We start from the raw sequence: 144,179 nt of genomic DNA on the forward strand, positions 1-144,179 counted from the left end.
AATTAAGTTTTTAAACACAGGTGACCAGACTTGCACTCACCATTCCAAAGTCTCACCAGTGCCTTGTACAGTGGTAGCAAGACTTCCCTCTCTCTGCTGCAAATATCTCTCCCAATGCACCTTAGATTACATTTGCATTTCCAGTGGCATGCCCAGTCCAGCAGTACTCACTGCTCCTTCTCCTCCTCCTCCCCCTCCCATTTCTAGCAGATGAGCACCTCAGAAACTCAGTAAAGCAAAGGGTTGGCAAGACAGATGACCACTCCTGCTGCATCTCTTTTTTTAAGGCTGCTCAGAGGAAGAAAGAGGCCTAACTGAATCTGTAGCAGCTGTGACAGCCAGCCAAATCCTGTGAATATGTCCCACTTCCATTTGCTGAGCAGTCCCCAAGATCCAAACCAAGCCACAAACAAGAGCATCTCTTCAACTTTGGGATATTTCTCAGTTGGGAAGGAAGTGAGAAAACAGCAGCAAAGTCACACGCACGCAGACACGTTAGATACGACACAGACATTATTTTGAGTGTTATAGGTCTAAACGAACTAAGCTGATTTCCAAAGGACATGGGTATTTTTTAAATCAGGCAAAATGTGTATGAGGAAATGAGAAGATAAACATAAAATTTCGCTTCGCAAAAATATATTTTTGTTGAAATAGTATCATCACTGTAAACACTTAGGAGGTTCTGCTGTAAAATAAGCAGAATTTTCTGTGCTCCAAAGAGAAAGCCCAGTACCCACCTTCGTTCTTTCAAACTCATTACTTTCTGTAAGAAAACCATGCCATCTTTCTATTTTAGATTGACTGTAAATTGGGCTTCACACCTGACACCTCAAAGCCGGGCTGAAACGTATGGAAATCTATTAACTTCATACCATGTATTTTAGAATTTTCTTTCCCTGCTCCGTAAGCAGCTTCCAGCGACTGGGCAGAAGACTGACAGTCTATAAAGTAACAGAGCAACTGCCTTGTTTGCACACTCGCTGTGCTCGATAAGGCCTTGAAACTCCCGATTCCCCAGAGGTCATCCTTGTTCTTTTCTCAGCAGAAAATGTCTCCTTATATTTCAATTCAGCTGTGACATATCTTTATAAATAAAGGATACCTGGTATTTAGGTAGCAATTTCTGTGCAGAAGAATGTAGCAATGCTTTCTTCTGGGCTCACGTAAGTCATCTCACAAGCTGCCAAGAGGCAACACAGAGGTGGGGCTCCTCCCAACGCCTCCAGTTGTGGCCCCAGAGTCCGACCCCTCAGAAAGTACCACTTTGGCAGCATCAAGCCAACATTAAGTGACAGTAAAAAACCCAAGCCAGAATTACTGAAACTCATGATTTCCTTAAGATCTACCAGACAGATGTTCAAATGCATTCAAACATATCACAAATAATACAGGTTTCTGTTGCTCAGGAAATGAGGTAACATCTATCAGGTCACACTGCCTATCTTTATGTCAATAGCACTGTCTCAAGCCTGGTTTGTAAATGTCCTATTGTCTCTTTTCATTTATACCATTACCGTGGATCGTGCCACAGCACATTTGTTATAAAATTCTTCAAGAACAATGATAACAAAACCAAGGCAACTACTCTCCTAAGCACTTTTTAAAAAGAGATTTCATTGAGAGATAAAGATTGAGTTCTTCCACCCCTTTCTTTATCTGAATATGAAGATGTTATACAGATGCTTGCCTTGATACGATATTGAAAGACAATTTGAGTCCACATAATTACTGTAGAACAGTGTGTATGTATACACACACATATAATTTTTAAATATTTGTACTTACTGATTCTACCTTTCAGATGCATTTTAGCATTCTAGGGTAATCAGCTAAGTCCTAGCCATGGATGCAAAAGTAACTACTAGACAATTCCTCACTTCATGTGTTTATTATGCATGCAGTATCATAGGCTAATTCTCCCAAAACAAACAAAAAAATGTATTTCTGCAACAACGTTTTAGAGCACGTCCATGTGACTCAAAGTGACCCCCAGAAGAACTCCTTTGCGCTTGATGGCAGGTTTATGGACATGTTGTATATGTCAGCCTACACCATTTTTAATAATAAAAAAAAGACACTATAATACTGTTTCCTTGTAACTGAGACAGAAAATCATTTGCTAAGAGTAAGAACACTTATTGGTTTTGACATAAAAATTCCATGCTGTGAGGTGGAAACGCTGTACTCCAAATACCGGAAGAAACGTAGAATCTCGAGGGCTATGTTCAGTAACTCTTGGTTTAAAACCAGACGCGACAGGTGCATTATTTAAGAGCTTGTCAGAGATGATCTTGTACAGCACACTACTCCAGGACTCATCTCCTCTTATCCCTGGGAAGGGGACTCTCATATAAATACATAGCTGCATGTCAAGCCCACAATGCCCAAACTATCTCACCACCACTGTGTGTGGTCACTGCAAAACACTAATAATAGAAAAAGTCTTCATTACTGAATGCAACCAGTTCTCCCACAGAACCCATGTAACAGCAGGTCTTTGGCTGAGCCTCTTCTGCACACATTTGCTCTGAAAAATTCAAAAATCCTTCCTAGAAGCCATGTTTGATGTTCTTAAACATTACACCAAAACACTGCTGTACTCAGCATCATTTTGATGCCAAAAAGACATAGCAAATGCAATATAAATGTGAAACGGTTGCAGAGCAAGCTACTGCTCTGAATTTCCTGATTTCTGCACATGCAAAAATCTTTTACTCAATAGTAATTTGCTCTTCATTCTTTCAGAGCATAAATCCTCGAGTGGAAGTTAGCCATGTCAGGATTGCAGTGGGGGTGATCACAAATATGCTAGAACAGAAGAGACTCAAACGTCCTAATTGTTAAAAACAAAACAAAACAAAACAAAACACTACAAACCACTAGTAACAAAAAATCAAAAGAACATACCAACAAAATAGTCTGATCAGGTTCTGTAACAATGAGCCAGAATTTCATCTACATAAATTATGGGAGTACTGCTACACTTAGCACCCATTCATTTGCAAAAAGGATCTGACCTAGGTTTCAGAAGAGGATACTTCAGATACACATAGAACTGCAAAGCTGCATTCCTGCTTCCACTAACCTTTCAGGAATAAGAAACGTGAATGTCTGTAACTTGAACTTGAATACGGAGAAGGCAGCCACATGTTTGTAGTACAAAAGCCATCCGTGACAAAACATTCCCGCACAAAATCACAGCCTGCAGCAGCAAGAGGAACTTAAGAATGAAAAAGGAAAGTGATCTAATGTGTGCTTAACTGAAAAACAGAAAGTACCACCTTGCACTTACACTGAACCCTAAAAGGGAGAAAAATCAGGATGATTACTTGTTTAACTGTGGTAATCCTGGATTAAAGCACTTAATTCCTACGCTGTTTACAAGCTGTTAATAAAAATATTAATAAGCAGATATATGGCAGGCTGCTTTAAAACTATATTAGTTCACTTTCAAAACTAACTCTGGTACAAATTCAAGATATGCGGTGTTTTATTCTTTTTAAATGCAAGTTTTATTTTAAGAGTTTAAGGTAATTTCTTATGCTTGAAGAACACAACATTTTCTACAAATATTAGGTAGGTGTTTTTCCTTTTGCTAGTAAATGGAGTATAACCCTAGCCTTTAAAATATGTGAATGGTAAAATAAAAGTTGTCTCCCACATAACAACAGGTAAATTCCATCTCTTCAGACAAGAGTAATGACTAACAGAAAGCATCTGTACAGAATTCATCTTCACAAAGCATTAGCATACTAAGTAGCAGAGAATCTCCATTTGGGTGAAAACTTACAACATTTTGGGGGATATCTGGAAAACTCCTCTTCCCTGTTTACTGTAAGGAATCTGAGAGCTCTGAGGGACAAGTAACAGCATTTCCCTCCACTCTTCTCCACTGACACGGATCCCAGTCACTCACAGTGCAGATAAATGACCTGATCAGCTTAAGCTTTGTTTCAGAATTTCAGAGAAACGAAAACTGGATTTTATGAAACAGCAGATAGCATGGACTGGACCTCACAGCACGACAGGATTACACCTCCAGGAGTTTGTAACATGCACATCAGTTTTAAATACAAGCTATGGGAGAAATATTTAATTCCAATATCCACTTTCCATTTCCTTTTCTCCCACTGCGACTAGCACAACTTCCTCCCTACCGAATTGCGTACAACGTTTCTTCTACTTCACTTTATTTTTCTTACCCTAATATTTCCCATTGTTCACGTTAACCTGCAGCCAACTCTGTTGTGTTCTTAACCAAAAACCTATTGTGCTCAAGAGACGTCTTTGCATGGGTAGGAGGAGGTTTCATCCCTTAATGACAAAATCCAGGTATCGTATTCCAGTACATCATCCCTCACCCATATTCTGCTGAACTCCGCAAACTTCAGCAGGCCCGGGAGCTGGAGTTGTTCTGAATTTCTTTCTCATGGAGGTATGGAATAACATAAAGCTTTGTATCAGATGAGAAACTAAGCAAATGGGAAGTGGCAAATTCCTAGGTGACATGGCTGAAGTCTTGGGGCCTTCAAGAGTTGATACCTCCCAATGCTGAGAGCCACTGTAGTCAGTAAACTGAGAAATTACATATTTACTAATTTTGTTGACTGGGAAAACGTGGTGAAACAAGACACTGTCTATGAGTGACAGCATGTATCTGCACTGGCACGCCCTCTGAACATCAGTTCACCTTACAGGTAGCATTCTGCATACTTAAGTGAGATTACTGTACACAAAAGAACAAGGGAAGGAAGAAAGACTTAGAAAAATACATATTAGAAGTTACATATGTTTAATGCTTAAAAGTCTGAATGCACAAACAATAATCTACCATTATAGAAGTACTGGTGGTCAATACAATGCATTAGAACTATGTACAATGACACAGTTTAGTATCAAAATCTTTCTACAATGTAGAATATTACGAAACTGTTAATGACATCAAACACTAAGCACTTAAGACACCATTTTTTGCTACCACATTTGGAACTTCAATGAACAGTCCATTTTAACTTGCAGCATCAATCCATTTCTAGTACGAAATTAAGTAATTTTCTACTTATACAATAAGATTTATCTACACGGGTCTTTTGATTTTGATCCATAGCAGCAAAGGCACTGTACATCAGCAGATCCACAGACTTAAAAGATTTCTTTTAAAGCATTCAAAAAAAAGAAAAAAAAAAAAAAAAAAAAAAAAAAAAGTCACAGATCATAGTTTAACAGCAACAACAACAACAAAAAAAGATAACATGTCTCTGGCACAATGGCTCAGTCTACGTCCATTTTAGGGACATCCAATTGAGACTTGGATTGAACTGCTGGCAAACAAAACAAGTCCTTTTCCCAAGTGAGAATCCATTCCTTTTTATATGTCGGAATGAGTGCTCTTGTAAATCCTACCTTAGAGGTCATTGCTTTTGTAGTTTGTATATTGGTAGGCATCCATTTTTATTTCAGTGCAGTTTCCAAAGAACATATCAAATATTTTTCATAATCTCTTGTAATTGAAAAATTGCCCAAAGACACATATCCCCATTTTCAAGGAAACGTTGCAAAAGTTTCCAGAAGTTACAAAGGTGATTCTTTGAGGCAACTTATTGTACTCTCTACAATATAACAAAGAGAGGTGTTTATATTAAAAAACCTAGCTTGACACCAAAATGCTTTATGTTCATCAACAAAAAAGCATTGAGAACAAATCTGTACACAGGATGCTATATTAACATTGCAAATATATAAATTAGCACATTCTTACTTAAAGTGAATTTATTTTAGATGTGAACTGAATTTGCCATTCATCACAGGCATGTAGATTACTGGCTACAGTTTGCAATTTCCTAAGTTTCCAAGACTGTCTAAAATAGTTAGGTTACAGCATCTTCCCACCAAATAATTATACTGTAATAACACTTAGAGGTCTTATCCAAGAACAGGACTAAAAAATATAACAAAGTTTTTTTTGTTGTTTTTTTTTTCTTTCTTTTTTTTTTTTTTTTTTTTTTTTTTAAATAGAAACTACAAGCCTATTTAGTGTAGCTTTCACTATCTCCTGAACATCCTTCTCCAAAATCCCCAATTTATCCACTAGCAAAAAAGCAAAGTATTCAATGCACCTTTTAAACTAAAGCCGGGCCAGACAGCTTTATTTAGTCAGTTCATTGTTAGAAAGCCTTCTTTACACAAAATAAATACATTACAGCTATAATACATAATTAAAGAGTCAGGTTCACTGTTAAGTATGCTTATTCAATCTTCTCCCAAATAGCTATCTGACAGTTTGGTATCACAAGTTCTTAATGAGCATTCACAAATCAATAGCAATTTAAGAATGTCAAAATAAATTCCACAACTGCGATGAGCATTTAAGTTCTTAGTTTAGAAAAGAAAAAAAAGAGAAAAAAAAAAAAAAAGAAATACAGCAAAGTGCTAGGAGAAGGAGTTCTGCCTGCGTTTAGATTTGTCTCTAATAAATAACTTCATAGACTGTAGCTTTCTTGTCCCCAGAGCCAGTGACAATGTACTTGTCATCCACAGAGATATCACAGCTAAGCACGGATGAGGATTCTTTGGACTACAAGAAAAAGAGAAAAAGAAAAAAGAAGAATTACATCTTTTCAATCCTTCAAACCAAAAGAGCCTGAAAATTAATCAGAAGAGTTTATAGTCAGGGAATACACAGAAAGCTCACTTAAATACCAGCACTACAGGTTTGAATCTGAAGTGAAAAGGTGACAGCTTTTGCTACAAGACTTTCTACAAATTTGTTTCATCTAAAGCTCTATGGCAACACAAAAGGGCAGCAAAAAAGGAAGGGAATGTTTTATTTGATAGACCTAGAGATAACATATCAATCCATCAAAAACAAGCAGTCCCTTGTATATGCTCTACAAGTTATGAGCATTTATTAATAGTTTATACATTAGTCTTTGGATAAAAATAAATTGAAAGAAATCTTATTCTTCCCTCCTTTTCTCATTTTAATTTTTATGGAGAAACACTACAAAACAATCCAACAGAAGTAATTATATCTCATCTCAGTATTTGCCCAACAGTGAAAAAAAAAACACCAAAACAACTCCTTCACAAATAAACTTACATTATTAGCAAAGATGCAAATATAGAAAAGACACAGTAGTGTAAAAGAAGTAAATGGAAGAAAGGATACAACAGGGTGCAATAGCTTGGTCCCTTTCCCTGCTATTCTGCCTTTTTTCAGATGATGTCTATGTACTGCCATATTTTACGTGCTGTGTCAGTGCATTTAGTGTTTCCTGTATATATATGCCAACATTTTCTTTTCTGCCTCTCGCTGCAAGAGCTATATATTACCCAAATACACTATATTTTTGCAAAGAAACATTACTGCACTACAGAAGTTTCTTTCTCTACCCCTCATTAAGAAAGCTGCAATGGGATAACAGTTTCAAGCAAGTTCCTTGAAAAGATTTTTCTGTGGGAAGTCATTCTACCACTGAATACTCTCCACTACTAAAACTCAGAGCTTAGACTTCCCAAGTCTAATGCCGAGACAAAATGTTCTGCTGTTCTGGAAGACAGAATCTTTACAGGTATCAGTACAGGTGAGATCTGATCATTTAAGTAGGAACACCAGCTAGCTTAATTTAAAAAGTCCAAGCATAGAAATACCAGTAAGTGAAAGTACATGACAAAAATCCTGCTTTCTCTTAATGGCACTGAAGTGCTATTAAAACCAGGCACAGAAGGATTAAAAACTGCTGAAAAGCTACAGTTTTTAATTCCATCCAACAGGATCCCTCCATAAGGATGTAGTCTTCAGTTCACCAGTGTGCCTGTCCAATCCACTGAACTTATGCACCTCATCTAAGAAAAACACATGCTGAGTATGACTTTCACTAGTTCAGCTACAAACAGGACCTTCAGTGAATGCTGATCTAACATGACTTGGGTTATGCACAAGAAGGCTAAAAAGAAAGACAGTAAAAACAACTTCAGAATAAATGGTTACTTTATTGTAAGAGATAAATTACTAAAATGTTAGAAAGGACAGAAGAATGTCTCTTTAATTACCGAATATAGCAATTAGCCAGGAACTTCCATTTAAAAACTCCTTAAGCTAATGACAGACTGTGAGATGTGCAGCTCTACTGCACTATAATGTAATGTGGAAAATAGCTTTTAGTAGATTATTACCTGGAATATACTGGCTCCATAAGGTGTTCTCCAGGCATTAAGAAGATTATCTTTTCCAGTGCTTACAAACCATTTGCCTGCAACAGATTGTTTAAATGTTATTGTTGCTTTTTCCTTTAAAAAAATGCACCCCAAGCAACAGATCAGTCATAAGAACAACACATTCACATGTTAATGAAAAACATATCAAAAGAATAGTCACATTTTAAACCAGTAACACTAAGAGGTTTGGTGACAACACAGGGAGTTTCTACAGAAAAAAGGAATGAATTTTTGAGTAGTTTTAATGCTTAACTTCAAAATCCAACTCTTAAATTTTCTCTAAATCTCTAATTTCATCTACAGGAAAGAATTTTACAGGAAGGAAGGAAAGAAAATACTGGCATGGAAGTATTTCCTTACCACAGTGAGCAAATTTGAGCGACAACACACAGCTCTCATGAAGATGCAGCTGATACTTGTCCGGTTTAGTAACATGCAGCACTTCGACATTACTGTTCTCCATTCCTACTGCCAACCATTCACCAGTTGGACAATAGCCCAGCGAGAAGATCTGGAATTAGCACAGCACATGCTTCAGTCAGTCAGGAAGGAGCTCCAGATATTCTAAACTGACTTCTTGCTACACTGTTAACACTACGCAAAAACAGATCATAGTCTGCTACAGTGTTAAAAAACACGAAAATCCAATTACTATAGTAATCAAGATAAATTAGTTCATGTAAACAAAGCTCAATTAAAACTGTAATAGCAAAGCACTGAATCAAGCTATAAAAGTTAATGTCCTAGCTTATCTGACAGCATTTAAAAATATTTTTGTAAAATATTTTTGAACAAGGACCTACAGGAATGGGAACAGATTGCACTCAGGAACACTTTAATCTGGCAATTATTTTATAAAAAGGATTCTCCACTGCTTTCATAGGAGAAGTACTAATCTGTCAAACAGAAATAATCCAGAAAGTTGCTTAGCCAGCACATAGAAAAAAAAAAAAAAAAAAAGAGCATGACGCTAAATTATTTGGAGTGTTTTTGAGTCTGTTTTTTTCATTATTATTGTTATTATTATTATTATTTTATAGAAGCGTTTCTTTTAGAAAACAATGACACATTTTTCTGAATGTGCTGAAGCTCCAAAGATTGCACCTGTGATGTGAAATCATGTTGCTGTAGCTGTCTCCCTTCTCTAAGGTCCCAGGATCTGACCGTGTTGTCCAAGCCTCCTGTCCAAAGCTTGGTTCCATCATTAGAAATGTCAATGCAGCTGGCTCCATCTGTGTGACCCTGAAATTGTCTGAAAATACAAAAAGATTCACACATTCTCATACCAGAAATAATCAGCTCTGATTATTTACTCAGAATAATTCCTTTTTCTTTTGGTCTCTGAAACTCTATTGTTAAAGGAAGGAAAAAGGTAAATTGCCATGGAAATCTGAAGGAAAAAGTTAAATTGCCATGGAAATCTAAGATTAATCTCAATTCTGGGATGGCCATATGAGCTTTGTGATGAATTGACAACGCAATTAATCACACCATACAGCCAAGTGTTAATTTGATTTTCAGAAGCATTCTTCATGAATTAGGTATTCTGAGGGCCTTTGCTGCTATTTAATACCTATGTTTTGACTGGAAATACCACATGCTTCTGAAAGAATGTTGCATGACTGTCAAAATTTGTTTGCATTAAGGAGAATCTGAAGGACAATGACAATTTTTCTTCTTTTAAAGGTAGTCCAAATGGAAGCATCAGAGGGTAAAAGCCTGTCTTTGTGTGCAATATTTAAACAGTATACCTTATAGCAACATGTACGCAGTGCAAAGTACAAAGGTCTGTACGAGTGGCTCCTAACTATCTTACTGGTCATTATCACTGAACATCAACCCCAACTCCTAAGAAGCCCAGGTGTGCAATGAAGTGATTTACACACATTTGTATCTGAGACATATTTGCAGACAAATCTGCTGGAACACTGATTAAAGAGACTGGAGTGTGAGCACAGTGTATTGCACGGAAACAAAGAAATCCATCTTTTCAAAAAACCTACAGCAATTTCAACACCAAGTGATCTTTAGCAATTACCAGTTAGGAAGCAGTTTGGCAGGCTTGAAATTATGAAACTCTCAAAACCCACAAACAATTAAATAGATTTCTGTCAAAGTACTAGTCATTGCCTAGCACAAAGTACATAGTTATTGCCTAGCAATGAAATAGCAGGAGCAACTATGCTGACACCACAAAGAAATGAGTGCATTTATGCAGAAGAGCATGTAAGGCTATGTTTAATTAATTCTTCACAACCCGGTGATCTGGTTCTGTCGACCTACCTCACCAAAGTCTGGTTATGCAGATCCCACACTGCAATATTCCCATCACTACAGCAAGAGAAGCAGACCTTGGAATCAGGACTGATTGCTAGGGCATAGCAAGCTGGAGCAGAAGATGTCAGCTCTGCTTTAATGCGTGGAGTCGGAGCTGCCAGGTCCCAAATGGATAACGTGCTGGCTTCTCCACCAACAATCAGGGTGCGGCCATCAGGGAGCAATCTGCAGGAACGGATGTAGTTATCTCTGTTCTGTGGAGACAGAAACCATCGAGAGATTACTCATGAGGAAAGGAAAACAGCATTAACATGAGAGCAGAAATCCATAAAAGTATTGTATTCCCTCCTGGTTTTAATGAGCCATTTATACTTATGACAATGATAAAGTATATTAATGCCAGAAAATTACATGACATTAGGGAAGTACTTAAACTTGATCTACAAAATTCAGTAGCGAGAGATATTTAATCTTAATTAGCATCAAAATGCAAAGACCTGAACCCAACTCCAAACAATTCAAGACAGCTGTATTCAACAGCTTGTGCAGAAAGTTACATTTTCATATGCAGTTTATTTCAGCACATTAACCCCTCGGCATGGAAGAGTACCAAATTCCCTGCACATCCCCCTGCTCTGCTCCAGTGAGACTTGCTGCCACCATCTAAGAGATGTCAGAGAAAAATATTTGGGCAATTTTCTTCATTTGTGTAGTGATTTGTGTAGCAATTCATTATATGTCTACACGTGCTGCACTGTTCTCATTTTATTTCCTTTGTAACAAGAAGCAACATCTTACCAAAAACTGGTAAAAGACACGAGAAATACTGTTAACAATGGTTTGTCTTGTTAGCACATTCAAATAATTTGTGAATAACACTCTGGGATATTTTTAATTGTCACATTAAGACAAGGCAATGCATTCACACACATGCACAAACATAAAATACGTGACTATCTTCAAATATTCTCTGAGAATACAATTGCAAGACAGCAATTTTTAGCATGATGGGATATCAAGCTTTAACACTGCCAACAAATGTCAAAGTTTAGAAACAATATCTGCTGTACTGTCTTTGATCTTTCCCTCTTCCAATACAATTTTAGGATATTAAAGATGTTTTGATTCACTGGGGGGAAAACAACACGAGTATTACAAGGAACATACTTCAAACTGCATTCTAAAAGAAATAAGATTACAAATAAAGTATCAAGCTTTGATACCAATGACAGAACACAAATAGCCACTGTTTTTTGTACCTTAACAGTATCATTTCAATCTTAACACAACCTGCTGTCGTCTTCTACCATCGTAAGCTACCATTTACTTACCAGGCAGTCGAGCTGAGAGACAGGGCTCTTGTTGCCAGGGTGGCTGATATCCCAGACTTTGACACACCCCTTGCCACCCGTGTACACATGTCTCGTGGGGTTGCTGATGGTAACTGCACACACAACTTCCCCATGGTTCAGAGTGTTGATTTGACGGGCATGGCGAGGGATTCCTGGACCGATGAGGGCATCGGGAGGGAAAGGAACAGGCTGCATCTGGCCATCTGCACTTACATGAAATGAGTATGCCCTACAAAGGAAAAAACATAGGGATAAGAGGACAAACAATACAAAGTTTTTCTTCAAGCCTATTTCGGAAAACAGAATTTTGTATGTGTTTCCACTACGGGCATTCTGATTGCCACTTAGCTCCTTTCAAAGCTTTTTTTCTATAATGTAAGAAAGAAATTTTTTAGACATCTGTAACCAGGATTTCAAGTGAGATACGTAACACAGCAATGCATGGGGAGACCACTGCCTGCAGAGAAGGGAAGGACAGGTCAGGGTCCACTGAAAGACAGAAATAAATAGCCAGTTGCAGTAGACCTCTGGGGGCAGCTGAGTGTCAGATAACACTTGGTTGCTTTAACATGTGGACTTCAGCTGGATCACTACCTAGTTGCTTCAGACACACTGCAGGTCCCACACAGTGTTACAGAAGCAGTGAAACCACCACTACGAAGGGGTTAAGCCCCCAGGTAGGCTTGCTGACATCTGACACGACAGACCAGCAAAAACGTATTGGAATTTCCTTCCTTCTTTTGAGTTTTCTTTCTTTTTCCTTTTTTTTTTTTTTTTTTTTTGTATGTGTGTGTGTGTGTGAAGCTGACACAACAACTACAAATTCCAATTTCTCTTGCCAGAACTAGGACTCTCACTGAGAAAGAATGCGTTGTGTGACTGCCAGTTATGCCACCTGTGAATAACCTATCAACAGCTTCATCTCAAAATATTTTCCAAGGAGAACAGTTACGTTGTGAAACTGTCTTGTTCTTCAATGCTTCTTGACACATCATATCTATTACAAGACTATAAACATTACAAGAGGGTTCACCTACATGCACTAAAGGTAACCTTAACAGAAAGCTTTAATTTCTTTAGACTTAAAACATCACAGAAGTATTGATAAAAACAAACAAAAAACAAAATGTAACAATGGTGAGGTTGAGAGCAGCTCACAAAAAAAACAAAAAAAAAATCACTTTATGATACTACCTAGAAAGCTCATTTCTTTAATTGTTGCTTGACAGTCACTGAAGAAGGCAGGCTTCAGAATTCAACTACTGAGTTTGTTATTTAAGATTCATAGTATATTAACATCAGAACAGTAATTTTCATCAGGATAAAATGCAACTGCATTTTCGCCTTCCTGCCCTATTCCCAAAGCTTTACTAACTCTTCTCATCCTGCTCTCCATTTCTTGTTCTGGCAGGCCTGAGTGACACGTCATATCATCATTCCCCATTTTTTGACATTAAACACATTCAGGAAAGGTAGGACAGATTTCTGTGGCTGTGAGAAGCAGCAAACTGCCAATATGAGTAGAATCTTGGTTTCAATTATCACTACAGAAATCTGAAATAACTTTCTCATTATTTCCTTAATTCCTGTTCACTGCAGTAGAGTACTGAAAAAAAAGAAGCTAAATTTCTAACAAAACTAGTGGAACTTCATTATCATCTTCTCTGATTTTTGTATAAAGTTTCAGTCATTCTGCACAGAGCCATGCTTGAGACTTTCTATATGTTTTCATTATTCAGAGAGATTCTACTGGGCTTATTAAGCATACAGAGAACAAATTTGAACAATTACAGAAATAAAGCTTAATTCTGGAGAAATTAATAATTACATTATTCTCATCCCATCCATTATTCCCATCAGCATGTGTGGTTAAACTGTTGCTTTTTAATTGCTCTTAAACACTGAGAAATTCACACAATGTGTTACTTAAGTAACTTAAAAATATCTGACACTACAAATAACAATAAACACTCAGTAATTATTTCTTCTTTTCAAATTACCCATTTTTTCTATCTTCTCTGTGAAATATGTCTGAACTGGAAAGACAATTATTTGTAGGCAGATCCCTGACACACCGCACTTAAGGGATCTGTTTCAACTAACTGCTGCATATCAGCTAACATTCAACAGCACAGATTTTCAGAGCTTTTGTCTTAAAGGAAAAAAAAGTGTAAATTACAAAACAACAGTCCTGATAGCTGTGAAAAATACTCTACTTAAAAATTAAGATAATCATGCTAAAGGAATCACAGATTTCAAATTCAGATTCCAAGGCTGACAAATATTTAAATGCAATTGTGAATTAAAGGAGTCATCAGTACATCAGTGACCACTCAAAAACCTTCCAGATGCAACAAAAGTTGAACTCACTTGACTTCAGATTCCCTCATCACCACATGTTAAATGTGAGCAGAAGGTCTGCACAATTAAAGTTTCTCAGACCAGACAAGCATAGCTTAACATAGCTGGTTACCCTTCCTGGAGCCAGCTTCATGATGGATGAACTTGAAGAGTGCCAACACCTGAACATTACGTCTAGAAATTTCTAAATTTCCACTGCATGTGTAAAGAAGAAAATCTCCATCCTGCAGAAATTCTTAATGTAAACAGTTGATCTGGAATCTGTTGCACATCAATTTTCAAACTCAAGTTTCAAACTTCAAATTTTCAAAAAATCTATCAGGGCAGAATAACTGGCAGAATCAACTGAGGTGAACTAGTGTGTGCAGTCTAAGAGAGTTTGACAAGGTGTATGAATTTAGTGGTAAGTTCGTACAAAAGGGGTGTCACACAGGAAGTGGAACTGGGGACCCTCACATAAAACTCAGATCAATATTGTTTGCATCAATGCTTTATTTTTCTCCTCTCTAACTCAAGAGGGATGTGAGCACAGAGCTCTTCATATCTATGTAATTCTTTTTCTGAGACTCACAACAAGTGATGCGTGGTAGAGCAGGTCACCTTTTGCGGTCAGTTCCATCAAGGATGAATTTGAACATTATGATACAATAATTCTTTCCAGTATTTTCAATCAAAGGAAACATTTCAGTGTTCCTTTCTCTGCACACTGCTGCCTGTAACAGCTGGTAAGTTTGCAAGTAATTGCAAGGCTTTTGTGAACAAAGAAATCATTTTTTAAACTGAAAAGCAGAGTACAGTGGAGAAGGAAAGCCAAGATTGCACTCCAATTTGTATTTCTATGTAAGACCAACTAGTCAGATTCAGCATATAACACCCTGAAGCTCAGATCCTTTCTCTGTCCCCTTTTCTCTACTCTACCCAATACTTGCCAGTTGCTATTAATCTTCAAAACAAATTTGCAAATACCACTTCAAGATTCAATAGAGTTTCTCCTTCCTTTGCCAAACATCTATATTTATTCTAATTCACAATAATTTTCAATAGCTAAGGGCAATTCCAATTAACAATGGAACACAACTTTAACAGATGAATAATTTGTAAAGTTGAATATTTGATACTCACGGTTTTCCTCCAGGGATGCCTGTGAGATTGGGAGGGATGCCTGGGACTCGCATGTGATGATGTGGATCAAAACCAACCTACAGTTTTCCCCAGGCAAAACAAAAAGGTATATTAAAGACGGAGACAGGCAAAAGAAGACAGTTTAATTCTCTTTCTCCATAGCAAACTTCCTGAATTACAAAGGCTAGATTTACCCCACAATTCTTACATTCAAAATGAATTACTTAACAGCAGCTAACACTTACCACTGGAGATCTCCCATAAGCTGCAGCTGCTGCTGCCGCTGCAGCCGCTGCACTCATCTGAGGGGAAATGTTGTGTAGACCAGCATAGGCAGCTCCAGGACTGGTCAGTTCTCCATTCATACCAGCATGTGGCACAATACCAAATGGAGTTGGATAGGGACATGGCACTGCCATAGGTGTCCTTAAACCTGAAGCTATTGAAGCAAAAAAGAGAGAAGTCACTCAGCCATGCCAGACCCATCAGAAGAAATATGAGTTTCTCAAACAGTACAGTACATATACTGATATAACACAGCATATTTGTATGTATATAAATATGCATCTACATATCTATATCTCTCTATACATACATATATATATATATATTTGCTGTTTAAAGTGCTGAAGACCCAACTCTGCATCCAGTTTAAGTAGCAGTAAATTCTGATGCCAATGTACACTGGAAGGAAGCAGGTTTTGGGATGAATGGAAGCATCTTCACAACGCTGAGGCAGATCAACGCTCACCTAGTGGGTCCACACCTGGAGGTTTGCCTGGCACGGGCCTCAGTCCGGGAGTGGAGTTGCTGCCTGGAGTTGGTGCATCAGTCCGTGGAGTTGGGGTATTTGATTTAGATACAGGAGTAGTAGATTTCTCATTCTAATCATCAGAAAGAAGAAGGGAAAACAGTGCATTAGTTGTTTTACTTTTCTGACTAGTTGCTGTAAAGCAAGTGGAAGACACAAGTGCACATCTAATCAGTGAAATCTAGCTTTTGGGTTTGGGTTTCAAAAGTCACTGGCAATGAAAACTAAAGAGACACTGAAGAAGACAGAATGGTTTAGGAATTAACTACAGCTTTCACAGCTTTCACTGCCCAAGGCATCTATGTGATACTGAATGAGGTCAGTGACTGAAGATCACTGTGGCTTGGCAATTATATTGGCAGCACATGTTAAATCCGTCCAGTGGTCACAGAACTGCTCATACTACAAGCTTATTTGAGGAACCACTGCCTTATAGATAAGAAGAGCAGAAAAAAAGCACAACTGACCAACAGCTCACACACAAACATGGTACTGGTAACATAAGGTAGAGACAGTGATGGGCATTAAGTCAGGGACTGTGCACTGCTGCTCTTGTGACAAGCTTGTTTATCAGACAGATTGCTGACTCTTGGGCCTGAACCTGTCATTCCATCACCTTTCCTGAGCACTACATTCACTTTAAACTTTCTTTTATTTATTTTATTTCCTTAAGTAATCACGTACCCTGACCTGTGAAGAACACAGAAGGGAGTTACTATGCAGCTCAGAAATGTGATTAATTTTGGCCACAAACAGGAAAGGAAAGCATACCCCCGACTTGCTGGCAACTCTTTTTTTGCCTTGTGATTTACGATACAAGTCAAGGAAGGCTCTTGTAAATGACAGATTACTTTTTAGATAGAAAATAAAAATTATTGTTGTTGTATATGGCCTGGTAATTCAAACAAAGCTAACAACCAAATCACATCCAAGCAAAACTGAATTTGCTATAAACCACAGGCACAGGCAAACAGATCAAGGAACCCCTGTGTACTCTTATTTATTCTAAGAATGACAGTTTTTCATATTGGGGAGGAGAAAAACATCTCTCAACACAGCGCATCTATCATCTACCCACACCACCAATGAAAACAACCTTTTCCTATCCCTCCAAAAGGCTGCAGACTTCTTCCCTTCTGTTTTATAAAAATTACTTAAAAAAACAAAAACAAATTTTAAACTAATGCTTCATAATGCTTTACTGATAGTTGTACAAATTCAAATGGTATCCAGCTAGAAGTCTGGTAAGCAACAATTTCTGTGTATTAACTCAGGTTAGGTGAATTCAGAAGCACTTACAAGGCTAAGTTCTTTGGATTTAGAGGAAGGAGTACTGCTGGAGGACGCAATAGACGCTGGACTAATTGGCGCATCTTTCTTCAGCAGTCGAGTCTTGTCCAAGCCATTCTCCCTTGGAGAGTGTGCTGGGCTCCCCCGTGGAGAGGAAGGATCCTAAACACCAGCAATGAGGATTACTATAAGAAGTTCATACTAGCTAACAGTACTTGTCCTGAGCAACTCGCACTTTGGAGTGAAGCTCTTCCATAAAATGTGACATGTTCGTTTAGCCCTTCAGCAATTTAGTTGATAAAATTTTAAAATCAATATGTATAACAGATTTTTAATTTTTTTTTTTAAGGAAGTCTTAAAAATTGACATTATTGAACATCAAAAATGATGTTTGAAGTCTGTGGATACTGAAATAGGAAATTAAGTCTCATTCTTTAAGTATTGAGCTAGAAAGGTTTGAGGCATGTGGCAGACCTGATAAATTCACAAAAGAAGTAAAGATCAGAGTGAAAGAAAACACCATTTATGAGCTGAACTGGGCTGGATTCAGAGCACACTTTTGGGACGTACAAGTAACAAAAAATGTCTTTTGTACAAATAAGTGCTACAGATCTGTTTTTTATCCTAAAGAAAGACATGATTGGACTCCCTCAAGCTGGCTCTCTTATGAAGGCAAAGACTGTAATCTTATTCATACCCAAAATACATAGATAGTATTGAAGACACCACCATCTAACCCCCACTACTGTAAGGTAAACAACAACAACAACAACAAAAAAACCCCCGCCTAAACAATCAAACAAATGAAAAAAAAAACACCAAAAAACAAAAAAACAAGCAAAAACATTCTGTGTACCTCATTGGAAACATCAACTACCAAGTTGTCATCACTCTTTTCACCATCACTGTCCTGCAATAAGACACAGTGTGTAAAAAATACATATTTAATACCCTGAGTTTCCTAAGTAAAAAGAAAAAATAAGTGAAAGAAATGGAAAGCTGCTCACAACTACGTAATATAGCCTGTTTTTAAACCAAGATTTATCCAGGAATAAAACTGCATTATTTAGGTCACCTACAGTGCTTCTCCTTAAAAGATTTCACTAGCTGCAGTATTATTCCCAGATAAGTTTTCAGATCAGTGGATAAAACAGAGAATGAAAATCCTCATCCAAAGTTGCACTGCACCAAAAAGTGGAGACATGCTAGACCGCAAATTTATCAAGTCCCAGCCTAATTAATGCTCTATCCTCATACACTGCCTTCCACATGTTCTTTATTTATGTCATCAAAAATGCTATCAATCCTACACATACAAGCCTTCCAACCACTGTAAATGGTAGGTACAGACAGTAAGAACAAAATCCTGAATCCTAAAATCAATTTTAAAATTAGTTATGCAGTAGGAAATGGGTGAAATTATAAAGGAACATTTAAGTTTAACAGTACAGAATGTAATTTTTTACTCACATAACGAGCTGCTATTTCCTTCTCTTCTGTTTTCTGTTTTTTACTCTCTGAAGAATAATCTGTCGAATTTCTGTGCTTTTCTGCTGTTCTGAAACTGGCTGAGGGAGATACAGAAGAGCTCTGCTTTTTAAAAAGAGATGAAGAAAACACATCAGATGCTCCTTCCAACCAGGACTTTTTCTGTCAAATTACCTCAACACAACTTAACCCAGCAAGATGATTTAGAGCTGTTCTTAAGGACAGCACTTTGGGTTTTAATCAGCAATAGCAACTCAGCAAGTTTCTTGTGTTAAAAGTGCCCAGTGCACTGCAAGAGACACAAATAAAAGAGATCAGTTTACATGGAGGAGTTGATATCTGCAGTATTAGTAAGATGAATGTAGAGCTACTTTGGACCATTTTGTGAAGACTTTCTGGCTTGTTTCCTGTATAAATATGCATGGTTAAATCAATACTGACCTCCCAGAAGAAGTGTGTATGTATATGCCTGCAGAAATCACAACAAGAAGAACAAAGACGGTTCAAGCTAAGACAGAATCACAGAATCATAGAATGGCCAGGGTTGAAAGTTACCTCAAGGATCATGAATCTTCAACTCCTCTGCCACACGCAATGCCACCAACCTCCCCAGCTAGATCAGGCTGCCCATGGCCCCATCCAATCTGGCTTTTAACACCTTCAGGGACGGGGCATCCACAACCTCTCTGGGCAGCCTGTTCCAGCACTTCACCATTCTCTCTCTAAAGAACTTCCCTGTACTCATTTTAGTCCAACAGCTTTTACAGTTTCCAGTTGTGCCTGCAGGACAGGAATACAGTGCAGTGGCTCAGGGAAGTCTTTTGCTATTCTGTGGACATCACTTATTAATGACGGTTACAGAGCACATTTATGGGATGGGAAAGAATGGAAGGTAATTTGCACTTTGGGCGCTGTCATTCAGCAACTCTGCTCTACTTCTTTAAACAATCAAGATGACATTTATCAATACCTCACATATTTCCAGAGCTTGGTGGAGCCTGTATGTTCATACACAAACAAGGAAGTAATGAAAGATGCAAAATTTCTTCTGGGATTGATTTTAGCAGCAGCAGCAGCTTTTGGCCTTAACTCAAGAAAGCATTTAACCAGACACTAAGCTTTATCTCACAATGAAGTCAATGGTTGAATGTACATAACTAAGGATGTGTTCTGGTATTTTGCAGAATTGGAACTGACAGGTATGAAGATGAAAATAATCCTCAGTTTAAACCCTGCTGGCTGTCTGCATCTCTCTATTCTCCTTACGTAAGATGTTGAGGGGAACAACTGAAGAAGTCCTTACTGCTGGATTTTAGACCCTCTTGCACATGCAGAAAACATTGGCATTGAGATTTGCTTCCATGTCTTATTTGTTGTTCTTCAATACAGCTGTATAGCACAGCACTCTGGTTTGAGGGTTAAATGCATGCCTCCGTAAGTATATTTTATCACAATCACCAGGAACACAAACCCCAGAAGTCAGCATTTATGCTCTGCAACTCCTGTTCCATTGCTGTTACTGAATGTCTTATTTCCTCAACATGCTATACCACAAACTTCTGGCAATAATTAAGAACACTTAACCACAAGTTAAGATGCAGTCATTGCTCAAGTCACATAACAGAACGTTTCTCCTTGCCTGGACACCCAGCTGCCACTTCTTTAAAATTTCCAGTTCTTGTCAACAGTAGCTCAGATTAATGAGTGGTAGAATTTGAAAAAAAATCTTCAGCTTTCTTAACTAGTGACTGTTATTTATCCTTCTGAGTAAAAGCATAAGCTGATTCCTTACCTGAGTAGAAACAACAAATTTTAGTGAAAAGCCAGTGCTGAGCACTGCCTGTGTCTTTCTCATTTCCCTCCCTCTTTCTCCTTTTGGCAGCATACATGGATTTCCTACCCTGAGAAAAGAATATCTTAAAACATGTTCAATGGTTTAGCTTTAAAGTAGATCATTAATCAACTGTTACACTGCAAATGACAAATTAAAAATGCTATTGCTTGCTCTGAAGAGAAAATGCATGTTAAGGCATTTGGAGACAGTAGTGACAATAAGCACAGAATCCTTAAAAATAGAGGCTAAGTATAAACACAGTATTAAATGAACTGATAGCTTGAAAAATGTATTTGTTTACTGCAATGATATAGCACAGTCTTTTGCAAAAGATTTTAATAGCAGACTCCTATTACATTTATATTAATTTATAATTTGGGAGGCGGTAGCTTGTAATGTGAATTCAATTCATTATTTCTCAACTTCACCCTACAGAAAGCAAATTACTTTAAAACGAAGAAAAATAATCACCAGTAAACTACAAATTAGACTGATGTCTGAAGAATTAAAGTAAATTACTGCACTTATTTAAATAGAAATACTTATTTTCATGAATTTGAAACTATATAGTTTCATTTTTCACAATCTAGTTAGCTATGTGCTACAGATACCATTTTAATCTTTGATTTCACTGCTTAATAAAGTAATAAATTAAAGCTTCCTACTAGAATGATAAAGTAGTTAATTATCTCTAGCACATAAAGGATGAGTACCACATTGGGCACTGGAGCAATGCACACTGCTTAATGGTTTTACTGCTTCAAAGATGGATCAGAATTGATTCTGATATGAAAATATGGTATCCCACCTGGCATTTGTAGAAAAAATGTTGACAACTAACCTAATGATAGCTGATGGGGAGAATGAGCAAATCAGTGGAGTGAAAGGAAGCATTAGAATCTCAATTGCCAAACTGAAATTTGGCCAGTGAATTTGGACTAACATTATTTTATCTAAAAAGCCAATTACTACTCAACAAATTAAACATTCTTGCTTTTCAGGTTACTAGTAGATCTGTAAGGATCTATCTATATATGGGGTGTAACAATGTCTTCATGGCTTCCACTGACATCAAATTCTTACATATTAACCCTGTACCCACACACATTCTGGTTTCCATGTCTGCAAATCGATGTATTCCAATTCTTCATATTTGCAAGCTGTGAGGCAACAACCACTGAAGTGAACCACTTAGCTCACCAGATTCTGCAGTGTTTCTCGATTAAAACATCAGTGCTGTCCTAATATTGCCTTTAAGAAATGGGAGGAGAATGGCTACTGAGACCAATTAAAAGATTCAGCATTATGCTTTGGCAGGCAGCAACTTAATGGGCCAGAGTCCTCATTCTAGTGACTATGGAAATTTATGGAGAAATAAGTCTTTCACACTGCTGTTCTCTTCAACAAAAAACATTAATCTACTAGAAAGAGTAGCATTTTCCTACTAACCAACACAGATAATTAGATCAGACATAGGAAACAATATTATTTGGGGAAAGTGGGTTACATTCAGTTTCCTTTTTAGCAGAATGTACCAGTTTTTTATTTTCTGCTTAGGTAGGACATTTTTATTCATGTTAAATACATCACAAAACGCTGACAAAAAACATTTGAACAGATACATTTATAAAAAGGCTGAGCATACTGCCTTCTTCACATAATTGGCTTAAGAAGTGAAATAGTTTGTTTATAGTGCTGGATCCACAGTATTTGTTGCACTAGACCGTAAAACATGGCACGGTATACCTTACTGTGTATTCCGGGCAGTACTGAGCACAGTGCTAAACAAAAAGATTGCCTACCACGAAGGCCATTTGGAGTTTCACAACTCCAAATGGAGAAAAGCAGTGCATCTTCTCTATAACGCTCACAGGGTACTTCCCCTGGTGGAATATCAATGCCACACAAGAACAAATTAAATGATCATAAAGAGGGCAATATAAGCCTCTTACTGAGCCATAAAATTATCACTGGTAACAAGGCAAACATCAGCATCCTCACTTTCTACTTGGTATAATTAATACTTGAGACTGCCTGGAAAAAGAGAAAGCTGAGGTACTGAAGTCACCATTTTAACTCCAGCTTCCACTGAAGTTACTTACATTAATAAAGATGACTCATGCTGTAATGGCAGGGAAAAAAAGAAAAAAAATAAATCAATATGGTCAGATTGTGCAGTCTTCCAACTGCTCTCAAATCCTGTAAACCCCAGCTATTCATATGCTCGCTTCTGCAGATGAAGACCTGGCCTGAGCAGACTAAATTATAACTGAATAGAATCAGTGTTAAAAGTAATGACTAGAGATGACAAGATGAAAAGCCCTCCCCCACAATAAAAGCTGGTAACTCTTTAAAATATTCATGAATATGACCATTCCCCAGTGTACCCTTACTGCTAAAATGATCTATTTGGAGTGTAATAATTAAAACAATCGTTGCCAACAAAGTGGGATGATATAATGATTATGATATAATTGACCATCCTGAAGTATTAAGCAAACTTCAGTAAAAGCCAAGGATGCTCAACCCTAAGGTCAATTACAGTATAATTACCTGAATGACATTATTGATGTTATAAAGTCTGTTGGAAGTATAAAAGAAACTATAAAAATGGGTACAATATGTATTACAGTCCAGTGATGACCGGACAGCAATGCTGCTTGGTTGGACAGTTGGTGCCAACATTACACATGGACATACAACTGCCAGAGATCTGACAAAGGCACTGTCTTGTCCTGGGTGGGCACTGGTTTTTGCCCTTTCCCTCCAGCTCTCCCAGCACCCCGGGCTGCTGAATGGAGACCACCCTGCTTGTTGCTCTCAGAATTAACTGGCAAACTCCTTGGCCTTTGGGTTTGTCTCATCTGCCCATCTGAAGCTGCCTCTGCTGCCTCTTAAGACAGAAAGCTTCAGAACATGTTCTCTGAAGAGAACTTTCTTTTTTTTGTTTTAAATTCAGTCTTCCATGCACTTCATCAAGTTTCCCCTAAATCTAGTGCTGATGGAGCGAGTGAATTCAGCCCTGCTTTAGGCATGCCTTGCCATTTTGTAAGCTTCAAATACATCCTCTCTCACCCTTCTCCTTCTCAGGCTGAAGGTCCTGCCTTCTTGGCCTTCCTCCTTTGAGCCACTCCATTCAGTTAGTTGTTCAGCTGCCATTTCAGTGCCGCCTCCACTAGGTCACTACTGAGACATGGAAGCAGGACCACACGCAGTGCCCCAGCACAGAGCCAGACTTGCAGCAGTCACACACTATCCCTTTGGCTACAGCCTGCACCAGATCAAGCCACAGCAAGAATGGCAACCATGCAGACGTCGTGGAAGAAAACCTCACTGGCCACTGAGTTTCCTGTAAAGTTCTGCCCCTCCTAGTTCTGAAGATGAGCGCAAGTAGAAGCCTTCAGGGAACCCTCCTCGCCTCTTATGTGAAATGGTAAAGCAGGCTGCCCAGCAGTCTGCCAAGGCCACCACCACACAGCCAGGAAAAAGAAAACAACCAAAAATGCAACTAAACAGCTCCCACATAGTAGGCTTTCTGCATGGCTTCAACTATAAGGGAATACCCATCTGTTTAAAAAATGCATTTGTTTACATACTTCCGTATGCACATATTTTTTATTAAACTAAAGGAGATGGTGTGAAAATGCTGTAAGCTGCTCTGTAGGTACCATATGATGTGTTTCTACAGGGCTGCATTCCTGAGGTCACCCATACCTCCACATTTACTACACATTTCTGTTCTTATTATTACCACTACTGCATTCCAGTATCCATGCCAGCCCAAATGAATTTCCACTATTTGCTTTAATTTACTGATGTTCTTCCTTTGCTGCCCTTATTCAGTCAGCTGAACACTGATACAGCCCAGAATGAGCTCATCAAATGAGGATACTGGTAGCCAATTATTGTTCCCACAGATATTATCAGTGGCAGCGAACCTTTAAAATGTTTTTACTGCTCATTTCCAACTTGTTTCTCTATACAGCCAACATGAAACCCAACACCCAGTCTGCCGCATCAAGATCAAACTGACTTTCTTGTCTCATTCCCTGCCTTCTCTCTGCATTTGCATTTACAGATATTGGATAAAGTCTCAGTCCTTGTTGGTGAAGAATGCTACTAACTAGCTCAGAAAAGCAGAACAAAGCTACTTTTAATATCACATGACTCTGAGCTAAGTGAACTGAACTTAGTAATCATGGGTGCAATAATTATTTTTAATACAAACTATGATTAAAATGCAAACTTTGAAGTTTCATATTGCATTTTTATCCACTAATTAATGTCATTAATTGCAAAATTAAAGAAGTTAATTAGTGAATAAGAGTGTCAAAAAAACACCTTCAAAGTCTAGATGTGCAACGCTGCTTCATGAGCAATGAATTGGCCACAAAGAAGCCCAGAGTAAAAAGACGTATAGGCTGAGCAGTTTGTCTCCAAAAGGCAAGTGTTCTCAAAAGTTTCACATGAATCAAAATACACCTATGTGTATACATTATGTATATGCGCTTGTAATTTCTTTTAAAATATCCACATACCTGTTTACATGGGTGATGTGGTTGCCCTGGTGGCACCAATGTGATATTTCATCTATCAAAATCACTGAAGTCCAGATAAAACGAGTGTTACAAAGAACGATAAACCACTACCATTTGCATGTTAATTCCAGTCATGTATTTTAACATGATACATTTATCAACTTACTATAAGCTGCACAGTCCACACAGCAGAAGCTGGAGATACCTGGCAATTTTGACATATAATCCTACCAGTGTATGCTGATGTTTCTTTGGTCCCTCCTGGTGTCCAGGTGCACAGTGGTGGCAAGAAAAGGAGGTGTTTAAAGCAACAGAAAGGCTAGCCTTTCACAGATTTTTGCAATAAATCCTTTAAAATACAGCTTCTTCAGTAATCACTGGCTGAGGGCGTAACATGAGTAAGGCCTAATCACTGCTGACACTATGAGGGTCAACGCATAGCAAGAAGAACCAATGTGGCTTAAGTACAAGCAGTGAAACAGCAGAAGGGCATAGCTATGAGGCAGAAAAGGAAACACAGATTTAGCTTGAAGTGTAGCATGTGAAGGTAGTGAAATCAAGGAGTGCGGCAAGAATAACAAGCATCCTTTGGTAAGCAGGACAGTTTGAACTAACGTCCTGGTTTAAGCAGGGAACAAAAGTAAAAGTAACAGATGGGTAGCAAAAGGAGTTAAACACTTCTGCTATGTTTACAAAAGCTTCAAAGTTCACAGATTACATTTACCATCAAGCCAGCTCTTGTCCTCATCTGCCAACTCGTAAATATTGAATTTAATTGATGATATAAACAACACAGGCATTGTCAAACATCCTCCCCCTTAATCTGCAAAGCAATTCACCACTTCCCACTCACTGTCGCTCACTACAGCCTCCTTCCCTTTGAACAGATCCCAAAGACCACAATCTTCAGCACACAGAAAAGCAGGTGAGTAGGCCAGAGTGAAAAGATACACAAGACGTTAAAACAGAGTTACAGCTGGAAGAGGGTGGGAGCCCCAGGGCACATACAGGCTGCAAAGGAGTTCTGTACCTAATCACGTCAGAACAGGTAAATGCTCCTGAACAACCAATGCACACAAGTGCAAAAATGATACCAGACAGGGTAAATTCTGCTGCTAGCATTTTGGAAAACAAATGCCAAAATCTGAGACAAGCCTTCTTATCAGTCATCACATAATACAAAATCTTAAATATTATTTCAACCAAAATGAGACACTGAAACAGAGGGGTCAAAGGCCAGTAAGTTAGAGATTGAGAAGGATTGTGGGTAAATACAGTCAGCTTTGGAAATCATAAGAGAGCTGTGCCAAGGAAACACAGAACTACAGCTCCGCTCTCCTCAAATATTTATTAGGGGTTCCAATTACTGATCTCTCATGCTATTTCCTTCAATGGAGACCTGAAACAGTTTGAGGAGCTGTAGCAAAACAGAAGCAGAAAAAGAGAGGAGAGTACTGGGAGTTAACTAGTGAGAATGAGCAGGGGAGAGCATGCAATCTCAGGATAAGAGAAAAAGCTCAACCAGCCAGAGCATTCAATGCAGCAATTTAATTGTGGGCTCACCACCATGAAAGAGAGACAGATAACCACCAGCCTGCATTACAGGCTTTGATTCAGTGGCATGCCACAACACGAGGAAAAGCAGTGGCACTCCCCGAGCTTTCTTCAAAAGCTAGTGATGGATGCACAAAGAAAATTCCCGACATCCAATATATCTCTAGAATATTAACACTAATTATATTTCCACAGCAGCTGAATTTGAACTGAGCACACAAGGTAATTTGGTTAGTTTCAGAACAGTAAGAAAACGCTAAAGAGGGAATGTTTTATGATACCCATTAAAGGCCTGTGTCAGTATGTTTTATAATTCGTTAAAAAATATAGGTAAGAATCAAGAAATTCCCCTGAAGAACAGTCAGCTATTGCTTTGAGCCCTTTCTCAGACTGAGCACCACAGTAAAACTGTTATCCTTTCACTTTGCACAGTGATTAAAATGGACTGTGCGGCACCGAGCCAAGCTGAACATGAACACTTCCCTGCAGTGGCTGAAGCCACAGGGGCTATAAAAAATATCATCAGTACTAGCAACGAGGTTAGGAGGTAAAAATACACACACCTACACCCCCCCCTTAATTTTCCATGGTAAAGTAATAACGATAAGGTTTTAAGCTTTACCTTCTCTGGGGATAGCTAAGTGGATTCACTTTCCATGTGACGGGTCCTGACTACTTTCTCCTGGGATTTACATTCTCTATCTAACTCTTCACTTTGACCAGAAGGATATAATCTGGCACTAATTAGCCTTTTTTGTTAGTGAAAAACCACAGAGATCATGTCTGAAGTCAGCCTCATGGCACATTCCATTTAGTTGCTTTTAGCTGCTGTCCAGATCAGATACTTTGCCCCAGTTACTCACATTCTTAGTTTTGGTTCCATTTAATACAGGTTATATCCCTGGCAAAGGCATCTGTTTGAGTTTTCACATTTCTGGTTTTTTTCCACTGTATCTGTATGTGTGAATTTATTCTTTTCATTCTGCCTGTTTGTCTCAGAAGTATTTTAAAGATGCTTTGCTGCATATGTGACCTAGGAGACAATATGGAAAAGCAAATGGTGGTTTTTATGCAATGCTTCAGTGATACCACTAGTGATCTTTCTCCACACTTTCTTATTTCCTTCATTTCTTCCCCTGATTTTCAGTCCTCCCAAAAAGCTCCCTAAATGGCAACAGAAATATTACTTCTACTCCAACACTGCTTTGATCAGCAGAAAAACGTTCATGTTTATCTCAGGTACTAACTCAGAGGCTGCCAATTTGCTCATTTCTTCTTGTGCTGGATCTTGTGCTGTGTCTGAAAATATGCTTCAGCCTTTTCTAGTACTCTGTATGATTAAGGAAGCCAGACCTACTGCTAAGTACCCAATGAAAACAATATTCATGATTCAACCAGTCTTTTAATTGTGCAGGTGGATAAAACATTGTGGGTGCTATTAAATATTTGAAAATTCCAGTTCATGCTGATTCTGAAGCAAAACATTTTCTCAACGATCTATAAAAATATTTTCCAGAATGACATCTTTGAACACTACTGTTCGCCTCTCTGCCCAAATAACATCCAAGCCCATTATTTTTGCCTCACTTCATCCACACTTACTTACTTGTGTTCCCAAGACTCTTGTTCAGGAAATTATCCCATTTCCTATTCAGGAAAGCACTCGCGCAGATGCCAGATTTGAGGCACACACTTTGATCTCAGAAAAGTCACAAGGCAGATAAAGAAATCAGAAGAACGTATTTATGTGCTGAACTCTGGATGCCTACTGCATGCTACCTTGAGTCAGGACCTCAGCTGGTTGCAAAAATAACTGCCCCCAAACTCATTTTTCAAATCAAGGATTTTGGTAAATGGAATGGATAGAGCAAGGCACGCTTCCTGCAGTCAGCCTCAAAGCAGTTACATCAGTATATAATAACACATTATATGTACAGCACCTACTTAGAAGACAGAAAATAAAACACACTGTTCTTCTGCCAGATTTTTAGATGCATTACAATTTCAGAACATCGTAGAGTTCTGCCAAGAGAAGCAGTAGCTTATATTTTTCTGGGCATTTCATTATTTATATTAGACAGGTCACGCTGTTAATTTTTTAAACGTTAAAAGCACAATCAAATACAAACGCCAGGCTAGGTGGAAATGGTTTGATGTCAGCAACGAGCAGCCAATACATTTTTAATTCAGGCTAGAGGATAAAAAAAGAAAAAATCTCTCTCCAGTACACCCCCATACACTCTGCCAAGAAGTTAAGTGTGATAACTGGCATGCACACACATGATCTTCTGTTCAATTCAAGTGAGTTATCTTAGAAAATTTGTGAAGACTGTTCTCTCTCATTTAAATACCTCAGAGTACAATCCACCTTCCCCTTTGCTTTGGTTAAGGGAAGACTACAGTAATCCCCCTCAAATAGCATTCTGGCAAACACTCCTAAATTATGTAATTCACTAGGTTCAACTCTACTGTTACAATCATTTTCAAGGAAGATGAGTATAATATATTATCATTATAGCTATACAACCTTGAGCTGAATTTTTCTTGGCTGAATTCCTAACATTTTAATGCCGAAACTGATCTGTTTTTAAAACATCACATGAAAGATTTTTTAAAATACCATACATGCTCAAGCTCTTTATTTTAAAAGGTTTAGAAACGAGCTAGCAGAAACAAGGAAAAAAAAAGTTTTGTGTTTTCTAATCTAGTATTAAATACATTTTAAAGAACAACAGACATGTTTCGAAACAAACTATTGCAGTGTACAAATTACCCAGAAGGGATGGAGACAACAATACCTACAGTGTGGGTTCTGATCTGCGAAGAAGTTGGCGTTTCATCAAGGTTGTCTAGGAAACCATTTTTTAAATTTACTTAGAATACAAAACGAAAGATGTTTATTTCCGTTTGGGATGCCTCTGGAGAAGCTGGCAAATAACAAGTTTATTAAAATGACAAGTTCAAGGTACTTTCCTTGTTGACTGTAAATAACCACCCTGTGAGCCAATTAAGAACAGAGATCAAAGGCCAAAGGAGTGCTATAAAGCCAGAAATGACAGAGTTAAAAGAAAGCCTCCTCAAGTTACTGCAGCATGGGAAATTCCTGTACCCAACATCCACTCCTGTAATGCCTTTTTATTCTGGCTTTGGACCAGGCTAAAAACTAACACCCACGCGTTACTGGACACCTACACAAGTGGCTTGCTTCTATTCACAGCCAGGAATTGTTTTAGTTGTAAAAAGTGATCCTGACAGGACCTGAAGCAGCTAGACAGTGAGGAGGCAAGAAGTGTTGGAGAGGTATATAAGAATGCCTGGCTCCAACTTATAAAATAGGTTTCTCAGTTGGGAAATTTTATTAGGTCCCACACTGCAGTAGCTTGTCAGTGAATCCGTCCTCCTTAGTAGGTGCCAAGATTGTGACTTTACAAGTCAGAAGACATCGTACTACTAACCTGACCCCTACTGCATAACTTGACTATTACTATGATTTCTGCACATAACAGCTTCAACTTTGGTATCAAAACAGTGATTTTGAGTGAGTAGGGTCCTTTCACCAGGTACACAGAGTGCTGCCATCAATTCTCTTGCTAGTATTTAAGAAGCTGAACTGCAAGTCATACCACTGTTCACCAATCAATACCTGGGCTGCTTGAGCAAGAGTACACTCTGCTCCTCTGCAATACCACCTTCCTCAACCTCAGTTAAGTCCTTCTCAAAGAAAATCTCAAATCTTTAAACAGAGCTTCAGTACTACTTCTTGAAATTAGAGGATAAATATGAATATATCAAGTCCATTTTCCTTGATTCCACTATCTGTCCTTGTCCCGTACATCAGCAGGTGGAGGGGAGGGAGGTGCTTTTAGCATTTGTTGTGACTGGTAAGATCATCAGACTGAATACTGTGTGTAGACTTCAGTTTTGACAGTAAATGTAAATTTCCATTTAAAGACACCTAGAGCACCAGATGGAGCTCTTACAGTGAGAAAATGTAACAAGCTCTTTCACAGCAGGCACAATTGTATTCCGAGCTCCAGCCTGCAGATGGAAATACTTCTTCTCTGACTACATGAATTCCCACAGGGAGCTTTCACTACCAACGAAAATCACATTCACCTGTGGGGCTGCTCCCTCTGCAACTGCACCAGATGAAATGAGGGAGAATCCTGAAGCTGTGCAGCATCCTATGTTGGCAGCAGCACGCCATGCCAACCCTGATGCACAGCTGGGGAATCTTGCCCTGCACACATGAAGCAGCACAGCCCAGCGAACACAGCACGAGGCTGGAAGAACAGGGAAGAACAGCAGGCACAGGGGTGAGCTGATTGAGTCATGCTGGCAGCGATGCACTACCAAGTCGGGTCAGTGCAAGCCATGGGTCTCAGTGCTAGTGCACCTCACACCACACTCTATACAGGCTGCGCCTCAGTAATGTGACCGCAGTGTTGCAACTCTCCCAACACTGAACTAGGTTTCTGCCCATCCTGCTACATCTACAGCCCCAAGCAGTCCTGAAGGATCTGTACAATGCAAAAAACCTCAAGGAAGGATGAGAGTTAAGCCAAAGCTTCTGAAAAAACTTTTCTGAAAAAAATGGACAGAGCCTAGACCGTCAACAGAAACTGGAACAAGCTCCAAAGGACTGAGCTGGCAAACTAAGCCACAAGAGCTATGACCAGAAGGAAGCATGCATATTTTTGCCCACAATGGCACTCAATGCAAAGATGATTTTAAACAGAAAAATTATATAAAAATGGATCACACGGTAATGCTGATGCCTGAGCAAGAAACTAAAACTGGGGAAGATAGAAAGCTGTGCTTTACATTTGAGAAATCTAGGCTCTTTTATCTGATTGGCTGAAGTCAATTACGCTTTTTCATGCCTCAGTTCATTATCTGTAAGGTAGAGATTATTTGTGAAATCTACAGAGCCTGTCCTTCCCTTATAGAGATTGTTGAGAGCAATGGTGTGTTGAAGATTTGGAGGTTCTCCAGTATTAACAGGGATGGGTTCATTAATATCTCACACTGAAATGGACAAATGAGGGAGGGGACAAAAAAAAAAATCACTTTTCTTTGTATCGATACCAACATTACTACAGCAATCTAAATACTTTAACAGCTTGTCTATATCAAACTCCAGCAACTAGCTGGTCTACAATAATTTTAGCCCATCTCAGTTTGTATAAATCTGTATCGTGAAGACACATGAAACTGAAAAGAGGAAACATTTCTGTATTGTACATAAAGCTAACCATCTAAACTACAAACAAAAATCTGATATGTAAATAAATAAATAACCTCACAATTTCAGGAAGAATATACTGCTGTTTACTGTTGGTTTGTTTTATTTTTTTGTGTGTACATGTTTTTAAATTACCCATGGTTAATAAAATTAACCAGTAAATCTGCTATCTGCAGACTTGTCTTTGAAATTATTTTCCTGAAATTAAACTTATGCATTTGAAAGGTGAATAAAGTCAAACCCGCAGCTGCTTACAAAACTCAGGTCTATACTTTAGAACACATAAGGCCACCCACCTCTAAGACAGCTAGATGTCAGATAAACCTCTAATTTCACAGAGCCATTCTCATCATCATTCCTTCCTATACCCTACCAAATACAGTCTTTCATTGCTTTGTGCTATGCTGTGTCTGCACTTACAGCGCTCCATAAGTATGAAAAACAAACAGTGCGCATTTATCTGATTAAAATCTAATGTAAATGATATGCAAAATAGGTGCAGTCCAGTGGCTCATGGCAAACTGCCAGTAAAGACCTTCTGTGCTGAAGGTTGTGCATAGCCAATATAGGGCACTGTATCTCTGTCAATCTTCTACAACCATCTCTCTGTTTTACAGTTTTGTCCTGTTTTCATCTAGGACAAGTCGATTTTTAGTTCATAGTGTCTGGTATGATGCTATATCTTTGCTTTAGGAGAAAATCCAGTTGGTAACACATCAGTGTTTCAGTTGTTGCTGAGCAGTGCTGTACGGAGCCAAAGACATTTCAACTTTATGTACGGTCCTGCCAGCAAGGGTGTTTGGGGAGCCCCCTGGTTCAGAACTAGGTCAGCTGACACAAACCGGTCAAAGAGATATTCCACACCGTATGCAGACATATGTGAAGAAAACTTCAAACTGTGGGAAGTTGGCCGCGGCTGGGGGCAGCCTGGGGACAGGCTAGCTATTGGTCTGTGTATGGTGAGCCATTGGCTGAGCTGGCTGCTGAGTTAAACCACAACATTATTTAATGGTCTTTTCCATCTCCGCTTATTTCTATCTGGACACCTTAGCACTTCACTTTCTTACCATTTGATGCCAGTTGATATAAAACAAATCTTGCAGCATAATACACAATCACTTTGTGAACTGGATAAGTTCTAATTCAATCTCAGTTTAGGCAATACGCCACTTCTCTCCCTTCTTGCTCCTCTAATCACCATTAATAACTATTGTTACTCCAACTCAAATTCCTTCCAGAAGCACTTTCCTGCTCCCGGGTCTCAGCTTCCAAAAACTTTTGCCGCCTTCTGTTAAAGAACAGCTTGGGGCCATTCTTAGGGGGCCGTTCTTACAAGTCCATAAGCAAAGAAGATTAGCCTGAACAGCTAACTTTCTTTGATAAAGTAGAGAGAAAAATGCATTCCACATGAAATCAGAAAACTATCCAAAGTTTCTTCAAAAACCATCCAGGCAATGCCACTGAACACTCATGAGTTATTTTACTGAGTTTCTGCATAATTTAGATGATTCAAAACTGGATTTTCCAAATGCTGTGCAGAGATGATTATGGGACATACTTGTTTTGACTGGGCTTTAAATTTCTACTTCTCAGAGATTTCTCATTTTTCCTTTTTTCAGGGTTGAAATTTGCTATGAGAATTTCTTCAGCCCCCTGCAGAATTCTTAAAGAGTATTCCCTAAAGAGAGAGACAAAAAGAATTGGGGATTCATCATGCACAAGCTGATATTTACAGTAACACCACTCCCAGTACATGTCTGCTTGAAATAGCTTGATATTTCTTCACTTTCTTTTAATATTTGTAGGATTAATAACAAATTCAGGCCCTGATCCGATAATATTTAACATCTGGGCAAAATGTTCCTTGCTGACGTCCACAGGGCCCTAGTTTGGCACAACAAACACACTGCATGTTACAGAAAACTCAGCAATGGCAGCACTAAAAGGCAATTTCTTCTTATCCCTTTTTGCGCTTCTCTTCTTTTGTTAATGTGAAGAGACTAGGAACAATATGGCAACCAGAACAAAGGAGAATCAAGAAAACACTCATGGATGATTGCTCAAAGTCTGTCCATAAACACCCCGATTACCTTGCTACTATAGCATTTGGTTTGAGGACAACTTGAAGCTCCATGAAAACAGGGAACAAAAGATATTTGCATATGACAACTTCAGTGCTCCGAGCCCTCTGGGTGCTTCAGACACCACCAGGCACACAGGCCGCAGCAGAGGCAAGGAATGCTTCAGAAAACTGCATTGTCTCCTTTCACCGTAGTGGCATCTTCACCCCTGTGAACTCTTTTTCCACTTTCTAGTTGACCTGCACAACGCCCGAAGGTTGATTGGTAGAAGAAAGCTGTAGCTGCAGTAACAAATATGAAGCATCTCTCTTGCTAAGTGCTAACGCCTTCCAGACCATACACCAACTTACTTCATGACCAGACAGACACAGTATTTCACAACATATTAAATGCATTAAGGGTCCCACACAAACAATGCTGAGGCACTAAACTCAGAGCCAAGATGGCTAGAACAAGCTTGAACATCTTCCAGGACCAGAGCTGCCTTTTTAGCAAAGATATCCTAAAGTAATTCTATTCTTCTCTCTCTATTCTTTGCCATCTCTCATGACAGCCTTGAAAAGAAAGACAGCTGGCAAAAAAGCAGCAGTGACAAAACTGTGAGTCAGACAGAGGTAGAAAGGTTAGACTCTGGGAGCCAGAAAGAACAAGGATAGGCCTCTCAGACACCTATTTTTAAATGCTTCCTTTCTCTCTCCTTCCTCTCTTCTTGAAAGACTAAATGCAAAATGAAATCATCTTACAGAAGGACAGCCGCTTCCCCCCTGTGCTCAGTCATTCCAGTCACACTGTGTTGTCCAGTAACCTGCATTGATAATTCCTCATGAATAAAATGCCAACATTATCATCCTCAGCTATGTTGTTGACATGCTTTTGCTATTTCACTAAAAATACCATTAATTTTCTGGCTTCACAACAGCTGAGCTACTCCCCATTTGAATATACAAAAGAGTATTTTGTTTAAACCAAATTAAAAGCGTTCCAGTAAATGACTTCAATTTTGCTGGCTATACTACTTCAGTGTATACCGTTCTATTTAATCCTCTCTTTTCCCAACTCTACCCCCTTCTACCTCCCCCTCCTTTTCTTTCTTTTTTTTTTTTCTTCCTTCCTTTTTCATACTTAATCCTTTCATGCTAGAAGCTGGATTTGCCCAGCAAGACATCCACATTCAGAAAGAGCTTCAAAAATGTGGTTCCAAAGAGTTAAGGCAATGGTGAAATTGCCTCTGCTCTGTTTTTATTCACCTGTGTTTGCCAAAACATATTTAGCAGTTAGGAAAGGAAGAAAAAGGGGAGGGGGAGCACACAAACCGAGAACATACCTTCAATTTCCCATCCTGTTAAGTGTCGACATTCCCCATCTAAGTAAAAAACAACAACAACAACAACAAAAAAACAAAACAAAAAAAAACCCACTACCATTGCCAACCCCTCCTGGCATCTCAACACTTTATTTGTTCCCATTTGTATCTAATGCTTTTGTCAACAGTTCAACAAAAGTCAAAGCAAACAAACCCACTACAAACACTGGGGGTAACAGCAACAAGCATGAATCCTTCACAATTATCCACCCCAGCTGCTCCGTGCCCGTCCAGGCTGCTTTCATTTACAACAGTGTCAACAAAAGGCTGAAACCCAATAACTAGGCGGGTCAATACTACCACTGTAAACCCTCCAGAGAAGGAAATGCTGTTCTCTTGCTTTACTGCTTCAGCAAACATGCAGTATAATTCAGTTAGATAGACAAGTGCTTGCCTAATCACTTGTTGTTTGAATTATTCAAGGCTTTCCCCGTTAACTACTAAATGATGGCTCTTCAAATATTTCCCAGAAACTACCAGATGTCCAACAGGAGAAAAGGAAACATTAGGCAAATTCGGACATAACAGAAAAAAATGGAAACCTATCGAAAAGTGTAATGTTCAGAGGGTTAATGCCTTCCTACTCATTTTTTCGGTTGTTACTATACAGAAAGCAAAGAAGTTTAGAAAATAAAAGTATGAGGCACACATTCATCTATTAGTTGCTTGATTTTTATACAGCATAATCAGGGCTGCTGCCTAGAGAACATGTAAGCTGCAGATACAAATAAGCACAGCAGTCAGCAAGGTGGACGCAGGCGTCATGCGTTTATTCCCACATCTCTCTTTTTACACTACTCATTTCATCTCTTAACTAATCACCCACTTTAGTATTTTCTTCTCTTCAGCTCAAAGATGAATGCTCATGTGCTTTACTTCAGAGGTTTCACGGGGTTCATGTTTACACTTCCAGAGAGCAGCATAAACACAATGCATTGTAATACTAGTTTAAGTGTTAAGTACAACATTCCATTTACTTCTCTTCGGGGTAGGAAACAGCCACATTTAGAATTTCCATTTCCTTGGTTTGTAGGATTTAGTCATAACCACACAATTGCTAACATACTATTTATAAGCTTTAAGAAAACAGATAAATTATTTAACAAGTGGTACCTGTGTAAATTTTAGAAATTATTCACGAAAAAGCCTGGATATGGACAACTGCTTCATCTAAGACCAGTTTACATATACATCACAGTGTAGAGTTGGACAGATATACATTCTGAACCAGAACATAGTATCAAATACACTTATAAATATTTTATTTTTGACATCTACCATTGCAGTTGTGCATGCTGTATAGCATTCCAAAGAGAATCCCTGGCAGTTTTAAGATTTAGCAAAACAGTAAAAGAAATTCTGTCCGGATGTCAAATTAAAGCACATAGTCTTGTTTTTGTAATTAAGATCTGTAACATATTTTGTTTGTAAAACAGTTTTAGAGTGACTGCACTGTAACAATCTCTGGAGTTCTGTGTTGCCAACACAGAAACCTCTTTCCAAACAAAAGAATTTTCTTCCCATTCCTGTCCAAAATAATTATGAAACACTTGTCTACTAAGCAGATGTGGCTATGTCACTTTGTGATAAGCGGTGATGTTTGAAGGCATTTCAGCCCCACAGTGCTTGGTGGGCAGCTTCAGTTACATTTACTAATATAAATCCAGCCATTGCTTTACTATAAATCAAGCTAGCGCTATTTGCAACACTGACATTGCTTATCACTATTTCTAAGAGCAGTACCTTCATTGCTTCAGTCGATTAATTATGCCTAAGAAATGGTTTAGGGTTCATGGGCACCAAAGGCACAACAGGGAGGTACCGACATATAGAAAACACTTGGCATCAAAAGGATTACATCTTGCACAGATGAACCGGAGAAAAAACTACAGTCTGGCGCTAGATACTCTAAGATCAGGGGTGAGAGACAGTATCACACAGTAACTTCTCCCTTTCCTTATCCAGAGAAGGAAGAGCCCCAAAATGGCATATTCAACCTCTGCCATCGCTGGAGACAATGCAGTTAACAGAAAACTTTCATGTGGCACACAAGAGTCCTACAGAAGGCCTGCTAAATACTTAATTGCTTTCAAATACCCGGCGGTGCGACATAAAGCTTCCCAGCTACCTAGGTGGCGACCATACAGTGCTTTTTACAAAGGCACCAAATGGACCCTGGACAGGCTGTCTTTATACTGAAAGCAAGCTGCCTTTCCTGCTCTGACGCCAATTACTGACAGAGCATACTGACAGAGCACTGGAAAGACACTTTACTTCAAGGGAATAGCAGAAAATGGGTTTCTCTCACCCCACAAGGCTTACTGCTAACTGATTTTAAAGGGCTTATTTCTAAATTATTCATTCAACATTATTCAGAATTCCTCTCATATTTTGCAGTATGGAACAACAAAGCTCACTACAAAATAATATCTGCAGGTCGTTGAAATAAACTCCTCGAAGCAGGGAAGAAAAAACATTTGATTCCTATGGAGTCAAAATAAATCGTAGGTCGGTATTTTTAAAAGAAGTCCGGAAATAGAGGTGTGACAGCCGTAGCGCATAATATAAATTCAGCAAACAAAAAGGAGACATTTGAAAACACAATTGTAACTACTTCAAGCCAATTAGAAGGATTTCCTAGTATGCCCACGACTGCAAAATCACGTGGTAAAGGTTCATGTTAACTAGCTCTCAGCACTGGCTTTTTAACACAATGCAAGCAATGACTTATATACATGGTCTGTCCACTTGTTATTGAAATACAGTGAGCAAAGGACTCAGAAAAAAGTTGCAACGGCTGCCAAGCCAGCTGTGTGGCCACAGCCAAGCTCACAGCACACATCCCGCACACAGCCCAGCCTCTGGGGCTGCCTGGCTGGAAGGTACCTCCTGGCTGCATACAGCTGTGCCACACCACTAGCTGGACAACCTCAGCAAAATCATGACTGCTCATTACTTTGGCCTAACAAGGATCACACAGCACAGAAAATGCTTTGTGCCCTCACAAAAACTAGCTTGAAATATGCCAGTTTTGCTGCACAGAGAAGCTGCAGCAGACCACTTATCCTGAGAGCAAAAGAAGGAACAAACCGTGTTGATATCCTTCCCTTCTCCCGCCCCTCCAACCCACTCACTCATAAGCACGCATTAGGGAAACTCCCACAGCTGCATTTGCTGCCTCTCGAGAGGCAGAAAAACAGTGGTACAGCTGTGCCTGCTCATATTCGTATGCAAACAAGCAGCGTCCGGCCGGCTGCAGTGCCTCACTTAAAAGCACCTCGGTACTCTTTGATAAGCTTGCAGCTTAGAAAGGAGTGATTCAGAGCAATCTGCCGTCCCCGTAATGCAATTAGCAGATTAGAGCGGCATTTCACTCTCAGTGCTTCATTAAAATCCCGGCTGCATCCAGCATTAGCTGCCGATACGACATACGCAGTGTTCCCCCTACAGTCCTCCCGGAGACTCAATGTTGGACATGTGGGGCGAGAAGCTGCCAGCCCAGCCTGCAGCCTACCGAGCCGGGACGAGGGACACCCACTACTTTGCACAGCTGGGAACGAGCTCTGCGCCCCGGAATGGTGCTGCAGGAAAAAGCTGCACAGAGGCGAGCAGGCTGCCCGTTGGAGGGTGTACCTCCATGCCGCAGAGCAGCCAGGCCTGTGTCTCTTTCCTTGCTGTCATCCCATGAGAGACATAAGGGTGAACTCCAGTAAATTGCAGTATGGACAGAAGCAATCACTTCAGTCTTTCACATGGCAGACCAATGAACCCATGGCCACCCAGACTGGCTTGATGTTTTTCCGCTCATTTCCCTAAGTGCCACGAGCAGAGATGGCAGCAGGGTGGCCCTAGCAACCTGGGCACAGGTACTGGCCAGCACAGCCCCACCAACACCCACAGAAAGGCAAACTGAAAAAAAAAGAAAAAAAAAAAGAAAAAAAAAAGAAAAAACCAAAAACCACAACAAAAAAACCCGATTAATTCACAGATGTTCATGCATTTCACACACAGGGTGCCCTGTGGTCCGTTGCCAGGGCAACGTGAGACCACCGGTGCGAGCTTTATTGGCTTTATGAAGTACGTCTCGGGGGCTATCGTCCGAGAAACACAGCATGGTAATTGCCAGGCTTTTCAGAAGCCTCGTTTTGTGTTTATCCACATTTAACCCTCTGAGTGTGATTAAGAGCATTGCTATGCATGCCTTGTGCACAGAGGAATGGGAAAGGAGGGATTGATCTCTGTTTCCAGCCTGAAAACCCCAGAAAGCGTGTCCCTGTGCTCACTCCTGACTACACTGCCTTGGGGGCTTCACCTGCAGGCTGCAGAGAGGCTGCCCCGTACCAGTGCTATTCACATGGCAGGGTGTGGGCAGAGCCTGGCATGGGGAGGTGCCAGCATGAGCATGGCACCAATTGGCACCAATATGATAGGTTACCAGCTTTGGGCACAATGTGTTTTACCATCAACTTTGAAAGGGGTAAAAAAAAAAAAAAAAAAAAAAAAACAGCACTGACTTCCTACACACGTTATAAGGCATCCGGAAACCTCATTTTGGACTCTGCCTCTTATGACCTCACCAAGATGAAGCAGCCACTGCAGCCAATCTGAAGGAAGGCAGTACATCCTACGCCTCAATGACATGTGGAACTGCAGTGCTGGAGTGAGCTGGAGCTTGCCCACGAAGGATGGGGTCACCATCACAAATGTCACAACTCTTGTGGCACCAGCATCATTGTTGTCAGCAGCAGCACACATCAAGCATTAATCTGGCCGGAATGGAGAGCAAAAAGGCGAGGGCAGCAGAGGGAATCAATAGAAGAAACGGTTTACATTCAGATTCGCAGGAGAAAGAGCACCCAGAGACAATCATTTCCTGGGAAAAGCTAAAGCCTAATGAGAATTTACTCTGCCGCCTTTATTCACACAACCAGCCCTTTTGTGGCAAGGGCTTCCTGAGTGACAGGAACCCAGGGCCCCTTAATAGGATTTCCATATTATTTCCAACACCTGCCTAGAAGTTATTTGTTTACATTGAAGGAGGCAAGATTCTCAAATCAGACATCTGCTTCTAGTTCAGGCATATCTTAGGAAACCATCTAGAAAGAAGCTTTGTTGCTATGGAAACATTTTTATTTTCTTCCCTTAGTTGGCTGAAAAACATTAGCATTTCCAATTTTTTGTTCTTCAAAGGCCAAATGTCGTTCACGCAAAAACACAGAACTTTTCAAATTGTTACGCGGAATGGGTTAATCGAGCTTCAGATACTTAATTAATTATTCAACTCAATTAGAGAGAGGCGAGAGGCATGGTGCAACTTTCCTACAAATTCTCCTCAATGGCTGGTTCTCACTGGCCAGCATAATTGATTCTTCCCTCAAAAACTTATCTGAACCTAGGAAATGTGTGATGCACTCAACAATTGTTAACAACTTAGGAATCAGTCAGAACCACTCATTTCCTCCAACTTCTAACAAAATCAGCCTAAGAAACTGGAAACATTCTGACTGGGAATGTACTTATTTCCCAGTGCAAGGGAAGAGACAGTAAGAACAACGAAATGTAAACATTAACCAACTACTAGCAGTCAATGACTTTAGCCAAAGGACAGAAAGTTTCAGTGCCTTTCACTCATGTCGCTGATTCTACGAAGTAATCAGTTCTCCTCTCCCTCTAATACATTTGGAGTGCCCGATGGATTCACTGATTTGCATTAAAATAAGAGATGTTTCAAACTACTTCAGCTATAAAGGTCTTAACAACTCAAAATACGAATTGCTAGATACAGAGAAAAAGAACTGATCACACTGCCAACACAGATCTATAAAACAGAAAAGCAGCCATCTAGTTTGTTTCCACTTAGGTAGTGTTCATCAACTTTTATCAATTTTCTCCCACCACTTTGAGTAATACCTGTTTAACCTGATCTACAGATGCATGCTTTACCCAGGCACATTCTCCCTTTATAAACTGGTGTAAGCCATAAATACCAGCATACAGGGTATGATTTTAATTGCACACTTAAATTATAATGAGAACATTAAAATATATATATATAATAAATAAATACACTCCTTCCCTTTAGTTCCTTCCTTCTAACTATTACATTGTAAAAGACTTTATGCTGGAGAAGACCTTTCCACCCGCCTCTCCGCTCCAGCAAACTTCCTCTTCACACTCTACAATATGAAGTCATAATCCTGTATTATCAACATCATAGTCTGTTGCCATGGAAATAATTAGACATGACTGCTCAGGTTAGAAATTACAGCCCATGTAAGAGTTTGCCCCCTAGGTGAAGAAAGCATCTGGAGAGAGAACATTTGAGTTACCCTAAATCACCAACTGGCGAAATAAAGTTTAATAGTGAGAAGCACTGTAGGAGTTCATCCAAATGTTGGCACACTGCTGAATAACAGTCACCCTGCTGTAACAGGCACAAGGATGCAGTGAAAGCGGCCAGAGTACATTTATATACAGAAGACATTAAAAAGCCATTGGGTAGAGGAGGAGAAACCATCAGACAAGGCAGAAGCAACTAACTCTTTGATAACAGAGTACATGCTGTTACTTTCATAGGAAGTAAATTAAAATTCCCAAATGACCCCATTAAAAAGGCAAATGATGTGACACTGAATGACAGAAATGTAACTTTTAAAAAAGAGAGATACACCTGACGTTCAGTTTTGTGTTTTAGAAATCCATTAAAAACCACAGACTTGAATGAAGTCTAGCCATGAAAAGGTTATTACAATTAAAAAAAAAAGTAATGCCAAAAACATCAGCTCCGTAAGATAGACCAAGACAACAAACAGGACTCTGCTAATTAATATTTGTTCTGCTTCAGCAGACGGTTACTGGACGAGACTGCAACAAACAAGATGTCTCACCCAATCACATCATTAATCCATTCACGTTCACCACCTGAGGACCAGCTATGCCCCACAGATATTTATTCATCTGTTCTACAAACAAACAATTACAACACATTTTCTGGAATTAGGGCACCTGTTACATTCAGCACAGCTTACATGCCTAGAGGCAGATATCAATTAATACTGAACAAATCAAGTCAACAGAAGTTATTCATTACATTTTGATAATGCTATCCTCAAAACACCCATGAAGATCAAAAAGCACAACTATCGTGGAACAAAGTTTAGTTAAAATGTGTTCAGTTCCAAATTACCACTTCATCCTTATAGAAAGCAAAATATATGCAACGCCTTTTTTCTGTACAGAGAAAGGCACACACAGAAGCTGTGACATGAATACAAAATATGTTTTGATTTTTACAAGCCTATGAAGTGCTTTTCAGCTGAGTGGTATTAAAGAGGCAAAATAAAATGATCGGGAAATAAATTCTGTAAGTTTCTTTAGACGTGCAACAGATAAGTATGTTTCTTTGGCTCGTTGAATACAAACTGAATGTAACGGCATTTGGCAAGAGACTCACATCACTGGAGGAAATCTCACTTAAATTTGACAATTAAGCTGAAGTCTACTACAGTACCACACATCAGTTTGTGGTGTTCCTCTACCAGGGAAAGAATAAAGTCTGAGCAACTCAGTTACACTTGGAAATATCCAGGCTGCTGATTTTATTTATTTATTTATTTAAACTACTTTCATCTTTATAGAAGCATTACATTCATACAGCTTTTTTTTTTTTTTTTTTCCTTAAATATCACATAACAGCTGCGAGTGCAAGCAGCTTACTCTGACTTACATACTACATGAACAGAGGTCTAAACACTTAATAGTGGCTAACAGCTCAAGAAGCTAAATTGAGACAGGCTCAGGTTTTAGCAAACACTGGAGCACCTGCCACAAGAAATGTAAATGGAATGTGAGACTCACACCAGTCCCCTTTCTCTGAATTTGCTGCATGTGTAATTATTAGCTTTCCCAAAGATTAAGGCAAAAGTAATCTTACTGCTAAAACCACTTGAATATGCCCTGACAGCCTACTTCTTATTCACTAACATGTTGGACAGAAATTCATCTCAAATCTGCATTTGATTTCTTAATTCAGAAACTAAAATAATCCTTTCATGTAAACCTTTATTTCCAGAGGGATCTCAAACAGGCTGTTTTATTCCTGCCACAAGACTTCAGCTTTTAATTATGGACTCTTATTGCTGCTGAAACAGTAAAATCTGACACAGAAATGAAAAGTTTTCACAATATTTGCATGTTTTACTACAGGTATGGTTTCAGTCCCAAATAACTTACAATTCAAATGAAAAAAACAACAACACAAAAAAACCCCTAAATCCACAAATAGATAATGTATTCATGTGTATAAAGATGGATTAATAACAGATATGGAAAAAGCTGCAAGAGCTAAATCCTGTACACAAGATTCAGAAGGCTTTAAGGTTCTTGAATAACTTGGTAAGAGATACTGGGGACAGTGATGGATCCCCATCAGCCAGCATCTAGGGCTGCTTTACTCCAGGTGCCTCATACGGAGCCACAGGAGGAGTCTGCCAGTACTTGGTAACTGTTTGCCAGGTGACACCTTCACACACAAACTGCTTCCTAAGGTACTTTAGAGAGTCACTTCTACAGAAGAGACTTTTTGAAGAACGAGAGAACCTTTTGTCAAATTTGCCCCAGAGAAGGTAGGTGAGGAGTGAGGCCAGGAGGAATGACCTGCCTCATGCATCAGCAGTCCTTACAGGAGGCAGAAAAGCCCCTTATGGGAGCAATTAGAAAGTAAGAGCACACAATATCTCTCACTTATTTATTAGTTTAAAAAGACAAAAAAGCCAAATACATTTAGTACCTTACAAATGTGACATATCAATACTTCTCAGAAAAGGCATACAGCTAACTGCTGAGCAGTTTGTCCTTGTACCTGAACGCATTATATTCCCTCAGAGCCATTAGGCCAGCTCTGCACTCTCAGCACAGCCTCTGTGCTTGCTGCCCTTCCCTCACCTGTCTGCATGGAGAGCAGACCCATGACCTACTTTACTGCATCTATCGTTCTTCCACACTTCAAACTTCGTGAGGGATTCAAGGGAACTAAAACCAACATGAAATCAAATAGCTCCCAAAGCCACCCTCCTCCACAAAGCTTGCTGTGTAGATGATGATCTATTATTTAGGAATAGCTTCTGGACAATCTCATATTATCCAGAAGGTCCCTATGTGGTTTCAGCAGAAAACTGCTCACTCCAGGGAGATGATAGAAATGATGTAAGCCTGGGCTGTATTATCAGGCAGAAAACATCGTGTTTAGAAGACTGATACAAAGTGGAATGGAATTGTGCCTGAAAAGAAACAGCCTTCTGATGCCAGCATGCCTTACTCCCCAGTTCCAGCCACAATGTCTTGGCCTCAGTGCTTACCAGTGATAGGAACAACTCACTTGCCACAGTTCCAAAGATCTGTAAGACCTTGTACACAAGAGGCATCACCAGCCCAGTCCTTTCCTTCCTGCTCTGCTCATTGAAAGGGATAGATCTCACACTCTAAGTACCTCTGTGCAAAGGAAGTCTGAATTTCCCAGCACAACCTACACCATGCTCCTCCGTACCAACGGGTAGGGTACCGTCATTATGTGGAGTGTACACTAAAGTGTAAATTTACACTTTATGAGCTATTCTAAAATCTGCCCTGCTTAATAATCTGTACCAGCAAGAAAACACTTTAAAGTGTCTCTCACAATTAAACCCAGGCACAACCTTGTATAAATCAAAATTTTGCTACCATATCAAAACGTTACACTGGGGCTGTATAATGTTGCCCATATCCTCATTACATGCTACACTAATTACTACCAGCAGATTCAGAATTTTCTGCACATTAGAGGCTTTTAGAGGAGCTATAAAAAATTTCAGGCACCATTAATTTAAATTTGTATTGAAATTTCCTTTTGACAGATGGCCAAAAATTACTTATTATTTAGAGTACCAGAGCTGCCTGTTTGCACATTAGAAGAGGAAAGGGAAAAATTAAAAGCAAGAAAGAAATTTATGTCACGTTCATTACCTGTTAAATGTTAAGGAGTATTATCCTGTATGAATAAATTATTTCATACAAGCACACAGACTCCAGCTGCTGGCAACTGGCTGACAAAAAACATCTCAAGTCACATAGCAGATGATCATAAAAAGCCTCTCTTAACCAGGAGCCACTTAAGGGAGGACAGATCGATAGAACAAGCAACTAACTGCTACTCTGGGCATCACTAAAAACATTTAAGGAAATTAGCAAACTATTTCACCTTGCAGAGCTGGAAGCAAGCCCTGTAATGCTGACACACAAGGCAACTCACAACCTGAACACAGTATGAGACAAACATTTACTTGTCGTTTCGAAATAAATTAGTACATAGTGGTGACACCCTCTTCTCAGTCTCAGAAGCTGTATGGATAACAGTGTGTTTGAATCATTCTAAGTAACTTCAGAACAACCAAAATTGGCCTTTTCACATAAACACCACCACATATTTTCATATATTCATACTTTCATATCTATTCATACCAGCATAAAAACTCAACATCCTACAGATATTAAAGGAACAGGACTAATACATTTAATATAATCATATATTTAAATAATATACTTAGTTATATTTGATACACTAGTAGTTCTATTCATTCACCCTCCTGAGTGAAAGGTCTGTGATTTCAAGTATCCAGGTAAGCAAATCTACTTTAAGAAATAAAGTGTTTTTTATATTCACAGGTTTAGATATCTGCCTTACCTGTACTTTTTTGTCTACGTGCAGGGACAAAAGGAAAAAGAAAATCTACTAAAATTATTTGCTCAGAGAGAACAAGGGATGTTCTGCCAAAATCGTCATTAATCTGTGCCTGCTTTCACTGCACAAAGCAATAATTCCAGTTTCTAGCTCTCATGACAAAGAAGACGAAGTGAAATCCGACATGTTGTTTTCCTATGTTTGCAGATAGACAGCTTCAATGCCTTCACTGCTCACAGTAAAAACTGACAGTTCCTGTCAGCTCCCAGTTCTTATGCAGAACCATGTGGCTAACAGTAAAATTGACAACAATCGGCTCCATTTCATTCTGTGGGGACGCAGCAAAGTTGCCAGTGGCAGAATGAGATATGTGGGGATGTGCACAGGGCATGTGCCCACCCACAGGTGCTATAAAAACAAGGGCATGTCTCCATGCACAGCAACCCCCAGGGGACAGGACTCTGGCAGGCAAATCCTAGCACTGTGCTTCTCCTGATTCTGTATTAATCATGAGCTGAGGACAGAATCACACAATATCCTCAGTTGGAAAGGTCCTACAAGGATCACTAAGTCCTACTTCTGGCACTCCACAGGACCTCCCAAAAATCAAACCATAGTTCTGGGAGCACTGTGCAAACACTCCTTGAAACTCTGGCAGCTTGAGGCCATGCCCACTGCACTGAGCAGGCTGTTCCATGCACACTGCCCTCTGGTGCAGAACCCAACCCTAACCCCCAGCTGCCCTCCCCTCACACAGCTCCATGCCGCAGTCACACAGAGCAGAGCTCAGCGCTGCCCCTCCGCTCCCTGCGAGGAGCTGCAGCCGCCATCAGGCCTGCCTTCAGCCTGCCCTGCTATGGGCTGCACGCACCCAGGGACCTCGGCTGATCCTCACACACCTTTTCTCCAGACCCTGCATTATCTTTGTAGCACTCCTTTAATGCTCTGTAATGGTTTTATGTTCCTCTTACATCGTGAAGCCCGGTGCTGCACCCAGTGCTGTAGGTGAGGCTGCACAGCACAGAGCAGAGCAGACAGCCCCTCCCCTCGCCCGCTGGCAGTGCAGGGCCTGCTGCACCCCAGGTACGGTTGCCCTTTGGGCTGCCAGGGCACACTGCCGGCTCATGTTCCTCTTGCTGTCAACCACAGTCCCCAAGCCCCTTTCTGCAGGGATGCTTTCCAGTCTGTCATCCCGCACTCTCTACAAACATCCAAGGCCGCACCATTCCAAGTGCAAAATTCAGCACCTGCTCTTGTCAAACTTCATGGGATTAGCAACTGCCCAGTCCCCTAATTTGTCAGCATCCCCCCAAGGAGCCCTTTCTACTCTCAAGGGAGTCAACAGCTACTCCTGTTTTAACATCGGCTACAAATTGGCTCAGTATGCATCCAAATCACTTACAAAACATTGAAGAGAACTGTCTCTGTAACGGAGCCCTAAGGGACATCCTGCTGACCATTCCTGGTAGTCTCATCAAAATACATCTAAGACCTGTGCTGTGAACACTTCTTCTGCTGTTTGGAAGAATAAATCACATATTTCTAAAAAAAAAAAAAAAAATGCTGAAAACTTGATGAATCAGTTGCAAGTGCTCACTAAGGTGGGTGCACATCTTGCCCTTTGTAATTCAAGCATCTCGTCCATTTCATACTCACAACCATCTTAGAGCTTGAGCAGCTTTCACAATCTTAAGGAGCATAAGATTAAGCTCTAAGCTGTAACTGCATCCAGCTTCCCAGGTCTGTGCAGGTAAGTGTGCAACTGGCAACAACTGCTTCTGCTGTAGGCTAGTAAATGGCCAGGAGCAGACAGGAGACTAGATGGATCCAGGAGAGGGCAGAGCCCTGATATACCTCCCCACTCATGGCATTAAAACTCCAGGAGCCTCTCTGAGACTCTGATGACAATGAAGCATGGACAGGAATCCAGGCACATATGTTGAATCACTGCAATACATACTGCTGAATGCTCAAAATTACATGAGCTGCGAGATATGTGTTACATCTGCTTATAAACACTACCATTCATAGGATAGTACATGTATGTGTGCTACAGAGTCATTCACAACCTGAAAACTGACTTTTGGAAGGGGAAAATAGGAATCTTATGTGCCTGCAGAACAGGAAATGGTAGGTTCTTTCTCTCCAGTCAGCAAACTGCTGCTGAAACAACAGCAATATGAGACCCCCACATTTTCTTTGCAAGTGACTCAGCCTTTCTATCCATAACTGTCTTGAGATGGCATCACGTAGATCTATCAGAATTTTGGTTTTACAGCTGCCAGGGACTTCTGACTGTTTCCATTTCATAAGCTTATACAGAGACTCATGGTTGCCCTCTTTACCATATCCAGAAACAGCCTTAATGCTGAGGAGCCAAAGAAGCAGGAGTGCTGTTGCCAGCCTCACTGCATACATGACTTGCAATTCTAGCTCTACCATCTAATGGGTGATAGACAGCCTATCTAGGACTCCGTTAATGAACATGGGAGTCATGGCCCAGTTTCGCCTGGTGACCACCACTATAGGCCATGTGTGCACTGGGCAGCTCTTTTGAACCACTCCTCCCACCTACAAAATGGAGTCCTACCTTGATGGAGTCTCTGTCTGCATGTGGAGAAGCCATCATGTGCATGGAGGACAGAAGACAGCAGCAGGAGATGAGGAGGAGAAGAGGAAAAAGAAAAATACCAGTTAGTTTACATAAAATTATACATTTATCATACTCGGAAAAACAGAATTCTAATATCTGTTAAATAATAAATTGCACATATGCTAGCTTTTTGCAGTTAATTATTAATATTTCACAGCCAAATTTATGAAACTGGAACTCCACCATTTAACACACCTTCTAGCTACCAGTAGGCAATAAATACTAAGCAATTAGCAAGTAATTCTTGCAAATGTTTTTAATTGTTTTTTTTTCCTAGAATAGAAGCAGGAGAATTAGAAGAAAAAGAAGAAAACAGAAATGAATGAAGCCATCCACTCATCTGGCAGCACTCACCTCTTTGGTGATCATTGTCATGGTGCTTTTTTTCATCCTTGATTGGGAGGTGTGACTGCCCTCCCAGCGCACTAGACAGTGCCAGAAGGCCAGCACTGCTGCCAATGGGCGGGATGGCTGGAGGCTGCAAGCCCGAAGGGTGCGGAGTCAGAGGTACAGGGAGACCATGTCCATGTGACAAATGCTGGGCCTGGAGTTGTTGCTGCTGTGAAAAATGAAACACAGATATTGAATTTGTTCAGGGAGCATAGGGCTGTTTGCCTGATCCCGTACATCAAACACCAGTCAGATCAGCCAATACAACTGACTGACTCAGGTATCAACACTCAACAACATCCTGGCATTTTATAAACGTCTGTATGTTTGGATGCAACACAGTCTGTAAACTTCGGGCTGAAATAACAAAAATGAAAAAAAAAAAAAAAGGAATTTTCCAGTTTTAGTAAAAATGGTGTTTTATTCCTCTGACAGAGCTATTATATTTTATTCTTGCTAGCAGAAACACACCATGTACACGTCTAATCAAAGCATATGTAACTATAACAGCAGTTATATAATGCAAAAAAAAAAAAAAAAGCTGAAAATTGAGAAAATTAGCGTTAAACAGTTCTCCCAGCGCTACTGCACAGCATGCAGTGAGAGTTAATTTGAAAGAGAAAACCTGAATTAACAATCCAGAAAAGGAAACTGGTTGCAGCCACCGTTTTAAGCCCTTTAAGTGTCCTCAGCGGTACTTGAGCAAATTACTAAAGAAAATCTAATGTAGCAAGGCTTGGGTCCTCCTGTAGGCTTGTTCAATAATGCTGAAATAATTGGGCACTCTGTGCACGTTTAGTGATGCTCGAATGGAAAGCTAGAGGCCTGCCCTTGTACTGTTCTCTAGCTGCTGACTCTGTGTTGTGACAGGTTTATTTGAGTGGGACTGTGATGCATGCACCAGTAACTGCGCTGACAAGAGTTTAAAGTCATTTTTACCAGTACACTGGCAACACATAGAGAAAGCCCTTGAGAGGGGCGAATTGGGAGTGCTTGACCTCAACCAGGACTGCAGCAAGCTCTGTGCTATACTAACCACTGTGGGTAGATAGTTTGTTGCTACTGAATGGGAAGGCCAGAAAAAAAGTTAGCTTAAATGCCTCTCAAGAAAGATATCTAGGTTCAAGGTTTACCCACCGATTGTCCAACTCATTCCAGCTCATTCAGTAACTAGATTAGCTCTGAAATTTTCTTTTAGCTTTCCAGCAGTCACTTCTTATAGCTCACAGTAAATCAAATCAGAAACCCTCTAAGATCGTTCTCTTCCCTGCATGTCTTCAAAAAGGACTTCGGAAGAGGAAGAAATAAAAACTTGTTTTGTATAAAAACCATTCCATCTGCAATTTCTTACTACATGGCTAAGCTCATACTTCTGTTTTTCATCTGAATATGAATTCATTTCCCACCTCACACTAGCTCTCTAATCAATCAAGAGATAATGTGCAGCCCACCTGATTGTTCCCTCCCCTCTTTAGCATGAATCTTTACATATGGGTGAGCTGAAAGTGAAAGAAAGCGAGTCACACGCAACATGTCACCTAACTCATGCAGTACACTGCACAGGTACATCCCTCAACACCTTCTTGTGAAGGTACGGATCCTTGTCTTACTTTTATAAATACAGCCCAGACTCTGGAATCTGAAAGGCGATGGCAAATACATGACACCTGATTTAGAGCAGTGCCAGGAACAGAAGATGAATGACCCAAAAAGAAGTGTGGAAAAAAAAACACAGAGAAACACAAAAAGTAAGGAAAAAAAAAAAAAAGAAAAAAAAAGAAAAAAAAAAAAAAGAAAAAAGAAAAAAAGAACAAGAAAGCCAGAAAGATTCTTCCAGGAGAAAAAAAGGATCAGACCTCTCACTGCCTGCAATCCTACGTCATTCAAGTAAGTATCCATTCTCATAGATGTATCAAACACATTGTTTCTCCGGTGCTCTGATGCAAGGATGCTTCATTGCTCAGAATTTAAAATCAACTATAACAAAATGAAACAAGAGCAAACTGTGTGTTGTTTAGCTTCAGGGTTTGACTGGGGCTTCCTTACAGCAAGGGAACAAGCTGGCAAATTGGATTTGTGGTGGACTGGAGGGATGTCAGAGAAAGAAAAAAAAGAAGATAAGCAGAGAAACAAAAGGAGTGGACAAAATAACCTGTGATAAAGAGTATCAGCTTTCATTTTAAATGCAGAATTCCCCAGTCCTTTTAAAAACATACTATAAACCAGTGCAAGAAGATGTCTGCCTGAATCTGCCAGGGGCTTGAAGCAATGAAAAGAGCCTAAGAATATCAGCAGTGATAGAGCTTCTGGCCTTGTTAACCATTTCAAAGTTGATCAAAAAATGCAAGGAAAATTGCACTCACTACACATTTCTGTACAATCTACAGAGAACCAACTCAATTTGCATTATATGACCTCCTCCACGGATATGGGATGATTTCCAAAGAGCTTGAAGTAAACTGCAATGCAAATGTAATCTTTTGCTGTTCTTTGTTGGGAGTTTCTCTACATAACTCAGCAACAAAGTAGAAGAGATTCTGCATCTTCAATGTGCCAAACATTCTTAACATCTCCCAGACATTATAAGTGCACTGAGAGTAGTATGTGTAACTACACATCAGTGCAGTGGCTTGACACTGCCCAGAACTGCATAGTTGACCAGGAACTGATGATTTCTCCACAGCTTGACTTGCAGAGATCTTTGAAACTAACTGAAGAGAGTGGGGAGGAAAGAAGAAAGCAAGCAAATAAAAACAACTAAAAAACAATGTTGCACTGACAAAGGAAGACTCAAGTTTAAAAAAAAAAAAAAAAAAAAAAAAGTGAAAATGCTAGGTGTATTTTGCTCTCAGAATACAATGCGAGGACAAAGTTGGCAGTAAACATGTCAAATAAAAAAAAGGAAAAAAAACAACAACCATAAATGATCATCTAATTAAGCCCCGTTTTCCAATAAGCATACTCAGGAAGGCAAAGACAGAAAATGGCAAAACCTTCTCAGCTGCCATTTCCAGACCTTTGACATCTATTACTATGTTCAAAAGCCCACAGCATTCACAGTTTAGTTTTGCTTTTTCACTCCCCATCAGTGTCACCAGTGAACATTAACTTCCAGGATGGCCTGTCTATAGCTGCTTGGTTACAGAGAAAGCTAGAGAAACACAGGCAATTCCTTATCCATTGGGCATCACATTAGCACCACAACACGATAAGAAAAAGACATGGGCTGCTCTCTCTCCCTCAAAAAGCCAAAGATACAGAGGAGTAAAACAAGTGACAGATATGCTCCCCACACAGAAACATTCCAACAGAGATAGTTGTTTACATTCATTTCTCCAATACAATGAATTTAGATCATTGCAACACAGAATAATAGAATAACAGAATGGCCTGTGTTGAAAAGGGCCTCAAAGATCATGTACTTTCAACCCCCCTGATATGTGCAGGGTAGCCAACCAGCAGACCAGGCTGCCCAGAGCCACATCCAGCCTGGCCTTGAATGCCTCCAGGGATGGGGCATCCACAACCTCTTTGAGCAACCTGTTCCAATGCATCACCACCTCTGTGTGAAAAACTTCCTTCTAATATCTAACCTAAACCTCCCCTGTCTCAATTTAAGACCATTCCCCCTTTTTCTATCACTATCCACCATCGTAAACAGCCACTCCCCCTCCTGTTTACATGTTCCTTTCAAGTACTGGAAGGCCGCAATGAGGTCTCCCTGCAGCCTTCTCTTCTCCAAGCTAAACAAGCCCAGTTCCCTCAACCTTTCCTCACAGGGGAGTTTCATAAAAATTTAAAATTTAAAAACCTGCAAGGAAAGCCTGAAAATGAGCCAATTGAGCAATCACTTAATTTTTTGATGTTGCTGTAATGCTTTCACTTCCCACTTCTCCATCTCCTCTTTAATTTGCTATTCTTAGTCATGTCATTTGTGAACCCTTACAATGCTGTTAGCTTTCCACAGTCCTAGCATATCTGAATGCACTATGCATGAAATCAAGTATGCATTTTCATAATGGGTGAAAATTTGCAAAGGCGGTACACCAGACTATATTTTGCTGTAAGTTTTCAAGAACTATTTAAAGAAAACAGCTACTACAAACACTCCAAATTCCTTCAGTTACCAAGAAATACACAATGCTGTTAGGTTTCAAAGTTTTTAAGAACTATTAGAAGAATAAAAATATAAGAGCAAGGGTAAAACCAGTAGTGAGAAAGAAGTCAAAAAAGAAAACTATTTTTGGTAATAAACTTAAGAAGATAGTTTGTTATTAAAATCTGTATTAAAATTTTGAGACTTATTAATATATATCAAATAGAGTATAGTTGCGACTTATCTGTTCTTGTTTTTTAAACTCTGAATATTCTCCTACATAGTCTACAGTAAAAAGGAAAAAAAATAATTCCCAAAGCCATGTCTAAGAAGTGAATAAAAAGGCTTTGCAAAAGATACTTACCTGAGCATCACTGATTTTTACAACTGGAATTATAAATATTGATGCTTTATTTAATTCTTATCCCCATACATCTTAAGAGATCAAATTTAAAGCAAAATATGAAAATAAATGCAATAAGAAATTAGCTTCTAATGCTCTCTTGTTATAGCCAGCACATCAAAAGCTTATTCTCCTGGAAAAGGTTCAAGTTTTTACTGGATACTTTCCAAGAGTCAAGTAATCTACCATCTTCCCCTCACAGACCCTGAAAGCACACAGCCACTATCCAAACAATCTGAACATACACCTCTAACCTGAAGGCATTTCTAAAGTTAACAAATGAATGCCTCAAAAAGATGTATCTATACACATGCACACACTACCCATACCTGCTGGGGAGGATCAGCAAAATATGAGAATAAGACAGCTCTATGAAATTCATCAGGTAAAGTGATTTCTTGTTTAAACAAGAGATTTGTTATTATGACAGCATAAATACAAAATGATAATTGAGATAAAGATTATTGAGATAAAAACAGTGGCTCAAGAATATAAAATATCAGTGTTTCAAAGACCAGTAAGAAATGGAAGCATTTTGGCATGGATAGCTATAGGTTTTATCTTGTTTTTATCTTTTATGCTTGTTCGCACCTCCTGATATTATCTGCACTGTATTTCTTCTCTTTTCTGGCATACCATTCCAATACAGTTTTTTTTGTTTTGTTTTTTGTTTGTTTTTCTTTTTATGTTAAGATACGATGTGGCAGAACAGCATAGAGGGAGAGTCATGCAATAGCATGGAATGACCCGGGACATACATGCACACCATAAAGAGGCTGTGGTACAGAAATAGGACCTTGAGACCAGTCTTGTAATAGAAGAGAGATCATTTTGCAAATAAGTGCTTCCAGTGAGAAAGGACAGTATCGGAGATTGGTAGGAAGTCTATATGCCAAATACAACTTCCCTGCAGCAAAATTAAGTGCTTCACAAGGACAATGAAAATATGGGATATAGAAAATCCAAGAAAAAGAATTCAAAAACTACAGAATTGAGGGGAAAAAAAGATAAATTAAAAGAACAACAATAAAACAAACAAACTCTAGGCAAATGCCAAAGTTCTTACTCCCTGAGATCCAGTAATTCTAATTAAGGAAAGGAAACTCCACTCAGAAAACTATGAGTAGAAGGGAAAAGTCAATAGTCATTAATAATTAGGGAAGCATTTATAGCTCCTACATAAGTAACTAAGAAACTATCAGAATCATATATTTGCAAATTGTCTCAAGTATCTTTAAAGTGAAATAAGAAGTCAATTCCAGAACTATACTGTTGGGATGAAAGGTAATACAGGCATAGAACATTTCCACTTCTAATGATATATACAGGAACATCTGCTCCTGTTACACATTTCACCAGGTGTCCTTCTTCAGATTTTTTTTTTTCTTCTTTTCACTCAGTGAAACAGCGTAGAGGGCAAAAGTAACAACAACAGGAGATCCACTAAGAAGTCAAACACCTGTGATTAAAGAGGCTAGCATTTCAGTAAAGAAAACAACTAACTCACTGCAAAGGGACAGGTGCATTTTTCCCCAGAATCTTAGAGTTCAGTAGTTCACTCTTCTGCCTGCAGGACTCCTCTCTCATTTTCAACAGAGAGAAGGCTCTTCAAAATCACTTTCTATTATCATCTCATATAGGGCAAAAATTCTTGTATAAATCATGCCACTTCAGCAATCTTCTTCCTTTTTGTTTCCCCACCCTCTTGCTAGCTTAGGAAAAGAAAATTTACATTAAGAGAAGGCAGAAAGCACCAAGTACAGCTGTGCTCAAGGTCTTATCAGAAGAAATGCTAGTGGCTTCCCATGTGCCACACATAAGACAAGTAAGTCAAATTTCAGGACAGTGAGTAGTGATTAATAGACTCCTTAGTTCTTCCAATGCTACTCTATGTTTTGTCATGGTCACAACACAGGAGTCCACACTGTGTTGAATTCTAGCAAGCTGCCTGTGTTTGGGATAAACACCTGGGTTGCTGGAATTGATCCATTCCTTCCAACCCATTCTATACTCAGAAGATTGCCATTTCTGCTGCAGCCACACTCCTGTGCAGACCACTGCAATGCCTACTCTTCCCAGTGGTGAGCAGTCTCTTCTCACAGAACAATGTTAGCTGTTAAGACACAAGGATACCATTCTCTCTCTCTCTCTAAGACTTGAATGAGTGTACTAAAGTTGTCTCTTTCTAACCTAGTGCCCAGCAGTCAACTAACCAAGACTTAGTGATTTCTTTTGCTCTAGTATAGCTTACCTGTTACAACAGCTTTGATAAAAGGTCTTGACAAGGATCAAACAATCTACATTTAAGTCACAACTCTGAAACTGTAAAAGGACCACTTGATCTATTTGCCTCAGCTTCTCCCAGGTATAAAACAGCTGAAGCAGTACTGCCTCATATCAGAAACATTACTAGAGGGGATTGATTCAATGCCTGTGATGCATTCACATATTGAAGAAGTTGTGAAAAGTCCAAACATGATGTGGAGAATTGTTTCACTAACAGAAGTAGAACATTTTGAAATATCAGAAACTTAAAAACCTCTTAAATTCCATCTTTCAAGACTAATTTTACATCTGGATATGAAGTATTTTAGTCTGCATCCTGATAACTAAAGTTCTTGCTCTAAATAGTATGATTGAAGACATATAAGAAACTACTCACATCTAGAGGAAAGCAAACGTTTAACTGATCCACTGTCTGGACACCTAATCCTCATTCATTGTGTAGGTAGTATCTGAAAACTTTAGAAGAAGTTTAAATGATAAACACATAGGCCTGCTTGTAGATGACTGCAGAACACTGTGGTTTGAAAACATGACACGGTAACATCAGCCTTCAGGCTACGTAGTACAGGAGGGATGTATGGGCTGCATTTCCACTGAGTATGTAAGCATTGTTAATTTCTCATTTGAGCATTTTTTTTGGAAATCCTTGCCTTCACATTATGCACTATGTTCTCACTTTATATACTATTTATCTTCCAAAGCAGAATTATTATGCCACCACTGAAGTATTACATAGCAAACAATGGACCAAAAGTCTGACAGAGTGTGCCAAATTCGTATTAGGTTGGAGATGGAGGCAGCTTCCATGCACTGCTGTACAGACCAGTATGGCAACACTGTTTCCTCCTCTTTATTTCCTATTCATGAAGGAAGTAATAAAAAAAAAAAAAATACTGCACATATTCGTGCTGTAAAGTATGAAGAAAATTCTTCATAGGACTCCTCATAGCCATACTGATTAATCTTAATTAAAAAAAAAAAAAAGATACAGTGGTCAATTAGCATTGGTGCCAGTGTTTGGAAAAACACGAGGCAGAAGTCAGCTGCCCTGCCAGATCAGATACAGTATGTGAGCTGTAGTACTTTTGTCATATGCACTTACTTTAGCATAACAAGAAGGGCCTCTGGCATCAGCATATTGGCAGTGGGACGTAATAAATGGTCTGCACTTCGCCCTGCAACGTTACTGACTGCTCCTACAGTGATAGACCAATATAAATTCAGTAGCTACAACAGCTTGTGTAAAGAAGAAAACAGTGGCAGCCCATTCCAAATGTAGCAACAGCATTTAAAATCCACCCTTGGAGAGGTTTTTCAATAAATATGAAAGCTGGAACTATGTGCATTCTAATTATTTCTCTCAAAATTCCCTAAAAAGACCTTTTGTACTTCATTTTCACCCTTTTAAAATTAGGATAATGCTGCGGTATCTATCTCTATGGTAGAGATTAATTGGAATCAGTCCTCACCTGCAATACTCTCTCTGAAGATAGCACTTGGTAATGGGTGGAGAAAAAGTAAAAAAATACCACAAAAAACCCACCTCTTCCCTCCTGATCCTCAAAAAAGCAGCACCTTTGACCTAGATGTATTTCAAACAAATCATTCAAAACAAAAAATATTCACCTAAAAGCATTCTACATCTACAATTTCTTCTTGTACAGTTCTATTTCAGAGATTAGGCAGTGTCAAAAAAATTAACACACCACACTTGACACGTTCTTAGTTTACAAAAAGCAAACAAGAGTCATTAAATAGAGAGGAATGAATTTCAGTATTCCTTTAGATAGGCAAATGAAGCACATATCCATTAAGTCAATCTTGTCTGCCACCTTCCCACTATAACAATCTGTGTACAATATGCAGCAGGTGGCCACTTTGTTTTACAGTATGTAAGCTTCAACCACTGCTTAATGCCAGCACAGCCCTTGAACAAACAATACAGAAAGGACCTGAAGAACCTAAGAGGGGTGACTTGTGCCAGTGCTACAACACATACATTTCCCCGCCCTTTGCCAAGCAGGAACAATTCTACCGTACAAACTGGACCATTAAACATTTTTAGTTTACAGGAGAAAAGCTTCTCTGTACCACCCTGTGGTAAAAAGTCTGCCTGCAACTGGACACTGTGTAGGAGAGCATCCCTGCTCCTGTTAAACTTCAAGGCAAGGCGTTGGCCCTCCTCCATCATCTCACAGTTAGCAATGTCAGCCTAGGCTAGCTCCCCTCAATCAAAAGAACCCCAGAAGTCCCTCTGCTCTCTACTTCACTGCACAAGCACATGCGAAAGGCAGAAATAACCTACCATGCAGGAGTTGAAAATACTTCTGCAATGCTACAAGCACCTTGATACCTAACAGCAGACCTCTGCACCACTGGAGCCCTGGGAGCAACAGCACGCAATCACACTAGGTTTGTATTACAACTTGTATGCAATTATCTGCACCACAACACTTTCAAAACTTTGCATGCCTGGAGAATAGCATACGGTGTATTTAAACAGACATTGTTCTCCACATCTGTAGAAACACAATTTGCTCAAAAAAACCCAAAAAAACAACAAACAACCAAGCAAATTACACACCTTCTGAGATGGGGCAAACTAGCACTTCAACTTCAAACACAAGACAGAGCTTTTGATTGGTGGGGTATTAAAAAAGGAGCTTGATAGCTTCACAGTTACATGCCACAATATAGAAGCATCCTTTCTTCCAAGAACTGCCATTTGCTTACATTTAAAATAAATAGTAAAAGTGACATAATAAAACAAAATGCTTAAGAATTAAACCAAAGCCTTTTTCTTCCCCTTTTTCTCAGATGTATAGAATGGTAAAGACAAAATCATTTAAATCATTTCCTTAGTAATACAAGTAATATTTAAATAGATTTAATAGTGCTGCTCCAAACCAATGAATTATGAGTTTAAAACCTATTAAAATGTAATGTTTTTTTCCTGAGCTGAGGGGAGAGAGATTTAAATCCACTGAATTTTAATATTTCAGCTTGAGCTGCAGGAGGTAGAGAAAGTCCAAATGAACTATTCCATCAGCACCATTCAAGCATGAACATTTTAATCAGTTTTACTTCCTTGGAGTTCTCTAACACAGTTTACGCTGTCATTCTGAAAGCACTTAACACAGAGAGTGTGAAAAACCACCAAGGCTTGTTATTGCCTTTACAATTGATGGCAAATAATTTTGCAGACTTCCTATCATTAAAATGTCACTACTAAAAATTGAGGTTCAGCATTTCTTGTGCTAAACTGCATTTTCTTTGAACACCATCACATGCCTGTTCTTAAGTTTTTGGTGCATTTATCTCTCCTGTGATAAACATACACATAAGCAGCCTCCATTTCTTTCTTAGTACCCAAACACAGTTGAAAACCAACTATTTTAAAACCAACTATTTTAAAACAGAAAAACATACTCTGGTAAAATTCTTATACAAGTAAATTCCATGGTTCCCTTCAACCGCATTCACACAGCAAGTTCCTATTATACAGTATAGTGGATTAAAAAAAAAAAAAACAAAAACATTTTAAGACAGTTAGATGACTCAGAATAATAATACAGTAAATGAAAACATCATTCCTAATTAGATCTTACTGCTGATTTAAGGCTACAATTTGTGCACTGTTCAAAGAGTGTGATCTTGCAGTTTCCAATTTAAAAGCACGGCAGCTATGACACTTGAAAAGACCAACTGGGTGCACCGTGTTGCTCACACCTTTGCACCCAACCTGGAAAGGAACAGCTGAGTGTGCGCTACAACTCCTCCAACCAAAAATTCTATTCCACGCTGCCCATGGCAAATATCAGATGCAGATTTACAATCCTCTTGCAGCATGCTTATGACACATAGTTTTGGGTTAGTTTTTCTCATTGTATCTCTCAAAAAGAAGATGGATTATATTTAACTTGTTTCAGTCCGTCAACAGCTTTAAACTGAACATGACCTGTGAAAGAAGTCATTATAACTGTGTTTCATTCCATTAAACACAACGAGTTTATTGTCAGGAGAACAAGCAATCTCTCCGGGTTCCAGGCTCACTTCAGTATTTTGCATTTAAACTGCACGGATCAGTGATTTGGTTCATTTACCAATGAAGATAGAATAATATTGCAAAGTTAAAAAGGTGCTTCATCAGATTCCATTAAATCAGAGAACATTCATATAAAAATATGTATGTGAAATACAAAGAGAGACATGATTTGTGTACATTCAATTCTGTTCTTGTGCCAAACTCTATTCCAGCAAAATCCATTTTAAACTCCAGCTGTTGCTCCTCCACTCAAACCAGAGTAGTTCTGAGTCAAGGGAACACAGAGGCCCCAAACACAAAGGATTTTTTACAACATTTATATTTCAAAAACTCATGATATTGCTTATGTTTTCTTCCACTATACATCTCAATGGGAAATTAAAAGAAGTTTATTTAGAGAGGTTTTAAAGAGCAAGCAAACATTAGAAGCTTTTAAAATATCACAGTGTTAAAAGAACATGAACTCTGTCAGACTTATCCAAGAACAAAAGAATATAATTCAACATAATTAGAGCCATGATTTCTAATTATGTTTTTTTTTTTCTTTTATCAGTACTCACAAAATATGACAAGACTCTTTTAGTCCCACTCTACATTTTCAGACTCTAAATCTATCTAAGTTCAGATATAAAATTATTACAGGTGTTCACAGAACTAGAACTTAAGATCTTCTGATAACCTGCTATTCTGTTTATTCAGCTTTATTTTTTTTTAATGAATTTCCTTAAAACTGAATTCGATTACTTCCTCTTGACTGTGCAGAACATGGCATTTTAGACAGCACTGCTCCCATTTCTCTAAAAATGAAGAGAGATGCTACGCAGCATTTCCTAAATCAACATAAAACAAGAGTGGAAAAAGGAAGTACTGAAAGCTAAAATCACCCTTCTGAGGGAGATGAAAGCTATTCTATTTTAATGCACAGAAACAAACTTCAGACATTATAAAAATTTCCAGCGATGGAATCTCAATTGTCTTGAAAAGATAAATTCAGACAGCAAAATACAAAATTTTCTTCTGTCTGGTGGGAGCAAACCAAGAGAAGTAACTGCGAGGCTCCCAGACAAGCATCCAATCTTTTTATATCTATTCTGAGTAGTTTAGCGATTCATGAAAACAGGATAAACTTAAATAACAAATGCAATAGGCTCTACATCAATAAACTTTTCTCATCCCTAGGATGCAAATTACTTTTCACAGTCTCCCTAATGCAAAACTGAATGACAAAAATGTACACAAATAGATTGCGAAGTATTCATATGCATGCGTATGTGTACACACACGCACACTGACAAAATGGTATGCGCACACACAGCAACACTATACACACGCACAGCAGACACACAAAAACTTCTACAACAAAGAAACCAACCTTTAGCTGCTTACTTTATGCAAAGAATGTTAATAGAAGGCAATATTTTAGGTTAGGTAATGAAAACTAATTGGCAAATTATTCATCTCCCACTTTCCCCACTGGAGCGTAAAAGACGTACAACAAATGTTATTCATGATTCTACACGACTCGCTCTGATTCACCTCCTTCTTTCTAACGGGCACTTCAGAGGAAATAAAGGTTACTCTTTTCCATTTATATCTTCTAATTGACTACCAGTGTTTTCTCGTGGTCAGATGGATACAAAACAGAGTTAGAAACAGACTATTAAAAACAAGCTACAATCAGACCACTGCTCTACACTACTGTCAGCAATGATCAGAGAGTCCCGATTTCCTTGTTAAAAGACAGAGGCATAATTGAAGCAATATCTTCACTTCAGATTGATTATTCTGCGACCCTTATCCACATCTTCACTCAGCAATTTGAATTTTAATGAAAGTAAATGGAATAATTAGCATTTCAAAGTGTGTTTGATACACTGAAAAAAAAAAAAAAGAAAAAAAAAGAAAAAGACTTTTATGTATAATCTATACACAAAAGAAAAAGCATTTGGGAGGGGGCAGAATATGTGAAGTACAGTTGTAGCGTCTTCATTAGAATAACTTAAACAACTGCTTGCACCAGCTGCATAATTATACACATGAATAATGTGCTATTAAGCTATGACTCCTCACCTTTATTTTATGTAGTGGCAACAGCCATAGCTTTTGTTACTATGCCTTTCCTACCAGTCATAAAATGTAAACACTGTGGCTGCCCACACCCATAAAGCTTGCAGGGGTTCCACACTGAGCCCATACCACCAGTAGTAAAGCTTTTACAAGAGAGGCTGCACACACACGTATGTTCGGACCAGGGAAGGGATATTTTGCTGTATGTTGTTTCCAAGATTTTTTTGTTATAAAAGTAACCAAATTATTTTGCAAAGTAAATATGAATGTGTGGTGAATATTCTCATGTGCTTTTCTGCACGGTAGTCTGAGAAGCAGCAAAGGGAACAATTCCTCATTGAGGCTTAGTGTGCCGTACAAAAGCTGTTAGCATGGTGCAGAAGCAGACTAGCAGGCAGTATACAAAGGAAGCAACGTGACTTAAAAGAAAACAATCCGTCTTAAAAGAAAATAATCTGATTTAAAAGAAAAATATCCGTCCAACTTTAGGGAATGGATACAACACAGGCATTAACCTATTTGTTTACTCTACACATCACAAACAACATTTTCAGGCAGTAGCCAGCTTTTATCAAGATCAAGCTACTGACCTTCTCCACTGCCCCCAACTTTAACTAATTGATGGGAATGGAAGGAAAAGGAAGGGAAGGGGAGAGGAAGGGAGAGAAGGGAAGGAAAGGGAAAAGAAGCTTTTTATAAATGCTATTAGAGCTGAAATGGAAAGACCACATACCCCAATGATTGCGTTCAGTTCTGCCATGGTCACTTGCTTGGCACGCTCCACAGCCTGCACCACTTGTTGCTGGTGCTACAAATGAAGATCAGAAACAGAATAAAATTATTTGTTTTCTAAATTATTATGCGTTTTTTTGTTGTTGTTGTTGTTTTTTCCTTTTTTACTTTTCAATCACACATTTGAAATGATAGTTCTCTAACAGTCAAACTCTGTGTATAAAATGCCATTACTTTCCTGGAATACCCTTGCACCGAAAAGACCAATTTTACAACCCATTTGAGGACCCTGCCTTCCTTCTGTTCATCAATGCACTCCCAAACTTACACGTCACCTTTAAAAGCAAATCACTTTCCTTACAGTCAGAGAAACTTCTTGATTAAAAAAAAAAAAAAAAAAAAAAGCATACTGAAAATGAAAGGTATGTATTTTCAACAACCACACAGCGCCCACATCACTGAAGGATATACAGATTCTCCTCCTTAGTATATTTCAAAGCAACTCAACCATAAGAATGAAATTTAAAATGCCATTCACAATTCTGTCAAACATGTGAAAGAGAACTAATTATTTCAATCCCCAACACGTAAATTTTAATAGGTTTAAAAAGTCCATCAAAAACACATGGTCTAATTAACAACACAAGTTTACAAGCTTCAGTGGTTATATTATCTCAGTTTGAGTGATACTGTATTCCTGAAGTAAATTCAAAATTGCTGTACACTGAAAAGTGATTGGTATTTATTTGAAAACACTGGCTACAAATAAAGTCAAATCCTAATCCTGCAGCCAGACCTGTGCCAGTTTGAAGCTCTACCATTGGCAAATTCATTTGCACATGCAGCCCTGTAGGGTTGAAATTACAATAAGAAACTGGTGCAAGGGGTGGGGAGGGTCCAGGTAGAGATGCAAGCAATTGCATGCTCAGTACTGGGAATGAATCACCCTTGATTTACAGCCACAGATTGAGTATAGCAACCTCCACTCAGAGGAGGAAGGGTGCTGTTGCGCCTAGGTTTGACATCCTCAGACGTGCCAGCTCCTGGTGCTCCCCACCCAGCTAACTTCTTTACAAAATGGAGACAGAGTCTGCCATGCAGAAACAAAAAGGGCCTTGTCACTTACAAATACCCTCTCCTAAAAGTTCCTGGGATGAGGAAAAGCAAGCCTAAAAATCCACACATAACCATGAGAAATGCTAACCTGAAGCACAGAAAATAACGAAGGAGGTAATTTAGAAACATTCCTGGGAAGGAAGAAAATGGTTTTAAGGTTTGTTTGTTTTTAAGCAAAGAATAATTAAATGAAGGAAATGCCAGGAGAACAAATAACATACTATGGCAAACATAACCACAGCAGTCCAATTTAGGGTTTTCTAAAGGTACAGTGCTAACATAAACCAAATCTGTCAGTTAAGAGCAGCAAACGTAAAGAACAAAAAACAGGGCTGAATATGAGCAAATGTGTTCTTGGCATTGGGAAAAAAGACTGCAATGAGTGGTGTATCGCCATCACGGATAACCATTAAAAAGAAAACTGCAATTCTCAAGCCTCAAGTTCCTGACGATGCATTATCATCTCCAGATCATCACGTGGTAAGGACATATAAAGTAGCTGAACGATCAGTGATATGTGGTTTTGTAAGACAAGAAGTGACCAAAAAAATTACTCCACCATATTCAAGCAGAGGTCAATTCCACCCCAAAAGGATCACAGAATTTTTGATCACATTACAGTCATCATTGGTTTCCTGTCATTTCCTAGGTAATACCTTTTTTTCCATGAAAATAAAGACAGGAATCCAGCCCTATGTATGAGCATTCTTCTTTACAATCGTAATACCCATCTAATTAAATTCCATCCCCAGGGCCACAGAGAGAAAAAGAAACATCTTCCAAGGAACTTGCAAAATTCTGGCCCGAAAATCTCAACAATGTTACAGAAATGCTTGAAATTTTTGTCTAGGCTTTGGAAAAATAAATTGACTCTACAATAGTCCAGATGGCTCTGTTCCATTTACAGCACACATACATGCAATGGATCTGAAGAGTATTTGGGAAAACACTGTTTCATTCCCAGGTGAGAAGAAGTGAATGTGGAAGGGTCAAGCACCAAAATCGCTCTTTAAGATTTCTGCTGAAAAACACTGCAAGACAGAAATTCCCTAACCAATAACACAGAGCATCTTTCATTGATTCTAATAGGCTTGGGATCAAGCCATTATAAAGAGAAAACCCATCGGCCTTGTAAAGCTGCACCTAAATTAGGTATGGTAGAAACAATTAAAACTCTCTGTTGCCAGCTGTTTTAACACTGATTTAATCTTCAGTGCCATGGTATGCACAACACAGAAAATAGATGGTCTGTAATTAGCCTTTCCATCACTTTTACCTCAGCAGAGCAATCTAGCCACTTCCAACCCCCTTCCATATCCCTGAGACCCTGCTGGAGGTACTGCCCCACGTGACCCATAAGCTACTTTGAATCACATATGCAAACAACACACATCAGTGCATCACAGCAAGAAAAATTAGAGTGGCCTCCACATCAACTCACACCTTCTTGGCATGGGGATTCCTTACTCATCAAATCCTTTGTGTGAGGGAATTACGGGTTTCACATCACTGATCACAGACTGGATGCCTCTTAATTTGGCAGAACATACAAGGAGGCATACGATAGTGGTCCATGTATGCAACGTGGACCAGATGCAACATGATGGGCAGGCAACACCACAGAGGGCAGGGCAGCTGCCAGACCAGACCACTGCTGGAGTCCAGCACTGTGCTTGGGTGCACACCCTACACGTGCTCCAGCAACCAGTGGCATCACATTAGCACCAAGCACTAGACTACCCATCAGATGGTCATGAAAGACTTACAACTAAATTTAAAAAATACCTCCAAATAAAATACTTTTACTTTTTCGTCAGCTACATGAAGAGAGAGTGTTGCAGCTTTCACAAATTCTAATGCTAGCCTATCTTCTTGCATGCAATTAAATGACAAGACCACTACTTTCAGCTATGACAAAGCAGGATTTTGCATACCAGACCAGAGCAATGAACTTGGTGCCCTGCCTCGCCTGTCATGCAGACTAGTATCATTTCTCCTTTTTAACTTCTTCTCTGTCTCCGCTCTTGATCCCTTTCTGTTTTCTGCAGGGAATGGTGTCTGCAGTTGCCTTATGCTGGAAAATCTTCTCCTTTTGGTTTCATGGTGGGTAGCAACAACAGAGACCACAAAAAGGATGTAGGCGTTTTTGCAATCACATTGTCTTACCACACTGTCACTTAGCCCTGATTCCTGTGCATGCATTGCAGCATGGTGGAAAATATCTGTGTTTCTTTTTGTTGTTGTTTGGTTGTTGTGTTTATTTGTTTTTTTTTAAAATACTGGAGCACCATGCTGCTTCCAACAACAGGGGAGCCATGCTGATGGCAGTCAAGCAGTGAAATTCCCCAACATACATGCACAGAAGTTGGTGTTAGAAATGTCTAATTCCAGCTTTCCTCCAGCACCATTTATAAAACTCAATGCAAAAATCACAGATAATTTACTTTGCAGAAGCAGGTAAATTTTGCTATGTTTTATTTATAATATTTTGTTGTTGTATTATCTGTCTAGAGGGAGAACAGACCAGGTCTTCCTTAGGAAATAAAGCAGTGTTATTCTGAGAAGCCTGATCTAGAGACAGCATAATGAGATGAGGCAGTACTGAAAACACCAGTGAGCAAAAACACATTTACAGTGGAGTATAGCACATGCTTAGAAAACTAAGAAGGATCGGCAGGGTCACTGAATCCAGGCACTGCAATTCAGACGAGATCTAATAACCACTTCATAAGATTCTAAGAAAACTACTAGCAATATATGCATAAATTGCTAATAAGATGTATTCCACGGTAGAAGGATTACAGATATGTGATAGCTTCCTTATACTTTCTATTTCAGCTTGTCTTGGGCAAGTCTAAGATGGAGGAAAATGCTTTTTTCTTCTCAGTCTCTCAAATCTCAGACCAATGGTTATTACCTTTTGAATAACATTCAGAGACCCTTGCTCTGCTTCTATACAATGCACTTAATGTTCTTCATCCAAACTTACTAAGCTTTAGAAGCTCCTTTATAAGATATCAATATAGAGAAGAGTGAGCATGTGTCTATCCTGCAAAAGGAAAACCATCCGCTAATAGTAAAGTGCTTGAGAGGAAAGGACCGCATTCGGGAACATATGCAGTATTTTCTAATGATTGTTCCTTTGCACATATGGATGAGTGGCATCCCACTGCTCTCCTAAGTCAACGTGACCACCTTGTTTTGCATGGAAACTGAAAGCTACTAAAGAGCAGGCCTTCTATCTTGCTATCAGCCTGTTCACTGGAACGGACCCTAAATCTTCAGAAACTTTTCTGATAGCTTCCTCCAGCCTAAACAATGCTTGAAGTGCAAATCAGACAACTTATGTATGTATGTGTGTATAAACACAAAAACAGTTGATATTTACCCAAAATTAGGTAACCATGATCCAAGAGCAACTCAGTCACACCAAAAAAAAAAAAAAAAAAGCCACAATCCAGCACACGTCACTTGGCACTCAGGATACACAGGCCAGGTAGACAGCAACAGCCACAGGCTGCACTGAGACACACATACACACCACGCTGACAAGACAGGAACCAGATTCAACCTGAAACCAACATGTCTGAAGAAATGTCACACTGTGCTGCAGCTGGTATGCCCAACTGAGAAGCAGCATAAATTAGCAGAGGAGCAATCTACAGCTTTATACCCAAAATGAATAGACTCTCACCAGCTAGATCATAAAAGGATGCGAACATCAAACTATCTACACCAGCTGCACACTATCAAAACTACATTAACTGAGTGCTAACAAGCTCCAAGCATTTACCTATAGCCTGTGGGCACCTCTTTCCCCATATTTAATAGAAGGTACCTTGAGCACACCAGTATCTCACAACATCACACAGAGGTGGAAAATGACTAAAAATGACTACTGCAACACAGGAAGTCTGCAACAGCAGCACAAATTGAACAATGATCACCCCTGAGGTTCATCTCAAGCTTTGACCACAAAGTCACTCTTATTTACTGAAAAGGGGAAGTTTGTATTTCTTAATGCTGTTTTTCAGTTTTCTCAAGCTGAAGTCAACATAAAAACAAGACAGTATTTGACTGCATATATAGGAAGTTTAAAAACTTTATTTTTGATGCATAGTTAGGTAATCTGAAGCACTGTAAATCTGACTGAACTCTTGCATCTGAAAAAATTCTTGAATATTTTACTGGTATGCTCCTTGAAACAAAGCAGGCAGTAGTACACAGAAGGGTGACATATTGTAATTGCATTCATTTCAAGAGATCTCTAGTGATTTTGGACACAATTTCTTGCTTCTAAGTGAGTTATCGCAACTCATTGATTCCTTACAAAGTTAACAAGCAGTAAGACAAGTTAACCTGGTGCCATTATGAGGCAATAATGTTGCCATCAGTGCATGTAACCACTGCATTTTGTTCATTTTTCCCTCAGGCACAATAGGAAGGAGTCTGATCACATTTTTCAGGCACTGTTCCACAATTATACTGTATGCAAACTGCATAAACAGCAAAAGCATACTGCAATTCAGTTCTCTATTAATCTAGATGATGAAATAAAGAGGGTTCCATTAAGACACTTAGTTTTTAAATACACAAATTAGATGGAAACTAAGACTAGCAGAATGCTTGAAACTAAAGACCAGTTCTCTTTTGCCTCATTAGCACACGCCAATACAACCTGATTGTAAAATGTTACTGTATAATAGATGTCAAAGAATCACTAAGATTTTCTTAACTCTAATATGAAAAGTATCACCTTCAGCAGCACTATCAAGATAAATGAAAAGTCTTTTTGTGCTTCTGTATTCAATTATTCTAGTCCCTTTTCCATCTTACTAGATAAACTAGAAAATACACTTGCCTCCAAGTAATACAAATGTGTACAGCGGCTTTTTAGAAGTGATCCCTTTTGTCTATGTCACCACATACAAAAATGCCTTATTTGTGAACTTATTTTGACCTTTCAATTTCCTGTATAGCCCAAAGAGCTTCAATATCACAGAGTATACACAGAGAAGAAGCTGTAAGACTTGGTAAACAAGACTCATGCAAATAGCTGAAGGAAAGTTTGTGGGCCATGGTTTTGAAAAGCAGCGGCTCGATAGGGCAGAAACCACAGGCAGGTCTGCTTTCAGAACTATAACTTCTCAAAGCTCTGACCTAAAACTTAAAAAAGTAAACAGCAGTCACAAAGCACAATGACACTGCTGTGCTTAAGCCCTCATGAGGTCATACTGTACCCATGACAGAAGTGGAATGGAACAATGTAATTTTTTAAGTTTACAATCTCAGCCATCTCTGTCTTCCATCTACGTAGTTCCTACAGCAAGCATGTCAATGAGAAGACGTTGGAATATAGTTAATAGTTAAGTTCAAAGTTGTTTTGAAGTGATATTCTCCATGCCTAGCTTGAAGTCCAGAATGCTGTCAAACACTGATCAAGCCCCTTGGCTCATGGTTCAAAAGTTACTGCAAGTGACCACAAGGAAGAACAGCCTTGACTGAAGAGATGTAAGAAATAAGATGCAGAGTGATCACAGTGCCTCCTCTCTTTCTAATACATGCACTTTAATTGTGCTAATTCCAGCTTTCAGGAGAAGGACTCCTGGTTGATGCAGCTGCAGGCACTGGAGAGCAAATGAAAAACAGGGCAGAGTCTGAGCTCACCTAAGCAGGATGCCACTAATACTATATCTCAAAAACTTAAGTGTATTTTCTTCTTTTAAATCCATGTGAGCACACAGCGGCAATGCAGGCTAGCACTTCCAAAATCAAAGCTGAGGGCCAAAATCCATCAGTCACTGTGAATCAAACATGTCTCTCTTCAGATGTACTTTAAGCTCTCTTTCTTCATGGCAAGAATCATGCTTGTTCCAGGAAGAACAGCCTGGGATCTGGAAGCAGAGCAAGCAGAGCAGCACGACCTGCTATTACATACTGTAATAACGTTCTGCTCAAGAATTCTTCTGAAAATAGCAGTTCCAGTAGGAGTATTCTGGTACAAAGTTTCTAAACACTGTACTGCATACTCTGGAAAAGATGTCTCTGTCATAGAAATGCTGATCCTGTGCCTTTGCCAAGATCACAGCTTTGCCTGCCAAGAACTCAATCCTGCCTTTGTTTCAAAATCGTGACATTTCTGTGCTCACTTTAGCATGAGTATGAATCAGCTTTACACCTCATTTTTATATGCTGTGTTATTCATGTCTGCCTGCCTACCTCGCTTCCCCAGCTTTCTCTAAGAAACAGGTTTCATACGCTGGAGGTTGAAGGGGAGATGAGTGGTGAGGCAATGGAGGATCTGCCTAGGAGGGAGCCTATGGTGAGGTGATAACCACACCTTGAGACTGCCTCTGTCAAGAAAGAAAGAAAGGTGACCGTGGAGGGTGGCTCCCTTCTCAGAGGAACAGAGGGTCCCATATGCAGACCAGACCCAAGCCATCAGTAAGTGTGCTGCCTTCCAGGGGCCTGGGTCAGGGACATAACCAGGAAACTCCTAAAGCTGGTTAGGTCCACTGATAACTTTCCATTACTCATAGTTCAGGTGGGCAGTTATGAAATTGCTCAGAGAAGCCTATGAACTATGAAAAAAGATTTCAGGGGTTTAGGACGTTTAGTCCAAGGAGCGGGAGCGCAAGTGATCTTTTGTTCTATACCTTCAAGGGCAATGAGGGACATGGAACAGGCTTGGAAAGCGCAAGCAATGAGTAATTGGCTCAGAGGGTGGTGTCAAGGCAGAAACTTTGAGTTCTTTGATCATGGGGCAGTATACCCGGATCCTGGCTTATTGTCTGTACATGGAACGCACCTCTCTCAAAGGGGAAAACAAATCCTAGCGCAGGAGCTAGCGGGGCTTATCAAAAGAGATTTAAACTAGCAATGACAGGGAAACGGGACAAAACAAGGCTCACAAGAGATGAGCCTAGGGGAACGATGCTTGAGCAGCGGTGAGGCAGATGATTGAGCTGAAGTGCATTTACACCAATGCACACAGCACAGCCAACAAGCAGGAGGGCTCAGAAGCAATTGTGTGGCAGGCTATCTATGACCTAGTTGCTATTACCGAAATGTGGTGCGACCACTTCCATGACTGGAGTGCTGTGATGGATGGCTACAAGCTTTGTGGAAGGGACAGACGAGGAAGGAAGGGTGGTGGTGTGGCCCTTTATATAAAAGACAGTTTCGATGTTGAAGACCTCGGGGTTGAGAATGACGAAGTTGAGTGTCTATGGATAACGATCAGGAGAAAGGTCTACAGGGGCAACATCTTGATGGGGGTCTGCTACAGACCACCTAATCAGGATGAAGAGAAGGACAAGGCATCCTATGAGCAGACTGCAGAAGTTGCGTGATTGCCAGCACTTGTTCTCCTGGGAGACTTTGACTTTCCTGATACATGTTGGAAGTATAACATAGGACAGAGGATGCAGTCCAGGAGGTTTCTAGAGTGCATGGAAGTCAGCTTCCTTACACAGCTGGTATGAGAGCCTACCAGGATTGATGCCCTGCTAGACCTGCTCTTCACTAATAGAGAAGGACTGGTAAGAGATGTGAAGGATGGGGATTGTCTTGGGCAGAGTGACCATGAAATCATAGAATTCTCTATTCTTGGAGATGTCAGAAGGGTGACCAGCAGAATTGCTATCTTGAACTTCAAGAGGGCAGACTTTGACCTGTGCAGGATGCTTGTAGCATGGGTCCCTGGGAAGTTTCGCCTTAAGAATAAAGGGGTCCAGGAAGCATGGACACTGCTCAAGATGCAAATCATAAGGGCACAAAAACAGCTGTCCCTGAATGCTGTAAGGCAAGCTGCAGGGGAAGACCAGTGTGCATTAACTGGGAACTACTGTTGAAACTCTGCAAGAAAAAGAGAGTCTATGTCCTCTGGAAGAAGGGACAGGCTACTTGGGGAGATTACAGGGAAGCTGCTAAGGTATACAGAGAGGAAGTTAGGAAGGCAAAAGCCCAATTTGAACTCAGATTGGCCACTGCAGTCAAAGAGAATAAGAAGTCCTTTGACAAAGGTACCAATGGTAAGAGAAGAATCAAGGAGAATTTCCATCCTTTACTTGATGCAGTGGGGAATGTGACCACTGAAGATAAGGAGAAGGCTGAGGTCCTCAATGCATTCTTTACATCTGCCTTTAATAGGCAGATCAGTTATCCTCAGGACACTTTACGCCCTGCTCTGGAAGTCTGGGATGCTACACAGAATACCACCCTGGTGATTCAGGTGGAGACAGTTAGAGAGCCCTTCCTCCATCTGGACTGTCACAAGTCCATGGCACCGGACAGGCTCCATCCTAGAGTGAGGAGGGAACTGGCGGGAGTGATTGCTGAGCCGCTGTCAGCCATCTACCATTGCTCCTGGATATCTGGAGAGCTCACAGAGGACTGGAAGCTTGCTGATGTGACTCCCATCTACAAGAAGAGCCGCAGGGAGGATACGGGGAACTAGAGGCCTGTCAGCCTGACCTCAGTACCAGGGAAGGTTATGGAGCAAATCATCTTGGGTGAGATCACATGGCACGTGCCCATGTGGCCCAGCCAGCCCAGGCTCATGAAAGGCAGGTCGTGCTTGACCAACGTCATCTCCTCCTAAGACTGGGTGACGAGACTGGTAGACAAGGGAAAGGCTGTTGATGCAGTCTACTGAGACTTCAGCAAAGTCTTTAACACCGTCTCTCACAGCATTCTCCTGGGGAAACTGGCTATCTGTGGCATGGACAGGTATACCGTTGTTTGGGTACCCTGGTTTGCCTGGAGGGCCCCTCACTACAAATGTGACACTGATGTCCTGGAAGAGAAGGGCAGCAAAACTGGTGAGGGGTCTGGAGCACAGATCTTATGAGGAGCAGCTGACGGACCTGGGATTGTTTAGTCTAGAGAAGAGGAGGCTCAGAGGAAACCTCATCATGCTCTACAGCTTCTTGAAGGGAGGCTGTGATGAGGAGAGGTTTGGCCTCTTCTCATAGGCAACAAAAAGGACCCGAGGAAATGGCTACAAGTTGTACCAGAGGAGGTTTAGGTTAGACATAAAGAAAATCTTTTTCTCTCAGAGTGGTCAGGCACTGGAATGGCTGCCCAGGGAGGTGGTGGAGTCACCGTCCCTGGAGGTGTTCAAGTGTCCTCGCCCTCAAATGGATGAGGAGCTACGAGATATGATTTAGTAGCCTGTGGTAGCAATGGTAATGGGAGGATGACTGGACTAGATGATCTTGTAGGTCCTTCCCAACCTTGTGATTCTATGATTCTGTGCAGCATATGAAAACCCATAACTAAAAGTACAGTGATTCTGTAGCAAAATACAACACCAGTAGTTACTTGTTTTAGATCCAAACAATACTTGAATTCTGGTCCTCCAGCAATATAATTAGATAATTACACATCATTTATTTACCACAAACCTATCTTCAAAGGCAAAGAGCACTGACACACTCATGAACATTGCCAAGTTCTAGTTCTGATAGCACCATTTTCTTCTCAAACACAGGCAGATGCATGCACACACATACACACACACAGCATCAGCAGAATGCTGATGTTGAGCATACGGCCTTTAGAATACAGCATGACTAACAGCTCCCCTGAAAAGCAACAGTACTTTACAAGACAGCTGAGAAGGCAGAAAAGAGAGTCCTAGCACATTGTCAGGTACAAATACGTTTTATGGATTACACTACAAAGAAATACAGCTTCCAACTCTAACTTCTATGCTACAGCAGTGAAACCTCAAATTAAACAGAAGCACACACAACTCCTCATCTGTTGTCCTGGAGGGGTGGGCAAGGGAAGCCATCACACACCCAATGACTCCTTTCACGAATCACACAGACTATTCCCTTCACCCATGCCTGCAACTTCAAGGCTCCATGCAAGATCCAACCAACTCCCCCAAATTCCAGTGCCCTTCAAACCATCTACTGAGCATTCAAGATAATACCAGCAAATCGTAATTTCAAGAAAATTAGTGCTTAAAGAAATCAGCTTACAGTAAGTTTCAATGTTCTGTCTATACTGCAAAAATACACAGAAATAATAAAAGGATTTAAAGGTAATAACCAGTCCGGGATGAGAAAACAGGCAGAAAAAAAGTTGCATTTGTAAGTCTGTGGAACACCACCACTCAGTACACCAAAACAGAAGTTTCTACTAAACTTCAAAGCCTTCCGCCAAGAATGTAGCATAAATCATGCCTTCCTACCTTTTTGGCAAGCTATCCTCTGATTTCAGATTGACAAAGTCAGAATTGGGAGCAAAACTACATTTGTACATGACAGCAAAATATTTGAACAACTAAAATTTTGTTTAACACATCACAACACTCTTCATTTCAAGTAAGTACATATAAATTACATTATAATGGAATTGGAGAAGATAATTAAGTTACAATGAGAATAACACACTGGAAAGTCAAATGAAGCACTGTAAGATTCTTAAGTGAAGTACCTCAACACGAAATCCCACTTCAACAAGAGGAACTATAACAAGGCAACTATTTAGACTGATATGAGTAAAAATCACTACCTACCTCTTGGGACAGGAAGGGAATGACTTGTGCACATATAGCGTTCAGCCTCTTCACAATTTCTGCCTGCAAATGACAAGCAGAAAAAAGTTTAATTATATAAATTCTCAGACTCAACTGTCAACCATGAATGCAGAATACATGTTTTTTGTTTGCTTCCATCTCCAGCCCTCCTCTGGCTAGCAGAACTTGACAAAAATCTGGATGCCAGTTCAACAATTCCTAGAAGCCTATCACTTCTGACTAAAAAGTTTTCCTTTAAAAAAAACAAAACAAAACAAAACACAGTTTAGAAATTCCATATGATACACAGAAATGTTCACTTTCACTATGTAATCAAATACATTAACGTATAATGAAAAAGTCTTTAGTGGATGTAACAAGAAGATAAACAGAATACTGTGGATTGCTCTAAATTCTCTCCCAGGAAGCAAAAGAAGCATCACTTCAAATTACAGCAATGTAACTGTAAGTGAACAAATAAGCCAGTTACTTCTATATGTACATTGTTCTTTTGTTCTTATGTGAACATTAGCAACACAATATAAAACTCCACTGGGAATCATTTTACCACATATCTTCTAAGGTTAGATGTTTTGCACTATTGTGTCATATTTTTGCTATGACCAAACCATGGATTAACAGCAGTTACTTCTATTAAGCAATTGTGATCAGAAATGGGTAATAAATGGTGTTTTATTTCTATACTGCAGATCAATTCTTATTCTGTGCATCTATTTTGCAAATCTCAGTGGAGATACAAGAATTACAGCTTAGGCAGCAGAATATTTAAAGAACTGTTGACTTTCTTGCAATAAATTTTAACTTTCTTGTAATAAATCATAACCAGGGTCAGTTTCTCACAATACAGTAGGACAGAATATTTTTCCTGCAAAATTACTAACCATGTGACAAGTATATACAAACTTGTGCAATCTGGACTTCCTTCCTTTACCAGCAACCCTCCAGTCTTCGCTATTCACTCCTCAAAAATGCTTATCTTTAGAAATAACCCCGGAACTGAACGGTTTAGAAACAGCAGTAAAATGAGAGAACTGTATGTAAAATAAAACTGTGCTCAAGGAATATTACAGTTATACAGCCAGGTAACCAGAATATGCGGTATGCTGGAGGTAAGGTACATGTGAAACTAACTCTGCCCCCTTGTGCACACTGTGAATACACTTTTGAATTCACACACACTACTTCTCAATACAATTTCAATTGATTTGATCAATAGAAAATCCATTCAAACTCCTACAGATTATCTTTATATCAATATCTACACTGTACCATCCCAGCAACTTCTCACTGATTTTCATGGTTAATGCAAGCCCCCATCTCATTAAATTTATGCATTCTAATACTTATTTGATATTCATATATTGTTTTATTAGCAGCATAGGCACCTTGAATAACACTTGAGAATATGTCCATCACAAAGGTAAATCATCACCTGGTTGCAAAGGTCAGTACATGTCTGTAACATTCTACAGTCTAAAGCTTAAAAAATCCTTTTAATAGACAGTGTTTACTGTACTATTTTACTCTATGCTATTTCACTTGTTTTACTCTTATGAAGTACTTGTTACACAAAGCAATGCAAGGGGCACAAAGTTTATGCCTAACTCCAGACACAAAGACTATATGAACTAGCACTGCACTATTTGAGATCCATTGTTTGATTAAGGCATTGTAGAACGTAAGACAACTCACAGTTCCAAAATACCTGTGCTGTAGTGGTTCAAGCACCATTAATTCAGTCATTTCCAAATTTTGGGTCCAAGCCACACCGTTGTATTTTCTAAAGGAATCTCCTGAGTGCCTTTAAACAGAAACTACATACCCTGCTCTCAGAGGCTTTTCCACGTGAGGGAAATGCCCCAAAACACCACAGTCTCTAACTCATATTGGAGCCTCCCTCACATACTCTGGTAACTCAGAAAGGTTCAGGGATTCACAGATTTCAAGGCCAGAAGGAGCTATTAAAACTGTCTTATCTGACCTCCTAAGTTATAATATTTCACCTACTTCTCCATCAAACTCATAAATTCTAGTTTAGCCAGAATATAGCTTAGTCAACCAAAATAATTTCATTCAACGTACTTCAGGGCATATCTCCTAAATTAAGGTATTAGGCTACAGTGTTTTTATTTTAATAATTCCCCCATGCACATAGAATTATATGTCTCTTTAACTGTTCTTATGGCCAAAAAATACATGAAAAGTGTTTTCTCAGTATTCACACAGAAATTTACCTCAGGCTAACTCTGAGCCTGGGTAGCACCAATCCAAATTGTTACTTGCAAAATGTTGTAAGGAGCTGGTATAGGTGAGCAGCAGGTTCCACAGCTTTAACAAACTTCTTGGTAGTAGTCCTAGAATCACCAAATGGCCTGGATTGAAAAGGACCACAAAGATCATCAAGTTTCAACCCCCCTGCTGTGTGCAGGGTCGCCAACCACCAGACCAGGCTGCCCAGAGCCTCCAGGAATGGGGATCCACAACCTCCTTGGGCAATCTGTTCCAGTGTGTCACCACCCTCTGTGTGAAAAACTTCCTCCTAATATCTAACCTTAACATTCCCTGTCTCAGTTTAAGACCGTTCCCCCTTGTCCTATCACGATGCACCCTTGTAAATAGCTGCTTCCCCTCCTGTTTATAAGTTCTCTTCAAGAGTCCTGCTGGATGCAGAACAGTGAGCGTCCACCCAGGCAAGAAAGTGAAGCTAAGCAACGCGGCACCCAGCCCCACATATACAAGAACCTCAAGGGCTTCAGGGGACACCAAGACACCCATCGGTATTTCCCAGCTGGCCAAAGAGGCTTGCTAGGCCAGTCACAACAATCAGAAAGCTTTCCTAGGCATAGCCACATGTAAAGACTCCATCCTCATTAAACTGGTCTTCACTTCCTTAGCAATGTGCTTTCTTAGTCGTGTGGTTGTATATATAGTTATGTTTTAACATCTGCAACACTACATTTGGATAAAAATCATAGCAACTTCCATAAATACAGTTGCTTTGAAGCACACAAATAACTACTAAAAAGTCTTGGGAAGGGTAACAAAAGCAGAAAGTATTCAGGAGTAAGTGCTCTATACCACCTAATGGTGAAAGGGAATGATGGAGTCATCTGAAGAGCAAGCTGATACATCAGCCCAGGGAGCAAGGCACTTCAGGTGGCACTCAGCAGCAACAGAGCAACTCAACCAAGCAGCAGGACTTCACCACAGGACTACAGAAGTACAGCTGCCTGCCCTTGGGTCGACATGCTGGAGAAACGGAGTGCTGGGTGCCTGCACAAATCCTAGGACGGTTATAATGCTCTGAAGCCCAAAACCTCAAAGTTTCTTATCTACACTGTCTGCCAGAGCCAAGGAGACTTCATGAAAAGTGAACAATCTGCTTTATTACTCCATTACTACAGTGCTTAGGCCTGGCTCCAAAGTAATTGCACTTGAACATTCTCAGAATATTACTGTCTTAGGGTGCCTCTTGCTATTTCCAAAAAAGACTTCAAGAACCATAACACAGACACTGAGCTATTATCAAATACTCAAGGATGAAGCCTCTTCTAACCCCAATCTTACAAATATTTTGGAAATGGCTAGCGCTTTATCAGTAACCGTCCAGTAGCTGCTGTTTTTGCTGCTAAAACTGTAATTCTGCTTATTTTGAGAAAGAAAAATCAGTTCTTTTTACACACTAGTTAAGAGAATGGTCTGCAGATGAAAGTTCATGTTCTTCCAAGCATCAGGAACACACCACAGCCCATCCTCCTTCCAGATGGCAGCCACACTGATACTCTGCAGATGTGTGGGACGCACACAGCAAAGACACAGCAGAGTTTAGCCTCAGTGTTTGAGAGTGACACATAATGCCTGAAGCAGAAAACAAAATTTTAAAGGAGATTTCCCTCGTTCCCAAATTTTCATAGAAACAATCCATCTATATCATAATTTAACCATCAGCAAATATCTACAGCAAAAAGTATGGACAAGCTGTATGCACACACACATGCTAACTTACAGCAATAGCAGATTACCAGAGGAGGAAGTAAACTATGTGATCTGAGAATTTAAAGCGCTTTTATACACACCTGGATAAAATGGCATGAAATACATTCAATGTTTTATCACCAAGCTCTCCTGATGCACCCTATCTACTCAAATAGCCAAATGCAAAAGGTAAAAGGTGCTTTCAACAAATGCTTACTTCCAGTGTAAGGATGGCAAAACTGTCAGAGGACACTATTCGTGTTGCCTTAGAAATGGTGTCTGCATTACACATTTCCAGTGGTCCAGAATTGAAGAGTTAACAACATTCAATGATGTCAGAATATTTTCTCATTACTGTGTTCCTTATTAGGTATTAAATTAATGATCCTAAACCATAACAACTCAAGAAACAAAACACGCCATTTATGCATTTTTTTGCTTAACATTAAAAAAGAGCAGATGATGTACAAAAAAATCCCCGAACAATCTGGATCACACATTTTCATGTCAGTGAATACAAAGTATCCCGTCTTGACACTGCAACTATTTCTTCAATTAACTGTACAGAATAATACTACAGTAACACACTCAATTGTTTACTGTAACATAATAAAAAGGAGCTAATTGACTGACATAGGTTTCTGTAAGGCCACCCTACAATCCAAAGATGAAGCAATGTAACTAATGCTAGCACCTTCGTAGGCTCATTCCATCAGACCAGGCCTGAAAACTCCCGCTTCACATAATATGAAAAGTAAGAGATGAAACCAAAACACGAGTCTGCTTTACATTTCCATACTGACAAAGATTTTTAAAAAATCACGCTTAAAAAAACAGCATAAGGACTTGTCTTTTCTCTTAGATGCCGCGCCTATTGGCTTTTCCCAATCAGCCTACTTGGCAGGAGAAGGAAAAAGTATGATTTCATAAAATTGGGCAGCCAGTTCCTCACATTGAAAGCTAAAGTTGCCTCGGAAACACTGCTGCTTCCACGGCCATGTAATTTTGCCTCCTTTTTCCCATGGGACCAAGCCTTAGAGAGGCATCATTTATTTACAGGCCTTCCCACTGGGCTCCAGTTATCGGCCAATAATGCTGAGGACACACACTTCTAATGGCCTATGTTTTGAAACCAAGTCTAATCTAATGGCGCAGCGCCCGAACTCCTTTTCCAGCACAGCCATTAAAGGATGTAGGTTATTGCTGTTGTCACCATTGATATTTGTCATTGTAATGTAATTAGGGCCCTAAAATGATGCATTACAGCCCTTGGCACAGCTTCTATTAAAATCTTTTCTTCTGCTCACTGAACTGCGACCTGCTTTCTGATGAATAACAGACAGACAGCTTTAGGGTGAGGAGCAGATTCATCAAAGAAGTATTTTTCAGCATTGGAAATAAAATAAATAAATAAATAAATAAATAGAGGAAGGGAACTCAAGAAGAAAAGCGCAAGGAAAAAGAAAGAAAAAGCACACAGCACATTTGAATTTCATCTGACCACTTGAAATTCTGATTGCATCTGATGAATCTTTCTTAGGACAATATATTCTCAGCCTGTGAATCACATGGTTAATCAGGGCTCTAATCTGCTATCCATCAGCCTATGCCAGCACTGTAACTTCCAATCAAATTTATAGGTTATGTGGGTCACGCATCCCTGAACATCTACATTCACAGATATCCCATTTAAACCGGCACAGATTCTGAAATGCTGTTGTTAGGGTTACTGAATGTTATAATACTATTCAAAGCTTTATGAAAGCTCCTGATAAACAGCTGCTAAATTATTGCCTGTGGATACAGCGCGATGCTCTGAAATAGCATTAATGGACCAATAAAAGGACAATTGTTCATGCCAAAATATAAAAAGGATAGCTTTTGCTGCCATAGTTTGTCAAATATGTTAACAAACACCGACACTTCTATTACTCCTTTCCCTAAACACAAAAGATGTTTGGTTTTACATAGGAACACACCAGCATGGAACCATAAACAATGAGGGAGAAAGGCAGCGAAGGTTCAAGTCAGAATCATCTTTTCAGTTATCTAATGCAGGCATGTACTGTTTGCTGTCTCTGAGAGCCACCCACAAAAGACACTATTTTAACAGTTATTTTCATAACCATTCACACAGCTCTTTTTTGTTTTGTTTTAAATAATGAATAAGTATCTATTAATTAAAATGTTGACATTAATAAATACTAACATTTATTAACTACGATGTGAATAGGTATTTTGTTTCATGTATAAACACACAGCAAAATCACTGTGCTGGAATGCAGTCCAAGCAAAGGAATTAAGACCTGTATCTGTCAACACGCCCCTTTACAGTATGAAAACAAAGATCTAACGGAAGGGCAGCTGCTCAACTCCTTAACTCTCTGAACGTCTTTTGACTAAAGCAGCAAAAGAGCGATGTTAAAATGATAATTAAGTGCCTATATATGCAGACAAGCACTGTAAAAAAATCTGACCTCTCAGCACACATGATCCTTCAAAAGCCTGAGTATTTTTGAAAAATGTTCAGTACATAAACCTGAGGGCAAGGCTCTCAGGAGGCAGCCCAGCCCACAGCAGGAGGTTGTGGTCCAACATCTAACAGTAGCACACAGGAAGAAGTGTGTGACAGACCACTATGCTCCTGAGCCTCTTTCACAGTAACAACTATGAGTTTGGTTTGATTCACCCTTGCTGCACACCACTAAAAGTGGACCTAAGCATACAGTAAAATACGGGAACATGTTCTAAGTGCCTCACTAAGTATTTTAGCATATATCCCAATTCTTAGCACAATTGGAGCCTAAGAGAGAAGCAAGAGTCATATAAACTTCAGATACTGAAATACTCAGAAATGTTCTAATACACAGGGAGTTCAGAATCCATTTGTTGCTTTAAAAAATTTCCATATACATTCTTTTTTAGCAGAGCAAAAAGGAAATTGGGATTTTATTTATAGTATATAAACTTCAAAAAAAATATTTCCACTATATTTCACGAAGTTCCGTAGTTATTACAATTATAAAAAATTGCTGGTAAAAAATTACCACTGGAGGCTGTAGGTCTGTCAGTGGAATGGAAACAAAACTGCTATATATGTATTGTTGAAATAAAACAGAATAATAAAACACTATTGGGAAACCCATTTCAGCAGCCAGGAGGAAAAAGAATATATGCAATTACACTTTCAGAAAAATAATCTGAAACAACTGTTATTTCAAGTTTAATTTGTTTTACACAATGCAGCCTTTGCCAAAAAGATCAATCTCGTTTATTAAGTGCTTACCAAGAACACATACACACACCCATAGTATCTAAACAAGCATTTCACAAATTAGTGAGGAAAAAAAAAACATTATTACACTGTATGAGACATATCATGATCCTGAATAAAGTGAGCAAAAAAGCTAATCTTAGTATTTCACAGAAAATTAACTCTTCTTTCATAAAGAAGAATGTGTTTTGTTTTAATCACAGACCGTTGTCTGGAAGCACTTATTCTACTTCTACAGAACTGGAGAAAATATTGCAAGCCTTGAATATAAAACTCGTCTTCAGCCATAAAGGAACGCTGTTTGGAGACTAAGCTATAATCTAGCCATGTAGTTAGGAAGAACAGAAGGCAAAGATCTCTAGGCAAAGAGGGACATTAAACAGAAAATTTCTTCTTCATTGTATTCAATGAGCAACGCAACTAAGAATGCAACAATCAGACTCCACTAAGTAAACACTAGTATATTCTCCTCCTTGCTTTCCTAATCAACCTTCTATGACAAACATCGTAACTAAAAGCCCAGGAAGTATTGTAAACTCAATTCTTACAATTCATAAATTAATTTAGGTGCTTATTTTGCAAAAAAGTACCAAAGACAGCAACATACACAATAAATTGTAGAAGTAGAATTTTCAAAATAAATTTACTAACATACATCCCGATCCATGGACTGTTGATGTGAACTGATAAGACATGGCATTTATTTAATGTCTCAAGAAACACATGGAGTTGAACTGAGCAAGAAAAGATACATACTGAATCATTCATGATTAAGACAATAAAAAGCAAATCAAGTAAGGTAACAAAGACACTCAAAGCCTGTCACTTGAGGAAGTCATGTTTTTTATCAATATTGACTTCTGCATGCAAGTACCAGCACAAAAATGCATAGCTTGGAGTCCCCGTAGACCTTCAATCCTTCCAGCCTCTACTAGGAAGCAAGCTGCATTCTGTCTGATGTGCCAGAAGTAGGAAAGCATCCAGAAGAAAGACTGCAAATGGAATTTAAAATAGCAGAAACTGGCTTCAACTTCTCCTCTCACAAAGACAGAGGGAAGCAACTTGCTCAAAAAGCTGACTGAAACAAGTAAGAAGAAGACAGTGCAAAGTAGTAGGAGGTGCTGTTTCAGGAATGCCACCAGTAGAGCTCCGTAGTACCCTAAACAGTACTGTCCCACTACATCGCACCAATCCTCGGGGCATTTCACAAGAACTCATATTTTGTGAGTTACAGCATCATGTTATAAGAAGGAGAAGTTTTCAGCTTTCTCCACCAACTAAACGAATGTGATTTCACAGTTAAGTTTTATGGAGGTTATTTTAAATTTAGTAAAGTTTTTTTCTTTTTAAGCTTAGAAACCTATGGCATTCCACTAAGGCACTTACAGCCTTGAGCTCAATCTTTTGCATCCCCCACTTATTATAATTAGGTTTTATTATCCCACCCTAATTATAATTAAGTCAGAGTTTCCCATGCTAATGTCTCCCCCAACCACTGCAATACAGGTGCATATGCACAATCACCACTCTTACCACTTGACTCTTTCCCTCACAAGCCCTCCAAACAGCCTGACCACAGTTCTTCTGCACCTGCTGGAAATGACACCAACCAACCTCTGCTTATCCTTACAACTATATGTATATAACACTTTTAAAGCCTACTTTTAATTTATTCAGATGCAGTGCATCCCCTATTTATTTAGAACACAAGATCATATTCTGCTTCTCAGGAGTAGAAGTAATCAAAGAGGAATACTGCTGATCAGTATTAATTTCAATCTGTACGTCGTAAAGAACCAACAAAAGGAAAGAGTGAAAACCTATTCTCAGGAAGCTTATGCTTACCTTGAGGTGTCCTTACCTGCCTTGGAAAAATATTAACGAGACAGCAGTTCAGCTAAACCAGATTGCTCTACCAGAGCAATCCAAAAAGAACCATGCTTTTAAAATTTATGCACAGCATGATCAGGAAAGGAAACACTTATGTTCTTTTAAAACATTACCAGAAAATACTAAAATCTCTATGAAAGAGAATTGCTTCAAGCATCCAGCTCTCACTCTTGATCTCCACCAGCAAACACTCTTCCTCGGCAAGCACACACAAAGGAAGATTCAGAAAAAGTTATGGGCCATCATTATCCTACAGATTTTCTCTGATTTCAGTGCCCACTTTGGAACAGAGTTGTGCTTCCAGAGTTATCACCGGGAAACTGATAAACTATGAAGACTCAGAACTATGAAATTGTACCAGACTTCCAGTTACATGTCTAAAGTCGCACTGTTTTCACCTTACAACTTGCAGAAAACACTGCAGCCAGTGTTTTCTAGCTAGGAACTGCTAGTTCCTCATAAAAACAGGAAAATCACCACGGCTATTGATCTCAATTTATTCCTTCCAAACTCACCTGCACACCAGGAATAAGGCTTTTTGCATCAAAAATACAGTTACTTCTTTTCTACTTCTCGTTGCTTTTGCTTACCTATCTCACCCTTACCGTGTTGCCATGAAAGTTGAAGCACATGGTCAGTCTGAGTCACTGAGAACTGCATTTGTTTATGGTTGCTTCTATAAATGATTATACTAGAGATCAGCACACTTGCATGAAGTGTGTTTGTTAGGTCTAATTACAAAAATTCTGCTAGAAAGCAGTCAGATTCCTTTTCCAATCCTTCATCTTCTCTTCCTCTTCACATAGTAGAGGGTACAGTCACAAATTAGTTAAGAAATCTAGCAAAAATTCTTATTCATTTAAGGGGAGATAGTCTATGCAAAGGAAACATTTAAACTCCTTTTCCTCTGCACCTTCCTCTTTTATTATGATAATGAGCAATACTCAGATGCAATTTCCATACATTAAGAAAACAGATTTTTGCATTTAATTTACTAGATACAAATCTTTTTAAGCCAATACACAGAAACATATCATTTTAATAATACCCCCAAAGACATGAAAGAACAGTGCAATGGATTTTAGAGTAAAGCTATAATGAAGCATCAACTTTAGGATCTTGGTAATCACAAAAATCCAAATAAAGCATGTTAACATCTCAATTTTTAAACCAAGAAGAAGTTGATTCCTTCTGAAAATAACTAAATGGTTCACACTCCTTGATGGTATTTTAGCAAGTCTCAGCTACTGGAATCAAGTGATTGTCTAAGAATCAGACTACATTTAAGACACCTCTCTCCTTTTCCCACATACAAATAACTTTTTTTTTTTTAAGCAACACTGAACAGAAAAATGAAAAATACGTAACACTAAGGACATGCAGCAGAGCCCGTGTCCTTTCACTCTCAACTTAATTGCAGGTTTCAACTTTGGGCGCTGATTCTTGATTTCTTCTTGCTTTGAGATGACAGCACCACACTCCCACAGTAGTACCAGTCATGAATTTCCACACCACAGTATCCAGAGGGTGAGCCAGCTAGGCTACGCTGTCACCAGTCTTGTCACTCAGGCCTTACTCCACAGCACACATAGTGACAACAGCAAGCCAGGACTCCAGTTCACTTTTGTTAGGGCTACCTGCAGACTGGGTGGGCTGTATTACGGAGCTGGAAAGATGAGAGGTTCACCCAGAAACAAATCCTGAACGTTCCAGTTCATCTCCACCGCATAGACTACATTGCTCCATATTCACGTTACGCAAAATGTGCACTGCCGCTATTAATTTAACAAGAAGGCATTCTTGCTGCAGCAAAAAGCTGCTTACTTTTCTATGAGCAACCGCAGAGTAACAGTCTGCAGCTCTGACTCCCATTGTGTAGAAAATATTGATATGAATTGTCAGGGCTTATAATTTCAATCACTGTGGATCATAACTGCCTTTGCTCACAATAACTCTTTTTCCATTTCAGCATTTCTGCAACTGGAGTTTCCTGCAGCACTTACTATTTTTCTCTTAAGTGGAGGAGGACTAGGAAAGAACAGGTAATTTTACCCTTCAAAATGTGAATATCTAACAAGTGGTAGTTTCACTAGAGAAGTACATCTAAAATAATCAGGCAGTTTACAATACTCCTTTTAACCTTCTAAGAGGATACATTTGCAAAGCAAATGTTAAGACACTTGTAAGACATGAATGCATAATACATCCAGGAAATTCACTTGTCCAAGACAGCTGGATACACTAAGTACATCCTGATATTCAATTCATTTGAATGGCATTCCCCCAGTAAAACTCGTGCCAGGACAGACACTGAGTCGAGCAACACTAAATGGCATTCACCTTGAAATGGTGTGCAGTATTATTGAAGTTTTCAAATACCTTTCATCCTTGAAGGATTCCAACTTAACATGAACTTTTTAAAGAAACATGAAATTTGTGAAAATGCTATAAAAAGCAGAACAGGAGGTTTGGAGCAATGGAGAATTATCTGGTGGGGAAATGTGGATTTCATGAAATCTATTCCAGTGCTGTAACTCCCTGTGAGATCACACTTTGTGTGGAAAGCTACTATGAACTGCATTAATTTCAGACAAATGCTCAAGGTGCACCATATGTTAAGAATGCTCTTCATCATTCTGCATACACAGACTTTAATAAAAATATCTAGAACACAGAAAGTAGGTCAAATGCAAGCAATTGAGAAGGGTAAGCGATCAATTCTATAAACAGTTTAAATTTATGATAACAATATCAACATATTTCTCCTTCAACTCGTTATCATCAAACAGAATTTCTTCACAGTTCATCTCAGCACCACAACTCCTCTGCAAGCAACTGGGTTTGAAACACAGGCAGTTCTCTCAACAGTGGTGCTCTACCTGCCTGGGAGATGAGCTAGAGGAAGGCTTTAGCTGTAGCTTCCCCATGCACTTGTATATAACAGGCTCTGAAGGGACACCACTTCTGCCTAATCCAGCTGCTCTTGTTCACCACCTCTGTGCTGCCAGAGCTGCAAAGGCATTGGGTGAACCAAACAAGGAACACATCCAAATTAAAATGAACCCCAACAACATTTTTTTTTAAATACAAATATCATTCCCACATCCAATTTACTGTGACTAAACCCAAAGAAAATGACATAAATGCCACCTCTTGCCAGCCTGAGGCACCCAGAGAACTGCAGTCTCAGACACCAAAAACCTCTGTGCCAAGACTCCTTGTGAGCACTCAACACCCTTCTCCTTTAAGTCAGAAACAAGAACACAGTTAGAAGAGCAAACCGCAGTGCAGTGCTCTTGGCAAGCTGCACTTGCCTTGTGACAGATACCGAGACATCTCCCAGCGTGGGAAGGCTTCGTTTCACTTCCTCCACCATGCTGCAACCCCAATGTGCTCCCATCAACCACAGAACAACCTCTCCACCTCCCGGGTTAGTATAGCAATTTGCTCCAGCTGCAAGTTTTGACTGGTCCTAGCAGCCACCTATGAGATCATATGGTAAACCAAGTCACCCATGCACAATTGCATGGTGAGCTCAAAATAATGAATAAAAACTGGTGAAAATAAGCAGCGAGCGTCCTAGTCTGATAGCGGTCAGATGAAGTAACTGAACATTGTGGTCAAAACTGTGAAAAAGAAACACACTCATAAAATATTGTATGCTTTTTTGGTTACAGCAGACAGCATGACAGACAGTAAAACCACATTTCCATGCCTTTTTTTTCTTTTTTTCTTTTTTTTTTTTTTTTAATGGATCTGTGGCTTTTTGCCACGGAGTAATTCTATGGTTTACCAAAATGCAGTCTTTGGGCTTGTTAATTTCATATTTACTTGGCTGGCCTGTAATCTCTCCACTTTTTTAATTAAAAAGGTTTCACTTCAGGCAAGTGTTCATATGAAAAACAGTCATTCGAATCCTAATATTTTTACCCACAAAAACTCACATAGATTCTATCTATTTTGGTTTACAAGAGCCTGTTTTGCACAAAGTATTATAATTATTCCCTTTCATAACAGTAGTTTCCCATGACAATTAGAGACTTAGTTGTGCTATTCTGTTTGGATTAGAAATTTGCCAGAATACAAGAAAGGAAACCTTGAAATCACTGAACTATCCACAGTTTGTTTGCAAACCTGTTCATGAATAATCCCTGGCTGTTTTTCACAAAGACAATGGAAAAAGCCAGGGGGAGGAGGAAGGGAAATATGTTTGATGACTAGTGGATAGCTCAGACTGTGCTTTCTTTGTGTGAGCTTCAGTGAAGATAAAAGAATTAAGTTGGAAAATATTAACCTTTAATATAAAGGGAAGGCAGTTTAAAATGACTGATTTCTTTATTGAAAAAGTCACTTTTCACTACTGCAACATACCATGTTATGAAGGCAAACAAAAGAGAAGTGAGAAAAACGTTTGTTGTTTTTTTTTTTTTTTTTTAACAGTTGCCAACAAGGGCTGCATCAACTCTGCCACAGCAGGTATAACCTCAGCTCATGACCACTAAACTGAAGTTGACTGAAACTAGCTGCTGAACTACCCTTGCTGACCTCTGGATTCTCAGGCTGTTAGAAGGATCTGAGCAAATCTGTCAGAGGCGGTTATAGAGCACCTGTAAGTACTTCAGTTGTACTTTTGGATAAGAACTCCATGTACCTTAAAGCACTTTACCTCAGCTCAGGACTTTTAAGCAATGTTTTAAAAAAGGATGCCATTTTCATCCAGTGCAACTCACAGCCATACATCCACTGCAAAACCTCTCCAGATTTCATTTCATCTGGCTGTAAATTAGACTTGTTCCAGCTCTGCAGATTAAACTAGGCTAGTAAGGGAGAGACCAGGTCCTGAACAGCTGCTCTACATCCAAAATTAGCATCTTTCTCACTAAGAATAAACAGGAAAAGTAGTGGTAGTGGGATGCTCACATAGAGATACTGATCTGCTTTAATGCTCTAAGTCCATTTGCTTCAGCAAGGTGGAAAAGCACAGCAATGTTTCAGAGGAAAACACCAAACACTTACCCTATGCTGTAAACAGTCTTCTAACTAGTATTTCTTTTCCGAAGTCCAACTTCCTTTTAGCCTCAGAACAACACTTATAGCTTCTCATACATGTGGGGTTATTCATAAGCTGAGAAAGGAAGACTTCAGCAATGCTATGATCCTCACTGTTTAGTACTAACTGGGTTTGCCTAATCTTTGACAATTCATGCTGCCATTAACTTCTTTCAACCTCTGCAACAAATAAATTTTAAAAAAGTCTTTTACAGATTCATAGTCTGTAAAACAGCAGGTAGAAATTCCAATGAAGTTAAAAAGAGACTATTTCAGACTACTAGTCCTGCCTGGAATGAGGAGGCGTAGAAGACTTCAACAAAACCTGTATTTTCCTCATCTTTACAATACTATTGCTTATACCAGAGAAACAAGATCCCACTGTGCTGCAGCCACTGGCTATATAGCCGTCAAGTCCCAACTCTGGCATTTGCTAAGGTCTGGGCAGGCTCCTGGTCTCAGGGGGCAGGAGGCACACAGAAATAAGTTGAGACAAGCTATAAGAAAGTTAAATTTTTTTGTGTATTGTTGTGTTTTTTTCCCCCCCCGAACCCTACCAAGTTGAAGTCGTAGTATTATCCATTTTCCAGGTGTAGAACAAAGGCTGAAAAGAGATTACCAAGGAACAAACCTCCTTAATACAAATTAAAGTACAGACTGCAATACTGCCAAAAGGCACGTCAGTGGAGCTTGCTAATTGCAGCTGTGATGAAAAAGACAGCAGAACTCACACGGGAGACAAAATGAGGACAAAACTGTCTTGGGAAATAGCAGCCTGCCCCAAGCACCTTACAGTCTACAGAGATAAACACAGGCACTTGTAAGTGACTCCTGTGTAATAATATCTCACCTCCTGTTTCTTAACATATATTGGTCTCCAAAAACTCCTCTGTGGTAAGTTACGCTCCAGGAAAAAGTATTATTTTCACTTCCCAGACAGAGAATTGAAGCAGTGGAGGTCACAGGTGAAGTCTCAAGAAAGTATGTAATGAGATTTTTAATAATGCCTAAACAGACAAGTTTCCTAATTCAAGCAGAATATCAACAGATAAATGCTAAAGATTTCCAAGAATTCCTAAGAGCAAGATGACATGTAACCACACCTGTAGATACATACGTATGTACGTAACTTAAAAGTCATCCAACATAAAGAGACTGGATTTAGACACTACAGTCCAACACTATGATCTTCCCCCGCTCTCTTCCCCTCTCAGGGATCACACCATACTGAAGTCACCAAAAACACACCAGTGTCAGCTTCCAGCACTGAAGCTCCCTATTAAGTATTTCTCAGTCCCCTTCCCAGACATGTTCAGAAGTATCTTTGGCATCTAGCTCACAACCAAGCCTGGGCAAACACTTCCCCTCAGCACTCCTCCACCCATGTCCCCAAGGGAGCTGAGAACCCCTGCCAGAATGGTTCTCACACAAAGCACAGCAGCAGTCACGTTTGTAAAAAGTAAAAAAGGGTGGAGAAGCGAGAAGCTTCTATGCAACAGCTTAGTGGTTAAAGAATTTAATCACAGTATTACATATATTAATTCTTTCTTTACTCCTCGTTCCCACCTCCTAGGAGCACACCCTACCCATTAGGCTTCTGTGAACTCTGGGAAGGAAATAATCCCTGTTCTTCCACTGCAGTTGAAAAGTCCCATTACCAGATTCTGTTTCCAACCATTGTACATGGTAAGAACATCAGGGGCTAAAACACATGGAAGGGTTTGGGACCAGGATTGGAACTCAGAACAATATCTTCCACACCACCACAGACAGTCCTTCCAGGGCCACAGCACAGCTTCTCTCCTCTTTCATATCCACTGAACCATTAAGCAGCTCATGCAAACCAAACAGCTTTCTGCTGCACCCCCTAGTCTCTACATCCCCTCCTGAGACACAAGTCTCCTTAGCAGACAATAAAGCAAATGAAATAAGATGAACTAAGGATGTTGCCTTGCCCAGCTTTTTTGTGCTTTTTATTGGTTGTTGTTATTATTATGGTAGTCTCTTTTGTTTGCTTAAGAAAAATACGCTGTGTTCAGGCTTTGACAGAACGTTTAGGTCCCATTCTCCTAAAGGTGATTCTGAACTGACCCTACCTAGCGAGACAGCGCTATTCGAGCTGTCCCAAGCAGTGCAAGATTTAACCCCACAACCACCTCAACATTCCTCTGTAAACTGCACTCAGTATGTGCTGTATCTCTTTAACTCCACAATAAATTGCTCAGCTCATCCCAAACACAGCAAGCTCCCTACCGCCCTTTATCCTGCTGGCCCTACAAAGGGACCCACAGCAATACTCCACTGCCTTAGCAAACTGTTGGTCAAAAAGGATGGGCCAAGGTCCCATAGGCAGCCTCTGACAGTGCAAAGCAGAAACTTTCACTTAGAACTTCACAGGCCCCAGACCTTGGCAGCCGAATCACAGCTACCTGGGAGCTCTGTGCTTTGCATCTTGTTAAGAGGCATTTCTTCTGACTACAGACTTGCAATCTCTCCAGGTTCCGCTGCAGGCTTAAAGATATCTCATGACCCTTAATACAGCACATACTTATAGCACCATTTTTCCTTCAAAGTACCTGAATTAAGATTATTCCAAAATCAACTCTTTAGAAGAAAACCACTACTTCTAGGTAGAAAACAGAGCTAAGTAAATTGCATCCAAATAAAAGATAAAATGTCATAATTTCACACCGTGATGCCAATTCGCACAGCATCTTGTATACATGTTTCTAAACTCCTCTTCAGCGGAAACCCACAACCTCAGAAAAAAAAACAAACAACACCCCACATGTACAGCCATGGGGACTCTGCTCTCTCACAGTTCTCTCTATGTGGTGTTCTCTATCTATCTCTATCTGCAATTGTTACCCTCAGTTAAATGTGGTTTTAGAAAGACTCTCAAACAGGAACACTTCCCCAGAAACTTCCAGAATGCTGTAGGTATAGAACTGTAAGTCTTTTCTTATGCTGCCAACAAGGGACATTAGTGAGTATTTTGATGTCACCAGCCTGCAGAGATAAACCAATGAAAGTTGTGAGAGGGGGAGGGATAAATGCCTTCTACAGATGCATGGAAAAATGATTTTATCCTGTTACCCCTGTCAAAGACACCATATTAGTTTTGCTTCATTTAACACCCATCTTCATTGACTGACTCAAACAAAGAATCTATATACGACTTACTTTTAAAGAGTAACATCTCCACATTTATGCATGGACAAATATATAGCAAATTACTCCACCATAAAAGTTCTCTGATGTTCAGAGAAGTCAATGCTTCTTCCACAATTACTGTGCTAGAGCAAAAAATGCAAAAGACCCTCATCAATTCCTGGATTTATTAATTTTGTTTAGAGGGACACTAAGCGAAAAAGCACACAGTTCATTCCCAGAAGCTAAGAACTAATGAAAGAAACTGTAAATAAACAACCTGTTCACAACACAACAGCTTTCTGCAATTAGGACAGAAAGCCAACTGGTTAAACCCAGTCTAAGAACACATTATCTTCTCTTTGGCAATATACCGATATAAACATGGAGTCTGTTTTATGTACAAAGTCTTTCCATCTTTATTGTGCTATTCACATAATGGACTGATATTTTCAGAGGTGTCTACTTAGTACCAAGTCACATGCTATATGAAATTACAAAGAGTAGACAGTATTGTGTTGTAGTTGACTCTTTTGCACATCAGCACAGTGCCATCTTTCAAAGGGTTTACTGTGAAGCTGGATGGATGTCATACAGAATGAATGGTACTGCAGGGAAGTATAGGACGTGAGAAGAAAGCTTATTAACTGGTTTCCTCCAATCCCTGTTCTTTGCCTCCTCATTCAAATGAAAGAGGTTTGGTCAGCTTTGTCCATGCTGCTTTTGATTTTCTTCTCCAGACACTATCACAGGACCAGTTCACCATTTCCAAATATCTCCAAATACAGTTAACACAGAAGCAGGCAGGAGAATGACTCTCTCTAGTGTTTTCTTCTGGTGGCCCCTAGGGCATAAGGACAAAGGAAAACCCACCACAGCTAAGGCACTGCTGGACTTCATTACAAAGCTGATATAGGTTTGGAAGAAGTTCTCCTCTCTCAACAGCAAATATATATTTATTCAATATTCTGTGATTCTCTAGGGCCTCTCATCTAATAATGGAAGTTAGCAAATTAAATCTTACATCACTCCTGTCATGTAAATATCACCACCATTTCAGAGATTTTCACAAAGGGATGCAGAACTGCAGAACTGAACTGTGAGTTCAGTGAAACCACCGCTGCTAATTTGTCACACACACCTTCCACTAAATGGCCTCTTTCCTAGATCCAAGAGAGTCAGGTCCACAGGTAAGCATTTAAAAGTACCCACTATAGGAAACAGAACACATATCAACACTGGCTTTCCACTCTAGGCACAAAGTACCTTGTAGAGATTGAGCAATGAACTCACATCTCCTCACTCTGCAGCTGCCATGAAAAGCCAGCAGATCCTCATGCCCCTCCTGATGCCAAAACCACAGCACAGCCAGTTCATCTCTTGGAGTTAAATGGCCTCACAAAGCCCAATCTGGGTTCTTGGCTGCCTGGCAACTGCCTGATAGTCCTCCAACTCCAAGCAAAATCTCACAGGTTAGACAGAAAGCCAGTCAGAGACACCACAGGGGCCTCTTACAGAAACCCAGCCATGCATGGCCCTTGGCGAGGCACCTTCCACAAAAACATGGACAAACACCACAAAGTCCACACCTGACCCTTTCCTGAGCCATGATAAGCTTCACAGCAGCTATTTTGATGCACAGTGAACCACTGTGTTTTCAAAATTAATCAATGAAATGTTTTAGCTGTGAAATACAGCTGCAATTTCCTTATTCATCTCTAAGAAAGGAGAGAAATGGCAAAAAGCGGTTGCCCAAGATAAATGTTAACATCATTCCCTTTTCTCCATGGTTTTAAAAGCTAAAATTTTAATTAAGTGCCAACTCATGTGTTTGCTGGATATCTGAATTACATCCTTCTGGAAGTCCTGTAAGCTACCTGCATCATAAGGTATAAGCATCAATATGTTCCATCTTTGCTGTTGAGAAACAAATGGTCTCAAGAAAGAAAATGAGTAACTAAAATGCCTCCACTGTTTCTAACGACTCATTTTAAACAATGCCACCAAGTTAACAGGCATCACCCACTGAGCAGCTGTGAAGAAGCATACCCAAGACGTCCCAAAACTCTATACACTACCTTGCAAGCTCCTTCCTGCTATGAAGGGTGAGCTGAGGCCAGGCATCGAAAAGCATGGAAACCTCCTGCTGCCTGCTCCCCTTTACACCATACCAGCACCTCACCCGAGCTTAGGCCACATGTGTTTGCCCTACTGTATCTTAATTCTGTGGTATGGGGTCTGAACTCTGAAAATACATGAGGAAACAGGTTCTTTTGCTTTCAGATCCACCACTTAAAAATATGAATGTGTCCCTGTACACGCAACTGACTGAAGCCCCTTTGATGCACCAGCATCAGCTTTATCAAGCTCTCTGTGCAGATGAGTGCCCATCTATCACAGGCAGCTCAGCCCCAAAGCCATCAGTGCACTCCTTCTGAAGAACACCAGGAAACGGGACGCAAGATTTCTGCCTCTGCAAACTCCCCAAGCCATCGAGAGAAGCCCGGCACATAAGCAGACAGAAACGAATACATGAGAAGCTTACTTCATTTGGGATAGAGGAAAGAACAGGGTTTTTAAAAATTAAATGCTTTCAGTGATCATCTACAACGTGCACCAAGCATTCAACAGGAGCCAAACAAAATTGACTGGCAGGACTTATTAGTATGCAGACTCTTCATAGCATGAAAGGGACAGATTTTGATTTTTTCTCAACTGTGAGATGCTCTGCTGAGGATTTACAGCAAACACAAGAAAAAAGAAAAGCACACATTCTCATTGCCAATGTTCCACATCCCAAACATAATAGTGAGAGGTTTTTCCTCCTTTGAAGAAGTTGAATCTCATCCAGCAAATGACAGAAACCTCTGGCAATACAAGATCGTGTGGAGAAATCATTTAAGCAGACCGAAAGAAAGAGGCCAAGTCAGAAGACCTCCACTCAAAACAACACCGTGTCCTGCGCTCCCTCTCCTTCTAACATTGATGGGGAAATCACCACAAGTATGTTTCTGGCATTGTGGCATAAAATACTAAAAAAAAATTAAAAAGCAATTCTAAATTATGTACGTATCTTTTATACTTTGTATTATTTTTCCTTAGTAGAGTACAGCTCATATACTTTCAAGAATAAAAACACAACAATAATTGCAAGCTGCATCAGATGTCCAGCTTCCTGAACTTTACTGTGAACCTTAAGAGGCTTTACTCTTTACTAGCAAGAAACTATTACAGAAGAACACTGGAGAAAAAACTAAAAAACATGAGCCAAGTGCAGTCTGGCAGCTTAAAATTAGAAGAGAAATAAAAAGAACCCCAAATTTATTATTTATCTCATGATTAATTTTCATCCAATCTTGTGATTTTCTGGGGATTGGCATGATTTAACATTTAGAGTTGGCAATAGAGCATACCATACAAATACATAACAATAAAGAGACCAATTCAAGTTTACCGTGGGGACTATAACTTTGACTGGCCTGACATCTGCACATTTAAACATCTCAGCCATAACATCACAGTGTTCAATGCCAGAACATTACGTACCTGTCATAGGCTAGTAAAAATGATTCTGTAAGTCTAAATCCTGTTTACACAGGCAAGAAAGAACTATGTACAGTTCTAGTCACCATTTGTGATATATTTTCATTATATTTAAAAAACACTAAAAAAGAAAGTTACAAACATCTTCTCTTGACACAGTGCCAGTATGTCCCCCACTACACTTAACTACCACATTTGTGTCACCACTACGATAAAGAATAATAAGGAAAAAATTTGTTGTAAATATTACTTCGAGGTAACAGTAGAACATGAAATTATCAACTTGAACCAAGACAAAACCTGTAAAAATACACCTATGAACAGAGACACTGACTCTTAGAAACACCTAATATTTTTACATTTTAAAATAAAGATTACTTTCTCATTTAAACCTTCAATTTATTTTATAGAATTGCATTTCTGGAGTATGGATAGGTACAGCTTCAAGTATACTGTCACCTATTACTTAGTGCAAGCATCAGTTTATACTTCCCAAGTTTCACATTATCATCTTTGCTCTGTTCCCTTTGTGCCTTGTGGGTAAATAGGTTTTCTGAAAATCAGTGGCAACAGACATGCTCAATCTGCAGACAGCAGCAGAAGTGACTTCTGCAACAATTATAACTCCTCTGTTCAATAGCCGGCACACATCCGTGACAGACTTGGTGCTCTGTTCTATTCTCACAAATTTCTACAAACGACAGGCTGCCCCTTATTAAAAAAATCAAAATACTAATAAGGCCAAATTGCTAATTCTCAATATAGGTAGTATTATGTGTAAAAATAAAAAAAATTCTGTTTCTCTACATATGCTGTGACAGACAGGAGGGTATCACCCTTACTGTACCCTGAAGAGAAAAAACAGAATCTCTGCCCTGAGAAGCCTCTAGTCACGATTATTTCACATCCTTGAACCTTCATGCTAAAAGTTATTTATTTCAGTTGCAGAACCAAGCAGCTAAAGATTTTCAAGCTAGATTTACAGTCGCCTCTGCAGCCTTAATTCTACTTTCCTAATGTCTATTTTGTGCAGTGAAAGAGGTCCTCTAGGAAAAGCGATAATGAGATCAGTGAGTGTATAAGCAAGACCTGCAGCACGCTGCAGACACACAATGGGGCAGGATCAAACTAACATACACAGTGTAAAGCCTGAGCATCCTAGCACCCACGCTTTGAAACCTCTCCGCTAATTAATGGTTTTTTTTCTCTCTTTTTTAATGACCTCGGCACTTATTTTTTTACCCCTGAAAGGAAGGCAAATCTCATTGTACAGTATGCTGCAACCGCAATTACACATGAAACGGTGACATCGCTCCTCACTCCTCTAGCTCTGACTGCTCAGCACGAGCCTCGCAGTGTAGCTGTGCCTGAAGCTGTGCTAGCTGTCCAGGAGCAAGATCCCCCTCACCATCCTCCACCTCCACAGCACCTAGGGGCTACCCATCACTACAAAATCCCTGACTGCAAACAGTAAAGGTGACATTTTCTTGCAAGGGGAAAAAAAAAACAAACACACACACACAAAAAAAAAAACCCACAAAAACAAACAAACAAAAAAGCCACAAATTTCTGTGAGAATTTTTGATAGCACAAAAGTGTTAGGCAACCCTAGTCATAGGGTCACCTTTGGCTTCCCCAGTAACTACAAGTGTGCCCATAAACTAACACAGACAGTGAGGCAGTATTGCAGCAGCTAGGATCTTTCAAAGGCAGAGAAATGCTTTTATGTGTAAGCAAATGCGAGGACAGCCTTCTGCAAGGAAAAACAGAATGTATGACTTAATTTTAAAGTTTGCTCAGCATGTTTTGTGCTACTTCCTATGTCTTAAGCATCTGTCTGAATTGGCAAAACAAGTGGGTGAATATGACATTTTCGTTTCCTTGTGTATAGCAAAATAAGGATGAAATGCAGACTCTCATCCTAATATACATTATTCTGAAATTGAAGGGGGTAAGCTTACTTCAACAGTAACAACACAGAGAAGTGCAAACAACAAAATGAGTAAATTAACATGTCCTCCCCACAGAAAGCTTGTCCAACATCTGTGTCAGGGAAAAAAACATCTTGCTTAAGAATTGAGTCATTAATACAAAGCAAGAGGTTTCTGGTTTAACTGCAGAACAGCACGTTTCTTAAGTTTTCATAAGCTTGTAAGCTGTTCCACTGGCTTCAGAGGTTAAATAACCTAAAACTCAGACAAAAAAGCCTCAGTAGTCAAACGGATTTGACAATCTCTTTTTTGCATTTTGTGACTTTGATGGAAAAGTCACTTGTTTTTCTCTTCCTTCTTAACAGTCCTGGGTGAGCTGCAGTCTTCAAAATTTCACTTCTAATTTTTCTCATTCTAAAGTTTTCCAGTTCTGACTACTCACTGCCTGTATCTCTGTTAAATCTTTCCTACTGTTTATAACAGAGAACAAATTCAGCCAGTAAAATGTTAGCTGGCTTTCCAGCTATTCTTCACACAGAATATACCTTCAGCTGCTGCCTGTTAGAAAAACAAAGTTTGCACACACATGTGCACACAGATCCACGCCAAGCCTAGCCCACTGCTAATGAAACAAAGAGTGCTTTTCTGTTACATACACAGCGTACACACAAACCAATTCCCTGTGATGTATGTGTTTTATGGCTGCGAAGATGAAAAATGGCCAAAACTCAGCCCTAAATTAAACAAATTGATTCCCATCTTTACCCTTTTACCAAAATAATTTACTAAGGCTTAAGAAGCAAGCAGACTCAAGGCTGGGATGTCGTACAACCCATATATTAACTCAGTCGGCAATAAATCTCCCCTTACTCTCCAAGCTCTATACTATTTTCTTAAATAGCTCACTATAAAGCCCCAACCTAATTAAAAACAGCTTTCTCGGCAACAGTGGCCTTGATTTCACTTATTTACACATTAACTGCAGCATCCGTTTGGCCAATCCAGTCTATTCCCCGTACCACGCAGGGCCTTTTATCTGCCCTGGACAGCGTTTTCTCCAGCAGATGAAGTAGATGCCGATTGATTTGCTGTCGAGCATGGTAAATTAATAGCAACAAATTGCTGAGGGCCCCATCTCACTGCTCCACCATGCTTCGGCAGTTTTGCTTTATTTGCTCCATGATGGGCAGCAGTCAGGCCTCTTCAAGTCAATTTCTTCTTAACAACCTGCAATACTTTTCAATGGTGAAAATAGAGCCGTTCCTTGTAAGTCAGAAATCAATATCCTATTGCCCTTAGAAAATGCTAAACAAGCAGTATTGGCAATCCACTTGGTACTAGAGGGTATCAGATATAATGCAAATCCATATCGCTTCCCTCCTCATAGTTATTACAGTTTGCTAAAAGGTTCCTAATGCCATTTATCATCATTTACCATCGACTACTGCAGCTATGATTATGATATCCTATCAGCTAGTAGAGCCCTTTCATTTCTATCCAATTAATATTTTAGCAGCACTCAAATGGTTGTTGCCCAAGTCTTCTAATAAAATTTACATGGATTGAACTGAAATGGTTTGGGTTTTTTTTCCGTTACTGTGATCTTAAGAAGTAATTTCATTTATTTTTCAACACACAGCTTCTTAAGAGATCTGAATTTGCCTTCAAAAATGCTGAAATCCAGCATTCCAATGTGTGAATTAGTTCAAAGATGTAGGCCTGACCAAAAAGAGAAAATCATCATTTACATACTTCCACCTCTAAAAAGAGAATGGAAATTAGAAGAGAATGCTCTATCCTGCTTATGTCTTCCATCAGTCTCATTCACAAATATCTGCTGTCTGGAGCCAAATACAGACACTTATTTTAAGTGATAATTACAATTCTCAATTAAAACCTTCAGAAAGCATGTTTGATTACAGCAATTTAAATAAACTGTTTACCATAACATTAAAACAGCCTAATTTCAGAAATTAAACCAAATGACCATCAACAAGTAGCAACACTGTATTAGAAACATAGCGCAGTATGTCAAGTATTCATTCATAAATCATTCACTGAGCCTCAAAAAGAAAAAAAAAAAAAAAAAAAGCAACTTTGTAGGAAATGAACTTCTTTAGATCACACTCACACATTCTCCTTTATTCTAATGCTAAGATTTACAATCACAGGGAAGTATCTGTTCATACTGCAATCCAAAATCCCCAACCTACTGTCTTTTTTTTTTTTTTTTCCCCGAATGTGTCTATTTTGAAGCTCTATTGATCCCATTAGAGAATATCAAAAATTAGCTTAATGTCTTAGGCTATAACACCACATGTCACAACACACCCCACACTTGTCTTAAAAAAAAAAAACAAAAAACAAAAAGCTACAAATGACTAATTCTACCAGTCTAATGCTATTTACTCAGTTACCAAAATTTAAATTAATTATGTTCTCAAACATAATTGTTAAAAATTGGCAACATTATGCAGGCTTAATTAAGATTAAATCCAATTTACTAAATGTACTTTAATTGGTACTAATTACATTAGCTTTCCTTTCAGAATGACAAATTCCCCATAGGTTTCACTTTAATAGTCTTCTATCAAAATCAACACAGGATGACTGATGATGAGCATCACACGAGGGGTGGGAAAGCAACGCTCTCTCCCTCCTCCCCTGCCCGGCATGCATACACACTATTGCCGCGCTCCACGTTTATCCTTTTATCAATTTGCTAAGTCACAGAGTCATGACTCCATCACAGCCATCATTTTCTGTTCCAGTGAAAAATTTCTCTAAAAATAAATACTCTGTGGCTGGGAGCAGCCAAGAAGAACAGAAGCTTTAACAGAAAAATACACAAAGGTTTCAAATATCAGGGCCACCAATTACTAGGGTACTTCCAAGGACTCCAGGGAGTCCTGCTCTTGAACCCTTTGAGACGCAAATCTAGTAAGTGAATAAGCCTAACCTGATCTCAGGAACTCGGCCCAATTACGCCGAAGGGCAACTTCACCGCATTATTGCCTGCTTTCCATTACAAGGGCATCCAGTAGTACATCTGGAAAGAACCTAAGAGGAACCAAAGCTGTCTGCCCACAAAAACAAATAAAGACAGATATGCCTCTGTGCTAAAGTGAAAAAAAAAGAAAAAAAAAAGGAAGAAAATATAATAAGTAGGTGGTTTGCAGGGCTGTCTGTATTTCATAATGTGATAAACTGCCCTCAGGATTTTTGATATGATTGAATTTAGAAAGCTGGGGGGGGAAAGAGGAATAGAAGAAGAAAAAAAGAATCGCTCAATTTCAGGCGAGGAAAATTCAAAGATCTGAGAGGAAGAAAAGGGAATTTAAAGTGGAATTTAAAAAAGATTCACGCACATCAAATGAAACAATCAACTCCCTATATACACAAAATTGGGCCCCCACACTGCCATCACAAAGCAAAATGGGAAATATGTTGCATTTGCAGTAGCAAGAGCAGAAAGGGAAAAAAACACTGTGGGAAAAGCAGAGGAGACACGAAGATACAAACGAATATCAGATTTAGGAATGATAGCAAGTGAGTTTCATAGCCGCAGCTGATTTGAATCAACATCTGACAAAATATTTAAGTGTTTTGCATGAGAGTAGACTACTTGAACTACTAATTCAAACAGACTGAGCAGTACTGGAAAAGGGTGTTTAATTAAAACTTGAGTCCTTTGTCATCCTCATATTTAGCTGAAGCTAGGGACTTAATTTTTTTCAGAATATCATTGACATCTCCATTGCCGCAATCATACACAATTTCTGAAGCATTTAGAAATTAAAAATTAAAATCAGTTTTAAGTGAGTTTCCCCTACGTCAAACAAACTAATTACACATTTTATTTGCAAGCCAATACTGTCCCACATCATTTTGCATGGTTAGTTGAAGTTTGAAGTCTACATACAACTAATTGCTGTACGTGCAAAGCACCCAGAAATATAAATAAGTCTAACTGCAATAGCCGCTCTCAAACACAAGTAAGAATACACTACGTAGGTGGCCTGCAGAGACTCTGGACTGGGTGAATTGTTCTTGTGCATGACACCAACTCTGCTTTTCAGACAGGACCCAGCCAGCCCAGCTGTTCTGCCACCCTACATCTTCCACCCCACAGCATTACAGGGCCTGGCTGCAAGCCAGGCACTGCACTCACGCTCCACAGGTCTATGCCGGGCTTCCAGAGCTCTGCAGTGTCACAGGCAAACCACTCCAAGGACAGAAAACCCTCTGCCTTTGTACTAGCCTACCATCTAACATCAATGGCCTTCATCAGCACTGGAAGTACTGGAGTGCTAACGGGACACAAAATATAACAAACATGAAAAAAAAAAATCTGAATTCAGTTTGTTCTCACTGAGATAAAGGAGTTCTATTTCCACAACCCAGAGAAGTTCCACATCCACTACTTAGATTAGGAACACATACAAGCCAATTGTCAGACGGTGTTTCTTCTCCCATTCAACCATTTATTTCTGTCATTCACCCTTTCCAGCAACATGGGTGAACTGCTCAACCGTTTGCTAAAATGAGTTGTCAGTATTAAACTCCACCATATTAAAAGTTCTCTCGCTGGAAAAGAGGTCAGATGTTTAATTCATTCTCCTCCAGAGAAGGTTAAAAACACACATTACTGAATAAGAAATTCTGATTTACACTGCCATGCTCCATACCGGTAATCTCCTGCTAATCTCAGCCTAAGTGCTAGACTTCAAGGCATAGAACCAAGTGAAACATCACCCTTCTGGAAAGCTCCTTTACCCTTTCGTGTCTGACATGCTGAGACACTTGCTTTTTGAGAAGGGTGCTGGTAGGCAACCTGAGGGAGACAGCAACATGGCTGCACACTGATTGCCGCTGTAGTTCCAGCTTAAAACAGCCCCAGTTAACTGAGAATGAGCCCTTTCCACACCCAAACACATGTCCCTTGACACCCGATATGCATTCACAATGCAGCTATCACTCCAAAAAGGCGGCCCCAGCAGCACAAGGCCAAGGCGACTCAGGGCTGCGCCCGTCTTACCCCTGTACACAATGTGCTCCATACAGCCAAACACAGGGGGTGTCTGGGCCAGCAAGGAGCACAGAAAATTTCCTGCACACTTCAGCATGCAATTAAGGCAACTTGCACATAGCAGACATCTGGTTAAGGCTGATGGGAAAAATTACAGTGAGCGTTCTTACACAAAGCAAAATATTTACCTACCTGTTTATGCATTTCTATATTCAGCCCATAGGACATCTCATAATACTAAGAAAGAAGAAAACGACTGTTAGACCTTACAATTTATAACAGCCATTCCAAAATTTGCTCTGACTCAGACATCATCCGTACAAAGACAGAGACCCAGAAATGTTTACTCGCCAGGAGAGCTCCTGGAATTTGACAGCATGTCGCAGTTGCCCATTTTTCTTGCTTTTTATTTTATCTATGTCACTTCTTGGCAAATCTACAAAGGATGGCTATAGAACAAGCAAAAAAAACAGACAACAAAAAAATCATGAAAAGTAATCACAGCCAGAGTTACAGATTAGAAGCAGAAAAGCACATAGAGAACACTCAAGATTTTATTCCCTAGCACACATGAAAGATGCAAAAAAAAAAAAAAAAAAGCCTGAAGTGCCTGAAGCCAGACAGACGTATAAATCAGCAGACAACTCAACGAACAGTTATTCGATATTTTAAATTAAAAACACAAAAAAGCTGTGACTGGACGGCAGGGATGAAAAGAAGGCAGAAGCACATCGGCCAGAGAGTCAGGCAGACATGCCACTCCGACATCCCCCATCACAGGGAGTAGGGTCAGCGTGCAGCTCAGTGGTACACCATACTCAGGACTTAAGCAAATCAAGCATGAAAAAGACAAATGCAAGACTTAACATATGCCTGTGCTCCTGGTTAAGAATTTTTCAAGGTTATTTCCTTTTTTTTTTGTGGATACCGGGGTGTTATTTGTCAGGCACATATAGAAAGCAGCTAATCCTTTGTAGATGTACAAGGTAGCGGGCAGCACAGGCTCCTCAGAGTCAACACAATCCATCATGCAATTATGTGCAGGGAGACATTTTCCTGCGCGCCTCACTTGGCCACACAGTCCATAGCCCTCTAAGAAACTCCTCACACTCAAAGCCCCACCATTCCCAGTTCAGTAGAGCAATGAACAGCAGCACAGGAACAACAGCTCTTCTAAGGCAGGAGGCTTTGGGCCACAGATATACCTACACAACTCTGAACACAGTACGGGGGGAAAGGGGGGGGATGGAAATAAAAGCATTATCCCAGAGCACTTTATGACAGCAGAGGGAAACCAGCAGGAATAACCACATTATCCCCAGAAGCACTTGCTGGAGTTGCAAGGGATGTGCCAGCATGGTGAGGACACGTCCTCCGTTGCTCGGGACATTAAGCGGCAGATTTTGCACACAGTATGGCTGCTGCAAAGAAGTTACAAGCCCTGAACTAAGAACTAGCGATGGGAGCACTGATGCAGCCTCACAGCAGCAGCACTCGCTGTCATCTCTCTGCTTGCCTCCAGCAACCTGAGTGCATCTCGGTCTCAGCACATCGCGCTCACAGACGCTCTAACTGCTCTGCAGCTCACTTACCATGACATAATGCCGCTGCATCTCTGTCTTCTCGCTGGCCAGCTTCTCACATTCTAGCTTTAAACTGTGCAAGACACAAGAAAAGCATGGGTGCTTCATCACGCCAACCAATACCCCCCCACACTCGGGGTCTCCCCTTCCCAGCGCTTCTCCACGTGCAGACAGACAGGTAAGTCCCGGCTCCTGCCCAGGGCTCCGAGGGGAGATCCGCGGTCCCTCCCGAAAGAGAAAAAACCCTCCTCACTCCCGTGCAGCTGTTCCCAGACGAAAAGAGACAGGGAAAGCACCGCACACAGTCTCGCACCTATGGCGGTAAGCCTGAGGAGTCACAGAACAAACCCGCGGTTTGGTTAGGGAAGTTTTTGTTTCCACGAGTTTTATGAACACCTTCCACTTCGTTCGGAGCAAAAGTACATCCACGCTCCGAGGACACAAAAGTTACCGCGCTTTCGTCGGGGGGTTTACATTGCCGGGTGGCAGAAGGGCAGCGAGCTGCTGTGGGGCAGCGCGGGGCACAGACAGCTTCGGTGCGGCGCGAGAGGGGCAGGGCCCGGCCGCTCCCCGCGCCCACCCGAGAAGGCACAGACGAAGGACAGCACGGCCACCCCAAGGCAGGCGCCGGGCAGCGTTACCTGTGGTACTGCGCCTGCAGGAACTGGAACTCCTCCTTAATCCGATCGCAGGACTCGGAGATGGTGAATTTAAAGGGCTGCGCTGGCTGGTGCGGAGCCTGCAAGCAAGCGACACGGTCGTTCCGCCGCCCCTCGGTCGCTCCGCGCCCCCCGGCCCCGTGCTCTCCGACATGGCCTCGGGGGTTTCGGGGAGCGGGGGTGCCGCCCGCCGGGACCCGGGAGGGCCGCGCGGGGCAGCAACTCGGGGCGGCGGCGGCGGACAACAATAAGAAAATGGCTCCAACTCGGCGGGCCGCGCCGCACTCACCGGGTGCCGGGTCTGCGGGTACATCTTGCTCAGGTCGCGGATCATCCACGCCGCTTCGGGGGGCGCTGGCGGCCGCGCTCAGGGCTCAGCGCTCAGCGCTAGGGCGCTGCGACAACAAGGGGCGCCCCGGCCCCGCCGCCCCGGGGCTGGCGGGGCACCCCGGGTGGCAGCGGCAGCGGTAGCGAGGCGCGGCGGCGTCCCCGGGGCCCGGGGGCCGCTGCCACATCCCCCGGGGGCGGGCGGCGCCGAGCGGCTCTCTCCGAGCACCGCCGCTTCGAGCGCTCCGGAGGGAGAGGAGGAGCACGAAGAGGAGGAGAAGGAGGCAAGCAGGGAGAGCCCCTGGGCCGGGGGCGCTGCGCCGAAGGTCCCCGTTCGCAGTTCTCAGCCTCCCGCAAACTTTTAGTGCCGGCGGCGGGGCAGCGGCGCCGGGCGGGGCGGAGCGGGGCGGCGCTGCCGCGGGGCCGAAGCGCGGGGGCCGCTCCTGCCGCTACCGCATCGCGGGGCTCCGCTCGGGAGGATCGGTTAAAAACAAGATTTAAAAAAAAAAAAAAAAAAAAAAAAAAAAGAGAAAAATTAAAAAATTAAAAAGAGAGAGAGAGAGGACGAAGACGGTACGGTCCGCGCTGTTTTATTTGTATTTTGATTTCTAGTTCTCCTCCGCCTGTCCAAACTCCGGGAAGCGGCAGCAGCGCGTACAGAGCGCCGTGCCCGGCCCGGCCCGGCCCGGCCCGGCCCGGCCCACACTGCCCTGCCCAGCCCTGCCCTGCGCCCGGCGCCACCGCTCCTCGCCGCTCCCACCGCACGCTCTGCCGAGGTGACTCCTTTGACCAAATTTAGCAGCGCCTCGTCATTAACATTCTGATACATATTCACAGCGGCCGGAAGGCCACCGCCCGCGGGGCACCCTGGGAGCCGTAGTCCTCTCGGGAGGCGGCCTCCCCGCCCCTCGCGCGCGCGCCTCCGCCCGCCGGACTTCCCCTCCCGTCGGGCACCGCGGCGCTTCCCGCCCCCCTCGCGCGCCCCCCTCCTCGCTCTGCCCACGAAGGGCGTCGCCGGCGACCAATCAGCGGCGCCCTCGCGTTAATCGCTGTTCTGTATTAATGCCCATCATTTCGCCGCTGACAAATGAGCACAGGGGCTCTGAGATAGAGGGCGGGGGGGGGGGTGGTCCCCACGTGGGAACCTGACGCCTCACGGGCCCGCGACCAATCAGGCGGCAGCCCGGGCTTCTCCTCTTCTGTTTTCCCGCCGCCTGAGGCGGAGCTTTGAGATCGCCGCCGTTCCATAGCGCCGGCGTTCGAACAGGGGAAACATTTGTTCAGCTGTCAATCAAAGTAACGTGGGCTGGTGTCGGCTGCCGCGCTGCTGCTCCCGCCGCGTCCTGCGCGCGGGGTGGCGGCGCGGCGGGAGCGGGGACCGGGGAGTTGTGGGGTGGAAGTGGGGGTGCGGGAGGGGCGGCCCTGCCCTCGCCCAACCCGGCGGCAGCCGCCTGACCGTGCCCGCCGAGAGGGCTGCACGCTAACGAGGGGCGGCGGCGCCTGAGGGCGGTGAGGGCGACCCCCGCCGGGCGGGCTGCGCGCACCGATCGCAGAGTTGCCGGGGCCGCGGAGCTCCGCGCCGGGCTGAGGCGGGTGGTGCTGCCCTCCCGCGGGGCTGGTGCGGCAGCCTCAAGTGGTGCGGGACTGGCGAAGGCCTCTGCCCCGCGTTCGGCGGGTCACCGCGCGAACAGAATGCTGTCAGATACCGTGGTCAGCGTCACGCGCTGCTCGCCGCCGTCTTGTTTTTCTCCTCTACCCCGCAATGTGGCCGCGGCAAGCGGAGATGCGTCATGTTTGTAGTTGCCGAACGTGACATAATTTCAGTCTTCTTCCTGCCGGCTGTACTTAAGGGACAAAATCTGCTCTTGGAAGTGGCTCCGGTGAAAGGATGTTATTCTCAGCTTCTCTCAAGAGTGAGGCTTAAAGATCTGACCTTTACACGATACATTCTGAAGATATGTTGGCATTCAGAGAGGGCATTTTCTGTCAGTATCCAATGGGCAAAGGATTGCTGGATCCAAGGGCCAGGGTTTTGCAGGTACAATAAGAGTGTCTATAAAATACCTGTGAGAAGGAGTGCATCTGGATCTGAGGAACTGCTCGGCCGTGGTCTCATCACCTTCTGTGGGCTGCAGGCCTCAGAAAATGCGCCCCTGGCACCGCCCATCACATCTCAGCACTCAGACACTGCAACAGGGGAGCCTCATTTCCCAGAGAACAACGATGCTGTGCCGAGTGGTGCTGTGTCCTAAAAGGACCCATTGGCAGCTTTCTGCCAAGCCCCGTTGCAGACAATGCCATGCACTAATGCACATGCGAGCGATAGGCTCGGAATTTTTCCCTGTCTGCACCTGTCATGCTTGAATTTGCCTTCAAGCAGTTTGTATTCCTGATGAGCAGGAGTTTAAACCTGCATACAAAATAGATGCGGTTTAGTCACGTCATTCTCAATGCCTGTATTCCAAATCTCTGTAGTCTCAAAACTTTCAGTCAGCAATTAATGCTCTAATAATGGTAGCTAAATTACACATAGCTATCTTTTCTGTAGCAGAATCTCTTTACCATTCCTGGTGCCCTGGATGAGGCCTGCAGCTGTGGAGCAGCCCAAGGTCTTGACGGAACATTCCACGATGGTTCTATTTTGCTCACCCAACCTCTGAAGGCTGGTCCAGTGCTCAGGGCCGCTGGGTGCTGGAGCAGAGTGAGAGTGGTGACAGCATCTGTCTACCTGTTGGAGGTGGTGATGGCATCCGTCTTCCACCAGGGTTCAGGAGATGCAGGACAGAGACTCGTCTTTCTGTTTTGAAGTAGAGTGTGTAACCAGGCTCTGCTTCCAATATGGTGCTTGCTAACTGACCACTATGTGTTTTGTGGTGGGTGATTCTGAAGCCATTTTTGTCTATAATAAATCATTGAGGAAATGGACCAAAATATATCCTTTCCACATTTTGTTTTTCTATGACCAAAAATACATCATTAAGCATTTAAATACTCCCTTCTTCTTTGTCACAGAATTCATTTCCACTGGAATGTTCACATTTGCAGGGATTATAATCGGTGCTCCACTGGGTATTAGCTCTCTAAATATCTTCTGAAGATACAGAGGTAAAACACCTGCCTAATTGTGAAAAGAACGCTTTGCATATATCTAAAGCTCCCTGCACCAAAAAATACTTTTAAAAGCTTGGTTGTGAGTGTTGTTCACTAGTCGCTGCTGCTCTTTCATCTCCTCTGAAATGGAGGATGTTCATGTGCGCCAAGATCAGGTCTTGACTTTCAGAAGTATGACTGCACAGTCTATAAATGCCTGTCACCCGGGTGCTCAAAAGCTTCTCGAGAGTAGAACTGTTATGGGGCTCTGCAGGGCTGTATGCATCTCTGGAAATACGATGAGCAGATTCAGCATGTAATTTTAGGATCAGATCCTCAAGATGGAGAAGGACTAGTCCAGTTATAAAATAAATACTCTGTCTGAAGAAACTGAATTCTGAAAATAACAGCAGGGTTTTTTGTTCTCTTAGCCCTGTCTTAGATTTGCTGGTCTGAAAGAAAAGGTATTCAACACCTTAGCAGACAAACATATGCAGCTTTTCTGACAAAGCAGTCCCTTTTCTTTTGGAGGGCGCTTTGCCAGTGATGTTCAGATAAGCTTCAGCACTGTTCACTCTCGTTTGCCCATTAGTCTTCAGTGAATTTATGTCACTCAAGGAAGGGCAGAACTAGGTTTGCTCAGCTCTAGCAAAATGTGTATATGCATACTTAACTCTTTATGGAACAGATCAGTGGGTTTTTGCACAGTTCTGCAACGTTCTGCAAGAGCTACAAAACTCAGAACTTTAAAAGAAAGTGCTTGCCAATTTTAAGTGATGTGAATTAAGATTGGAATGTCAATGTCACTCTATTTTCCTGTCTTCTGTCACTTCTGACACAGCCTTGATGGATCTTTAAATATAGGTGGTTTTGTATTTAAAGTTACTTGTTTTTTCCTTCTTTTATAAAAAAAAAAAAATCTTTTATGGTAGGTTATATAACCCTGTACTATTATTTAGCAAGTAGAGAAAGTAGTTTTTAAATGTTTTACACATCTTGCTAAAGATTTCTCATAAGTGAATCAACTGCAAGAAATATTTAGGCAGCTTTATAGGCACAGTAAGTGTATTGAGTTTTAACCAGTGTAAAAAACCCTCATGAAATATCACATACTAATTTGGGGTTGCAAAGTATCTCATCCATTGTTTTCTGCTATGAACTAGTTATTTCAGTCCTATTAATTCAGAGCTGATCTGCTTTTATTTACATACAAAGTCAAAGATCGAAACTGAATAGAACAGAGTCTATGTATGTTTATGTGTATATCACAGGATAGGTAAGAAAGACGTTCTATTTTCCAGCTTAAATTTTCTAACCTACTCTCTGGTGATCTTTGTGCTGTTGAGCCATGGCTTTAATACTAAGACTTAACAGTGCCAGAGAACCTTTAATAACAAGTGCAATTCTGAGGCCATTTTTATGTAATACTACAGATTTCCTCTTTGGAATGACTGTAGCTGACTGTAGTTGTGCCTAGTACTGCAACTTATTACAGTTTATTTTGGAACTGTGCTACTAGGTCACCTTGCTTTATCAGCTGTGTTCTCACAAGTACACATGCACATACACACACATTCACAAAAATAAAGGTGTTAAACTCTTTGATGAATCAGTCAGTTCAGAATGCCTTGTACTAATTCCTACGTTAGTATACTTAACTTCGCTCTGTAACAAACATTCAAAAAGATGAATGTAGGGAGATTTTCTGTTGAATTGGCACTAAGTTCTCTCTACTTAAAACTTTTAATTATGGTGTTAAGCCAGGTTTTACAGGTAGAAGAATGTGACAGCATGACACCTGTTTTGCATTCTTCTGTTTTACAAGCACTACCAAGTGACCTTGTCTCAGTATGGTTTTAAAATGATCACTGTAGACAACTTTCTAAATTAGTCGTTACTGACCTTAGGGGTATGTTGTAGTTAATAAGCACATTAGGAGAATTTATGATACTGTATGTACTATCATGATTTTTTGGATTCATTGTCTTACTTTGTTGAGGGTTTTTTTTTTTTTTCTGCAGGCTTGCTTGTTCCATTTCATTCAGACTTAGTGCAATGACGCTATTCAGCTCACAAGAAACTCACTTGGGATCAGGAAAATCTCTGTTAAAGTTCACAGAAGTTTTATCTTCAGGAAAGATAGGGTTTTAGAGCCCATCATATACTGGATTTGCAGACTTAGGCAGTGCAGAATGTTTAAGGCAGATACTTGAAATTAGAGTACTTTTTCCTGGGTGATGTTCCCTTTCTCATTGAAATATGTGAATAAGCGGTAAGGATTTTATTTTTTTCCTGTGGCAAACCCTGGCAAATTCTTTGGGAAATAAACTCACTTCACTCATAGAACTCTTGCAAAATCCTGTGCATCGTTAAGCTTCACTTGCACCTTATTAGCAAGGTAAAAGTACTGCCTATTCACCCCTTGCTTTCTGTAAGGCAGTGGCTTAGTCTTAAGACTCACCTGCAGTATTTGAGCATCCATAAGGCTGTGTTCTCCTAACTTGTATCGACATTCTTATAATATGCTTATAATAAACACAAATCAATTATGATATGACATCATCTGAGAAAGGTGGCCCTAAACGAAGTATTTTGACGCTGTTACCGCACAATCACATCTCAGCTAAGTAAAAATTACAACCCTGACAAGAATGCAACAATATTTCTTAGTGTATTTTATTCCCAGAACCCTTGTTAATCTCAGTAAAGTCCATCGGTTCCTTTTCAGCATTTGATCCAGTTTTTTCTTGGTTTCCAAATAATTAGTCATGTTGTTTCACTGGTAAATATATGAGCTGAGCTAAGTGACAAATCACAGTTACAGTGAGGAAGAAGTCACCCACTCAAATGGCAGAACCCCGCATGCATTCACCCCCAAGATAAGAACAAAATTATCCATCCCACAAGTGATGACTTCCTAATAAAAATGTGGCTTGCCGTCTTCTCTAACCATGTTTCAGTGCTTAATACAACATTAAGAATCTGCTAACAGTATTTCAAGATAGGGAGAATGAACTTAGCATGCTTTCTTGCAACTGAAGATGTGCTCTATGGTCCCGCAGGTGAAGTTCCCCCAACCCTCGCAACACCATTAATGAAAGTCACTTTTCAGCCTCTGACACCAATTAAGTACTGAATAAATATAATTCTTTAAGTCCTTAACTCAAGATTTCTCAGGTGCAATGAATACTCTTCTGCATTTTTTCAAAACATTAGTTTTTGAAAAGTACATACTATATTGAAAAGGATTTTTTTTCCCCCACACAATATTGATAAAAGAGAAAGTACCACTGTTTGGAAATAAACATTCTGAAATTATTTCAAACCACATATGTTTTAATGCAAGAAAACTACATAAACCAGTTCAGTTTTACAACTGAAAGACGCATTAAGTAATATACAGAGAGCTGTACTGAAAGACATCAAAATAAAGAACAGTAATCAAAAATGACCATAATATTCATCTAGAATATCATGTAGGTAATGCTCTGAAAGTAATGCCTCCTATTTCTTTCCGTGGAAACTGCAACAGTTATAAAGAGCATAACAACAATATTTGATAGAGCAATTTCTTGGCCACAAAACACTACTTCTAAACACTGTCACCACTGTTAGCTATGCATTTTTGCCAGCCATGAACAAAACCCTGCACACCGCTCTTGTAAAAATCTGCACTGGTGAGTTGACCCACTGTTGCTGTCTCCACTGCTGAAATAGACCATCCAGCATCTCACTGTTTGATCTCTGAAAACGTTCAGCAGGTGTCCATGAATGTCAGTGGGTGCGATTTTTTCTGCATTTCTTATATAGACAATACTAGAATATTAGTTCATTGCTTTTGTATGACTATATTAACATTTACTTAGCTTTGTAAATATGGATAAACTGAGCAGCACATAAATATTTTCTGGGGTAGAATTTAATGAAAACATTTTGAACCAAGTTTCAGAATATAAATAAGATTCTGAACTTCTCTTTTTCACATTATATAATGCAGATTTCCTTGTTGCTCTGAAAGGACAAGGACGCCGTTTCTCTTTTAATTTGCAGTCATATACTGAAGTTGACTTCCGTGCTGTTACTGTTCTGCAGACTCAGCAAGCAATGTGAATTAGAAGTTTAGATACTGTGTGTTGTGAAACAGTTTTATTGTCTTTGGAACTTCCTTAGGAGCAGCGTACATGACTAAGATATACACACCTCTTTTAATAGCCATATCTAGTAGCAGATTAATGTGTTTAGCAGAGAATGATTTAAAAAAAAAAAAAAAAAAAAAAAAAAAAAAAAAAAAAAACAAACTTCTCTGTGTATTTATTCTTCTGAAACAATGGAAAGCTGTAATTCAGCAGCAGTGCATTTTCATCTGATGAACAGCTGAGGTTTTACTCAAAATACACATTTCATTCCTGTGGAACAGGAGGAATAATTCCTTTCTAGTTTTTATTCAGAATTAAAATAATAGAAATAAAGTGTTTCAAATACATTTGTGAGTCACAGTGTAAACGTCCTGCTATCTTACTAGAGTGCAGACAGTTTTGAACTTTTAGTGTATTTCAGCGCTGAAAATTTTAAATACTGAATGGATTTCGAGAACCTCTGAATGCATTCTGCTGCTGTTTCTGTGTAATGGATTGACATACAGCGACCCTAAATAAGACATGTAAATTTGCGTGGTGTCAGCAGTCATTTCATCCAAAAAAATGGTCAGCATTAGGCTTTTATGAATTATACACAAATTTCAGGGTGATGTGAAAAATACTGTCCAGTCATCAAATTGTGTCAAAGCAGCATGTGAGAATGAGGTTGACTTTCTGTTCTCCCTGTTCCTCTGAGTCCAGAGATCTGAAGGCTAAATTCTCCTGGCATCATAATATCCCCACATTTCAGTCTTGTCTTTCTTGTCTGCAGTATACTTTTCTACCCTTGTAGCAGAGAAAATCAGAGAAAAGTCCAGAGTGTTTTCAGAGATGGAGAGCAGCTATAAATCTCCTGGAGTGGGACAAATGGGGTTCTGGAAGAGGTGAATATCTGTTCTCTGTTCTAGATGTGTACATTTGTAGGAAGGGTTACAGGCCTGCTCTTGTTGAAATTTGAGTGCAGATGTGAAATTCTCTTTGCTGGAGGCTGGTGAGCAGACCTTTAAAATCCACAGTTACAGGAAGTAAAGGTAAAATGATTGTTGTTTGGAGGACTGTTTTTGTTGGTGTAACTGGTATAGTGTAGTCATCCTCACACCAAGTACTCAGGTATCAGCAGCTCTTTAACCCACACCTGTCTCAAAGGCAAACAGTGAAGTTTTGCTTCTGATAACGAATCCCTGTTGATAAAGCAATCTCACAAAGGCAGAAAGTTTACTTAAGGTAACAGTGAATGGGGATTTACTCTCTGATTGCTCGTAGCTCAAGTGAAGTGAGCTTTATTTCAGGTTTAATGACGCTGCTTTAGATAAATACTGGTATGAAAGACAGAACACCAATGAGAAAGTTGATTTGGGAAATAAACTTGAGCAATCAAATCTCCTGTTTCCTAAACAACATGCAAGTTACACGAGGTCGAACTGGATGGGAGGTGGCTGAAAACAAAACAGGGAGTAGACTACTAAACAAACTTTTTTTTTTCTTCCCGTAAGAATTGAAACAGTGCATGCCGTAGCAGAGTCCTTATTAGAAAAAGGAGGGGTTGAGTAAACCTGAATATAGTCAATGAAACAGCACCCCCCTTTAACAACAGTCAGTCACTTCCTGCAATCAAACCCATGCTAGCATGTGGTCTGTTCAAATAAAAATTACTGGACCAGAGCCAAACAAGAACGAGTAATTGATAATGTGTTTTTTCAGAACCCACCCATCCATCAAATGTGTCACTCCTCCATAACACTTTATTGCCCCTTGTGAAGAAAGGACTTTAAAATTCATCGTGTGCACTTAAAAACAAAGTGTCCTTGTCCTGGTTTATAATGATTCTCTTTTAGATTGGGTTTGTTTTGTTATTTAATTACATTCTCTTCTATCTTGCATTTTTGTACAGATAGTCGCTGGAAATTTCTGCTGCCCTTAAACAAAGAATCTTTTGTGCTGTATCAGCCTGCATTTCCCTTGGATTGTGTTGTGCTGGTGTCTTTTCACTGACTTCAGCACTGGAGTATTGTAGTCATAGCTTCACTAAGTAGACTGTAACAAACAGATTCATCGGCCCTTTTTCTGTGCTGCATCTTATTAACTGATCTGTGGGAAATGCTCTTTACTTTGTTAGGGCATATGCACTATTACAAACAATAAATTAACCTTAGCTGGAGGGGGCTTTGAGACTCTTATGAGTAACTCAGCAGAAAACAGTTTATAAAAGCTTTCTACCTACCAAATATCAATATTGTTGTAGTATGCTGTACCTGTTTTCTGCACTGACCTCTTACTATTATATTTATTGAACAGGTATTATGTATGAAGCTGTATAATTTCTCATTGCAAGAAAACAACAGAAAGATAATACTAGATTGAATTCAGAATTTTCTCTTTTCCTCAAAATTGAAGGACAACAGTGTGCACAATTTTAGGAAGAATACTATTCTGAATTAGAGGGCATTATTCGCAGATCCATGGTATCGATTTTGTAGGAGTGCCAATGATGGCTTTTGAATTGCAGACTATAGTTTTGCTTAGAGGTCAAATGTCATGATGCTAATTAATTCATAAATAAATGCTTTGGATTGTGATGTTTAGACTGCTTTTGAATATTATAAAATTTTTGTGCTTGCAATCTTCATGTAAATGTCAGCACCTGTGACAATTCAGGAGTAGCAGCTCCTGGAACAGGCAGAGATTAGAATTGGCATGCAATTCTTGTAGTGGAGAAGAACAGGGGCATACTTACACCAAGGGATGTCCTCCCCACCCTCCTCAAACAAGATATTCCTGTTCTCTGATCTGGGAGGGAAGGAATTTGAGTTTATGTGCTGTCTCTAGCTCATCCTTGCACCTTTAAGGAATTCTTTAGCTATAGGTTTATACCAGGTTTTTAAATTCATCAGAATTTTGTCACCTGCCCCTCTCCTTGGAAGATAAAGACCCAATAAGAATGAAAAGGAATTTTGCAGCTCCTCTGTTCAGGACTAATTAGCTAAAATATAATATCCTCAGCCCAAATTCTTTGAGACACATATAAAATCAAAGTAGGGAAAAAAGGGCATATTAGGACTGTGTTAACAGTTTTGCCGCTCACTGCCGCTCACTGCTTCAGAGAATTTAGTTTCAGTTTTGCTGTAGGAAAGTGTGATACGATCTGCTGTAATTAATATTTGTGCTGGGCTGTGGAATCTGTAAATTATTAAATGTGTTTTGTTAAGAAGCTTTAAGGTTAGTACATGTAAATCCTGGAACCTCCACAAAGACATGAAATTCACATTCCCCTTGGCTTTTGTGGAATTGCTGGGGTTTTTTCAACACCAGTTCCAGTTCTGGTTTCACAGTAACGACAAATTTGTCGTATCTGAGAAGAATCCCTGTGAAGCTCTGTTCTAGTTGTTGCAACTGAGTCAATAAAATGCTTTAAGCATTTGTTTAACTTCAAGCTATCAATTCAGTTGAGCTAGGCACAAGGTTGAAATTAAGTTATGCGTAAATGACTTGCTGGACTTTTACCAGACTGCTAGGTTTATGATTTAGGTATCTTTCTTAAACTTGCTGAGATCATCTCCTTATTTAAGACTATATAGTCAAGCTGGAAGTGGTGGTGGACCTAGATTTCCATCTGGGGCAAAAGATCCCTCAGTACTCACATGTACTTTACTTATCTAAACATTGACTAATATCTGTTTAGTTATCTAAACATTCCAAATGCTAGTGTATGTGACTCATACTCTTGTTACTTCTAACACCCAATAATGCAAGGCTAAGTCCTACAGTGTTATAAACCACTGTGTCTCAGTCAGCTGCAATAAGGCTACTGTGATTTACATGTCTGAAGATACATCTCCTGTTCTACACTACTTTTTAATGCCTGTGTTACCATTTGTAGTACAGTATACAATTAATGGAAGTAGAAATATGCATTGCCTCTTACACTTACAGAGCAGTATCAACTAACTGTAAGAAGCCTGTTACTGACAGAAGACACTGCTGAACAGTGTGCATTGCCTTGCAAAAACAGGCTTGTAATCTGTATTTCAGAGCTGAAAAATAAGGCTTTTACTTTAAAGTAAGTGTTTGGGAGCTTATCTCCATAAAAACGAATCTCTGCATAGCCATAAGAGTCTGAGGTGTAATTTAACACAGTATAAGGTAATACGTAGTAAGAAGTGGGTGGTTTTTTTTTTACGTTTAAAACAATTCACCATTCCAGGCAATAGCCTGATATTTATTGTTATAGGTCATGTGATTCATTTGCACTATGTGTTGCTTTGTCTCCTATTTAGTAGGTGAAGTTATAGACCATTGTACATCTATGATATAGAAATAACTTTATTTGAAAATAGCTGTACCTTTTAATTACTGCATTTAACTATCTATCACTCAGTGCGGTGTAGGCAATTTCAACTTCTTTCTGATTAGTTTCTGGGAATGCATTATTTACATTTGATACGACTATTTTCATTTTGTTTGTTTGTTTGTTTGTTTTTAAATAAATGTGCAGTATTACAACAATGAATAAAATTTATTTCAATCTTTTGGAATAATAGGTTTTATATTATCCTAACCATACAGATAAAAAGAGAATTTTTTTTTTCCAATACTAATCTCATTTGAATGTTTTGATTTATTAAAACATTCCATGTTTACTTAAAAAACACATTTTCTGCTCCCTAGAGAAGTCCATAATGCACTCAGTAAAAATTGAGCATGAGAAAAGAATGTACTCAAATGACTGAGTAAAACTCAGGGAAAACTGATCAGGTTTGCTTTAGTAGATATTTGTGTAGTTGAAAGTTAGAGATCTATGTTTAATGTATGTGTTTCATATATCTTTCTGTTGGGATCAGAATAAAGCATATTCTTTCACTTAAGTATAACTTGTATACTCTTTCATTCAATTATATTTCTACTTTGAATTAAAATATTGATAACTTAGAGATTTCAGCTTGAAGGAAGATGTTCAGCTTTGGAGAACCATGATTCTTTTTACTTGAGAGATTACATGATATTTTCCTAATAGTTTGATAAAATCCCTATAGTTCATGTCTGACTTAAAATTAGCCTGACTGAAAATGGCATTGCTCACTTAGGAATGGCAAACCACATAACAGCCTGGGACAGGAAGTGAAGTTCTCTACCTATATGAAATTAGAGAAGGAATTCAGAGAGCAAAAATGCAATTATTAGAACTGGAACATGGCCACAATCCTTGGGTTAACTTCTGTGTTCTTATTAGAGATTATATATTAGATCACATTTCTTGTCTCTCTCCACTGTATGTTTTTTTAGAAAATCCTAAAATAATTTTTTTCTGCTCTAGTTTAAACAGAATGCCAACCTCATTGGCCAGATTTATGTTTCAAAATATTTTAGTATGCTTAGTCTTCAACAGTTAAGCAATCAGTATTTAAATGGCGGTGTAATTTAAAAAAAAAAGAAAAAAAAGAAAAAAAGAGTACTGCTAGGAAGTTTCCAGTCTCTACAAGAAAGGCTGAAATGAATAGATACAGTGAAGAATTAAATAGTTCTGTACTTCTTTGTAAAACACAGCATGAAATCCTTAGCCTGTCAGGTCTTTAGTAAAATTGTCATTGACCTGGTAAAGGAAGGATTTCAGCATGATACTGTCAGTGCTCACAACTTTATTGGCAATCTTGTCATGTCTAGTATTTTTATTATATTCTCAGCTTTGAGCTTTGTTTTATCGTGAAACTCTCAACATGTTTAAGAAGTCTAGTGCTAGGGATAAATTCATAAAATGCTGTTGGCCTCAGACTTCACAGAAAGTTTTGTTTCTCCTAAATAGGTGGTTTTGGATCTTGATTTTAGACAACACTGATAACCATGCCTTGCATCTTGCTTCCATATCAGTCTCCATGTCCACACTTGTCATTAGGTGAGCATCTGTACAGTTAAGGCAAGAGTTGCCCCAGGACCCAAGCTCACTCTTGGCCATTACATACATGTTCTCCAAATGTTCTCATCTTTTCACTGTCATACCCAGCAATACCAGTGTAGTGACAGTTCTGGTCCAGCTGGACATGCATTTGCTGCTTCAGCTTGGAAGAGTTTTTAAAGTATCTGGAATTGCAAGAGAGGTAGTGCATGGAAAATGTCCACTTTCCACTAGGTTTGTAATACTGGCTATTGTGAACATCATCGTGTCCCAAAGGTGGGCATAGAAACAGCTATCTTGCTAAAACAAAAATTTATAGAAAATAAAAGTAAACATAATGCAGATGTATCTGTGTTAGTACTTTGAAAGTGTGCTGAATTCTGCCAAGTGTACCTGTGAGAGGAAGTTGATGTGAATTCAGGATATGGGACTTCTGGTTCATTCCTGTAAGACTCTTCACTTCCCCAGAGCATCAGGAATCCCAGAGCTGTGGATCTGCTAATGGTGTCAGACTTTTTTTAATAGATTCTCATGCGCATTAAAATGTGCATGCAAATTAGAATCATGGAATCATAGAATTGTTTGAGTAAAAAGGAACCCTTAAAGGTCTGCTAGTCCAACTCCTCTGCAAACAGGGACATCTACAGGTAGATCAGGTTGCTCAGAGCCCCGTCCAGCCTGACCTTGCATGGCTCCGGGGATGGGGCATCAACAGCCTCTCTGGACAACCTGTTTCAGTTGCTGCATGACCGTTATTGTAAAAAGCTTCTTTATACCCAACCTAAATCTGCCCTCTTTTAGTTTGAAACCATTCTCCCTTGTCCTATACAACAGACCCTGCTACAAAGTCTTCTACTTCTTTCTTACAGCTCTTCCTTTAGGTAATGAAAGACTGTGCTCTGGTCACCCTGGAGCCTTCTCTTCTCCAGGCTGAACAGTCCCTGCTCTCTCAGCCTGTCCTCACAAGAGACATGTTCCATCCGTTGGATAATTTTTGTGGCCCTGCTTTCCAAAAGGTCCTCCTGTACTGAGGACTCCACACCTGGATGCAGTACTCCAGGAGATCTCACAGACTCATGTCCAGTTTGCCATCCACCAGTACCCCCAAGACCCTTTCTGTCAGGGCTATGCTCAAACATTTTGTCCCCCAGCTGTTATTGACAGTGGGGATGACCATGACCCAGGTGCAAGACCTTGCTCTTCTTAAGGAAGGAGATCACAGAGTACCTGAAAAGTAACTAAACTATACATTTATGAAAAGACAAAAACCATACTGTTTATTTTAATACAAGTTCATATTTTTTTTTTGTCCCAAATCATAATTTTTCAGTGCTTTGCATGCAAAATACTTAAAGATAGGTAATCATCTATTATTACCATCTTTGATGCTGTTCCTTATGCCCGAGCAGAAGGCATAAGGATTTTGTGCTCATTTTCTGTTGTGAATATCACTGGCAGTAAGCAGTCCTATAAAGTTTCTCATGTTAGTACAAACGGTTTTATGAGATTTAACGGGATTAGGAAATATTGGTACAATGTAACTGGTTGCTCTACGTTATTGCTTCAAACTTTACTTTGGCACTTGTGGATGCTAGGAGATTTTTCATCATTATTGCAATTCATTTAAAAAAATGAGAGTTCCTTTCATCTTGATATACTAACATACAACCTGGCATACAACAGAAGAGCCCATGCCTATACAGTAATATGTACATTTAGTCATAAATGAAAGCCCAGAATATGTGTACCAATTATATTGCAGACTCATTTCACTAGGCCAAAATCAGTTCCTTCCGTTTAATCCAGCAATCTGTGTATGCATTTTTCCAACACTTGTTGCTGACTCAGTTTCCATGATAACTGAGAGTATTTCCCCAAAGTGCAATGAAGATCCTACAACCGATATGCATATCCAAAAGGTTCTAAAGTTTTTTGCTTTCCTGTAGTAAGCAGTTCACTTTTAATTGATACACATATTAGCATGAGAACACTCAAGATTTCTTGTTTAAAGAACAGACAAAAATGAAGGACTGAGCACTAAAGAAAAACAGAAGCACAGATTTCTTTATACCTTATTTGAGTGAATGTGTATGGTTCTTTGATCATATCAAAAGAAAACTGTTGATGACGTGCTGAAAAATAAAACAACATAACATATGGCTGAAAGCATATCAGCATAGTACTTCTGTTTTTACACCATTTCTACTGTATTTTCCTGAAGTACAATTCCTAATATGTTACAAAATATATTGAACTGTTCTCAGTTTTGTTATTTAAGATAGACTTGAAAATAACTAATTATTTTAACTAGCCTATCATCATCATACAGTTTTTTTAAAAACTTTTTTATCACTTTCCTGCTTGCTGGAGTAACTGTGAAAAGTGCAAATTACAAAACCAACATGTAAATTTTGTAAAATACAGTGAATGAATTTTAAGCAAGGTGTATGTCTTATGCCATAATTCCATGAGTGACTGATGACAAAAGCACAACATAAATTTAGGCATAGTGACATTCCTTATCATATGATTTTATGGGTATTGTGCACTCTCATGCTAGAGTTACTAATTCTGATGGAAGCAAGTAGTTGACCATGGTTAAGAACATCTTTTCCTTACCAGCTGAAAGACCTAGCAGGAGCCTCCAAACTGTGTATGTTAGTCTTATCTGTGACGTTTTCCAAAACTGTAGTTTTTTTCCTTTTTGATCTATTTATCCTAGTCCGAAGGCTTCATTAACTAAAAAATGTATCCATCCATCATCACATCAGCAGAATTTCAAAGGTGTAGCTTCTAGCAACAGAACCAACTTTAGATAATCTTTCATTTGGATTCACAGTTAATTATAAATAAATATATGTACTGCAAGTTCATGTTTTGTACTCTGATCTAAATAGCTATCTGTTTACATTCTTGCTGGAAGCAATATTTATTGTTATAGATTAAATTTCAAGCCAAAGTACTCTTACGGATTTCAGTTTCGAGCTTCAGAATCAGTCTGTTTCTGACAAGTAAATCTGAGTTTATTTCCTCAGAAGACATGGACAAGTGGTGTTGTTACTATGTGCATAGCAGGGAACTAGCAGTAGCCAAATGGAATGACCTGCTTGTGGCAACACAGGGAGCTAATGGCATAGCCTGGAAAAGAAATGGAGCATCCTAAAGATCCATATCCTGCTCTGTGAACTCTGCTGCTTTTCATTGTTATAGTTTCAGCCTTTTTTCCCCCCGATTGTTTGGTTAAGAAGGAGGTGAGAGTTATTAAAGAATCTAGAGGATTAAAAAGAAAGGGAAAGTTTAAGATTTCTTAGCAGTTATGCTTAAAGTCTGTACGTGGAAGAAGCACATCTCTTTCACACTCTGCATTTTAAAAAGCCACAATACAATGACAGCTTGTACTTTTGTGCAATGCAAGAAAACTAATAATTGAAAACCTCTGAAGGGCTCATGTCATGTTTTTAATGTATTCCTGTTCTGTGTTCTGAGTAGTTTTGTTGTTGCTATGGGTAGGGGATAGATTGAACTGATTACATACTGTGTTATAAATAAGTGTATTTTGTTCCTTGAGAAATGATTCTTCCTTCAGTAATAGGAAAAATAAACACGGGAAAAGGGATACATTTAAGGTTGCTGTCAAGTCTTAGCTGTTTCCAGACTTTTAGGTTTCTGTTCTCAGCTACCATATTCTAACTAAAAAATATTTTCTTTTAGATTAAATTTCAATTTCTACGTGATTTAAGAAGTGACTTCTTCTAGTTAACAATTACCTGAAGCTATACAATTACTGGATAAGCCTCTTGTCTGCTTGAACTGCAATGAAGAGTGGGAAAAATGTGTCTTTAATCTTTGTTTGCACTTCTGTGATTTTGAGACTGATGGGGGCCAGATTGGTTATGCCATAAATTAGAGCCATCTGAAGCTGTTCTGTAACGCTGACTACCTGAGACTCTGTGGGATCAATCACAATTGAAGATCGGTTATAGCGGGGCCATGCTCTTTAAAGATGCTTTAACAAACAGGGAGTCAGCCAGGTTAGTTTTCCATGTGGTTTTATAACTTGGAAAGAGGCAAAAAACATCACATTCCAAGTGTAGAAGCAGCCTTTGCAGCAATGCATGGTTCTGCTTTGAAAAAGCTCGCCTGGGCAAAAATAGCCTTGTATTGGCCTTCTGCACTCCAGTAGGTAAATGGATCTGCTTAATGGCTTTGACTAGTCAGTTGAAATTCACATTGATGTACCTACACAGCTGTCAAGATCAAGAGTTAATACAAATCTAGTTTAACTGCACTGACACAAATTGCAGTTGCATCTTGCATGGCGACGTGGAATCAGTACTTGTCATACAATATCCTTTGTCTTTCATTTTTTAAATTTGTTTGTTTGTTTTTCTAGACCACTCCTGTCTCTTTCAGTTGAAATGAGCAACGAATTTTGTTACTTGATCTGCCCTAAGAGGTACATTCCTTCTTGCACAATGGCTGGTAATGCCCATAACAATTTGTGTGACACCCTTACTGGTTAGCTTTAGTTATCAGTGATTATCAGGGATTTCCTTGATGTCTTTCCTCTTATTCAGAGTTTTTAGCCGTGCTTTCAAACTAATCAGCATCTTTGTATTGCCAGTGGTGATAATGAGTAAGAGGAAATTTAATTTTTCCAGCCTCATTCATTCAGAAATCTCAGTGGACTTTTAAAAGTGCACACCACTTCATGAAATATATATATATATATAATAAAATAAAATAAATACAAACAGACAAAACCAAAAGAACAACAGAACAGCAAAACATGGTGGGATATTTTTAACCTTTAGTTTCGCCACTGAAACGTAGCAGAAGGCAGAATGTAGTAATTATCAGACTACTCTGAGCTGCACCAGACAGGTGTCTAGAAGAGAAAAGGAAGCAGGGAACTGTGTCATGCAAACCACATGGAGAAATTCAGTAGACCTCCACACGCATATTGCAATTTTGCCATGATGCTGACTTTCCCAAACATCTCCTTGGAAAGTACCATATTGTCCTTAATGAACACAAAAGCATACTTTTTGCTTTTCTTCTTCTTTTTTTTCTTTTTCTTTTTTTTTTTTTTTTTTTTTCCTCAGAAGTAAAGCAGCTCACTGAAAACAACTGTATGAGATTGAACACAAGAACTACTTACATGACCAGGCTGTAGCATTTCCTACAGCATTTTCATTTCCACTGGTACCTCAAAGGATTATGTTTATCAAGATGAAAATAGGTGGTTACTTTATTCCATTGTAATGGGTTAAGCCTCTGTATCTGAATTTTTATGAAGTTGATGCTGGGAGAAGAGAAAGAGGTAGCACTTATTCTTTGATGTGTATTCGTTATTTCTACTATCACATACACAATGGAGATGCAAACGCATCCAGTGTGGGCGTAAAAACAAAGATTGTTCGATATTCATAGACACCTTGAAACTAAATGCTCATTTGTCAATCAATTAGGTGCTTCTTCCACAGTCCTTTGCACAGTGAATCTTCTGTGGTATTAATATACTGTGTTCTCTGCCCGTGTCTTTTCAATTCTTTTGAATGCTGTGTTTTCTTTCTGCACACTGCCAAAATTGCCTAGTTCTGATGCAGGATCACACTTTTCTTCCCCACTTGCCCGTTTGTCCACTTTGGGCTAATGTTAATAAACATCCCTTAAAGACAATCACTTCTAATCTTATCAGAGATGCCTGTGTGTGAGGGCGAAAATTAGTTACTAGCTTAGCTTTTCATCCATGCATAATAGGATGTTAAAATCAGAAATGTTTGCTTGGGGCCATGAGATGCATCCCACTCTGAGTTTACAAGTTCTGAATTCATAAAATGCAACATATTTAAAATAAACAAGCAGAAGGCAAATGCCAGTTTAAAATGACAACAAGTCTGTTTTATTTATATTAGTCCTTGTGTAAAGAGTCTAAGGCGTCTTCTTGACTGTGGTAAAAGAAAATCATTCTGAATCTTTGTTGACTCTTATTCCACCTCACCATTTTTTATAGCAGGCAATCAACAGGAAAAGCAGTGCTATGCTCTTCTCACAAGGGACTCTTCTTACAGGGGACTTTCCCCTGGTTCAGGTTGTCATCAGCTTGGTACCTTCAGTTTCAAACATCCGCAGTCCCCACACAGTACCTTAAAACCCAGAAAGAAACAACACCAAAGGAAAGTCATCTGGAACAAATGAAAACTGTTTCTCATAAAACAGTGGCAAATCCTGTTCTCACACTTGTATTACGGGTGTAAGGTTCATGTCGTTTAGAAAACATGTAACAAAGTATCCTCTCTTGCTACTGCACTGGAGCATCCGAAGCAGGACAGAAAGCTGGGATCTCTAAAAAACAGTGAGAATTTTTCTCCACACTTTCCACTTTAGTTAAAACAGCCACAGCAAAGGATATAGAGTAGGTGATAGTTCCCTTGGGATTATCTACTTTAGAGCTGTTGTAATTGGCAATGAAAGCAATCTGTGAGTTCAGACTCTTTCAGAGAGACCTCTGTATGTTTCACTTCTTCTCCTTTGTCCTCCCCAGTACCGGCATACTTAAAATCTCTCGCAAAGAAACATTGGTAGTCATCCTGGCTCCAAATGCATTTATAATACAAAATGCAAAGTTGTATTCTGGTCTGCTGGATGACAGCCTTGAGTATTTAGATTGCCTACCAAGTGTTGATGAAAAGCCACATAGATTCTTAATTCAGAAACTCCAATTTTTCCTCTGTTCCCGTGTTCATTTTCTTTAACAGCAGGGGATGACTTACACTTTCAAAACTGATTAACATTTTAAAACTGTGGGAGAGTTTTTGTGGCATTTTCAAATGATGTTAACCCTTTAGCTCTTTGCTTTCCCCCTCACACCTTATTACTACTTTTATTTTCTTCTGAAATGCAGTCTCCCTTAGTATGTCAGCAGCTACAGAAAGTAAACATTTTGCACTATGCAAAAGACACTGGAGACATCAGTTATGCTAACTAAATTAAGGCATTACAAATGGGTGGAGATTTACTAGCTCTCACATTGTTTTCTTATCCACATAGTGAAAGTAGAATGCCTTTCCTTACAGCTTTGTGAAACCTAAACATTTTTTTAATCCTTCCCCACATCCTGCTTGCCCTCAAAATTATGTCTTTGGTATGTCTAACAACAGTATGACTTACCCTTTTCAGTACTTTCTCCCCTTAATCTATTTTTTTCCTGTTATACCCTGCTTCACATGCATGAGCACACTGATGTATGAGCAGAGGAGTGACTCTCTAGTGCCCCAAATTCATCTTTTGACTGTGATCAGCTTTGCTCTCAGGCAGTCAAAGCGCACTCTTAAAGCACAGCTGAGGAATACTGTTCACTTAAAAATAAATACAGTAACTGAAGGCATTTTTCCCTACTCACAGTCTGACATGTAGCAGCAATGCTCAGAGGATCATTTCCAGCTGAGGAAAATTATTAAGAAAGGTCTGCAGACAAGTCTTTAGTCCACTCTGAAGTGCTGCCAATTATGAATTGAAAAGATCAGTGCTTCTTCAAATCCACTAGTGGGGCTGATAACATGACTAAAGATCCTTAAAGAAGTGATCTAGATCCAGCTTAGCATGAAGAAAGACGGTCCCCACTAACCTTGCTAGTATTCTTATTTGAGGACTGACTTTGCCTAGTGGCAACGAACATGAATGAGGATCCTACTCACTGCATACTACTCAGCAGTTCTCTGCAGTGACATTTGTTTCTGTTAACATAAGTTTCTTAGGTTTCTTACTGTTTTTCAATAAACCAAAGTCCAGTAACAGGGCTGTTTTCACACTCTTATACCTAAGAACACAGAGACAAAGCTACGTTTCTGTTTTCTACTAAACATAGTGATATGATCCTTAAAGTGGGGTACAGATCATCTCTCCTTTAGCTTACCAGTTTTAGAAGGCCAGAAAAGATGATCCAGTAGTCAAGGAGAGGAATGAAGAAAGGACAAAAAAGCACATTTCATCTGCATCTGAAAACAAAATGTCAATTTCTTCACCTCAATGACTTTCAAATGTAGTCTAAATATTTTCCCCTTTCACTTTCTTGCTGTATTTTAGCTGAATTTCATCTTCTAGTGCCATGATTGTCCCTGAAGATTACTTGCTTTGAAGTTCCATTTTACTCTGCATTCTTTGCTGGGAATGTTGGATTTAGAGTACATTTTTGTAACTGGTAATGTAACTGGTAATGACCATTCTTCAGCATATGTTAAATTCTAGATATGGTAAAACTGAAATTCTCTGCACCCATGGCAACTGAACTAGAAAAAATGGAAAATGAAAACCACTTAGGAGCCCGAGCAGCAATACCCTTAGTATCCTCACCATTCAGAATTGTTTTCTGAAAAAAATGGCCATTTTAACTATTTTAACTATATACTTGAACTATTAATTTAAAAAAAAATAAAGAAATCTTGGCTTTATTTTTTTTTACTCGGAAGGATATATAGCTTATTAAATGTTGATCTTCTTTCGCTAAATAGTCAGGTGGAAGAAAATCTTGCTTGTGGTGTTGAGGGCCTTAAAAATCTTCCAAAATAGGAAAGTCTTGAGCATGTGATATTATCAAAAGAGTAATTATTATTTTATCCTATAACTAGCATTTTGAAATAATAGTAGCTTCGCAAAAAAATAGTAGCTTTTTAAATGAAATTTGGTTAATTTTTGCAGGCAGAAATATTTTTCAGGTTTGGACATAGGTAATTTTCAACATACTATATGAGAACAATAAGCAAGAGAAAGAGGAACGCCTCATTTCTTTCCTCTTCTTTGAGAAGTTTCATATTAACATTCAGGAACAATTTCTCTTTTTTAATGTTCTTCCACTAGTCATATTTTAGTTAATTATCTTGGTTATCCATTGTAAATAAAGAGTAGGAAATCTGCCAGTTTCATTTTATTGTGGTTTTATGCTTTTCCCCAGTGAAAATCTTAACAGAGTTTTTTACTTTCCTTTCCTTCCTTCCTCATTAGGAAGAGTAGATGCATCCCATCAAAGAGGTTATAGATTCATTCATGCAGCTTCCTTTCTTTCCAGGTATAAATCAATTATTCCCAAGCATTATTAGTGTTGTGAGTGTTAACCTACACAGAATACAGCATCCTTGGAAGCTCAAGTTGAGTCATGTGAAATAATAAAAAAGGTATTAAAGCATAAAAGCTGATGAAAGCATAGTGCAAAGGCTCCCTGTGACTATTGCCCATCCTGACTCCCTTTGAGATGTTAGACTAAAATGGTCACATCAGAAAAACAGGCACAATGCGGGTGCCAGTGTTGTCTCTTCAGCCTGCTCAAATAGACTAGAAAAGAAAAACAAACCCCACAGAAATTCTTCCTGCACCTTTTTAGTCATTTATCATCATTTTTGTCTATGTGAAAGAAGATATGAGCCTGTATTCTTTTTACACTTATATGTAGGTTGGTCGGAAAGTAATGCCACTTATTTATTTCCCTGGAAACTACAACAGACACAAAGAGCACAATAACACTCTTAGATAGAGCATATTCTCAGCTACAAAACACTACTTTCCAATATAGTCACTACTGTTAGCTATGTATTTTCACCAATGATGTAAAAGAGCCTGCATGCCGTGCTCACAAATATCTGCATCATCAGGTGATCCATAGCAGCTGCTATGATGGCATAATTGCTGGGAACTTGTTGTCCCCACAGTCCATCTTTCATCAGCCTAAATGGAAGTTAGAGAATGCCAAATTTAGACTGTATAGTGGATATGGTAAGATAGGCATGGACAGCCAGAACGGGCAATGTCTTCAAACCAGTGAGGGACCTGGCATTTTTGTGTTGCAAGAGAAAGTTTCTTCTTCTTTGTCCTAACTTTGACAGTTCAAGCCTTAAACTCTGTCAGCGTTGCGATGTAGCAGTCAGAGCTGATTGTTTGGTTCCAGGAAATCCATAGGGATCACTCCTTTCCCATCCCAAAAGACAGTGTACATCAACTGAGGACTGTATCTTGAACTTCCTCTTGAAATGGGGAATTCACTGTCAGGACTACATTGACTGCCATTTTGACTCCAGCTTGTACTGGTAACAATGCGTTTCATTACTGGTAATGATATGATCTAGAAAACCGTCGCCTTCAGCTTTGTATTGTTTCAATAGTTCCTGACAAACTAGCATATGGCATTCTTTCTGTTTCCACTGTGAGCATTCATGGGATCCACCTGGCACAAGCTTTGTGATATCTCAATGTTGCCATCATCATATTTGATGCATTGAAGCCAATTCTTGGTTCTGTACACTGTTCCCTGATTGTAATTTTCCAGTTCACATGGATGAACTGATTAAGATGGTCTTCAGTTTGTGGTGTGTCAGCTGTGCATGGCCATCTTGGAATGTGGTTTGTCTTTCATGTCACTTTCACCTCTACTGAAACACACCAACCACTGCCTCACTGTGTTTGCATACACTGTTTTGTCTCCAAAAATGTTCAGCTTGTGTCAGTGGATGCTAACGTGTGCTGTTTTTTCCCATATGGAGGAACACCTTTGCTTCATACACCCTTCCAAGTCATACACCATTTGTCAGACTGCCCCTCTGCTGTCATCTGTCACACAGCAACATAATGTAATGGAATACTGGTGGGAAGGTTCAATCTCTACTGCCATACCAACAACATATACCTCTGATATTGTGGGCCAACATAGTAAAATAGGAGCCATTACTTCCCTAGCAGCATTTGTATTTTGAAAGTTTATTCTAAAGTACTTTATCTCTTCAAATTAAACTCTGTTCCTAGATACATACATATCAATTATTTTGTAATGCTACAAAATCTGATAGTACAAATATTGCAGGTATTTAATAAACACGGCTGAAATGAGATAGTGAAATTATTCATCACCTGCACAAGTTGTCACATAAGAACGTGATACAAAAAAAAAGTTACATTCAATTCAAAAACATTCTCTTCAGGTTTGCATATATACCCTTTTATTTCCTTCTGAAGTTTTCAAAGTTCCCCCCACACATATACTTGCTCGGAGCCTTATGAAACTGAAATGTCAAGTGAGAGCTTCTTCATATCATGTTCTGTCAATCAAAGCAAGCAAGGCTTTATGCATCTGTTGCTAGTATATTGGCACTTTTTGAAGAGTGTTTCGGAGGGAGTGAGAATAAATAAAGATCCTTCAGGCACTTTCTCATTTATGGATGAGGAATCAAAGTAGTCTGAAACTTCATTTTCAGGCTGATACCCTGAAGATTGTTGGCTGATAATTCTGGATGGAACAGCTTATCTGGGAGGATTAGGGAGAACATGGGCTTCCTATTACTGCTGGCTTCAGCCTATTCAGCTGGGCAGACTCTGTCACACATTATCTGTGCCTTTACATATGTCACTAATCTTATCTATATCTTTTCAGCTCCTTCTGTTGGAGCTGTGGTTTCCTGTACCTAAACCTCCCATTTCTTCATTACACCAGCTGTATAGGCATTAGCCTTCCCTAACAGCCTTTCTGCACTGTGTCATTCGGTAATGGCTAGTAATGCAAAGGTTTGAGAAGGTAATGGTAGTGCTTTATCTCCAATCTTACAGGCCACACATCAGTATATTAAATGCAGACTTCCTTTCCTACAAGCCTCCTCCATCCTCCCCCTGCCAGATTTGACCAAATCCGCTTAACAAAATAATACTCAACAATAGAGTATCTCTGCAATCGTTAAAAATAATGGAAGCAGACGATTTGGGGCAGATATATGTATACTGGAAGGGTTGAAGTAGTTTGTAGGCAGCAGAACAAAAACATCATCAGCAGAACTAATTCAGTGTGCCTGCCATTCTCTCCTATGCAACTAATCAGTGTTACAAATTTAGTGTTGTTTGCCACTGGGATGAAGTAACTCAGAAGAAAGAGATTAAACCCACTGAAAATCCCTGCTTTTTCTAAATTATAGAGGGAAGTCCAGTGCCCACACTTCTTTCAAGCATTTTCTTCCCTGCTCCAGCTGGCACCTGGCACTCTGCTGAGCTCCATGGTTTCCCTCCTATCCTGTCTTTGAGTTTCAATCTTCCTGTCACATGCAGCAACTTTCATGTCTTCTTTTCTTCCATAGTCATTCCTGTTTCTACATCTTCTGCCATTTTCAACTTACTTCATTGCCTGTTTCTGTAATAAAAATGAAAATAAATGAATTTTTTAAAGTGAAGGAAATGAAACTAATGAGATATCACTTTGCCCATTTATTTTCTCTCTCTTTTAACAGCGTTTTTGATGTCAGCTCTTTGGGCAGTAGCTTCTCTTTTTGTGCAGTTCCATTGTGAGTGCTACAACATACATCAGAACAGAAAAAAAGAAAAAAAGAAAAATAATCACTTATCTTCATAACTCTTAAAAGTGTCAGTACAGTACAAACTGGAAGAAAAAATATGTATCACTTATTTCTGACTAATAACTCACTAAACAGCACTATCTGTTACTTTATTTAAAATCGGTAATTCAGTCAGTTCTATGTATGATTAATTTTAAATACATAATGGGAATATTCCTTTGTGTTTTTACTGCGTGTGCATTTTACTTTACTTTAAATTGCCAAGTTATTAGGAATCTGTATCATATCTGTTCTCTCAAGGTTGAAACGATGAGCTTTATCTGAACATGACAAACACAATTCCTCTTCTTCATAAATGAATGCCTTGAATGTCACAGTTTCCCCACCCTGCAAGCACAAGCCCAGTCAGGGCCATGTCATTTAACACAAGCCCATTTTTTATCCTGTGACAAGCAGGAGTAACAGGAAATGTAGCCTGTATCCCAAAGCTATACAAATGCTACTGAATTATATAGTAAGACAGTCACAGAGTGTTGTGCTTGCTCCAGCAGTGCTGGCAGCTGTGGGAAATAATGTGCTGCAGCAATGGATGATTTTCTTAACCACCTCCAGTCTGTCAGAGATTTAGAAAAGAGTCTTGCTGTGGACTCTGTAAGACTGCTTTTTTTCTGCATACTTAGGACTTTTGTGGTCACTCAAGTACATAAAGTAGAACTTAATTTCTCTCCCAGGGAAATTGTTTTCACTTCTGTAATCCAGTTGATTTGTTCTTCCCTATTGCACATGAACTTTTTCAATAAGCACTGGGATAAATTAAGCATTTGTTATGGAGTTCACTTGGTCTCCAGGCAGCTTGTCTAGCTATGCATCTAACCATCTGAAATGTATGGACTTAAAGAGTGCAAGGCTAATTCTGTACTCTAGATCTAGCATTTCATTGTGTGTACCTGAACCTTTTTATTATGCACACGTTATGAAGGGATATGTGAGGAATCTCTTAAATACTTACTTTACAGTCAGCCCTTGTCTGAGTATATGTCATTTATGAAAGGATAACACAGGACATGTGGACTCATCATTAGCCCAAGGTAGCAGAGGCTGCGACTTCTCATTCTGTTCTCAGCCCTGCTACAGAGTTACTACATGACCTTGCACAAATCACTTAACCTTTATGTGACTAATTTTATCCATCTATAAAATGGGGATAATAAAATTTTTAGCGACACACACCAGGATGATGGGAATTAATTAATGCTGTAAAGCTCCCCAAGAAAGAATGCTTAATACACAGGTTCTAGTTCCACTCGTTTTCAATTTCTGGCTCTTGTCTTTGCAATTACTTCCGGCTGAGCAAAACTAATGGAAAAAAAACCCTGGATTTCTTAACATTATTTAGGTCTACTTTGTTTCAGTGATGGAGCTTACAAAAATACACTGGAGAATCAACCCAAGAAAAAACACACAGTATTGTCAATATTAGTTGCGTATCTGTATGCTCAGATTACAACCAGCAGTGCTTGAGCATTCAGAATTTCATTCAGAGTCCATACTGGACTTTGAATACTCTTTTATTGTATGTGTCTGTCCATAGCACTGGAGCTGCCAAGAGCCAACTTGTTGGCCAGATGGCCAAGTGCATATGGGAGTGTGCATTCCCCACTTATATTTTTGAATCTGTATGTTCACCTCTTCATAAGAATCAGTTTGCTTGGATTCTAGAGCAATTTGCTAAATTAAAAGCAATATGATTTCTACTAGAAAACTCAATTTGTCATCTGCTAACACACTGAAATTTTATGAGATATGACTTAATTCTGCAAGAAGTTATAGAGCACTAGCATGAAGAGCTAAATATACATGTCTAGTAGTGGGGGAGTGGTGGCTAGTGGTAGATCAAAGATTACCATACCTCTTCCTTCTGTTACTTATGCACTATTCTGCAATGGGCTGTTCAAATCAGCCCTAATCCAGTTCCTGCTCAGATACAGTGAGACATAAAGAAATTCCTATATAGCATGGTAAAATCATTCTTCAATCTCCTAATCTATCATTTTATTTGAAAGATGCATAGATTTGTACCTGAAACTGTCACTTTCTTTCTTTCAGCCAATAATGGAGAGTATTCAAGGTACTGTGATTATTGCAAATTCCATCCAATTGATATGTGTACGCACTCAAACCAGCATAAGAGTTTGACATCATAGAATTACAAAGGAAGCAGAAAGCACCGATAGAGTCTGTAGGTGTCAGTGAAACAATTGCCTCATCCTAGACTAGGAGGAAACCAGCTGATTAATGGTTCAAGATCACGCCTGGTGTGACTTGAAATACTACATGGCAGGCCCTAACTCAAGTGCCCTTTTAAATTAACTTCAGAAAATTCTTTATCATAAAGAAAAATTAATTCTTTATGCAATGGAAGTGATTAACCTTGAATGTTTAAAGACAAGATTATTGGAAGTTATAGGGAGGGGGAGATTCAAGATGTTTTAAAACTGATGCATTAGGAAGAAAGGAAGCACAACAAATGTGTGTCTTTGGTTTACTTTTGCAATCCATTCCACAATATTTTGCTGTAAAAATGTTTTCTCTTTTAAATGATCAAAGAAATATGTGATCCAATGAGGTCAACAACTGCACCAAGTCAGAACAACACAAATGCATTTAAAAGTCCTGTTATTGATGATATTCACTGAAGACAGCAATGCGCAGGTCCCCAAACTTTTGAAGAAATATAAGTAAACACAAAGTAAAAGCAGCTGTATGGTTTCTAAAACAGGGCAGGGGGTGCAGAACTTGTGGATGGAATCTTTTCTGTTTTACTAACTGTGAAATTTAGGGGGGAAGGGTTGAATTCGTGTTCTTTATTTTCTCCTTATAAGAGCTGGCTTGCTATTACGGAAGTCTGAGAGCTAGATTAGTTGTGACTGTAGAAATCTTTGGTATGAGTAAAAAAAAAAATTTTTTTTTTTTTTTTCAAACTACTAAAATTCTTTAGAAGCTTGCATTAATACTTACATTAATAATAACACAGTAGAAGAATATAGAAGAAAGTGCTAATTACTGTCAAAAGAGATTAGCTCTAAGCATATGCTCCCTTGGATCAGACAAAATAAATGTGTTTTTCCTGGACAATAATAATAATAATAATAATAATAATAATAAATTCATGGTAATAATAATGCAACACCAACTATTTCTTTAAGAAACATGTAAAGCCAAGTCATAAAGATTTAGAAGTAATGTTTCTTTAGGATATTTTGATTCTATGTGTTCCTATCCTAAGCAGATAATTGCACTGAGTAATTTCCTCTCTGACTACTTGTTTTATTCTTTCTCTGGAATCCTGTGTTCCTTGCACTCCCAGATCCATTTCAAGAGAGGATTTAGGGAGACTACTGATGCAGATGAGTTTTCCCATTTATTCACATTAAAAGTACCTATAAAAGCTTTCCTGATGCAGGACACCATCTTTGAGGCCACTCCAGTGAAGCTCTCAACTTCTGACCTTGCATTAAGTTTTTCTTCACCCCCTCTAACATACAACCCAAGCCTGTCCTTACTGTTGTTCATACTAATTCACTGAACCCTAACAAAGCAGCAGATTTTAGGTCTTTTTCTTTTTTCTGTTTCCCAAGGTGTATTTTCTCCAATCTATATATCTCATAGCTCCAGAAATTCCTTTTACCTTCAAAAACCAGAAAAAAACAGTCCATTGCCTACTACTTTTCCCTTGCTCAAGCCACTTTGCAGTCATCTATAGTTCCACCCTCTACATTAACCAGATTTCTACAATGTGACTTTTAAAGTGGCAGGGATCTCACCTGCTTCGTTCATGCAGGTAGTGATCAAGAGACTTACAATACTATGCAGCTGCGACGGAGAGAAGCTTATAAATATGTGTCTGTTCCTCTCTGTATATGCGTACAAGCCATGGACATGGCTTAATCTCTCCTTGGGAGGAGATTCACTTATAGAAATTAATTTTTGAAACTTGTGACCATTTTAGGGCATTTTTATGTTTGTTTTGGTCCTTATGCTTTGTTTTACATAGGCAGCGAGTCTTTTATATTGGACCAAAGCAAAATGAGTTGAAGGATATTTCTTCTGAAATGTCCTGAGGGGTATTTCCAAGGTGCTTGCCACCTTATGAAGAATGTCATCCTTTTTTTTTCTTCATTTTATCTTAAAATTACATTTTCTTGAATTACTACCAGTCAGTGATGATGACTGTCATTATTCACATATGTACAAGTTACCCAAATCCAACATGAATAAATAAGAAACACTTCTGTCTCACTAGATGTTAGGTTTTGAATGCTTCATTGTGATAATAGATTTTTTAACTTTTTATTTTTATTTTTTTAATCATGAGTCAAATTGTAGAATGTTAGACAGTGGAACAAGGTAAAAGTAACTCATTCTACCTGAGGTCCTTACTTGCACTCAGTTTTTATAGTAGATGATAATAAAGTCAGTGCAGATTCTCCAGATTCTTGGGAGAATAAGAGAACAATCAATTCCATGTTCAAGTGCTGAGAAACTGTGGCTGGCACCAACATATTACTGCAATGGCTAGAAAAGATGCCTTTTCAGAGGCTCTATCATAGCTCCTGGATGTCTAGGAATGTGACCTCCATCTCTGCTAATAAGTACAAGCATTGCTGAATGATCCCACACGCCAGGATGCTATTGCCACTGTCAGCAATGTGAGCATCTTCAACAGATAGAAGTGAAACAGTAACGAAAGACCCGATACAGCAGACCAAGCAAGCCCTCGTATATCTCCATCTTGTACATTACTTACTGATGCTTCAGGTTTTTTTGTATGCTCTATCAATATCTTTCTTCTGTTTATGCGGAGATGTTTTGTGCCTTTTTCTAGTAAATTCTGGCAGTCATATTTCTGAAGAACTATGCTGTTGAATTTTTAATCTTTAAAAGTATATGTGTTCACAATGACTTTTTAAAACTATTTCCATATTGTGTAGCGTCTTTTATTTAATATTTACAAATATCTGAGGACAAACAATACAAGTCCTGGAAGGTCCTCTGAAAAAGGGTGATATTATTTTGTTGCATCCATGCTATCAGTGTTTCACTGTGTGCAGAACTTTATTAAACAGTAATCTTTAAAAGCATCTACTGGTCTTCATCTATAAAGAAGCCCATCTAACAAGTCTATTGAACCCTCCATAAGCCCTTTTCTAGCCTATCATAAACTGCAATCTCTTCCTGTAAAGAGCTCAGAAAATTATGTAGCCAGAATTTTTTACCTAAAACTTTTGTCACAGAAATTTATACATATACGTAATTGAATGCTAGTTTAGATCTGAAATGTCAACAGTTGCATATTCTATTATTTAGATTTTTAAAAACTCATCAAAAATAGGTATTCCGTGCACTTGAGTTATTTGCAGTACGGGTTATGTCTGTAGCTGAGCCTTTACACTATTAGATTCTTATCTGTAAGAAAGTTCTAAGCCACATTTACACATTTAAATCAAAGTCTTCCCTGAAGCAAACAGCCAAATACAATGTATGAGTTCAGTGCATACTTTTGTTAGAGCTTAAATTTAACAGCACTTCTACATGTACATTTGAATCAAATTCTGTCTAAAATAAACAGAAAAGCCAGCAAATTACACCTAAAAAGTGAAAATCATGATGAAACTGAATTAATACTTACATTTCCTCTTGCTTGCATATTTACCAAATATCAGAAAAGCTGTATGTATATGTTCTTTTTCTACCGGAATCTTGAGTATTGGAAAGTAAGGTGTGTGTTTGGCGAAGCACTAATCTATATACAACACTAGAATGCCTTTGAAGTGAAGAAATTAAACATAAGAGCATGGATCTATTGGTAATATAGTTTTTTTTTAACTGCTGAATAATTGTTAATTCAGAAAGTAAACAAAGTGTGCAAATCTTTCAAATTCATGAATATATTTTCATAGGCAGAAATGTCATGACCAAAAAAAAACCAAACCAACAACGTAGCAGGCTTTGTGAATTTTGTTGAATGCTTGATAAGCTTACAAATCTTTTATCTTAACACTCACTAGTGTTTGAGACTGGTGAATAATTTGCAATGAATATTTCATCAGACACATGTTGCCTTCTTTTTGCAAACAGAATAATGGCAAACAAATCATAGTTTTCAGATTCATTTGTTATTTGATATTATTTTTGAAGTGCAACCATATAGGTTAATCCAAACCCATTATCTGCAAATATTTGACGATTCAGTTGGGCTGGTTAGTTGTGATGAGCCAGATAAGTCACAAGATAATTTTTCTATTCCTTTATGGGAACAACAAGTATACACTTCTGGTAGAAATATTTACACACATGAATATGATATTTAGTTTTAGTGAATACCCCTGCAAGTGATAGGGGAGCATGTGTTCTGTGGCCATTTGTGTCAGTAAAAGGAAATAATTCAAATGTCCATAGGAAGCAAATATAAAAGGAATTGTAATTATTACATAGCCAATGCAAAATACAATCCCATTTTATACAGCAGAATGAATTAACAATATGCTGTAGGAAAGAAAAATAAATGACACTGAGGCTACAAAGACAATCCCAGTGGAAGATATTTGCATACTATTTGTCCATCTCCTCTTCTTGTAGTTGTGTGATGCTCTTGGGTGACTTTTGTTAAGAAGAAAAATAGTTACTAGGCAGTTACAAACCAGAGTGATTACAGTAGCAACAGATATCCAATAGATGTTCTCAAAATTGATTTTGTTCCATGCTGTGCTGGCTAACCATTCTCCTCAGAGTTGCATGAAAGGGTGAAAATCACATCTCACTTTGTAATATACTTCTTCTATGACAGAGGCTAAAAGGAGCTGGGTCAGAGAAGCTGTTATAGAGACCTTAAATAAGTGGAAGATCCTTCTAATCAAGGAAATCATCTGTAATGGCATTAATCAGTTTATAACCATTTAATCTCTTAGGTGCAAAATTACTCGAATCCAGCTTGGAAACTGGCATCTATTTTCATAGAACAATGACACACTGAATACTGTACAAGATTAGAAAATTCTCCCAGCCTCTCGGTACTTTTTCCAAGAAACAGATCCAAAATGGTCAAGCCCTGTTCTTCTCTACATAAATTGTCTTGTCAGTCAGACAGTCACACCTACCACCTAATAGCTCGCATGTTTTCTCTGTGGTGGAAAAAGTGAAACCCCACAGAGTATTCTATGATGCACCAGCTGCGCATAAGCACAGATTAGGAAGACAGAGCTACCTTAGTCAGCTGTGTTTGAGTTTTATTCAGAGACTAATCAGAACTACTTTTGCTGGTGCAAGTTTCCAGCACTCCGTGCTAAAAACCTATGATCATTTTTTAAGCTTAGGCCAGACAGCGAATAAAGATAAGATAAAAGCTCTAGTACTGGTTCTGGTATTGACAAATTGCAAAAGTCTGGTGTAGATAGGAATAAAAGCATCTTGATTTGCAGAGGGATTTCAAGTACTGTCATTTTATTTCAGTGGTAATTAATCACCTGGCCTGTTTATGCGTTCAGGTAAATCTCACTAAACAGCCATTTTCATCTCTAGGTAGCTAAGTACTTACATGTGTTTGACATAAACATTTAAAAGAGGCTCATGAGGCTTTAACACACCTCTGGCAGAATGTTAAAGACAGAGATCCTGATCTGTGTATGACTGCAAAATAATTAATTAGGAAGTATTAACTGGCATATCCTATTACCTTGAATCTTTACTTCCACAGGTTTCTGTAGGCTAAAAGAACTTGTTCTCTGAGTAGTAGTTACAAAAACTTCTTTAAATTATCAAGAAGGAAACAAAAAACTGCAAAATTGTTTTCCAGCCACACCAAAAACAGTGATTCTCTCACCTGTAACTAAAATCCACTCTAAAGCATGTGGTTGAGTAGATGTCATCCAAATATGAATGTATTATGGTTATTTGGAGATCTCTTGTTAATGACTATTGTGCAGACCGCACAGCTGCACAAAGCGTGTGGATATACTGGAAAATATTCCTGTATAGCGAAATGGCAGTCATTTGGACCACTAGAGAATACCATTTCCTTTGCACTGACAACATTCCCAGTGAGTCCTCATTCTACGTGGTGAAGAGAATGGCTTTAAGTGAATTCCTTAAAAAAGAAAGAAAAAAAAAAAAAGAAAATTAAAATTAAAAAAGCAACTGCAGTGTGCACATGGCATAAGCAGTTTACTAAGGCATTATAGTACAGTGTCATGCAGGCTGTTATAGAAAATCTGGTACTCTGGTGATAATGTGTATATTCATTCAGTATAAATGACTAAGTTCAAAAAACCATACAATGAATCATGGTTGCAAGGCCAGACTTGCTTTGATTAACTATGCTGGTATAATGAAATCCAACAGAGCAATCACTGAAACATTTAGCTCCAAATGTAAATCTTCTTGAACTCTGAAAAAAGCATGTAAAGCAATGAGAGGTGGTGTATAATACAGCCATATTTCATATAATGGAAGTGGAGGCAGTTGTAAAGGAAAGGGAATGTTAAAAAGTTGTTATGCTGTGTTTGGCAAGAATGAGTCATTTTAAATGTGTCAATCATGATAATCCAACATATTTTTAATCTAAAGGTCAATAGAAGCAGTTTCTATAGTGGTACAATAGTTATGCCAAATATGAAAGCAAGCATTTATAAGATGATTTCAAGTGTTAATACAGTACCATAATGTGTCTTGGAGAATTAATCTCAGCTTTAAATTGAAGGGCATAGATTGGTCAAGGTAGGAGAATCTTATTAAAAATGTACTGATATAACCCATGATGCTTTCATTTCAGCAAGACTGCTGTGCTGAATTCCCATATCTCAGGCATGTCTTAACTGTATAGATGAAAGGTGTCTTTTCTGCCAAGAGACAGAACTTGCTTTGTCTAGGGGAAACTTAGGATCTACTATTAAACCTCAGAGCATGAAGATTTCATAGTACGGTTACTCATTGTACATCTAGACAATGAGTTATGTATTTGTTCTGAGAAAGCACATGTGCTTAAGTGCCATTAAAGCCAACAGAAGACTACCTGTGTCCAGGGAAGTCTATTTCTGGGGAATTTTTTTCAGTACAGACTTCAACTCAAGCACTCAAAAAAATATTTTCCTTCAGTATTCATTTCTCCCCTGTTCTGTCCCTTTTGCAGTTAAAGATGCCTAATGTCCTCAGAACACTTCTTTCAGCTATCAGTAGAACTGTTACAAACACAATGAACACAAAATGTAAAGTATGGGCATAAAGACTCAGCCAAGCCAAATTTTGATTTTGAGTTGTCCCAGCAACACAATCAAAAGGAAGATCTTTTGTTTCCACTGTTGCTTGCGAAGGATATATATGGGGGAGAGGGCAGAGAGCAAGAAGCGATATAATGCACTCTGCTGTCATAACTAAAGAAGGTAAGGGCATTGCTGGTAGTGTTGCAATACTCTTCGATAAGTCTATGTTTATTTAGGGGTAGGGAGAACCTGGAGGACAGGCTACAGAATTGCAAAAGAGATTGAATATATTGGTGGCTGTCCGGTATTAATTTCCATGTTAAGTGGGGCAAGAAGAGAGTTCCTCTAACACTGTCTTCTATCCTATCCGCTACCAAGTTGAAATATTGAGCTTGCCACAGAATAAATGTGTTCAATTGCATTTAGATTATATAGAGATTAAATCTCATATCATGTAAGGAGTTTAGTTAAGGAGGTGCTGAAGACTCATCGTCAGATTTGGTCTTAAGCTGGATCTGAATAGAAACCTGTGGGACTCTCCAACATTAAAATGAATGTGAAGCTTGATAGACTTAAAATATTTATATAAAGCAATCATACAGAACATGACAACAATCACTGCAGAATACATACAATAAAACTTGGTGTTTCTGTTTACTTTTACAGGACATTACAGCACTTGCCTTAAAGCAAGACTCATAATCAAGAATCCTTCCAAACTGCTCAGTTTGAAGAAGTGACCTCTGAACAAAATGTGCTTTGATTTCCTCTTTTTTCCTAAGCCTCTGCCGAGATAGTTGTACAGCAACTTTGTGGTTTAAAATAAGAAAATGAACTTGTTGGAAAATATCTTATGCAAATTTTGTAAAACATCACTGGGTACAAAATTGCATGCATCTATGTGCAAAAGTCCAACCTGAGAATATGTTTGTTGCATACTTCACTTTACAGTGAGGTGACAGAGCACTGGAACAGGCTGGCCAGGGAGGTGGTGGAGTCTCCTTCTCTGTAGATGTTCAAGACCTGCCTGGATGCCTACCTGTGCGACCTGGTATAGGGAATATGCTTTGGCAGGGGGGTTGGACTCGATGATCTCTGGAGGTCCCTTCCAGCCCCTACAATTCTGTGATTCTGTGATTCTGTGATTCTGTGATACTGTGATTCATATTCCACATCATATGGACTTGTCAACTTTCTAGGTTATACGCTCTGGAGCTCTTCTGAATGGGGATAGACTTCAGCATAATGTTGTGTGATGGATATCTGAAAATTTTGCTTCTAGTTCTTAAAAGAATGTGGTCGAAGCACTTAAAAAAGGATGCAGTGGGATTTCAGGAGCTGAAGTTCTGGCTTGCTATTGAAAAGACTCAGCAACCACCTCGTCTTGGAGGTGCTATCACTCACAAAGCACCAGCTTCCCCGACTCTCAGATTTCCCGCCAGCTGTGGCACTGCATGCTGAGCATTCTCACAAGCAGGGAAAGAATGGCAGCAGATCCTCAGGACTCAGAAAAACACCGTCCTTACAAGGTGGCATGTAGCTCTGCTCAAGAAAATATGTAAGCATGCGTATAAAATGAAGCACAGACATTAGTGCCCCACATAATTAGAAAATACTAGGAAGATGCACTTAGTCTATTTCATTCAACAATTTCATGGAACATGTGATTTTTATGTATTGGAAACGAAGCAAATCAACTCAGTCAGACTGTCTCAACAATTTGATTATCCACTTCCAAACACTTAAAGATTTCTTCACCTGCCTCTAATTTGTATAAATGGTAGCACACGGTGAAACTGAACTGCCCACGAGGTACAGATAGTGTTGATTTGGATCATATATCATGAGCTTGCTAAGGTTTTTCTTCCCCTTACCCTCCTGTGTAGCTACGGAAGGGAAGCTGGGACCAAGCGATGGGGAGCTGCCCCGCACCTCCTGCAGAAGTGAGTCCTGCAGAGACCCCTGCTGGCGGAGCTCAGGAACACATCACCACCTCGCTCCAAGACTTGGCCACCGCGTGCCTGCACAGATACGTTCTTCCTGAAAGACAGATGAATCGGTCACTCTCTTTTCCACCCATTGTAATCTCTGGCTGTTGTTGTTATTGTTTTCTTTTTCGTGTTTTTGTTTTTTTTTTTTTTTCTTTTCCTCGTATCTATCTTACGGAAGGATTTCTTCAAAATCCTGATGGTTGTTCTAGTTTGTGGTGGCAGTTGCTGATAACAGACAACTGTAGACTGAAACTTCCATAACTCACACTCCGTGATGTGGGGTAGGTAGGCTACAGCTATTATACATTCTTTGACAGGTACACCAACCAGTGAACAGTGAAAGTGTGTCAACATTAGAAAACTAAAAGATATATATTAAGAAGTTCAGATCGGAGTATTGCAGAGGTATTGAGGTAGAGTACAGTCAAATGAATTAGTGCTTTTTCATTTTATAGTGACAGCAGATTAAAGCAGTGGGGGAAAAAATAAAGATCCCAGCAGAATTACATATCTGTGATAAACCTCCAAAAGCCCTAATGGTGGAATAGTCTCAGATCAGGCAGCAATTTATGGGGCAAGTTTGAGAACTCTTAGAAACTGTAATATGGAAAAAGTCAGTATAGGAAAGATTTAAGTAGGCAACACCGTCTTCAGCCAGTACTGCTGCTGTGTGTACATCCCTTAGGTCTCTTGAGTGATTATGCCAATATCTTCAGCGTTAGGATTGGACACCTATTAATCAGGATGAGCAAACCTTCACATCTCTGCTGTGAAGAATCATGAACTGAGGGACTAAATATAGGCAAACAGATCCAATAACTTTATCCTTACAGCAGAGTGACATAAGCAAATATAAATCCCACTAGTGTTATTATAATGCCTGCCAAGTTAATTGAGAACATACTCGTTTCTTCAACTAAATAAATTACTGTTACAATTCTATGACCCTGAGGTCATCTCCCTTAGGAGATGCCTAGCACTTGAATTAACAATTCAGCTCGTCACAGTAAGTGGCCTCAGCCAATCAATGCCAAATAAATACTGCTGAAATATGCATTTAATTATCTTAACACTTTAACATTTAAAACACTTTCCCTGCCAGCACTTTTGTTGTGGTTGTTGTTTGGTCATTTACTCTGGATGAGTGAGAAACTTGAGTCTAGTCTTTGTAGGATTTGGTCCCAGAGAAGATCACAGCCAACACTCATGGACAAAACTGGATGCAAAAAGGTTATTTCTTTCTCATGACGGAATAGAAATTTTTATCCACATTATTTGTTTTGCTTATTGTAACAAGCAAACGCAGCCAGCAAACTTTTATGAAGTTTCAAAAGTACGGCCCTCCAATTTGCTTTGCCAGATTAAATAAGGACAAAATGCCTCCTCTAATGAAGAATTCATGTACTGCCAAACTCAGAGTTACTACAGCTGAATTAAAACTGACATGCAAAATGCCAGTGAGCTCACTACAAATAGCTTTATTTTAGAAATGATGGGGTTCAATTTACACACCAGCTAAAGCCTACTACAAAAAACATTAAAATATAAGTTTCTTTCAAAACGAAAAGCTGCTTTCCATCCTCCTGGCATGCTAAAATTCATCTTAATGAATGCCGCCTATTCCCCATACTTCTAACCCTAGCTTAAGCTGTATGCATAGGCTTTGCATGCAACTCCTCAACTGGAGTGTGTAGTCTGTTGAGGAACACATAGTAAGTTATAATTTAGGCTACTCATATTGAACATTACTCCCCAGAAACTGGAAAGCTCCTAACCAATTTGCAGCAAATTGGAACAGAATTAAATTAGCTATTCACTTGCATCACCATAAGTAAGAGCTCGGCTTGGCCCTGTGTAGAAAATAATTTCTACTTGAGAACAAATGATTCTTATGTTCTTATCTCCCTCTTTTTTCCCTATGTAAATAAAAAAAATACATATCTAAGTTGCAATACAAAAGACTCTCATTTTGCAATTATTTGGAATCTAATATTCATGAGTATTAATTCTTTTAAAGAGGAGAATAAAAGTGATGACATTCCGCAGACTAGTAGACTTCATACCTTCAGAAATTTTTTTCAGAAAAAATGGTTCATTAATTTTTAAACAAAAGACATTCATTATTATGCTTTCTGTGACAAGACTGATTTTTTTTTGTAAATGATGACCATAATTAAGCCTCTTGTAATGTACATTGCTATTACTAAACAGCACAATTTATATAATGTCTCCACTCTAGGAGTCTTTGCTTTCTTACTGAGGAGAAAGATCAGATAATGACTGAGATTATGGTATAATACTATTATTTTTAAGGATATTACACAAAACATACGTAGTCCATATTAATCTTTAAGCCAAACTTAATTAGGCTGTGGTTGTTTAGCCAGAGAAAGAACTGAAGGATTTGTCATGGCTCTAATGCAACGTTGATGTTATTTCTAGTTCTAGAGAAATGTAAAAATTAAGTTATAGCCAAGTGACATTTTTACACAAACTAA

At 39.5% G+C, this 144,179-nt stretch overlaps 1 protein-coding gene across 2 annotated transcripts; it reads right to left on the reverse strand.

The window, feature by feature from the left end:
* Positions 1-4,778: 4,778 nt before the first annotated feature.
* On the reverse strand, positions 4,779-105,117 carry TLE4 (TLE family member 4, transcriptional corepressor). 2 transcript variants are annotated; one of them, XM_052700767.1, is made up of 20 exons: positions 104,963-105,117; positions 104,656-104,753; positions 104,024-104,087; positions 102,624-102,668; positions 74,570-74,632; positions 62,924-62,998; positions 49,258-49,462; positions 48,841-48,857; positions 18,904-19,023; positions 18,290-18,343; positions 17,443-17,595; positions 16,084-16,216; positions 15,578-15,771; positions 15,333-15,409; positions 11,829-12,078; positions 10,504-10,751; positions 9,325-9,472; positions 8,581-8,731; positions 8,179-8,255; positions 4,779-6,577 (listed from the first exon to the last, which is right to left on the reverse strand). In XM_052700767.1, the coding sequence occupies exons 1-20, from the start codon at positions 105,005-105,007 to the stop codon at positions 6,470-6,472; spliced, it is 2,325 nt and encodes a 774-aa protein (XP_052556727.1). In that variant the 5' UTR covers positions 105,008-105,117; the 3' UTR covers positions 4,779-6,469. The 2 variants fall into 2 exon arrangements, with proteins under 2 accessions (XP_052556727.1, XP_052556728.1); XM_052700768.1 differs by having other exon boundaries at positions 49,258-49,459; positions 104,963-105,116.
* Positions 105,118-144,179: the final 39,062 nt, after the last annotated feature.

This window comes from Tympanuchus pallidicinctus, unplaced genomic scaffold, assembly GCF_026119805.1.
Source record: "Tympanuchus pallidicinctus isolate F22 unplaced genomic scaffold, pur_lepc_1.0 scaffold4, whole genome shotgun sequence".
NCBI classification, from domain to species: domain Eukaryota; kingdom Metazoa; phylum Chordata; class Aves; order Galliformes; family Phasianidae; genus Tympanuchus; species Tympanuchus pallidicinctus.

Coding starts and splice junctions, on each gene's coding strand:
- TLE4 (XM_052700767.1), bottom strand. CDS start 105,007: ATGATCCGCGACCTGAGCAAGATGTACCCGCAGACCCGGCACCCG. Junction 9,473..10,503: donor CATAACCAGACTTTGGTGAG/GTAGGTCGACAG, acceptor TTGTATTTTCAG/ACAATTTCAGGGTCACACAG. Junction 8,732..9,324: donor AACATGATTTCACATCACAG/GTGCAATCTTTG, acceptor TGCTAATTCCAG/ATCTTCTCGCTGGGCTATTG.